Source organism: Oncorhynchus keta, chromosome 19, assembly GCF_023373465.1.
Source record: "Oncorhynchus keta strain PuntledgeMale-10-30-2019 chromosome 19, Oket_V2, whole genome shotgun sequence".
NCBI classification, from domain to species: Eukaryota; Metazoa; Chordata; class Actinopteri; order Salmoniformes; family Salmonidae; genus Oncorhynchus; species Oncorhynchus keta.
The window spans coordinates 73,571,728-73,715,906 of NC_068439.1; the positions used below are offsets into that span (position 1 = coordinate 73,571,728).

The window sequence follows — 144,179 nt, forward strand, 5'->3', positions numbered from 1 at the left end:
CCTCAGCCACACTCGAGGTATTAAACGATATCATAACCGCCATCGATAAAAGACAGTACTGTGCAGCCATCTTCATCGACCTGGCCAAGGCTTTCGACTCTGTCAATCACCGTATTCTTTTCGGCAAACTCAACAGTCTTGGTTTCTCAAATGACTGCCTCGCCTGGTTCACCAGCTACTTCTCAGATAGAGTTCAGTGTGTCAAATCGGGCAGTCTCTATGGGGGTACCACAGGGTTAAATTCTCAGGCTGACTCTTTTCTCTGTATATATCAACAATGTCGCTATTGCTGCCGGTGATTCCCTGATCCACCTCTATGCAGACGATATCATTCTGTATACATCTGGCCCTTCTTTGGACACAGTGTTAACAAACCTCCAAATGAGCTTCAATGCCATACAACACTCCTTCCGTGGTCTCCAACTGCTCTTAAACGCTAGTAAAACTAAATGCATGCTTTCAACCGATCGCTGCCCGCACCTGCCCGCCCGACTAGTATCACTACTCTGGACGGTTCTGACTTAGAATATGTGGACAACTACAAATACCTAGGTGTCTGGCTAGACTGTAAACTCTCCTTCCAGACTCATATTAAAAATCTCCAATCCAAAATTAAATTTAGAATCGGCGTCCTATTTCGCAACAAAGCCTCCTTCACTCATGCCCCGCCGAACATACCCTCGTAAAACTGACTATCCTGCCGATCCTCGACTTTGACAATGTAATTTACAAAATAGCCTCCAACACTCTACTCAGGAAACTGGATGCAGTCTATCACAGTGCCATCAGTTTTGTCACCAAAGCCCCATATACCACCCATCACTGTGACCTGTTGAATAATTTTGCACGCCCAATTTTTCAGTTTTTGATTTGTTAAAAAAGTTTGAAATATCCAATAAATGTCGTTCCACTTCATGATTGTGTCCCACTTGTTGTTGATTCTTCACAAAAAAATAGTTTTATATCTTTATGTTTATGTGCTTTTACACCTGCATTGTTTGCTGTTTGGGGTTTTAGGCTGGGTTTCTGTACAGCACTTTGAGATATCAGCTGATGTACGAAGGGCTATATAAATAAATTTGATTTGATTTGATTTGATTTGATTTGAAGCCTGAAATGTGGCAGAAGGTCGCAAAGTTCAAGGGGGCCGAATACTTTCGCAAGGCACTGTATAAGTCTTTACTATGTAAAGCTCCGCTTTATCTCAGCTCACTGGTCACGATATCAACACCCACCCGTAGCACGCGTTCCAGTAGGTATATCGCTCTGGTCATCCCCAAAGCCAACACCTCCTTTGGCCACCTTTCCTTCCACCTTTCCTTCCAGCTGCCAATGACTGGAATGAACTGCAAAAATGACTGAAGTTGGAGACTTACATCTCCCTCACTAACTTTAAACATCAGCTATCTGAGCAGCTAATCGATCGCTGCAGCTGTACACAGCCCATCTGTAAATTGCCCATTCAATCTCCCTACCTCATCCCCTTATTGTTTTTATTAACTTTTTTGCTCTTTTGCACACTAGTATTTCTGCTTGCACATCATCATATGCACATCTATCACTCCAGTGTTAATTTGCTAAATTGTAATTACTTTGCCACTATGGCCTATTTATTGCCTTACCTTCTCACGCCATTTGCACACACTGTATATATATACTTTTTTCCTATTGTGTTATTGACTGTACGCTTGTTTATTCCATGTGTAACTCTGTTGATGTTTGTGTTGTTTTGTTTGATCTTGGCCAGGTCGCAGTTGTAAATGAGAACTTGTTCTCAACTGACCAACCTGGTTAAATAAAGTTGAAATAAAAATGAATATATATATTTTTTTTACATGAATCCTTTTCACCGTTTTCTTTCTGTCATGCATAATAAACACGCTCTAAAACGTTTTTTAAATGATTTGTAAATACTTTCCTAAACTTATATAATCTAGAATTGAAGCTGAACTGGAGACAAATATGCATATATTTAGATGGCTCCCGACTGGTGCAGCGGTCTAAGGCACTACTGGAATTGTACCCTGGTTCAATTCCAGGCTCTATCACAACTGGCCATGATTGGGAGTCCCATAGGGTGGCGCACAATTGGCCCAGAGTCATCCGGGTTTGGCCGGGGTAGACCATCATTGTAAATAAGAATTTGTTCTTAACAGACATGCCTAGTTAAATAAAGGTTAAATAAAAAAATACAATTAAAATATATCCCTAATATCTGAACCAGTTCTCTCAATATGTTCTTGTGAGTCTGTCGATAAAATTCTAACTGAAAGGTACACCATTTTTAAGGGATGGCTTAAGATACTGTACACGTACTTGAAAACCCTATTGAATTAAAACTCAATGAGAAAATCTGTTGAAAGGGCAAGTGGGAGGGTTTCAACTGTTGAATGAAATGTATTCAGAGCGTGCAAAGTAGCCACACCTGCAGAGCTAGTGACCGAATAAGTTAAATCTGAACAGAAAATACTGAGAACTGTGTAGGAAAGGTGTATGAATCAGCCCCTTAATGAACTGAATTTTCATTCACTGCCTGAATTGAAAAGAGAATTGACCCCAACCCTGAGTCAGACAGCAATATCCATTAATTATAATCCACATAATAATTCACATTTCCGATTGCTACAGGACTATTTTCATGCTTTAGCAAATTAAGATCCTACACCTGTATGCTATCATTGAGGTATGATGAGTAGGTTCACCCTTAAAGTTAATTTATGCTTGATCTGAAAATGTAGTCAGGCGCTACATATTGAGGGTGTGACGCAATTGCGTAGCCTCCAGAGGCGGCCAGAGGCCACATTTTGTAACAGTGAGGAGGTATAGCTCTACATTGACAAAATTTGTTGAGGGTAGGTGGGGGTGGAAGGTCCTGTATAAATACAAACTCACTTCCTTGACAACTTCCTTCACAACAACTCTGCGCTGTTTGGCGAAGCGCAAGAAGTACGAATTCCCTCGCTGCGCAGCCGTATCACCTTTAAGTGCAGATGGCAGATTGACCATGTAGAGCTGCAGGTAGGTATTTAATGGGCACGTCGCTACCTCCTCTCACCGAGCTGCAGGTAGGTATTTAATGGGCATGTCTCTTCCTCCTCTCCTCTTCCTTCCTCCCCTCTCTAAAATGACCATGAACTGTGGGATTTCAAGGGCGCTGACATAAGAAATCCGACATGTGGGGTCTATTGAAAATAAACGTTTCAAAGCTTTGAGTACAGAAAAATTAAGTCTACTGTACATTCATAGGGCGTCATTGTAAATAATAACTTGTTCTTACTAGTTAAATAAAAATGATAGTGGGAAACAATACTGTTTTCCTTTTCCAAATTGCACCCTATTCCCTTTATAGGGATAGGGTGCCATTTTGGATGAACACAATTTTCTATTCAATCAAACACTGTAAATCACAGCAATTCCATAAAGCATTTCTAGCCACAACTTGTTTTCAGTCTATTACTATAAAGCACTATAGCGTTCACAGCATTTTATTGAGATGCCATTCTCTACCCAAATGTTTAGGATGGCAAAAATACATTTCAGTTTTTCAAATGTAGAATATGAAGTTGTTATTAGTATTTATTTTACAAGGCAGAGATATTGAGCACTTACTAGTCATACTCATATCACATCACCCTCATTTGGAAGATGAATTACATTTGAACTCTTCATCTTGTAATGAACCATGTTTGTTTGGCCCTGCCAATAACATTTTAAAAGCCCTGCCAATAACATTTTAAAAGCCCTGCCAATAACATTTTGAAAGCCCTGCCAATAACATTGTAAAAGCCCTGCCAATAACATTGTAAAAGCCCTGCCAATAACATTTTAAAAGCCCTGCCAATAACATTGTAAAAGACCTGCCAATAACATTGTAAAAGCCCTGCCAATAACATTGTAAAAGCCCTGCCAATAACATTTTAAAAGCCCTGCCAATAACATTGTAAAAGACCTGCCAATAACATTTTAAAAGCCCTGCCAATAACATTGTAAAAGCCCTGCCAATAACATTGTAAAAGCCCTGCCAATAACATTGTAAAATACCTGCCAATAACATTTTAAAAGCCCTGCCAATAACATTTTAAAAGCCCTGCCAATAACATTGTAAAAGCCCTGCCAATAACATTGTAAAAGCCCTGCCAATCACATTGTAAAAACCCTGCCAATAACATTTTGAAAGCCCTGCCAATAACATTGTAAAAGCCCTGCCAATAACATTGTAAAATACCTGCCAATAACATTTTAAAAGCCCTGCCAATAACATTTTAACAGCCCTGCCAATAACATTGTAAAATACCTGCCAATAATATTGTAAAAGCCCTGCCAATAACATTGTAAAAGCCTTGCCAATAACATTTTAAAAGCCCTGCCAATAACATTATATATATGCCATTTAGCAGACGCTTTTATCCAAAGCGACTCATGTGTGCATACATTCTACGTATGGGTGGTCCCGGGAATCGAACCCACTACCCTGGCGTTACAAGCGCAATGCTCTACCAACTGTGCTACAGAAGGACCACTGTAAAAGACCTGCCAATAACATTGTAAAATCCCTGCCAATAACATTTTAAAAGCCCTGCCAATAACATTTTAAAAGCCCTGTTAATAACATTTTAAAAGCCCTGTAAATAACATTTTAAAAGCCCTGTTAATAACATTTTAAAAGCCCTGTTAATAACCTTTTAAAAGCCCTGTTAATAACCTTTTAAAAGGCCTGTCAATAACATTTTAAAAGCCCTGTTAATAACCTTTTAAAAGCCCTGTTAATAACCTTTTAAAAGCCCTGTTAATAACCTTTTAAAAACCCTGCCAAGAACCTTTTTTTTTATCACTGTCAGTCAGTCATTACAGTGCGGCCCGATGTCAGAGCACACACTCCGTCTCGTCCATCCTGATCAGAGAGAAAGGTCACCTGTTCGTGGGCAGAACGAGCGTAGGACGCATAAAGATGCACTAGAGATCTCTTATCTTTGCCATCTTTGTCTTTGTCTGATGCCACCAGCTATTGAGGGATTTTTCTCTTTTAAAGTGGTCAATTTCCTCTCCTATGATTGTCTTGGCAGTACATAGGTGCGTACCACCACCTACTGTGCCGGAGTGTGTGAAGTCAGAACACGTCAAAGTTGGTGATTTAATTATGAAATGTTTACTCAGGAGTATAATTCATTGGCTGACACCTCCTGCTGACTTGGATGGAATTATTTAATCCTTCTTTAACCCATAGCAAGTCCCACCCAGTTGGCTACTTCAAAATGGTTAAAGCCCTCAATTGCACTGTCCATTGTAAAACTGGTTTTGGCGCCCTCTATCCAACTCTATTGTACGATGCCGGGGGAAAACGCTCCGACGTCCGCTGCCGTTCCAGGAAGCCATGTTTTCTTCCGCTCTTCAGCAAATATTTATGATCAGGGTTTAATTTTCATTAGTAACCACCTCTGGAGACGTGGCTGCTGCTTTACAAGAGTCATAAATTATTGGGTCTCTCACTTACTGTGATCAAGGACTCCTGAGGACAGAGAGGCCTGTGCCACATCCACAGAGGACTCTCTCTCTCTCTCTCTCTATCTATATATATATATATATATATACATTGTTGTTGTCAACCATGTATTTATTATACATTAGAACAACTGTTCAGGACAGGTTACTCAATAGTCTACTAGGGAGTTTATCGTGCAAAAACATTGAATATGATGCCACCTAGTGCCAGGGGACCGTCCTAAGGGTATCCACAAATATACAGAAGCCTTAATTGAAATGCAAGAGGTATTTATCTCAAACGTGTGTGTGAGTATATATATATATACAGACAGACAGAGAAAGACATTTTAGCCAATCAAAACACAGAATAATTTGCAGTTGTTACCTGAAGAGTGGGCCTGTTTTATTTGTCAGTTTTGAGGCCTAGATCTTTCTCTGTCAGAGACACAACCGCTGGTCCTTAACAACCAGGGCTGGCACATTTCACCTCCTCCAGAAAGAACACTCTCCCCGGGGTCATACTGAGACACCTCCACAGCTCCCCACCGTCTTATTGTTTAATATAAATATAAAATAAATCAGAGTCCTAGCTCACTGTCAGTTAGTGACATAACTGATCGTTCCTTCAGAGACTCAGGGCTGGCACACCTGATGTCATCGGCCAGGAAAGCTTTCTTCTGGTTCTTCTGCAGCCACTTCCACAGGTCCTCCACCTTCTTATCACACACCCAGGGGTTCTGGCTGAAGGCCACCCAAAGATGATTGCTTGTCCATGGGGAGGAGAGCTGCTCCAGCAGGGTGTTGGAGATGTGACCAAGCCGGTTGAAGTTGAGAAACAGGAACTCGAGGCGATGGAGCCCCTGGAGGAGAGTCGGGGGAAGCTTCTCCAGTTGGTTCTCCTGGAGGAAGAGGTGCGTCAGGTTTGGGGTGTTCCTGAAGGCGGAAGGGTCCAGGGCGCTGAGTTGGTTCCCCTCCAGGTTGAGCCTCTCTAAGCTGCTCAGAGGATTCAGTGCCCCCGCCAGGAGCTTCTCCAGGCGGTTATGGGAGAGGTCAAGGTTCTTCAGGTGGCGTAGTTTCTGGAACAGGGCTGTGGGTACGGCCGTCAAGTGGTTCCCTGATAGGTCCAGCCAGGTGAGGTTACTGTTGTCAGGGAGCCAATCAGCATCCACACCGCTGATCAGGTTGTTCTTCAGCACCAGGTTACGCAGCGGAGCGTGGCTGAAGACATATGGTGGCAGGAAGTGCAGGTGGTTCCCTGTGAGATCCAACGTGTGCAGGTGAGGGACAGCTCTGAGGAGATCTGAAGGAAGTGTGCTCAGGTTGTTGTAATATAGTTGGAGCTCTTTCAGAAGGGGCGTGGCCTGTAAGTGGTGGGCAGTAATCGTGCTGAGGTTGGTGGATTGGATGGACAAGGAGGTGGTGTTGCCTGGGAGACCATCGGAGGGGAACTGGGAGAGGGAGTCGTCACTGCAGACCACCTTGGTGTCGCTGGAAGAGAAATGGCAGGTGCACATGTCTGGGCAAGAGAGGGCGCCATTGTTACGGCTGCAACAACAGGTCAGCACACACAGAGGAAGGAGGAACCAGGTGCTCATCTTTCTAAAACTGTGAAACAAAGAGATAGTTGGGCCTCAAAACATACATGATTTAATATTTGCAGAAGTGTATGTTAACGCAAAAGACATAGGTGACTCATAAATCATAAAGAATTCCTTAATGCTCTGTAACATCAAGTCCATTATACATGCAGTTGTTTTAATGGATGACACTATTCTGATCGGTATCTTTTAATGTTCGTTATAATCATAAGTCGTAAATAATGTATAACAAATAACTTGAGTTATAGTTTTTTTCAGATACAGATAAAAGTATTGTTTGTCAAGAGGATTAAGACACAGTAATTAAATCAAAGTCCTTTAGTTCACCTTACCTGAAGTCTTGCTGTCATTCATGTTTTGTTGCCTTCATTGGCTTGCTTGTTTCATCTGCTCTTACGACTATTTCAATGCTCCTTATATAAAATGTGTGTGTGTGTGTGTGTGTGTGTCAGGCTATGCACCAGACAGAGTAAATAATGAGTGGGTTTAGATAAAGTCCACAACCTGTTTTTGTGGATTTATTGCAAAATGTAAACAAAGAAATAGAAACCTGGGCAACTGGGGAATTTCCATTCTTAGTCATTCATCATACGCTTATTTTTTTGCTGTAACTATTTTTGGGGTAGTTGAAAACATGACATGGGCACTCTACACAACAACGACAAAATATCATGTAAATTAGCAGTTGAATTTCAGCTATTTTTGTTACGTTCGTTGTTGGAATGAGACCAAGGTGCAGCGTGGTAGGGGAACATCTTACCTTTATTTCAAATTAACACCAAACAAATACAAAATAACCGTAAAGTTCTGCAGGCTCTACAGGAACTAACCAAATCAAGATCCCGCAACTGAAGGTGGGAAAAAGGGCTGCCTAAGTATGATCCCTAATCAGAGTCAACGATAAACAGTTGCCTGTGATTGAGAACCATACTAGGCCAACAAAGAAATAGAAACATAGATTTGCCCATTCAAGTCACACCCTGACCCAACCAAATAGAGAATAAAAAAGGCTCTAAGGTCAGGGCATGACAATTTTGGTAATTTTTTACAGGTCAAATATAAATTGTTGATGTGAACAAAGTGACTGCGGTGGCCTGTTGTTTGCATTTCCTTCAGTTATGTTCAGAGATTAATATCAGTACGTGTTTAATTAAGCCTTTAACATATGACTACTTTTACAACAATTTTACTTAATACATCATTATTTAATAGGAATATTATTCAGTCAAGACGTGGGGCCAGTTGGTGGGGTATTTATACCCCTTTCTGACAGACTAAGGTGCTAGAGAGCAAGGCTAGGACACCAAGATAAGTCATTTAAAATTCAAATTCAGGTCACTTTTTTATTTACGTGGATGTGTGCAGAATTATGATGAAAATACACAATATGCAATAGACCAACATTACCTTAGATTCATTTGAGATATGAGTTCAATAGACCACAGTTTGAGATAGGTTAAAGTGATAATTCATAATCTGAGTGAAAAAGGTTTGATGGATCAGAGTCCTAGCTCACTGTCAGTTAGTGACATAACTGATCGTTCCTTCAGAGACTCAGGGCTGGCACACCTGATGTCATCGGCCAGGAAAGCTTTCTTCTGGTTCTTCTGCAGCCACCTCCACAGGTACTCAACCTTGCCATCGCACACCCAGGGGTTCACCGTGAGGTCCAACCCCTGCTCATCAATGGAGTGAAGTTGGTCCAGCAGACCAGGAGGGATGTGGCTCAACAGGTTATCATCCAGACTCAGGTGCGCCAGGTTTGGGAGGCCATGGAACAGGGTTGTTGGCAGTTGTCCAAGCCGGTTCTCCAGAAGAAACAGGTGTGTCAGGTTGAGGTTGTTACTGAAGGTAGACACGTCCAGGGTGCTGAGTTTGTTCCCCTCCAGCGTCAGCCTCTCCAGTTTGGTCAGAGGGTGTAACGAATTTGGTGGGAGCTTCTCCAGGTGGTTATGTGAGAGGTCAAGGTTCTTCAGGTGGCGTAGTTTCTGGAACAGGGCTGTGGGTACGGCCGTCAAACGGTTCCCTGACAGGTCCAGCCAGGTGAGGTTACTGTTGTCAGGGAGCCAATTAGCATCCGCACTGCTGATCAGGTTGTTCTTCAGCACCAGGTCACGCAGGGGAGCGTGGCTGAAGACATTGGCGGGAAGCTGATCCAATGCGTTACCCGAGAGAGCCACCGAGAACAGGTGAGGGACACCCCTGAAGAGATCTGAGGGAAGGGTGCTCAGGTTGTTGTTGTACAGGTAGAGCTCCTGTAGAAGGGGTGTAGCTCTCAGGTGCTGTTCTGAGATGGAGCTGATGTTGGTGAACTGGATGGTGAGGGAGGTTGTGTTGCTTGGAAGACCGTAGGAGGGGAACTGGGTGAGTGGGACTTCATTACAGACCACCTCTGTTTTTCTTGGGGATATGTAGCATTTGCAAAGGGCTGGGCAAGAGAAGGTGCCATGGCAACAACATGCCAGAAACAGGAGAGGAAGGAGAAACCAGATCTTCATCACTAAGGCACTGAGCAAGGGAAAAGAGAGAGGAATGCTCATAAATGTTAGTTATTCTCCTGTCGGGAAATAAAAATAGCTTTGCAATTAAAATGCAATTGCTAAAGTGCTGTGCCTATAATGTTATTACAAGCGTAAATAATTGATTTGATTACATTAAATGTGGATATTTCCAACTATAGTAGGTTACATTTCTCAGTGCTTAGATCACTAGTATAGACATGTCCTTAGGCTTCTGTCCAAAACTATGAGCATATTGATCAATAAAAAGTTATTTGAAATGTCACTTACCCTGGTTTTATAATTGTCTAAAATAATGCTGTAAATTATACCAGCTCCTGTTTTGTATCGTCCAGTCAGAATGGTTTCAACATTGTAGACGGGAATTAGGAAGGTGGATAGCCTGCCCTACAATCATTAATCATTGAGTAAATAATGAGCGATCAGCACTTGGCGGGAACAAACAGTTCCAAAAGTGAATCACAAACCTCTGGAGAAATAGGCCTACATACATCTGTGTCATATTTCTTTCACGTTTTTCAAACTCACTGACCATCATATAGGCAGGCACAACTATAACTAAACATACAGTATATAGGCTACTGTTGTAACTGTATAGTTTGTCATCCATGTAATGTAATATAACGCTTCTTTGAAATACAAGCCATACAAATTCGGGGGCGCACTTCAACGCTCACTATGTGATGGCCAAAAGGTTATTGCTTGAAGTAATATACTGGAAAAATGCTCAGCCACCTGTCCAATTCTCTCCGGTAGACTGACTACACGCTGTCAAGTCAATCCGGCAACAAACAGGAGTGATTGGAGACCACAAGTATCATTATTTTTTACCCAATACCTAGACAATATGCTAACGTCACCTGTAGACGACTCGAACATTTTGTTACACTTGTTAAATTATAGTACATTCTGCTTCTGTTTAGTGTCTAAAATCCCGTCGATTGTTCTCGTAGCAAGAGCGAAGTCTTCCAAGGGATTCAGCCTGAAGGGCTTGCTGTTGGAGTTGACTGGGTAAGTTAAGGACATCTCCACACGTCTGTACTCACATAGCTGTGTTTCAGACTAGCTTATTGGTACATGTATGTAAAACTTAAGCATACATAGTCTAATTTGCACGGATAAATTGAGACATAAAAACAACGGGTTTTATTTTTGTTTGGGGGGGTCTAGTACATTTCGATGTTTTTGTAATAACTAGGAAGCACCAATGATGGCTGTTTTGCTATTAATCAACTAGAGAACAGGTTACATCATCAACTACTAAATTAATGTCAAGTGGTTTGAAACATCTCATCTCCTCTGAGTAGGAACAGCATATGACATTCAATGTATTTCTTCTAAAGCATACTTCATTAGATATAGGCCTATAACCCATCAAAGATGCATTTCCGATAACGTTTCCAGATGCTATACCTACAGTCCTGTCTACCTTCTGAAATAACTTTGATCCCCCCTGAACTCTTCCTCAGCTTTCATTAACTTTGAAGCGACGTGTAGGGGAAGAGGGGCTTAAACTAGGCATTCTATACTGTACTGGTCTCAGTATAGCTCGGCTGCAGCTGTGGTGCCCCATTACACTGTCACTCGACCCACTGGTAAATGTCAACTGGAAATGGATGGGGTACAGACTGATGGGGAGCGTCTGACTTTGGGAGAAAGGAGTGAGGGGAACCAGGGTGTCAGTTGGCAGCATGGTAAAGGCAAGGGCGACTCCTAACCCAACACCTAGCTACCTTGTCAAGAGATTCGGATTCAGATGTAATAGCTAAGGTGTTGGGTTGACAGTCTAAATGTCCCGGGTTCAAGGCCAGGTCGGGACAACCTCATGACTTCACTACAGTACAACATACTACAGAAATCAGACTCCCCTAATCCTAATTCCCTGCAGTACAGTTTTGTGATTTAGTGTGTTGGCATACATGCAGCCTGTGTGTCTGGTCACTCTGCTGGTACTGGCATCTAAATGAATCCACTGTCTGTCTGCCTGCCTCTCTGTCTGTCTGTCCCTCTGTGTCTGTCTGTCTCTCCCTCTCTGTCCGTTCATCTGTCTGCATGTCCTTCCATTCCAGATATGTCGTGTTTGTCACCTACCAGATTCACCATGCTGCACCATCTTCCACGTTCCTGGAGTACCCGATACTCATTGCCCAAGGTGATGTTGCACAATATGATGCTATCATGTGCAATGATTTGTGCTATGCCCCCATCATGGCACACGTCATGAAAGGGTGTTCTTCCTGTGTGTGTGTGTGTGTGTGTGTGTGTGTGTGTGTGTGTGTGTTCTGAGTGAAATATATATAAATAGAGCATTGTGTGTGTGACAGAGAAGAAGATCCTTAAAGGTGAACTTCAGTATTTTACAACTTGATGTTAATGTTTTTTCATCTTGAAAGTATATGGACCAGGAGAAACTGTAATCCGGGGTTATTTTTTCTTAAAAAAGAGCTAATGTGCGCTAATGTGATTAGCATGAGGTTGTAAGTAACAACAACATTTCCTAGGACATAGACATATCTGATATGGGCAGATGCTTACATTCTCATTAATCTAACTGCACTGTCCAATTTACAGTATCTATTACAGTGAAATAATACCATGCTATTGTTTGAGGAGAGTGCACAGTTATGAACTTCAAAATATATTAATAAACCAATTTGGCACATTTGGGCAGACTTGAAACAACATTTTAAACAGCAATGCAATGGTTCATTGGATCAGTCTAAAACGTTGCACATACACTGCTGACATCTAGTTGCCAAAATCTAACTGCACCTAAACTGGAATAATACACTGTGGCCTTTCTCTTGCATTTCAAAGAAGATGAAAAAAATAATTTAAAAAGCATGTTTTTTTCTTTGTATTATCTTTTACCAGATCTAATGTGTTATATTCTCCTACATTCATTTCACATTTCCACAAACTTCACAGTGTTTCCTTTCAAAGGGTATCAAGAATATGCATATCCTTGCTTCAGGTCCTGAGCTACAGGCAGTTAGATTTGGTTATTACTTTTTATCCTTCCCATAGACTAGTTACAGGGTGAAGAATTACCTAACATTAACTACTGAAATCCCCCTTTAACAAGCCTGTTGCATTAACTAAGAGGTGTAAATTGAAGCACAGTGTATTTTTTGTTTTAGACACCGTCCTGCTTCTGCTCATCCTCTATTACAATGGGAAAGCCAAGCACAGCTTGATCTACATTGCACTGTATCCTCCACCCAATCAGAATGCAGATGCTCAGGTAGATTTGACCGATTACAATCTTTCACAGACACAATTATACATTAAAGACCACTGAAAGGGGTGAGCGATGTGAGAGCGTGTATGCTATTTGTGTTTTGCTGAGGGCGATTGCGTTTTAATTGAAGGGGAGGGAGTCAGTACAAGTGTCTGACTCTCATGACAACCGTAACCAATCACTGAGTACAAGTGTCTGACTTGCATGACAACCCTGACCAATCACTGAGTACAAGCGGCTGACTCATGACAAACTTAACCAATCACTGAGTACAAGCGGCTGACTTTGACAATCCTAACCAATCACTGAGAAATGACAAACATTGCTCACTGTCAGCTGTTGTAGTCTTTAATGTTCCACTCTAGATTTGTAGGGGGATGGAAACTTGTCACACTACAAGATTGGATCATTGATCTGGCTATGGTAAGTATAGCATGTTAGGTCCCACTTTAAACAAACTACAACTTGTGAGGCTTAGTGAAGGATTCATAAACTGTTTATAAGGCCTATATAGATGCTCCAGAAATCATTCAGCTGTTAGGTGACTTGTGTATAGGCCTTAATCCTGTTTCTGAGGGCCCACAGTGGGTGTGCAGGCTTTTGTTCCAGACCAACACAATCATCCAATCATCAAGCCCTTAGTTGAATCAGGTGCGTTAGGACGGATCTGCCCTCCGTTCTTACCCAGTGGGGCTTAAATCAGGCTGTCATTGTACATACAAATGTGTCCCTAATTGACCTGCCTGGTAAAAAAGGTAAAAAATAAAATAATCTTCATGTCTGTTCTTGGTCCTGTTTCTACCCCTTCAGAGCCTCTGTACCTTAATCAGTGCCAGCAGTAAGTTTGCCTCTGCCCAGTGCCTGTACCAGTCCAAGGACTCCTCCGGGGTCAGTGCCCTCGCCTGGAGCATATCCTGCTACACCTGCTTGGGTGAGTACCAAGCCAAGGGAGGGGAAGAGACTGTGGTCCAATTCCTCTACCATTCAAAGTGTGCACTTGTTCACACCCCTTCATGTATTTACAAAGAATGGATTGGTGTAAGGAAATGATGGAAACTCCCAATACTTACATCCAATCCACTGCTTTTAAATCCATGAGGAGTGAACAGGTGGACACTTCAGGTTGAAGAGTAGAGAATCTGACCACAAGTTTGGTACTAAAACAGTAGGCCTTTTCCATTGGTCATTTTGTATTGTGGGGGTCTGAATGTTTAAAGGGATATTTCACCCTTTTGTAATTTGAGTGAACTGTCTCTTTAATACAGTAATGGAGATATAATTGACTGTTTTGAGGGTTTGTTTGTGCGTCTATGTTTTTACACTTAAATCCTCTGTGTTTCAGCGAGGATGTTCACTACAATTATGACAACAGCAGACATACAAGGTCAGTATCTACTGCCTACCTTGTAGAGACTTGGCAATCACCATGTGATCTTAGTCCATAGAGATGTATTAGAGCTCATTTCATACTTTTGCTGAAATAGGGCTTTAGGCCAAGTGGGTCCTCTACCCAACTCTATGGCTTCGATGAAATAGATCACTTTCTGAAAGTTCAACAGAAGTTATAAACATTAGGAAGTGAGCCCACAGTGATCAGTTTGTGGCCTTTGGTTCTTTGATTCTTCCAGTTCTCACCCGGTTCGCGGTCTTGTCATCGCTCAATGGATTTGTGCTGGCCATGATATTCCACTACAGAAGAGATGTCAAAAAGGTGGAATGAGCTTTGGAGATGAGTCTGTCAGTCACCTGAGTCATATTCTTCACGCAGCAAACAGAAGAACAGAATGACACATGGAGGGACTAACTGGACTTAAAACTGGACTGTCCTATAAAGAAAACTAGCATTTTCACATGCAAAATGTCTGACTTGTGAAACCACAAACAAGGTCTTATCCACTGGTCTTTTGGTCCCAGAACATGGTATTGAAGCAACCCGTAGGAAGAAAAAGTCTTAAATTCTCCAAAATGATGAGCAATACAAGTAAAACACATAATAAAGAATATTCACTGTCTTATCGAGTACAGTATTTATTCTGATTTTTTCCAACAAGCCATGTAGTAGACGGGCAGTGATATAGAACATAAATTGAATATATTGTTCCAGTTCTGTCTGATGGTCAGCATTGTTTACTGAAGCCTGAAAACTGATGACGAGAAACTCCGGGGGTGAAGTATTCTCTAGGTACAGATCTAGGAATAGTTTCCCCTCCCCCAATCCTAACCATTAGTGGGGTAAATACAAAACTGACCCAGGATCAGCGTCCATTGGGGCAACTGTGGAAGAATATTCCCACATTGTACTTCATGGTTCACCTTATTCGGTCATAAAGACAAACACTTTAGCTTGTTTCCAGATCCATTTGTGCCGTTTTGCCCCTTTGGTTGGTGTTGTTGACAAAACAGCACAAACAGAGCTGGGACTAGGCTACAAACACTTTACTCTGATAATGTAACATGATTTGAATGAAGTAATACACTCATCTAAGTATCAATTGTAGACTAAACTCAGATTTCACACTTTAAATTATATGTTTTATACATAGCCTATCTTGTAACATTACAGGGAAAAATATGTGCAGTGAAATATTTAGTTTTCGTAAAAATAAATATATCACATACGATACCAGTCAAAAGTTTGGACACACCTACTAATTAAAGGGTTTTAATTTTTTAAAACTTTTATCATACATTGTAGAATAATAGTGAAGACATCAAAACTATGAAATAACACATGGAATTATGTAGTAACCAAGAAAGTGTTAAACAAATGAAAATATATTTTATATTTGAGATTCTTCAAAGTAGCCACCCTTTGCCTTGATGACAGCTTTGCACACTTGGCAGTCTCTCAACCAGCTTCATGACGTAGTCACCTGGAATGCATTTCAATTAACAGATGTGCCTTGTTAAAAGTTAATTTGTGGAATTTCTTTCCTTCTGAGCCAATCAGTTGTGCTGTGACAAGGTATACAAAAGATAGCCCTATTTAGTAAAATACCAAGTCTATATTATGGCAAGAACAGCTCAAATAAGCAAAGAGAAACAGCAGTCCATCATTACTTTAAGACATGAAGGTCAGTCAATGCAGAACATTTCAAGAACTTTGAAAGAATCTTCAAGTGCAGTCGCAAAAACCATCAAGCGCAATGATGAAACTGGCTCTCATGAGGACCACCACAGGAAAGGAAGAACCAGAGTTACCTCTGCTGCAGAGGATAAGTTCCTTAGAGTTACCAGCCTCAGATATTGCAGCCTCAAAAAATGCTTCAGAGTTCAAGTAACAGACATCTCAACATCAACTGTTCAGAGGAGACTACGTGAAGCAGGCCTTCATGGTTGAATTGTTGCAAAGAAACCACTACTAAAGGACATCAATAAGAAAAATAAACTTGCTTGGGCCAAGAAACACGAGCAATGGACATTAACAGGTGGAAATCGGTCCTTTGGTCTGATAAGTCCAAATTTTGCGATCTCCGCATGTGTGGTTCCCACCATGAAGCACGGAGGTTGTGTGATGGTGCTTTACTGGTGACACTGTCAGTGACTTATTTAGAATTCAAGGCACACTCAACCAGCATGGCTACCACAGCATTCTGCAGTGATATGCCATCCCATCCGGGTTTGCACTTAGTGGGATTATAATTTTTACATTATCATTCTTACACCTCCAGGTTGTGTAAGTTCTATTTGACCAAGAAGGAGAGTGATTGAGTGCTGCGTCAGATGACCTGGGTTCCACAATCACCTGACCTCAACCCAATTGAGATGGTTTGGGATGAGTTGGACCGTAAAAATGCTCAGCATGTGGGAACTCCTTCAAGACTGTTGGAAAAGCATTCCAGGTGAAACTGGTTGAGAGAATGCCCAAGAGTGTGCAAAGCTGTCATCAAGGCAAAAAGTGGCTACTTTAAAGAGTCTTAAATATAAAATATATTTAGATTTTTTTTGACACTTTTTTGGTTACTACATGATTCCATGTTTTATTTGATAGTTTTGATGTCTTCACTATTATTCTACAATGTAGAAAATAGTAAAAATAAATTAAAACCCTTGAATTAGTAGGTGTCCAAACCTTTGACTGGTACTGTATCTTTGTGGCAATAATACACTGACAGAACACGTATTCCTATATATACACACACCTAATACAGACCCATCTAATTATATAGCTTATGAGGATCACCCAGGCATGTAAAGACACAGGCAAATCTATGGCTAGGTCTGTATGTATTTCATCATGACATTTATAAAATAAGGCAGTTTTAGAGCGACCTGCAAAGTATTTCATTTTCTCGATCCATGAAATCATGGAATTGTACAAATTTGCCAGGACATGCATAGTGTATGAAGCCTGGTGCCAGATCGGTTTGTGCCGTCTTGCCATTGGCATGACAACAGCACAGCAATGGAGTTGGCAAGACGGCACAAACGGATCTAGGACCAGGCTATACTGTAGAAGGCAGAAGGTGAAACCATTTGGTTTACTGAGACATATGCAAGTCCGACTGCAGTCCTTACATGAATGCAACGTTAACCTGACCCTCTTTCCCTAAAATATCTGGCGTTTTAAAGTCTTTGGTTGAATCCAAAATGGCACCTTACTCCCTATATAGTGCAACTACTTCTGACCAGAACCATATGGGCCCTGGTCAAAAGTTGTGCACTATATAGGGAATAGGGCCCCATTTGAGACACTGCCTTTGTCTCTGAAAAGGCAAAGTAGATGTATAGGTTCCACTGTGTTCAGGCTCCAGTCCACATGATGTGAGAGGATTCAGCACATCTTTGTATCATAGAGGTAAACTGTGAAGAGAGAAAATAAATTAATTCATATGGCATTTTGCTAGATGAAGTCGGATTACGCACACGAAGAGTGCGTGCAAAAACCCATACAGACAACAAACAGCTAACAAAACACCACACACACACACCACACAGCTAATAAAACACCAGCCATCACCACCACAAACTAGCAGCACACAGCATGCAACGAAAAACAAAGATTTGTTGAGAACTTCTCTGACAACTCAAACGCACATTAACACTGACTGTGGTGGGTTCTTCAGCAGAACACTGACTGTGGTGGGTTCTTCAGCAGAACACTGACTGTGGTGGGTTCTTCAGCAGAACACTGACTGTGGTGGGTTCTTCAGCAGAACACTGACTGTGGTGGGTTCTTCAGCAGAACACTGACTGTGGTGGGTTCTTCAGCAGAACACTGACTGTGGTGGGTTCTTCAGCAGAACACTGACTGTGGTGGGTTCTTCAGCAGAACACTGACTGTGGTGGGTTCTTCAGCAGAACACTGACTGTGGTGGGTTCTTCAGCAGAACACTGACTGTGGTGGGTTCTTCAGCAGAACACTGACTGTGGTGGGTTCTTCAGCAGAACACTGACTGTGGTGGGTTCTTCAGCAGATATTATTATCATATTGTAGTGAATGTCCAACTCAGTGACTCCCATCAGAAAGCTCTACACAACCCAACCATTACTGGCAATCAATTATGTTTAATGCCCCTATTGGAATCACACAAAACATGCATAATAGTGATAATACCGGTATGCTATTTAGTAGACACTTGTATCCAAAGCGACCTACAGTACAGTGAGTGCATACATTTTTAGTCTGTTATCCCTCTCAGAATTGAACCTACGACTGAGGTGCCATGCTCTTACCAATGGAGCCACACATGCATCAGGCCTCAACAAAAACTCAATTTCCCAGCAGCCACTGCTGAAGTTACCCCTCACTTCCTCAGAAGCCGAACATATCATCATCATCATCATCATCATCATCATTGACATCCTCCAACGACCAACTCCAGTCCTTCAGGCTTTCAAAATCAACAAGCAATCTGAAACGGTAGAGGGAGTCCCCCTGGTGTCATTCCATGGCCTGCAGTCCATGTTTTAGTCAGACACTACAGTGAGCAATTCCTGATTCTCTACCCTTCTGCCCTAACTGTTCACTTTCATGGATTGAAAAAGACTGGTGTAAGAAATATGGTGCAAACTCCCTAGTTCAGCCCATATACACACCAATCCAGTTCACTCCTAGATAGAGAACGGTAGAGAATTGGGACATGGGGTCAGCCCTGTACAGTAACTTGAAATGCATGACATGAGGCAGAGGGTGGAGGAGCGGCTGAGAGAGGGAGTGGTTAGTAGAGATGACATGGAAGAGCGGCTGAGAGAGGGAGTGGTTAGTAGAGATGACATGGAAGAGCGGCTGAGAGAGGGAGTGGTTAGTAGAGATGACATGGATGAGCGGCTGAGAGAGGGAATGGTTAGTAGAGATGACATGGAAGAGCGGCTGGGAGAGGGAGTGGTTAGTAGAGATGACATGGAAGAGCGGCTGAGAGAGGGAGTGGTTAGTAGAGATGACATGGAAGAGCGGCTGAGAGAGGGAGTGGTTAGTAGAGATGACATGGAAGAGCGGCTGAGAGAGGGAGTGGTTAGTAGAGATGACATGGAAGAGCGGCTGAGAGAGGGAGTGGTTAGTAGAGATGACATGGAAGAGCGGCTGAGAGAGGGAGTGGTTAGTAGAGATGACATGGATGAGCGGCTGAGAGAGGGAGTAGTTAGTAGAGATGACATGGATGAGCGGCTGAGTGAGGGAATGGTTAGTAGAGATGACATGGAAGAGCGGCTGGGAGAGGGAGTGGTTAGTAGAGATGACATGGAAGAGCGGCTGAGAGAGGGAGTGGTTAGTAGAGATGACATGGAAGAGCGGCTGAGAGAGGGAGTGGTTAGTAGAGATGACATGGAAGAGCGGCTGAGAGAGGGAGTGGTTAGTAGAGATGACATGGAAGAGCGGCTGAGAGAGGGAGTGGTTAGTAGAGATGACATGGATGAGCAGCTGAGAGAGGGAGTGGTTAGTAGAGATGACATGGATGAGCGGCTGAGAGAGGGAGTGGTTAGTAGAGATGACATGGATGAGCGGCTGAGAGAGGGAGTGGTTAGTAGAGATGACATGGATGAGCAGCTGAGAGAGGGAGTGGTTAGTAGAGATGACATGGATGAGCGGCTGAGAGAGGGAGTGGTTAGTAGAGATGACATGGATGAGCAGCTGAGAGAGGGAGTGGTTAGTAGAGATGACATGGAAGAGCGGCTGAGAGAGGGAGTGGTTAGTAGAGATGACATGGATGAGCGGCTGAGAGAGGGAGTGGTTAGTAGAGATGACATGGATGAGCAGCTGAGAGAGGGAGTGGTTAGTAGAGATGACATGGATGAGCGGCTGAGAGAGGGAGTGGTTAGTAGAGATGACATGGATGAGCAGCCGAGAGAGGGAGTGGTTAGTAGAGATGACATGGATGAGCAGCTGAGAGAGGGAGTGGTTAGTAGAGATGACATGGATGAGCAGCTGAGAGAGGGAGTGGTTAGTAGAGATGACATGGAAGAGCGGCTGAGAGAGGGAGTGGTTAGTAGAGATGACATGGAAGAGCGGCTGAGAGAGGGAGTGGTTAGTAGAGATGACATGGATGAGCAGCTGAGAGAGGGAGTGGTTAGTAGAGATGACATGGATGAGCAGCTGAGAGAGGGAGTGGTTAGTAGAGATGACATGGATGAGCAGCTGAGAGAGGGAGTGGTTAGTAGAGATGACATGGATGAGCGGCTGAGAGAGGGAGTGGTTAGTGGAGATGACATGGATGAGCGGCTGAGAGAGGGAGTGGTTAGTGGAGATGACATGGATGAGCAGCTGAGAGAGGGAGTGGTTAGTAGAGATGACATGGATGAGCAGCTGAGAGAGGGAGTGGTTAGTAGAGATGACATGGAAGAGCGGCTGAGAGAGGGAGTGGTTAGTAGAGATGACATGGAAGAGCGGCTGAGAGAGGGAGTGGTTAGTAGAGATGACATGGATGAGCAGCTGAGAGAGGGAGTGGTTAGTAGAGATGACATGGATGAGCAGCTGAGAGAGGGAGTGGTTAGTAGAGATGACATGGATGAGCAGCTGAGAGAGGGAGTGGTTAGTAGAGATGACATGGATGAGCGGCTGAGAGAGGGAGTGGTTAGTGGAGATGACATGGATGAGCGGCTGAGAGAGGGAGTGGTTAGTGGAGATGACATGGCAGGCAGTGCAGCAGACTGACAGTCACACACAATACTGACTGGGGTCTGCTACTTACAGTCTAGCAGAGTGATTAGCACTAGTATGATGGGGGGTTCAAAGGTGAGGAGTCAAGTGTCAGTGGAGGATGATTCTGAGCATGGGGCCAGCACTAAAGGGAAGTGGCCAGTGGAAGAGAGTGAGTTAGGAGCTAGCTGAGCATGTGAGTAAATGAGTTTTCCAGCATTCTGAGGCTTTCTACACCCTTCGTATTCATTGCTAAGGTGAACGATGGACCTCACACTGATGACACCGACTTGGCTTTGGTTATTTGACAAGGTATAGTGTTGAAAGTGTGTGTAAGTCCAGGACTAGGCATAAACTTTGTCTGGGAAACCGGCACATAGAGTTGTGACAGTTTGGAATAAGTATTGTCCATAAAAGACTCAAGCAACAGCAAGAACATTGTGCCATGATTGCAGATTTGTTTATAAGATAAGTTACTTATTAGCTCATAAACTGGCAATTAAGCTAAGCAAGATGACTCTGGTCTAAAAGACAAGTAACATAAACCATTATGTGATTACTGTGGAAAGTTCCTAGAATGAATAGTCTGACAAGTACACTCCTACACTACACAACATTTGAAAGATTTCCAGTTCCTAGTCAAACCCCACCCATAGTCTCACCTGGGCTTCCCTTCGAGCTGAGTCTTCTGGCGGCTGGGCTGGACCTTGATGGCTCCGCGGTAGGAAAGGCTAGGGGAGTTGCGGGGGGGAGAGCGTTGTGGGGTGTTGCGGGGGGAGGCTTGTGGGGAGGTTTCTGGGGAGGAGTGAGAGGGTGGCTCGGGGGCTTGGGCAGCAGAGGCTGCAGTGGGGGCGGGGCTAGGGGTGGGGTGTTTCCGGGGGATGCGTTTGATTAGCTGGCTGACCCATCTCTTCTGCTCTGTCTGAGAGCCGGCCAATAGGAGCAGGTCTTTGGCCGTGGACATGTCATAGTTTACTGAGGAGAGACGAGGGTTAAGGTTAGTCAATACACTCTAAAACAGGTAGAAAAACCATTATGAACTGTGATGTACATTGATTAACAATACTAGTGGAGTATTTGAACCACGGCCCAACAAGATGTGACCTTTGCCCTCTACTGACCCCTGCAGGGGGCGATGACCTCCTCCTTCCGGTCTAGGTGGTCCTTGTGGCACTTGGTGTGGCAGCGGCGGCACTCCAGCGCGGGCGGCGGCTTGAACACGTTCCACAGGGGTCGCGTGCATGCCTCGCAGCTCGACGGCAGGTGGTAGAATGTGGGGATGAACTCGTGACCCTTGTGCCTGACGAAGGACGAGCGCTCGCCTGTCAGCGTTAGAGGCTCCGCCGCAAACTCTTGCTCCCGCTTGCTCTCGCCCTCATTGGCGTACAGAATCTGTGAGGGGGAAGAAAGGGAAGACAGAAAAGAGAGGGATGAGAGAAGTGAAATTCACCATTAACAGTTTTTCTACTGCTCAAAACAGAGGAATGTAAAACTAGTCCAGGACAGCTTGGCTCAACTTTGTGTCTGAGTTATGTTACCTGGAATATCCGGGGGATTTCTTTGACGTCAGCGCGGTACACGTCCGTCTGAGTGACCGGTCGGATGTGGAACAGCTTACTGCAAGGAGGAAAGAACAAGGTTATGAACAAGGTTATGATAGGCATCTCAATACAAGCAGTTGGTCTCTATCAGCAGAGGCCATAGGAATTCATGGGACGAAAACAGAGGCTTCGTCTCAAATAGCACCCTATTAGCTACATAGGTCTCTAGTTAAAACCAGTGCACTATGGGCCCTAGTTGAAAGTAGTTCAATATATAGGGAATAGGGTTCCATTTGGGAGCAGACAGAGCCACATAAGAATGTGGATGTCTTCACTCACTTGATGTCTAGGATCATGAAGGGGTTGGACTGCTCTCGGTCCATCTCACTGTTGTAGAACAGAATCTTCTTACTGCTCACTACCACATACTGTCAGAGAGAGAGAGAGAGAGAACAGTCACATTTTATCATCTCAAATGCTGGGGAGATATCAACGTCTGTAGTCATGGGTTCAAATAGTGTTTGTTTTCCTTTGAATACTTTAGTGTTTGATTGAGACTGCCCGGAGTGTTAAATGGACATTGTTTACACTTTTGGGACTATTCCACTTGTTTCCATTGAGCCAGGATAGCTCAATCGATCGCAGATAAAGCATTTCAAATACTATTAGTACCCAGGACTGTATTAGCAGAAGGATAGGTGGAGCCAGAGGGAGCAGCATACCTTTCTATCCCATCCAAACCTCTTGGTATTCTTGGCAGGAAGTGACAGCCAGCCCTCCAGCCTAGTATCTGTTTTGCATAAGGGAAAAGTGAATTACATTAGCAAATAAGAGCAATACACTATTCCAGTATATTCCATACTGCAGAGAAGTAGCGGAGGTTAGGAGCCAATCCACACGGCACACTTTGTCTCAACAAGTTAAACCCCTGTTGTCAAAACAAACACATTGCGTGCATCATATTATGCCCTTTAGCCAATTAATTTATCTCTATAAACATTTTTTACATGACTTCCTTGCAATTGTATTTTGGTATCATCTACTAATTGTGCAGGGCTGCTTCGAAAAGACACCCCATAAGTCGTGCACTCATTATGGGTCAAAGAAGTGCATTATATAAGGAATAGGGGGCCATTTCAGATACAGCTCAGGAACCCTACACTGGATCCATTCCAAAAGACAAACAATGTCTAGACAGTCCTCATACTATAGTTTGAGTCAACTCAAGGTTAACAGGGGCCACAAAATGTTCGGCTGCGACTTTCCGCACACAGCTGCAAAACACCAGGCAGTATTAGTAGCACTGTAAAGCCACTGTCAGTAGTGTTAGACACACAGCTGAGTAAAGCCACTGTCAGTAGTGTTAGACAGACAGGCGAGGCGGGAGAGAGAAGGTGCGTATTTTTGGCAACTAGCTGCATTGTGTTTGAACTTTGAACCAGCATGCGGGTTCACCTGCACCACTGCGGTCAGGCTCTGGGGGCGGCTGCTCATAGGTGAGGGCCAAAGGTTGGCGGCCATGTTCTAACCACCCATCATTTCCTTCATACTCCTCCCCCTCCTCCTCCTCATCCTCAAAGAGAGGGTGAGATACTCTGAAGGAGGGCCGGGTGGCAACGCTGACAGATTTCTGCGTGCGCTGGTAGTGGAAGGACATGGACTCAGAGGTCTGGGAGTGAGTGATGTGCACTACGCAGCCACAACAGAGAGAGAGATAGAGAAAAAGGATGAAGGGAAAACAGGCAGGAATAAGGAATAACAGGTGTATCTTAAAGCAGAGGTTTAGGAATAGTGAAACAAGGGGTGGGAAAGGCCATAGTGATGGGGGAAATAAACGTGTGAGGGACATTGTGCTGAGACAGAGAGATAGGGGAGGATAGAGGAGAAGAAATACTGTGGAAAGAGACAGCACAGAGATGGAGGAGGATTGACTAACAATTAGTGTTAAATTACTACGTGCTCTGCGCTTTGACTCGGGTGCTCTGCGTTTTGACTCGGGTGCTAAAGTGAGGGGGCTTGAAAGTGTTGTTACCTGGGTAACCGCTGTCGTCCATGTCCAGGTCGTTACCACTGCTGAAACTAGTGGAGTCCATGGAGGTGATGCTCAGAGAGGTCAGCTGACAGCGCAGCTGCTCGATGTCACTGTCCTTACTGTCCAAGGCCATCTGCAGCTCAATGTGCACCTGGCTCTCGTCTGATATCACCTGGAGGTGGAAATACACACACACACTTTTGAATTTAGCAGAAAGAATGTCAGTTAGTTTGGATTTACTGGTGTCTTCATATCGATGTAATTGTGGGAGGTCATTACAGCCAACTGGCCTCATTCCCCACAGCACAACCTAGTAATAATAACAACAACAAAAACATGTGAGATGCTCTCACAGTGAAATGTTCACAGCAGCAAGTGGTTGTGTGATGCTGAGTTTAACATTGTGATTGTGTTTTGGTCGGACTAGTGCTGAGCGATAAGTGCTTTTTGAGGTAGTTTCCGTTATTAAAAAAGTATCACGGTTTTCGATTTCAATATTTATTTTTTAACATTAAATGCATTTAAAATAAATGACATGACAATGATTTTAGAGCTTTGTAATGGAAATTCCAAAGCCACAAATAGTGAACATTCAATTTCCAAAACATTGAAAATATTCCATTGTCTCTATCAAAATAATAATAAAACAGTTCAGTTGTGTATATTACTATATTAACAACTTGATTCTTTTTCATTCCTCAGTCATCATCTCATCGCTGCTCAGACAGTAGCAGTCAGCCAGCCAGTTCTCTCTGTGTTCCCCATAATGTACTGCCTTCAGTCATCCTTTAGGTTGCCTGCCTAAGCATGCTGCAGAGCGGTCTGACAAAATCATTTGACTAGTTTTTCCAAAGTAGATAAGACATACTTTCACAAACGGTCTCTGTCCTTCTCGTTGTTGTGTTGTGTACATTCCTCCCTCATTTGTGTGCATCTAACCTAATGTTGCAGGCGTAAAAGTGTATCCGTCCAGAGATCTGTGCCATCACAGCAGCAAGATTTGTGACCTGTTGCCACGAGAAAAGGGCAACCAGTGAAGAACAAACACCATTGTAAATACAACCCATATTTATGCTTATTTATTTTATATTACACATATACATATACATTTATGTATGGTCCTTCTGTAGCTCAGTTGGTAGAGCATGGCGCTTGTAACGCCAGGGTAGAGGGTTCGATCCCGGGACCACCCATACGTAGAATGTATGCACACATGACTGTAAGTCGCTTTGGATAAAAGCGTCTGCTAAATGGCATATATATATATATAAATATACATTTACATATATATATATACATATATATATATACATATATATTTATATATATATATATACATATATATATACATATATACATATATACATACATACATATATACATATATACATACATACACATATACATACATACATACATACATACATACATACATACATACATACATAAAATATGACATTTGTAATGTCTTTATTGTTTTGAAACTTCTATATGTGTAATGTTTACTGTTAATTTCACTTTATATATTCACTTTATATATTATCTACCTCACTTGCTTTGGCAATGTTAACACATGTTTCCCATGCCAATAAAGCCCTTGAATTGAATTGATCTGTATATAATGACTAGATGCTCATGTTTCCACCTTAACAATGGGAGTCGTTGTCCCAAAGGCGGGAAGGCAGGCGACAAGCTTAAGTTCAAAGTTCACCCATCAGATTTATTTTGGACATTTGTCTCTTGTCCGAGACGGAAAAAATAGGCAGATTATGTTCATTGTAGTTAATTGCCACGTAGATTGAATATTTGGCTTACTGAAAACTACAATTGCCTTCAGCTCAGCGTCCCCCATAAAGTTCTTGACTTGAATTCTCTTTCGACAAATGCTGCATTGAACTCACAAAACAAATAAAAAAAACATTGGTCAAATTACGAAACGTTGGTTAAATCGCTCAGCACTAGGTTGGACTGACTGACTGCCTGTTAAAGAGGATGTGTGATGGTTGGTATAAGGTTGTGGTTGTGTTTTGGTTGTACGGACTGACTGCCTGTTAGTGGTTGGGTTATGGTTAGTATAAGGTTGTGCTTTGGTTAGTATACGGTTGTGGTTGTGTGATGGCTAGTATAAGGCTGTGGTTAGGTTGTACTGACTGACTGCCTGTTAAAGTGGTTGTGTGATGGTTAGTATAAGGATGTGGTTTGGTTCTACTGACTGACTGCATGTTAAAGTGGTTGTGTGATGGTTAGTATAAGGTTGTGTTTTAAACTGACCGCCTGCATGTCGTTGATCTCTTTCTGGTACTTGATGATGGTAGAGTTGAGTTTCTCCTTCTCTGACCTCAGCTCCAGCTGCAGCTTCCTGTTCTCCTTCTCCTTCCTGCGCACGTCCAGCGTGTCGTCGCGGTTGTGACCCGTTCGCAACGTCTCCCTGCGGTTCATGATCTCGGCCAGCTTGTTGATCGCCTGGTGGGTATGTACATATACAGTCCACAATATATTATGGTAATGGACAGCACACTGCAATATATATTCTCAATGAAAAACACGTTATAGGCTGGTTTCTCTGACACACGATTCAGCCTAGTCCTGGAACAAAACACACATGTAATGGAGATTCTCTATTGAGTATGCCTTTTAGTCCGGGACTAGGCATCTGACCCTATATATTAAATCAACAAATAGATGCATACTATGTAACATTGGAGTTCTGTCGCTGTCCTGCTGAACCCAGGACATGAACAAACCCATAATTTGTATTCCAGGTGCTAGCGTTTTATGCTAACCATTACCCTACCAATAACATGGGCAGTGTTCAAATACCTATACTTGCTGTCTAAATAGTAAGCATTTGGGGTATGTGAAAATATACAATTTTATAGAAAGTGACATTTTGGGAAAGACAATGCTTTAAATGCCAGGATGTCATATACTCATTTCCATCTAGTAGAATTCACTGCACACTATTGAGGAAGAACAGCTGATAATCAGATATGACGAGCTGTACCCAAATGAACTATTGATTCCCGCCAATGTAATCGTGCATTCTCAGTATGGATGAGCCTAGTATGTTGATATTTGTTGTGTACCTCATCTGTTTTCACTAAACAGTACATTCTAAATAGTATGTAGTACTATTAGTACACAGTATTTAACTTACTACTGTAACGCACTCTGGATAAGATCGTCTGCTAAATGACTAAAATGTAAAGATGTCGTTTTAGTAAGTAGTAGACAAGATAGACTTCAGACACAGACATCGTCTTAGTAGGGTTAGGGTGACGCTACTACAGGTCTCAGGGCAGGTGATGTCACCGCAAGATGGCTGCTAGCGCTCACTAGCCAGCTAGTTCACACGTGACACACATCTGTCCAGTCTCATCCGCCCAGTCTCATCCGCCCAGTCTGTCACCTGAATCTTGAGCGTTCTCTCCGTCTGCAGCTGCTTCTCAAAGGACATCTTCACACAGTTCATCTGTCTCTCCTCCTCTCTCGCCTTCTGCAGCTCTGTGGACCAAACCAATACCAAACATTCTCACAACACCCCTGGAATGTTTTGGACAACAAACAGCATCACCAAACCAATACTAAACATTCTCATAACATCTCTGTTACATTCTGGCCACTGTGAACCGGGGCTCAGAGCACAAGGGGTCTAGACAATGAGAGGGGTGACTCACGTTGCTGCATCTCCTTCAGTTGGTTATTGAGCTCCTCCTTCTCATTGGCCAGGTTGGCCACGTCCACTGTCAGGGTGCGGTTGGACTCCTCCAGCTGTAGGAGACAGCAGAGGACAGATCGGCGTTACAGACACTCGAAGTACTGTGTGTGTGTGTGGTCTTTTCATGCGAGTACAGTACATTAAAAAAAAAATGTCACAACAAGCCTGATGGAAAAAGCACATTTTCCAGTAAACTTTCCAAATGTCAGCAAAATCAAAATACGCAAGACAAATTGGGATCTTTTTGTGTCTGTAAAATAAGTAATGTGAGAATGAATATAATAATAATAATAATAATAATAATAATAATAATAATAATAATAATATAATAATAATAATAATAATAATAATAATAATAATATATGCCATTTAGCTGACGCTTTTATCCAAAGCGACTTACAGTCATGTGTGCATACATTCTACGTATGGGTGGTCCCGGAATCGAACCCACTACCCTGGCGTTACAAGCGCCATGCTCTACCAACTGAGCCACAGAAGGAGAATTGGCAGTGGAAAAGCCTTTATGTTCAAATTTTGATGTAACAACATATCAAAGTGAACTAACGCGATGACGTGGTGTCTGGTCCTCCCACTATGACTCGTCAGGAAACCTTGCAGTTTATTAGGCTACAGATGAAGCAAGTTATGATGAACTTCACAGGGTGGTGAAAGTGCAAGGAGATAAGCTTGATGCTCCTTTCCAATAAATATTGAGGGTCTGATTCTGGTGACATGATGATCGATGCTTGGCTGCTGTTTGACAAATAAAAATAATCTTGCTGTTCTGTCTATAATAGTCTCATCATGTAGGCTATACCAGCACTGTATCTGTGAGCTGCATGTGCCAAGACCAGAGCGGGCACATTCGCTATATAACGCAAAATCTTTTATGACAAAACCATCAGTAGAATTGAAAAGGCGATGGAAACAGATTTAAATTCTATTTGGTACATGGAAGTTATTTTTATGTGCACTACATCATCAAGCACAGCTTTTTATCGATAACAAGTCAATTTGATGGAAACATCTCTGGAAGGAAAATGAACATTTTTATGCGATTTTAGAATATTTGCATGAAAAACAGTTGGCTTTTGGATGGAAGCCTAGTTTCAGAAACCCCTAGCTAGTGAAAGTTAGCTTCAGAAACCCCTAGCTTGTGAAACCTAACTTCAGAAACCTAGCTAGTGAAACCTAGCTAGTGAAACCTAACTTCAGAAACCTAGCTTCAGAAACCTAGCTAGTGAAACCTAGAGCTAGTGAAACCTAGCTTCAGAAACCTAGCTAAGCAAAGTTAGCTTCAGAAACCTAGCTAATGAAAGTTAGCTTCAGAAACCTAGCTAGTGAAAGTTAGCTTCAGAAACCTAGCTAGTGAAAGTTAGCTTCAGAAACCTAGCTAGTGAAAGTTAGCTTCAGAAACCTAGCTAGTGAAAGTTAGCTTCAGAAACCTAGCTAGTGAAAGTTAGCTTCAGAAACCTAGCTAGTGAAAGTTAGCTTCAGAAACCTAGCTAGTGAAAGTTAGCTTCAGAAAACTAGCTTCAGAAACCTAGCTAGTGAAACCTAGCTTCAGAAACCTAGCCAGTGAAACCTAGCCAGTGAAACCTAGCTTCTTTGACAATATTCTTAACTGATTGATTGATTTCAGGTCTCAGTTTCACTCTCGGTATCTCTCTCTTCCTCCCTCTGTCAGTCTCCCCCCTCTCTGTGTCAGTCTCTCTTCCTTCCACTCTCTGTCAGTCTCTCTTCCTCACTCACCCTCTGTCAATCTCTCTTCCTCCCCCTGTCTCTCTCTATCCCCTCCCTCCCTGTTGTCTACTAGCTCCTGCCATCATTTCTCCTCTCCCTCCCACTCTCCCACTCCTTCCCTCTCTCCCACTCCTTCCCTCTCTCCATCTCCCCCTCTCACCGAGCCAATGGTAGCCTCCTTGTCTCCTAGCTCCTGCCTGTGTCTGGCCGTCATATCCTTCACCTCCAGTTCCTTCATGATCTTCTCCTTCTCTAGGTCAGAGTACTGCTCTTCGGCGATGGAGCGCGCCAGCTGCTCCGAGTCCGCCTTGGTCAGGCTCACCTCCAGCTGGGCCGCCAGGGAATCCCTGAGGGAAAGACGATCCGGAATATCAGGGAATGTGGGAACATTGGGGAATTGGACACTATAACCTGGGAAATGTTAATGAGACCAAATCTGTGCCCAGTACTGTTATGGCCGCCAGAGACCCCTGGAAATTAGGAATGTGGGGAAATTATCACACTACTGTATGGGAAAATAAAGTTAATGAAACCTAATCTAGTCCAGTACTGTATGTCAAAGCAGTCACTGGAAGCCCGGAAAGGAAATCCTGTAATACCAGGAAAAATCAGTGTTTGTGGGATTTTTTTAGACTACAATATGGGAAAGAGGAACAGATGACATTAGCATCATGTTTGTCAGGGCATTCACACGACCAAGGCCTATATTAATCTCTCAAAGTCAGTAAACGTTATGTTCAGGCCAATCAATGAGCTCCATAGCCATTTCTATGAAACACTAACCTACAGTCCTTGCTGCTACAGGAGTCTACATGTTAAAAGTCTGTCTGTGTGACTTCACAGTGCGTTTTAATCTCGGTTAACTCATAACTAAAATCTTGCGTCATTTTGTCAAATGCTCAAAGCTTATTGTGTTGGTGATATGGTGATTGATGGCACGTCACCTGTAGACTGGAGGTTAGGTAACACGCTGATCATATTACCTGCAGTATTGTCAGGCTATCATCTCGCAATTGACTGAGTGATAAGGGTGGAATGAATGTTGACATTAGGCTACAGATAATCTTTCAGGGACAGACTACAGTCCTAGAGAGACTAAGTGTGTGCTCATGACTCTAATCTTCAACAGTTTGTTAGAGGTGCTCAGAGGGTCAAGATGATATTTTCCTTTCAAAATGGTCCAGTCCAGCACCTACAGTAGATACGTAACCAGGCCAGTGCAGTACAGCTCGGCTCAGTTTGGCTTGGCTCAGTATTGTGAACAAATAGTGTCAGGTAGGGTTACAAAATTCCGTTAACTTTCCCCAAAGTTTCCAGAAATCCTGGTTGTAAGATTACTGTAAGATTTCTGGAAAACATGGGAATTTGGGGAAAAGTTACCAGAATGTTGCAACCTTATTGTCAAGGATCAGTTTCTGGTTGGATCCTAATGTTCCAGTACCTTTCTTCCTGGTACTCCTCCAGTCTCTGCTGAATGTCTTTATACAGCTTGTTCCTCTCATCACACTCCTCCTTCAGCTCCCGGTTCTGGGTCTTGTACAGGGTCTGGTACAGAGGAAACAGTCAACACACAACAACTATGGGATGTCCCAAATGACACCATATTTCATATGTAGTGCACTACTTTTTGACCAGGGTCCATAGGGATCTGGGATCTGAGCTTCAATGCCATACAACTCTCCTTCCGTGGCCTCCAACTGTTCTTAAACGCAAGTAAAACTAAATGCATGCTATTCAATCGATCACTGCCCGCACCTGCTCGCCCGTCCAGCATCACTACTCTGGACGGCACTGACTTAGAATACGTGGACAACTACAAATAACTGGGTGTCTGGTTAGACTGTAAACTCTCCTTCCAGACTCACATTAAGCATCTCCAATCCAAAATTAAATCTAGAATCGGCTTCCTATATCGCAACAAAGCATCCTTCACTCATGCTGCCAAACATACCCTCGTAAAACTGACCATCCTACCGATCCTCGACTTCGGTGATGTCATCTATAAAATAGCCTCCAACACTCTACTCAACAAGCTGGATGCAGTCTATCACAGTGCCATCCGTTTTGTCACCAAAGCCCCATACACTACACTACCCACCATTGCGACCTGCACTCTCTCGTTGGTTGGCCCTCGCTTCATACTCGTCGCCAAACCCACTGGCTACAGGTTATCTTCAAGTCTCTGCTAGGTAAAGCCCCGCCTTATCTCAGCTCACTGATCACCATAGCAGCACCCACTCGTAGCATGCGCTCCAGCAGGTATATCTCACTGGTCACCCCTAAAGCAAATTCCTCCTTTGGTCGTCTTTCCTTCCAGTCCTCTGCTGCCAATGACTGGAACAAATTGCAAAAATCTCTGAAGCTGGAGACTCACATCTCACTCACTAGCTTTAAGCACCAGCTGTCAGAGCAGCTTACAGATCACTGCAGCTGTACATAGCCCATCTGTACACAGCCCATCTATCTACCTACCTCATCCCCATACTGGTATTTATTTATTTTGCTCGTTTGCACCCCAGTAGCTCTACCTGCACATTCACCTTCTGCCGATCTACCATTCCAGTTTTTAATTGCTATATTGTAATTACTTCGCCACCATGGCCAATTTATTTCCTTAACTCACCTCATTTGCACTCACTGTATATAGACTTTTTGTTTTCTTTTGTTCTACTGTATGTTTTGTTTATTCCATGTGTAAGTCTGTGTTGTTGTATGTGTCGAATTGCTACGCTTTATCTTGGCCAGGTCGCAGTTGCAAATGAGAACTTGTTCTCAACTAGCCTACCTGGTTAAATAAAGGTGAAATTAAAAAATGAAAATAAAAAGTAGTGCACTACATAGGGGATAGCGTGCCATTTGGGACAAAACACGACACTGGTAAGCAGAATGAATAGACAGAAAATAGATAATTTTTCACCCCTAAGAAATACTAACTTTCCCAAAATACCCAGGAGTATACCAACCAGGATTTCTGGAAAATCTGGGAATTTTGGGAAAATTGCCAGAATTTTGCAACCCAGTCTTTCCAAACATTGGAAATCAACAGTACCGTGAAATACTGCTCTGCCTCCAGCTGGTCCTTAAACTCCTTCAGCTGTCCTTCAGCCTCCTGTCTCTCCCTGTGATTGGGCAAAATCACTGTAAATCACTACCATGTCAAATCACATGTCAATCTGAAACAACTGACATACACAACTCCCACAACTTAGGGCATGGGAAAGACAGACATGATATCTAACATCCATTGGTCATCACATCCTTTTCTCTCACACACTTATGTCCAAGCCAGCTGCCCGTGTGTGTGTGTATATCCCCCTCTACCTGCGTAGCTCATGGTTCTGTTTCTCCAGGCTTTGCTTCATGTCTAGCAGGTAGTTGAGCTCCTGCTTCAGCTGCTTCTCTGAGGAGCGCAGGGCGGTCACCTGCTGGGTCTGGGCCTTCAGGTCGTTCTGGCTCAGCCTGCGCTTCTGCTCCTCCTGCTCCATGCCCAGGCTCAGGTTCTTCACCTAGAGGTAGAAGGAGGGAGGGGGAGGTGAGAGAGAAAAATAAAGAGGGAGAGAGAGAGAGCGAAAGAGAGCAAGATGGTGAGGTTAGTCAGGGTAAAGACAGCACCAAGACTTACAGCTAACTACCAAAATAAGTAAATGAGGGATACAAAGTATACTGAAAGCCGGTGCTTCCACACAGGTGAGGTTCCGGAGTTCATTAAGCAATTAACATCCCATCATGCTTAGAGTCATGTATAAAAATGCCGGGCAGGCCATTATTTTGGTTGCTATGGCTATGTCCCCATAGGATGACAATGCCCCCATCCATAGGGCACGAGTGGTCACGGAATGCTTTGATGAGCACGAAAACGATGTAAACCATATGCCATGATCTCAACCCAATAGAACACATAGCCCACCTATAATTTAGCCCAAGCAACTACCTCTTTCCCTACTGTATTTATTTTGCTCCTTTGCACCCCATTATTTGTATTTCTACTTTGCACATTCTTCCACTGCAAATCTACCATTCCAGTGTTTTACTTGCTATATTGTATTTACTTTGCCACCATGGGCTTTTTTTGCCTTTACCTCCCTTATCTCACCTCATTTGCTCACATCGTATATAAACTTGTTTCTACTGTATTATTGACTGTATGTTGTTTTACTCCATGTTTAACTCTGTGTCGTTGTATGTGTCGAACTGCTTTGCTTTATCATGGCCAGATCGCAATTGTAAATGAGAACTTGTTCTCGACTTGCCTACCTGGTTAAATAAAGGTGGGAGAAAAAAAAACTTATGGGGGAATCTGGAGTGGCGACAGACAGCGTTTTCCGCCACCAACAACAAAACACCAAATGGTGGAATTTCTTGTGGAAGAATGGAGCCTTCCTCCAATAGAGTTCTAGACAAGGTGCATTGAAGATGTTCTGGCTCATAGTGGTCCAAAACCCTATTTAAACACTGTTGGTTTTCCCTTTATGCTTGCAGCTGATGAAACAGAGAGAAGTCTTCACGAAACACAACTCTTTACACACTCTCTCACACATTCAACTCCTTACACACACACAAACACAAGGTATGTACAGACACACACAGGGCATGTACAGACACACACAGGGCATGTACAGACACACACAGGGCATGTACAGACACACACAGGGCATGTACAGACACACACACACAGGGCATGTACAGACACACACACAGGGCATGTACAGACACACACACACACAATGTACAGACACACACACACAGGGCATGTACAGACACACAGGGCATGTACAGACACACACACACAGGGCATGTACAGACACACACACACATGTACAGACACACACACACACACACACACACACACACACACACACGGCATGTACAGACACACAGGGCATGTACAGACACACACACACACACACACACACACACATGTACAGGGCATGTACAGACACACACACACACACACACACACACACACAGGGCATGTACAGACACACACAGGGCATGTACAGACACACACACAGGGCATGTACAGACACACACACAGGGCATGTACAGACACACAGGGCATGTACACACACACACACAATGTACAGACACACACACACAGGGCATGTACAGACACACATACACAGGGCATGTACAGACACACAGGGCATGTACAGACACACACACACACACACACACACACACACACACACACACACACACACACACACACACACACACACACACACACACACACACACACACACACACACACACACACACACACACACACACACACACACACACACACAGGGCATGTACAGACACACACACACACAGGGCATGTACAGACACACACACACACAGGGCATGTACAGACACACACACACACACAGGGCATGTACAGACACACACACACACAGGGCATGTACAGACACACACACACACAGGGCATGTACAGACACACACACACACAGGGCATGTACAGACACACACACACACACAGGGCATGTACAGACACACACACACACACAGGGCATGTACAGACACACACACACACAGGGCATGTACAGACACACACACACACAGGGCATGTACAGACACACACACACACAGGGCATGTACAGACACACACACACACAGGGCATGTACAGACACACACACACACAGGGCATGTACAGACACACACACACACAGGGCATGTACAGACACACACACACACACAGGGCATGTACAGACACACACACACACACAGGGCATGTACAGACACACACACACACAGGGCATGTACAGACACACACACACACAGGGCATGTACAGACACACACACACAGGGCATGTACAGACACACACACACAGGGAATGTACAGACACAGGGAATGTACAGACACAGGGAATGTACAGACACACACACACACACACACAGGGCATGTACAGACACACACACACACACACAGGGCATGTACAGACACACACACACACACACAGGGCATGTACAGACACACACACAGGGCATGTACAGACACACACACAGGGCATGTACAGACACACACACAGGGCATGTACAGACACACACACAGGGCATGTACAGACACACACACACACACACACACACACAGGGCATGTACAGACACACACACACACACACACACACACACACACACACACACACAGGGCATGTACAGACACACACACAGGGCATGTACAGACACACACACAGGGCATGTACAGACACACACACACACACAGGGCATGTACAGACACACACACACACACACAGGGCATGTACAGACACACACACACACACACACACACACACACACACACACACACACACACAGGGCATGTACAGACAGACACACACACACACACACACACACACACACACAGGGCATGTACAGACACACACACACACACACACACACACACACACACACACACACACACACACACACACACACACACACACACACACACACACACACACACACACACACACATGTACACACACACACACACACACACACACACACACACACACAGGGCATGTACAGACACACACACACACACACACAGGGCATGTACAGACACACACACACACACACAGGGCATGTACAGACACACACACACACAGGGCATGTACAGACACACACACACAGGGCATGTACAGACACACACACACAAACACAAGGTATGTACACACACACACACACAGGGCATGTACAGACACACACAAACACAAGGTATGTACACACACACACAGGGCATGTACAGACGCACACACACAGAAACACACACCTCCTCGGCGAGTTTGTCCTTGTGCGTGTTCAGCTCATCCACTTTGTGCTGGGCCTGCTTGTAGTCACAGTCCAGCATGGAGTGTTCCTTCTCCAGCTGCAGCAGTCTGGACTCCAACTGCAGCTTGGAGCTCCGCTCCTCCTGCAGCGTCCGCTCCATCCCTGACAAACACAAGGAGACAATGCTACCATAACTATTAGAATAATAGACAATTGTATAATGTGGTCCATTAGCCAACACCTTTATCCAAACGGTCATTATTGACTCAGTAGTTTCTTGACCTCTTTTTTCCCCACATACATTTTTCTCTAATATGCTCCATTTCTATCCACCCCAGGTTGCTGGATCGAATCCCCGAGCTGACAAGGTAAAAATATGTCGTTCTGCCCCTGAGCAAGGCAGTTAACCCACTGTTCCCCGGGCGCCGAAAGACACGGATGTCGATTAAGGCAGCCCCTCGCACATTTCAGTTGAAGGTATTCTTTTGTACAACTGACTAGGTATCCCATTTCCCCCAATCACCTCTCCTTTTTCTTCCTCCCTCTCACCTTTCAGGGCCTCAGACTTGGCCTCCTCAATGGACTTATAGACCTGGTTCTTGTCAGCAAGGCGTGTCTTGGTGGCCTTGTGCTCGGCCTCCTCTATGTCAAAACTCTGTTGCAACGACTTGAGCTTGAACGTCAGGTCAATCTCCTGGTTGCTCTTCTCCTAATGGGCCCAACCAGAGGTCAAAGGTCAGCTGTGTGTTTGTTTATTTGTGGCTGTAATCAGTGTACATCCACAGAACAAAGAGAGACCTGAGAGGACTTGAGATGATTAAAGAAATAGAAGATATTTTTCCCTCTCTGACAGGGACATTTTTATCACGTTGCTCACACCTATCCAATCCTCTCAGATCTCCACAAGAAAGGGGGAGGGGCTAGAGGTCGATTTGGGATTGGGAAATTCCCATGGAGCCCGAGTGCCATCTACATTAAGTCTTACCAGTGGGGTGGAGGGTTGTGTTCATCATGGCACATAAAAATAAAAAAAATGTCAATTTTCTTCCATTTGGTGTCTAATGAACACCACCCAGGCCTCTTACCTTCTCCATGTCAGTGAGTCTCTGCTGAAGCTGCCTCTTCTCGGTCTGTGTTCCAGAGAGAGAACCCTTCACCTGCTTCACCTCCTCTTCCAGACCCTGGATATGTCCTGACAGAGAGAAAATAAGATGGAGAATGAGAGAGTGTGTGGAAAACAGAAAGGGAAAAAGAAGTAGAGACACATTAGTATAGAGGTAGAGACATTAGTATAGAGGTAGACACATTAGTCTAGAGACATTGGTAGTGGTAGACACATTAGTATATAGGTAGAGGCATTAGTGTAGAGGAATTAGTATAGAGGTAGAGGCATTAGTGTAGAGGAATTAGTGTAGAGGTAGAGGCATTAGTGTAGAGGAATTAGTGTAGAGGTAGAGGCATTAGTGTAGACACATTAGTATAGAGGCATTAGTATAGAGGTAGAGGCATTAGTATAAAGGCATTAGTATAGAGGTAGAGGCACATTAGTATAGAGGTAGAGGCACATTAGTATAGAGGTAGAAGCACATTAGTATAGAGGTAGAAGCACATTAGTGTAGAGGTAGAGACACATTAGTGTAGAGGTAGAGACACATTAGTATAGAGGTAGACACATTAGTATAGAGGTAGAGACATTAGTATAGAGGTAGAGACACATTAGTATAGAGGTAGAGACACATTAGTATAGAGGTAGAGACACATTAGTATAGAGGTAGAGACATTAGTATAGAGGTAGAGACATTAGTATAGAGGTAGAAGCACATTAGTATAGAGGTAGAAGCACATTAGTGTAGAGGTAGAGACACATTAGTATAGAGGTAGAGACACATTAGTATAGAGGTAGAGACACATTAGTATAGAGGTAGAGACACATTAGTATAGAGGTAGAGACACATTAGTATAGAGGTAGAGACATTAGTACAGAGGTAGAGACATTAGTACAGAGGTAGAGACATTAGTACAGAGGTAGAGACACATTAGTACAGAGGTAGAGACATTAGTACAGAGGTAGAGACATTAGTATAGAGGTAGAGACACATTAGTATAGAGGTAGAGACACATTAGTATAGAGGTAGAGACACATTAGTATAGAGGTAGAGACACATTAGTATAGAGGTAGAGACATTAGTATAGAGGTAGAGACATTAGTATAGAGGTAGAGACATTGGTAGAGGTAGACACATTAGTATAGAGGTAGAGGCATTAGTATAAAGGCATTGGTAGAGGTAGAGCCACATTAGTATAGAGGTAGAGCCACATTAGTATAGAGGTAGAGCCACATTAGTATAGAGGTAGAGACACATTAGTATAGAGGTAGAGACATTAGTACAGAGGTAGAGACATTAGTACAGAGGTAGAGACATTAGTACAGAGGTAGAGACACATTAGTACAGAGGTAGAGACACATTAGTATAGAGGTAGAGACACATTAGTATAGAGGTAGAGACATTAGTATAGAGGTAGAGACATTAGTATAGAGGTAGAGACATTGGTAGAGGTAGACACATTAGTATAGAGGTAGAGGCATTAGTATAAAGGCATTGGTAGAGGTAGAGCCACATTAGTATAGAGGTAGAGCCACATTAGTACAGAGGTAGAGACATTAGTACAGAGGTAGAGACACATTAGTACAGAGGTAGAGACATTAGTACAGAGGTAGAGACATTAGTATAGAGGTAGAGACACATTAGTATAGAGGTAGAGACACATTAGTATAGAGGTAGAGACACATTAGTATAGAGGTAGAGACATTAGTATAGAGGTAGAGACATTAGTATAGAGGTAGAGACATTAGTATAGAGATATCTATGAGGGCATCAAGCTAAGGAGAACACACACGGGTTCAGTCAAGGCTTCACACAGAGTACTAGGAGATATTACATCATCTACCTGTATTCACTCATTCCCTTCTTTAATGTGTAAAAATAACATCTGTCAATGTTTATTTTCCTTGTTGCTCCTGACTCCACCCAAATGGAGACTTTGAAAGAGGGAAAACTATGAGACATCACAGAAAACAACATGACTTGCCTGTTCCAAACTGTCCCGTCTGAACTGAATGGACGCAATGACCAATGTCCCAAAGTTTCCAAAACACAGGGTCTCTATAAGAGTGACGTACTCTCAGGCAGCCCTGGGTCCTAGCTGTGCTTGGTTGAGCTTGCCTGGCACAATATAACTAATGAAATGGTTCCTAAAGTGCAAACCCTACCCCTCTGGCACTCATGTCAATATGGAACCAATGGAAAGGTTACAAATGTGCAAACTCACCCTGCAGGTCAACTATAATCTCTGTCCCCAGACAGCGGTCCCTCTTCTCAGCCTCCAGGTCGGCCTGAAGGCCCATCAGCTGCTGCTCCAGGCCCATCTTGGCGTTCTCCAGCTGGGTGCACTTGTCCATCAGCTCCCTGAGGCTGAGCTCCAGGGCCTGGGCCTGCTTCTGGGCCTCCACCTGGCTCCTCCGCAGACGCCCCGCCGTCTCCTGCTCCTCTGCCAGCACGGCTGTCGCCTCATCCAGCTGAGAAGGAAGAGATGTGGTGGTGGGGTGGTTGGGGTTTTATCTTTATTAGTCAATTCAGGAGTGCAGAATTGGTGTGGAGTGAGCGAGAGCGCGACAGAGAAGGTAGGTAGAGAGAGGGACTGTTCTGCCTCACCTGTCTCTGCAGGTGGATGTTCTTGTCACTGGACATCTGAGAGGTCTGGTTCCTCCTCTTCAGCTCGTCCAGCTGGTCCCGCAGGCTGTTCACTAGACAAGGACAATCAGGTGGACAGATCAATCAGTGTATCTGTGTTTAGGAGAGTGTGAACGTGTACAGGTGACATAATAGATGGCCAGGAGGATTTATTATGGAACCCTGAGGCAGCCGCTACTCTTCCTGTAAAGGTAACTGGAGTGTATTTAGGGACAAAATCCTAACTTAATTGCTGAATTCCAAATCAACCCCCCTAGCCCTTACACCCTAGGCACTATAGATCTGAGAGGATTGGACCGATCTAAGTATTATGGTAAATCGATTCACATTGCCTTCTGATTGGCTGGGTGGAGAATGATGTCACGGTGTTGCTTCCACCTAGCCAATCCTCTCAGATGTAAAGGAGTGGCTGGGCAGTAGGGTCTGGGCAGTAGGGTCCGGGCAGTAGGGTCCGGGCAGTAGGGTCCGGGCAGTAGGGGCCGGGCAGTAGGGGCCGGGCAGTAGGGGCCGGGCAGTAGGGGCCGGGCAGTAGGGGCCGGGGATCGATTTGGGATTCAGCAACTGTTTCATTGACATAATGTTGAGATAATTAGATAATGTTCCATACATAGACGTAGCATCCATTGAAAGGGCTTGGTACCTCTTAACCCAGGTTTCCCAAACTCTGTCCTTGGGACCTCAGAGGGTGCAGACCTATTTTTTTGCACTAGCACAACACAGCTGATTAAAATAAATCAAGTAATCATCAAGCTTTTATCATTTGAATTAGCTGTGTAGCATTAGGGCAACAAAAAAAAAAAACACACCGTGCCCCCCGTCGGGTCCCGAGGACATAGTTTGGGAAACCCTGCTAACCCTTGAATGGGGAGATCTGTTCAATGGATTCTACTTCTATGGTTCCATGTGTATGTGTCACACAGCCTGGGCTTACGGTCGTTCTCCAGGCAGCGTTTCCTGTCCGCCTCCAGCTCCACTTTGCGGAGATTCTCTGCACTCTGGTACTGCAGCAGGGCCCTCTCTCTCTCCAGCTGCCTCAGAGAAGACTCCACTCTCTGCCTGCTGCTCATCTACAGGGACAGGGAAGGGTTCATGTGTGATGTGCCAAAACATTACTGACCAACTCTACATACTGCACATCACCCAGTCTCACCTCTTCCTCCAGTTCTTTAACCAGCTTCTCTAGATGACAAGTGGTAGTCCTGGGGAGAGAGGAACATGTGGGAGTAAGTAAGTGTGTGTGTGTGTGTGTGTGTGTGTGTGTGTGTGTGTGTGTGTGTGTGTGTGTGTGTGTGTGTGTGTGTTGAGGTGAGCCCTACTTGTATTTGTTTTCCAGGTGGTCTTTGGCCTGCATCTCATGGTTGAGCTGCTCCTCAAGACAATGGAGCTTCTTCTGCAGCTGATCTGACTGAAGAAGAGAGGGAAGGAGAGTTAACAGGTACGCACACTAACATGGAGATCACCAGATGGAGCTCATACACTCAGGTATAGGTCTGTCAGTTCTGTCTGGTAATCACACAGCGCTGAGTTCTGTCAGTTCTGTCAGTTCTGTCAGGTAATCACACAGCGCTGAGTGCTGTCAGTCTGACAGTTCTGTCTGGTAATCACACAGAGCTGAGTTCTGTCTGGTAATCACACAGCGCTGAGTTCTGTCAGTTCTGTCTGGTAATCACACAGCGCTGGGTTCTGTCAGTTCTGTCTGGTAATCACACAGCGCTGAGTTCTGTCAGTTCTGTCTGGTAATCACACAGCGCTGGGTTCTGTCAGTTCTGTCTGGTAATCACACAGCGCTGGGTTCTGTCAGTTCTGTCTGGTAATCACACAGCGCTGGGTTCTGTCAGTTCTGTCTGGTAATCACACAGCGCTGGGTTTTGTCAGTTCTGTCTGGTAATCACACAGCGCTGAGTTCTGTCAGTTCTGTCTGGTAATCACACAACGCTGGGTTCTGTCAGTTCTGTCTGGTAATCACACAGCGCTGGGTTTTGTCAGTTCTGTCTGGTAATCACACAACGCTGGGTTCTGTCAGTTCTGTCTGGTAATCACACAGCGCTGGGTTTTGTCAGTTCTGTCTGGTAATCACACAACGCTGGGTTCTGTCAGTTCTGTCTGGTAATCACACAGCGCTGGGTTTTGTCAGTTCTGTCTGGTAATCACACAGCGCTGAGTTCTGTCAGTTCTGTCTGGTAATCACACAGCGCTGGGTTCTGTCAGTTCTGTCTGGTAATCACACAGCGCTGAGTTCTGTCAGTTCTGTCTGGTAATCACACAGCGCTGGGTTCTGTCAGTTCTGTCTGGTAATCACACAGCGCTGGGTTCTGTCAGTTCTGTCTGGTAATCACACAGCGCTGGGTTTTGTCAGTTCTGTCTGGTAATCACACAACGCTGGGTTCTGTCAGTTCTGTCTGGTAATCACACAGCGCTGGGTTTTGTCAGTTCTGTCTGGTAATCACACAGCGCTGGGTTTTGTCAGTTCTGTCTGGTAATCACACAACGATGAGTTCTGTCAGTTCTGTCTGGTAATCACAAAGCGCTGGGTTCTGTCAGTTTGACAGTTCTGTCTGGTAATCACACAGCTCTGGGTTCTGTCAGTTTGACAGTTCTGTCTGGTAATCACACAGCTCTGGGTTCTGTCAGTTCTGTCTGGTAATCACACAGCGCTGAGTTCTGTCAGTTCTGTCTGGTAATCACACAGCGCTGGGTTCTGTCAGTTCTGTCTGGTAATCACACAGCGCTGAGTTCTGTCAGTTCTGTCTGGTAATCACACAGCGCTGGGTTCTGTCAGTTCTGTCTGGTAATCACACAGCGCTGGGTTCTGTCAGTTCTGTCTGGTAATCACACAGCGCTGGGTTTTGTCAGTTCTGTCTGGTAATCACACAACGCTGGGTTCTGTCAGTTCTGTCTGGTAATCACACAGCGCTGGGTTTTGTCAGTTCTGTCTGGTAATCACACAGCGCTGGGTTTTGTCAGTTCTGTCTGGTAATCACACAACGATGAGTTCTGTCAGTTCTGTCTGGTAATCACAAAGCGCTGGGTTCTGTCAGTTTGACAGTTCTGTCTGGTAATCACACAGCTCTGGGTTCTGTCAGTTTGACAGTTCTGTCTGGTAATCACACAGCTCTGGGTTCTGTCAGTTTGACAGTTCTGTCTGGTAATCACACAGCGCTGGGTTCTGTCAGTTTGACAGTTCTGTCTGGTAATCACACAGCTCTGGGTTCTGTCAGTTTGACAGTTCTGTCTGGTAATCACACAGCGCTGAGTTCTGTCAGTCTGACAGTTCTGTCTGGTAATCACACAGCGCTGAGTTCTGTCAGTTCTGTCTGGTAATCACACAGCGCTGAGTTCTGTCAGTTCTGTCTGGTAATCACACAGCGCTGAGTTCTGTCAGTTCTGTCTGGTAATCACACAGCGCTGAGTTCTGTCAGTTCTGTCTGGTAATCACACAGCGCTGAGTTCTGTCAGTTCTGTCTGGTAATCACACAGCGCTGAGTTCTGTCAGTTCTGTCTGGTAATCACACAGCGCTGAGTTCTGTCAGTTCTGTCTGGTAATCACACAGCGCTGAGTTCTGTCAGTTGCTGTATGTCTGTCAGATAGAATTCTATTGCGTCTGTCTGATAATTGAGGGTGCGTTCGTAAATTCACTCTGGCTATTTCAGAGCACTCTCGTCTGAGTGTGCCAGAGCGCAGAGTAACTTACGAATTGACAAACAATCAACACCTGTTGAATATGGCCGGTATCGGTAAACGTCAGCAAAGAAGCGTAATTAAATTGTTGCCAGCAGCACAATTACAGTTACCAACACTCTGGATAACATGAAAACTGCCTAACCAGCTCTGCTAGGGGAGTAAAATGGTCAGAGTGAGGCGTTCTCTCATTTGTGTCTGGATGTTTTATTTTTTTATTTCACCTTTATTTAACCAGGTAGGCTAGTTGAGAACAAGTTCTCATTTGCAACTGCGACCTGGCCAAGATAAAGCATAGCAGTGTGAACAGACAACACAGAGTTACACATGGAGTAAACAATAAACAAGTCAATAACACAGTAGAAAAAAATGGGCAGTCTATATACAATGTGTGCAAAAGGCATGAGGAGGTAGGTGAATAATACAATTTTGCAGATTAACACTGGAGTGATAAATGATCAGATGGTCATGTACAGGTAGAGATATTGTAGGGTCTGGGCAGTAGGGGCTGGGCAGTAGGGGCTGGGCAGTAGGGGCTGGGCAGTAGGGGCTGGGCAGTAGGGGCTAGACAACTTTAGCCAGTTAGCTTGTGTGTTTGACTGCTGTTGTGAGGCCAGAACGCTGGGATCAACCCTACTCCTCAGCCAGAGTGTCCAGTGTGCGCTCTGAATGCTCCGAGAATGAAACGCTCCCAATTTACGTACGGACAATCTGACAACCCTCTAAGTTTAAGAACGCCCAGAGGGCACTCTGGCACTCCAGATTCAATTTACAAACACATCCTGAGTATGTCTGAGTGTTCTATTCAATCAGTCTAAGAAGTATGTCTGTCTATGAGAGTGTTCCATTTTACTGGTTAGTCTTCAGAGCTACTACATTGCATCAAACATTTAAATTTGACATTTGGGCTCAAATGTCATCTCAGGCCATCTGAGTACACATCTTCCCCTCTGCTCCCAGCTGTGCTTTAAAAACAAGCAAACAAACCCAAACACATGTATGTATGTATGTATGCAACGATTGAACAACCTACCTCTCCTTTGATGCTGTCCTGTTTTTCCTCACAGTTATCCACACAGTCCTTAGATTCCTCCAAAGAGATCACTTTATCCACACTGCTTAGCAATCTGGTAGAGGAGGAGGGTAAAAGCAAGGGAGAGGGAGGAGAGAGGACATGGGTCTTTAAACTGGCTTTACCTGAGGTGCCCTACCACACCATGCCAACCTCCATGCCAGTGTCCCGCCCCATAACACATCCCGGCCCAACCCAGGACCCACCCACTTCAGACTCCAGCGCTACAATCCCCATTCACTGATCGTGATCATAAGATCAGACTTTTATCCGCATGGATTTTCTAGAAGGGCTATTGGAACAAGGAGGCAGTGTAAAGCAGGAACAGACGCACAGTGTACGACTGGCTTAAAACGGTTTTACAGTTCTACATGTATGAAACAATCTCTCCCTCCATCCCTCTCCCTCCCTCCATCCCTCTCTAGTTACAGGCAGAGCTGACTAAGCACATTTCCTGCAGAGCACAGAGCCTTAAAAAACCAAATACCCTAGTGAATAAAGACAGACCGTTAACAAAAAAACATACAGTACATAGATTCAAATTCATTCCAATTTAAATGTAGTAAACCAAACCCGATTCCTGGATAATTGGCTAGCTTGCTGAAGCTAAATATAACAATAATATAACTATATACAGACACTGTATAGATGCCAAACTTCACTCTTAGTATAGATAGAAAACAATTAGCCTTACTGGTCTTCCTTGAAGTAGGTGAAACCCACAAATGGCAGCTGGTTGCCCACAAAGGCCTTTGGTGTGGGAAAGGTCTCCACGTCGCCTTTTTCATCCTCAATCTCGTCAAAGTTACTGGTGTCTATGTCACTGCTCAACTCCGGCACTACTGGGGCCACGGCTGAACGAGGGACAGGCAGAGAGTGAGAGAGGAATGCAGAGCGGGAGAAGCAGAGGAGGTAGAGAGGTGACAGAGAGGGAGGAGAGAGGCAAAGTGAGAGAGAGATTCAGTCAGAAAGAAGCAAAGAGTGTGAGAGAGCGAGCGAGAGAACAGGAAGGGGTGGAAATAGTGTGGGTTTGGGCAGAGTTTGGAGACAGATGGTTAAAATGTCTAAAATCAATCAACTCAGTGCTATAATTGGTCTCAATCAATAGACACTAACACAGAGATAACCGTTGGCTCCTCCAATTCTCAATAAGATATCATTTTTAGACTATACTGGGATGTTCTAGGTGTGTGTAGTCTATAGTACACCGAACCGCCCTGGGCACAGGCGGTAGGAGCGAGCTGGCGTGGGGCGGACTCCAAACCCACCACTCCTCTCTCTCCCCCTACAGTGCCCTCTTTGTGCCCCAACACACACTGTTGCCTTTCACACACCTAAACACACTCTAGGAGAGAGAGAACTAACTCCCCTCCATCTGTACAGTAGGCGGACAGAACTGTGTCAAGGGGCCAGGAGGCGAAAGCTGAGACGAGCCAAGTTGCTCGACAACCTATAAAGATGTCACTACTGGCTAGGAAACTAAGTGGCCATGTTGGATTTTATTTCTTCAACAGGATCCATTCTGGCTCCAGGCAAAGAGAACCAAGTCAAGACAGAACCCTCAGTAGGGAGAGATCAATAGATGGTGGACAAATGGGAGAGAGAGAAAAATGAGAAAGCGAGCAATAAAAGAGGGAATGAAAGAAAAAGAAAAAGCGAAAAGCAAGAGCTGTGTGGTGAGACTGGAGAGAGACAGACACGGTCCCAGCTCCCGGGGAGCCAATTGCGGCATGGCTTTCCCAGCATGCTCCTGATAGCGGGTAGGCTAATGACAGGCAGCTGTGGCCACAGTAAGAGTGGAGAGAGGAGGGAGCGACCGCCCTCAAATCTGATCTGGGGCTGGTGCAGTGGTTCTGGGGTGCCCCTCTTATTACTCCTGCAAGCACATAGAGAGCTACCTCTGTCCCCTCCCTTGCTCCATCATTGGACAGGGTGCTTACTAGCACACACAGGCTGTGTCCCAAATGTCACTCCATTCCCTATATAGGGCACTACCTTTGACCAGGGCCAATAAGGAATCCCATAGTGCTCTGGTCAAAAGTAGTGCACTTTGTAGGGAATAGGGTGCCATTTGATAGGCAGACCCAGTCTCCCACATCCAAGGGTTTTACAGCTTTATTTCAGGCAACAGTCAGAAATGGGGCTTCAGCATGCTAGCTATTGAGCAGACTAGAGAGTGAAGCTGCCTTCACATTCTCCACCCTTATCCACCTGCAAACTTTCTCCCATTGATTTGGCAATGGTGGAAACTTTCCCCAGTCAATGCTTACACAAATCCTGCACTTTTAAATCCATGATGGGGAGTGTGTAAGTGCACACCTATAGTAACGGGAGACAATGGGCTGACTATAGTGTGGGGGAACCCATTAGAACACTGATAATATAGTGTGGGGGAACCCAACAGAACACTGATAATATAGTGTGGGGGAACCCAACAGAATAACACTGATACTATAGCGTTAGGGAACCCAATAGAAGAACACTGATACTATAGCGTGAGGGAACCCATTAGAACACTGATACTATAGCGTGGGAGAACCCATTAGAACACTGATACTATAGCGTGGGGGAACCCAACAGAACACTGATACTATAGCGTGGGGGAACCCAACAGAACACTGATACTATAGCGTGGGGGAACCCAATAGAAGAACACTGATACTATAGCGTGAGGGAACTCATTAGAAGAACACTGATACTATAGCGTGGTGGAACCCAATAGAAGAACACTGATACTATAGTGTGGGGGAACCCAATAGAAGAACACTGATACTATAGCGTGGGGGAACCCAATAGAAGAACACTGATACTATAGCGTGGGGGAACCCAATAGAAGAACACTGATACTATAGCGTGAGGGAACTCATTAGAAGAACACTGATACTATAGCGTGAGGGAACCCATTAGAACACTGATACTATAGCGTGGGGAACCCAATAGAACACTGATACTATAGCGTGAGGGAACTCATTAGAAGAACACTGATACTATAGCGTGGTGGAACCCAATAGAAGAACACTGATACTATAGCGTGGGGGAACCCAATAGAAGAACACTGATACTATAGCGTGGGGGAACCCAATAGAAGAACACTGATACTATAGCGTGGGGGAACCCAATAGAAGAACACTGATACTATAGCGTGAGGGAACTCATTAGAAGAACACTGATACTATAGCGTGAGGGAACCCATTAGAACACTGATACTATAGCGTGGGGGAACCCAATAGAACACTGATACTATAGCGTGAGGGAACCCAATAGAAGAACACTGATACTATAGCGTGAGGGAACCCAATAGAAGAACACTGATACTATAGCGTGGGGAACCCAATAGAAGAACACTGATACTATAGCGTGGGGGAACCCAATAGAAGAACACTGATACTATAGCGTGGGGGAACTCAATAGAAGAACACTGATATTATAGCGTGAGGGAACCCATTAGAACACTGATACTATAGCGTGGGGGAACCCAATAGAAGAACACTGATACTATAGCGTAAGGGAACCCAACAGAACACTGATACTATAGCGTGAGGGAACCCATTAGAACACTGATACTATAGCGTGGGGTAACCCAACAGTACACTGATACTATAGCGTGAGGGAACCCAACAGAACACTGATACTATAGCGTAAGGGAACCCAACAGAACACTGATACTATAGCGTGAGGGAACCCATTAGAACACTGATACTATAGTGTGAGGGAACCCAACAGAACACTGATACTATAGCGTGAGGGAACCCAACAGAACACTGATACTATAGTGTGAGGGAACCCAACAGAACACTGATACTATAGCGTGGGGGAACCCAACAGAACACTGATACTATAGCGTGGGGGAACCCAACAGAACACTAATACTATAGCGTTAGGGAATCCAATAGAAGAACACTGATACTATAGCGTGAGGGAACCCAATAGAAGAACACTGATACTATAGCGTGGGGGAACCCAACAGAACACGGATACTATAGCGTGAGGGAACCCAATAGAAGAACACTGATACTATAGCGTGAGGGAACCCATTAGAACACTGATACTATAGCGTGGGGGGAACCCAACAGAACACTGATACTATAGCGTTAGGGAACCCAATAGAAGAACACTGATACTATAGCGTGAGGGAACCCAATAGAAGAACACTGATACTATATCGTGGGGGAACCCAACAGAACACGGATACTATAGCGTGAGGGAACCCAATAGAAGAACACTGATACTATAGCGTTGGGGAACCCAACAGAACACTGATACTATAGCGTGAGGGAACCCAATAGAACACTGATACTATAGCATGAGGGAACCCATTAGAACACTGATACTATAGCGTGAGGGAACCCAACAGAACACTGATACTATAGCGTGAGGGAACCCAACAGAACACTGATACTATAGCGTGAGGGAACCCAACAGAACACTGATACTATAGCGTGAGGGAACCCAACAGAACACTGATACTATAGCGTGGGGGAACCCAACAGAACACTGATACTATAGCGTGGGGGAACCCAACAGAACACTGATACTATAGCGTTAGGGAACCCAATAGAAGAACACTGATACTATAGCGTGAGGGAACCCAATAGAAGAACACTGATACTATAGCGTGGGGGAACCCAACAGAACACGGATACTATAGCGTGAGGGAACCCAATAGAAGAACACTGATACTATAGCGTGGGGGAACCCAACAGAACACTGATACTATAGCGTGGGGGAACCCAACAGAACACTGATACTATAGCGTGGGGGAACCCAACAAAACACTGATACTATAGCGTGGGGGAACCCAACAGAACACTGATACTATAGCGTTAGGGAACCAAATAGAACACCACTGATACTATAGCGTGAGGGAACCCAACAGAACACTGATACTATAGCGTGGGGGAACCCAACAGAACACTGATACTATAGCGTGGGGGAACCCAACAGAACACTGATACTATAGCGTGGGGGAACCCAACAGAACACTGATACTATAGCGTGGGGGAACCCAACAGAACACTGATACTATAGCGTGGGGGAACCCAAAAGAAGAACACTGATACTATAGCGTGGGGGAACCCAAAAGAAGAACACTGATACTAGGAGAACACTGCGTGCTCAGTCCCCTCCTTTACTCCCCATTCACTCATGACTGCACGACCAGGCACGACTCCAACACCATCATTAAGTTTGCTGATGACACAACAGTGGTAGGCCTGATCACTGATAACGACGAGACAGCCTATAGGGAGGTCAGAAACCTGGCCGTGTGGTGCTAGGACAACAACCTCTCACCTCAACGTGATCAAGACAAAGGAGATGATTGTGTACTACAGGAAAAAGAGGACTGAGCCCTCCACCATTCTCATCGACGGGGCTGTAGTGGAGCAGGTTGAGAGCGTCAAGTTTCTCGGTGTCCACATCACCAACAAACTTACACCGTCCAAGCACACCAAGACAGTCGTGAAGAAGGCACGACAAAACCTATTCCCCCTAGGAGACTGAAAAGATTTGGCTTGGGTCCTCAGATCCTCAAAAGGTTCTACAGCTGCACCATCGAGAGCATCATGACTGGTTGCATCACTGCCTGCTATGGCAACTGCTCGGCCTTCCGACCGCAAGGCACTACAGAGGGTAGTGCGAACGGCCCAGTACATCACTGGGGCCAAGCTTCCTGCCATACAGGACCTCTATACCAGGCGGTGTCAGAGGAAGGCCCTAAAAATTGTCAAAGACCCCAGCCACCCAAGTCATAGACTGGTCTCTCTGCTATCGCACGGCAAGCGGTACCGGAGCGCCAAATCTAGGTCCAAGATGCTTCCTAAATAGCTTCTACCCCCAAGCCACACAACTCCTGAACATCTAGTCAAATGGCTACCCAGTCTAGTTGCATTGCCCCCCCTTTCCAACGTTTCTGTGTGTGTGTGTGTGTGTGTGTGTGTGTGTGTGTGTGATCCCACCGTAGTACTTTCAATAGATTTGTCACATGATATCAAAATCAGTGAGGATGGAAGGATTGAGCAGCCCAAGTACATACTCCTCATCAAGCATGAATCTGTGTAGCATTGCACAGTGTACTATGCTGTAATGAGCGATTAGTAATAGTTCAATATACATCAAGAGTAGGAGTGCTGATCCAGGATCTGTTTGGACTTTTAGATCACAATGAATAAGATCACATGGACAGCAGGAAAGAGCTGATCCTAGATCAGTATTCCTACTCTGAGACAAGTGATAGTGAACACACGGCCTCTGGCCATGCAGGGTTGTGCTGCAGTGCTGATGATAGACACGTGACTGTTCTGCTCAGTCTCTGCTGATAGAGTAGAGATTCAGGCTCCCTACATGGGAATGAACTGTAGTGTCAAGTCATGACAATAACAAGTTGGGTGATGGAGAGAGATTGGGAAGGAGACAGAGAGACAGGGGCAGACAGGCACACACACACACACACACACACAAATAACCACACACACACAGTATGACTGAAGACATACACACACACAAATACACACGGTTTGACTGAACACACACACTTACTCTCTCGGATGGTGTCGAAGGTCCACTGGTCGTTCGTGAAGAAGGGGTGTCTCTTGATCTCCTCCACGCCGTTCCTCCCCAGACGCACCTCCCTGTACATAGCCAATGGGACGGAGCGGTCAGAGAGCGGTCACTCACTCAAACGTGCAAATTGACCGCAACATGAACACAAAGCAAAGCGCCACTTTGCTCCACACAGCTGGAGTGACCACTAACCCACTAGGCACTGACCACAGTCCACTGATTGGCCAGGCTGGACCGCCTCACGGCCACTACAGCGGTCAGTAACGGCCAGTAGAACAAGAGTCTTAGCGCAGCCAGTAAGAGTAGTGATACGGGAGAACGTAGATCCAGGAAGTTACACAGGAGCAAAGTAGGGACCAGACTAGTCAACAACACTACTGACACCCCACTACTATATCTACTGCTGCAATTCCCTCCCTCCTCTTCCCATCTGGCCTCCCTCCCTCCTCTGCCACAGGGTGCAGGGCCGGAGGGGTGCGGCAGTTTGGACTGCCACGTGTGGGACATTCCAGACTCAGCCAAAAGGAACAGAGCAAGGGAGGGGTGTGCCCCACTAGAAAACATGATGGGAGAGACAATGGCAGACATACAGAGCACTGAGCTGAGAGTGAATATGAAAGAGCTATAAGGTAATACAGAAAGAGAAATATGGAGAGAAGAGAAAGGAGAGAGAGAGAGCATACCAAAACAACAAGGAGGGCCGATTGCCAAAGAGAGAAAAGCAGAAATGTGGGGGGAAAAAGAGAGATGGGGAGGGACAGGATTAAGAGAGAGAGTTGACTGACTGAGCTGGTGAGTAGAGAGAGAGAGAGTTGACTGACTGAGCTGGTGGGTAGAGAGAGAGTTGACTGACTGAGCTGGTGAGTAGAGAGAGTTGGTGGGACTGGTCCTTACTGACTGAGCTGGTGAGTAGAGAGAGAGTTGGTGGGACTGGTCCTTACTGACTGACTGACTGAGCTGGTGAGTAGAGAGAGTTGATGGGACTGGTCCTTACTGACTGACTTACTGACTGAGCTGGTGAGTAGAGAGAGAGAGTTGGTGGGACTGGTCCTTACTGACTGAGCTGGTGAGTAGAGAGAGAGTTGATGGGACTGGTCCTTACTGACTGAGCTGGTGAGTAGAGAGAGAGTTGGTGGGACTGGTCCTTACTGACTGAGCTGGTGAGTAGAGAGAGAGTTGATGGGACTGGTCCTTACTGACTGAGCTGGTGAGTAGAGAGAGAGTTGATGGGACTGGTCCTTACTGACTGAGCTGGTGAGTAGAGAGAGAGAGTTGGTGGGACTGGTCCTTACTGACTGAGCTGGTGAGTAGAGAGAGAGAGTTGGTGGGACTGGTCCTTACTGACTGAGCTGGTGAGTAGAGAGAGAGAGTTGGTGGGACTGGTCCTTACTGACTGAGCTGGTGAGTAGAGAGAGTTGATGGGACTGGTCCTTACTGCCTGACTGACTGACTGAGCTGGTGAGTAGAGAGAGAGAGAGTTGGTGGGACTGGTCCTTACTGACTGACTGACTGACTGAGCTGGTGAGTAGATAGAGTTGATGGGACTGGTCCTTACTGACTGACTGAGCTGGTGAGTAGAGAGAGAGAGAGTTGGTGGGACTGGTCCTTACTGACTGAGCTGGTGAGTAGAGAGAGAGAGAGTTGGTGGGACTGGTCCTTACTGACTGAGCTGGTGAGTAGAGAGAGAGAGAGTTGATGGGACTGGTCCTTGCTGACTGACTGAGCTGGTGAGTAGAGAGAGAGTTGATGGGACTGGTCCTTACTGACTGACTGACTGAGCTGGTGAGTAGAGAGAGAGAGAGTTGGTGGGACTGGTCCTTACTGACTGAGCTGGTGAGTAGAGAGAGAGTTGATGGGACTGGTCCTTACTGACTGACTGAGCTGGTGAGTAGAGAGAGAGAGTTGGTGGGACTGGTCCTTACTGACTGAGCTGGTGAGTAGAGAGAGAGTTGATGGGACTGGTCCTTACCGACTGACTGAGCTGGTGAGTAGAGAGAGTTGATGGGACTGGTCCTTACTGCCTGACTGACTGACTGAGCTGGTGAGTAGAGAGAGAGAGAGTTGGTGGGACTGGTCCTTACTGACTGAGCTGGTGAGTAGAGAGAGTTGATGGGACTGGTCCTTACTGCCTGACTGACTGACTGACTGAGCTGGTGAGTAGAGAGAGAGAGTTGGTGGGACTGGTCCTTACTGACTGACTGACTGACTGACTGAGCTGGTGAGTAGAGAGAGTTGATGGGACTGGTCCTTACTGACTGACTGACTGACTGAGCTGGTGAGTAGAGAGAGAGAGAGTTGGGACTGGGACTGGTCCCTTACTGACTGAGCTGGTGAGTAGAGAGAGAGAGTTGATGGGACTGGTCCTTGAGCTGACTGACTGAGCTGGTGAGTAGAGAGAGAGAGAGAGAGTTGGTGGGACTGGTCCTTACTGACTGAGCTGGTGAGTAGAGAGAGAGAGAGTTGGTGGGACTGGTCCTTACTGACTGAGCTGGTGAGTAGAGAGAGAGTTGATGGGACTGGTCCTTACTGACTGACTGACTGAGAGAGCTGGTGAGTGGAGAGAGAGAGTTGGTGGGACTGGTCCTTACTGACTGAGCTGGTGAGTAGACTGAGCTGGTGAGTTGATGGGACTGGTCCTTACTGACTGACTGAGCTGGTGAGTAGAGAGAGAGTTGGTGGGACTGGTCCTTACTGACTGAGCTGGTGAGTAGAGAGAGAGTTGATGGGACTGGTCCTTACCGACTGACTGAGCTGGTGAGTAGAGAGAGTTGATGGGACTGGTCCTTACTGCCTGACTGACTGACTGAGCTGGTGAGTAGAGAGAGAGAGAGTTGGTGGGACTGGTCCTTACTGACTGAGCTGGTGAGTAGAGAGAGTTGATGGGACTGGTCCTTACTGCCTGACTGACTGACTGAGCTGGTGAGTAGAGAGAGAGAGAGTTGGTGGGACTGGTCCTTACTGACTGACTGACTGACTGAGCTGGTGAGTAGAGAGAGTTGATGGGACTGGTCCTTACTGACTGACTGAGCTGGTGAGTAGAGAGAGAGAGAGTTGGTGGGACTGGTCCTTACTGACTGAGCTGGTGAGTAGAGAGAGAGTTGATGGGACTGGTCCTTGCTGACTGAGCTGGTGAGTAGAGAGAGAGAGAGTTGGTGGGACTGGTCCTTACTGACTGAGCTGGTGAGTAGAGAGAGAGTTGATGGGACTGGTCCTTGCTGACTGAGCTGGTGAGTAGAGAGAGAGAGAGTTGATGGGACTGGTCCTTACTGACTGACTGACTGACTGAGCTGGTGAGTAGAGAGAGAGAGAGTTGGTGGGACTGGTCCTTACTGACTGAGCTGGTGAGTAGAGAGAGAGAGAGTTGGTGGGACTGGTCCTTACTGACTGAGCTGGTGAGTAGAGAGAGAGAGAGTTGGTGGGACTGGTCCTTACTGACTGAGCTGGTGAGTAGAGAGAGAGAGAGTTGGTGGGACTGGTCCTTACTGACTGAGCTGGTGAGTAGAGAGAGAGTTGATGGGACTGGTCCTTACTGACTGACTGACTGACTGAGCTGGTGAGTAGAGAGAGAGAGAGTTGGTGGGACTGGTCCTTACTGACTGAGCTGGTGAGTAGAGAGAGAGTTGATGGGACTGGTCCTTACTGACTGACTGACTGACTGAGCTGGTGAGTAGAGAGAGAGAGAGTTGGTGGGACTGGTCCTTACTGACTGAGCTCGTGAGTAGAGAGAGAGTTGATGGGACTGGTCCTTACTGACTGACTGACTGACTGACTGAGCTGGTGAGTAGAGAGTTGATGGGACTGGTCCTTACTGACTGACTGACTGACTGAGCTGGTGAGTAGAGAGAGAGAGAGTTGGTGGGACTGGTCCTTACTGACTGACTGAGCTGGTGAGTAGAGAGTTGGTGGGACTGGTCCTTACTGACTGACTGAGCTGGTGAGTAGAGAGAGTTGGTGGGACTGGTCCTTACTGACTGATGGAGTGAGCTGGGGAGGGAGTCAGTGAACCACAGTGTGTAATGGTCCTGCTACACTATAGCTATCGGGCGTCCGGCATTGCCATCAGTGAACAGATGTTGAGGAAATTATTCCTTTTGGTTGCATATGGCCTCAACTATACACCACTGGTTATTTAACTAACATTTACGAAGTCAAGAAGCTACAAGAACTAGCTAGCTTGCTAGCTACATTGACTAGCTAGGTTCACAATGTAAACAAAAGCAACTTGTGTAGTTAGAGGATAATTTAGTACAACCATCAGCAACAATTGAATGAACACAAAGCTATTGTACTTACACATAATGGATGAAAATGGTACAGTACTGGTACAGTACTGTAGGGGCAAAGTACCCAAATGTCATACTGTAGTAAAAGTAGTAAAAGTAGAGAAAGTAGAGATACCTTAATAGAAAATTACTCAAGTAAAAGTGAATGTCACCCAGTAAAATACTACTTGAGTAAGTCTAAAAGTATTAAAATATACTTAAGTATTAAAAGTATAAATCATTGCAAATTCCTTATATTAAGCAAATCAGACAGCACGATTGTTTTATATATTTTTTTAATGTATGGATATCCAGGGGCTATCCTGTCCTGCTAAGCATTCAAAATGTAACGAGTACTTTTGGGTGTCAAGGAAAATGTATGGAGAAGAAAGTACATTATTTTCTTTAAGAATGTAGTGGAGTAAAAGGAATGTCACATTGAGATGACACTGATGGCAAAACCTATGGTGGAGCTGAGCAGTTAGCATGACAGAGGGGGAATAAGTATGAGTCAGTGTGTAGCAACGTTATTATAGTTGGGGTGTAATATTCATTTTTATTTCTATTCATTTAAAAAAAATATTCAGTTGTTTCAGTTAGTTTTCAGACTTGATTTATCATTTTTTATATTTAGTTTGTTTGATTGAAAACATATCTATTTCATTTTATATGATTTATTTTCAGTGTTGTATGCCTATATGTGTTGTAGGCCTATATATGTGTTGTATGCCTATATATGTGTTGTAGGCCTATATATGTGTTGTATGCCTATATATGTGTTGTATGCCTATATATGTGTTGTATGCCTATATATGTGTTGCATGCCTATATATGTGTTGTATGCCTATATATGTGTTGTATGCCTATATATGTGTTGTATGCCTATATATGTGTTGTATGCCTATATATGTGTTGTATGCCTATATATGTGTTGTATGCCTATATATGTGTTGTAGGCCTATATATGTTGTAGGCCTATATATGTGTTGTAGGCCTATATGTGTTGTATGCCTATATGTGTTGTATGCCTATATGTGTTGTAGGCCTATATATGTGTTGTAGGCCTATATATGTGTTGTAGGCCTATATATGTGTTGTATGCCTATATGTGTTGCATGCCTATATGTGTTGCATGCCTATATGTGTTGTATGCCTATATATGTGTTGTATGCCTATATGTGTTGTATGCCTATATATGTGTTGTATGCCTATATGTGTTGTATGCCTATATGTGTTGTAGGCCTATATATGTGTTGTAGGCCTATATATGTGTTGTATGCCTATATATGTGTTGTAGGCCTATATATGTGTTGTATGCCTATATATATATATATGTGTTGTAGGCCTATATATATGTGTTGTAGGCCTATATATGTGTTGTATGCCTATATATGTGTTGTAGGCCTATATATGTGTTGTATGCCTATATATATATATGTTGTAGGCCTATATATGTGTTGTAGGCCTATATATGTGTTGTAGGCCTATATATGTGTTGTAGGCCTATATATGTGTTGTAGGCCTATATATGTGTTGTAGGCCTATATATGTGTTGTAGGCCTATATATGTGTTGTATGCCTATATGTGTTGTATGCCTATATGTGTTGTATGCCTATATGTGTTGTATGCCTATATGTGTTGTATGCCTATATGTGTTGTATGCCTATATGTGTTGTAGGCCTATATATGTGTTGTAGGCCTATATATGTGTTGTATGCCTATATATGTGTTGTATGCCTATATATGTGTTGTATGCCTATATATATATATATGTGTTGTAGGCCTATATATATGTGTTGTAGGCCTATATATGTGTTGTATGCCTATATATGTGTTGTAGGCCTATATATGTGTTGTATGCCTATATATATATATGTTGTAGGCCTATATATGTGTTGTAGGCCTATATATGTGTTGTAGGCCTATATATGTGTTGTAGGCCTATATATGTGTTGTAGGCCTATATATGTGTTGTAGGCCTATATATGTGTTGTAGGCCTATATATGTGTTGTATGCCTATATGTGTTGTATGCCTATATGTGTTGTATGCCTATATGTGTTGTATGCCTATATGTGTTGTATGCCTATATGTGTTGTATGCCTATATGTGTTGTATGCCTATATGTGTTGTATGCCTATATGTGTTGTATGCCTATGTGTATGCCTATATGTGTTGTATGCCTATATGTGTTGTATGCCTATATGTGTTGTATGCCTATATGTGTTGTATGCCTATATGTGTTGTATGCCTATATGTGTTGTATGCCTATATGTGTTGTAGGCCTATATGTGTTGTATGCCTATATGTGTTGTATGCCTATATATGTGTTGTAGGCCTATATGTGTTGTATGCCTATATGTGTTGTAGTGTTGTAGGCCTATATGTGTTGTAGTGTTGTAGGCCTATATGTGTTGTATGCCTATATGTGTTGTAGTGTTGTAGGCCTATATGTGTTGTAGTGTTGTAGGCCTATATGTGTTGTAGTGTTGTAGGCCTATATGTGTTGTATGCCTATATGTGTTGTATGCCTATATGTGTTGTATGCCTATATGTGTTGTATGCCTATATGTGTTGTAGGCCTATATGTGTTGTAGGCCTATATGTGTTGTATGCATATATGTGTTGTAGGCCTATATGTGTTGTATGCCTATATATGTGTTGTATGCCTATATGTGTTGTAGGCCTATATGTGTTGTAGTGTTGTAGGCCTATATGTGTTGTAGTGTTGTAGGCCTATATGTGTTGTAGTGTTGTAGGCCTATATGTGTTGTAGTGTTGTAGGCCTATATGTGTTGTAGTGTTGTAGGCCTATATGTGTTGTAGGCCTATATGTGTTGTAGTGTTGTAGGCCTATATGTGTTGTAGGCCTATATGTGTTGTAGTGTTGTAGGCCTATATGTGTTGTAGGCCTATAGTTTGTTTTTGTGATGCCACTTCTTGCCACTGAGGGGCAGTAATACACAAGGTGATGGGCCAGGACCCTGACTTGGATAGACATAACATCTCATGATGGCGTCTGTGAGAGTACAGGCAGTGCCATTAAGGCCATCTCCATCTTGGAAATAACTATTGGTCAAGAAAATATACTAAATTGGCTGATCCCTCCCAATGACCCAGCTGTCATGACTCCAACCAGTTCATCAGGAGGCATCAGCCAATGCAGTTGGACTTCCGCCCAGTTGACTAAATCAAAATGGTGAAGGGCCTCAATGGCGCTGCCCATGTTAACACAGTCTTTAGGCCACTAGAGGACTCTGTACAACTCCATGGCCAGGATGTAGGTTTGGTTAGGTTTAAATGATAAAACCATCCTAATACGACTTGGATTTAAAGGATACGCGCCTAGACTGGTGTAAGGAAACTCTTACCCATGTTTACATCAATCCAATGCTGTTTTATTTTTGTTAGTAGTAGATGTAAGAACAACGTTTATCTGACAGAGAGGAAAACAACAACAAATTAAGTCATAGCACACGTGACATGTTATGTTCTGTAATATATACAGCTGTCCTCCGATCTGCTGAAGTACAAGACTCTGCTTCCCTCATCAGTGGCTCCATCTCTGTTGAACAAAGTGCCAGAGACCCACTTGGGTCATCAGGCAAGCTGCTGCAGGGGTTGGCTTGAAGTTGGCTGCCAGAGGATTTAGTATGCATGCGAAGCGCTCCCACAGTGACTTCAGGAGGACCCGTGACAACTGTTTGGCAACAGTAGTTGACTGAAAGTGTGCCTCAAGGTTGAGAAGGCATGGCACCACATCAGACAGCGACTGGCTGTCAGTTTAAAACTGGTCAGCGTAGATTGCGAACGGCTCCAGCAACTTAACAAGCTGTTCTACCGTGGCCCAGTACAGTCTGTGCTCACCCTGTTAGTTACTGACAGTTAGTGATACTGATGCACAAGCTCGGCCTATTTGAAACGTTGCCATCTACTGGCAGCCTTTACCCAACAGAGTCAGAAGATTAAAAACCCATTCGAAATAAAACCCTTCAAAACCCCAATTAATTTTTAGAAGAAAAAAAAACTAAAAATAATTTATGGTTTTTATTTTACGTGGTTTTGCAGTCAAATATAATAGTTTCAGTATAGTTTATTTCAGTTGACTAAGTAGTTTTTACTTTAGTTTCAGTTTACTATAATAACCTTAGTTTGTGTAGGGTGTGTGTGTGTGTGTATGGGTGTGTGTGCATCTCTGTGTGTATGCGAGTGTGTGTGTGTGTGTGTGTGTGTGTGGTGAGAGAGAGACTGTAGAGTGAGTGAGAGAGAGACTGTAGAGTGAGTGAGAGAAAGTACACAGAGGGGAAGGAGAGTATAAGACAGGCATTGTGTGGCAGCAGAAAGGGTGTTTGACGTCTACTATACAGCTAATGTCCCAGCCTCTCATTAACCTCTACTCCTATCAACTACTACTATACAGCTAATGTCCCAGCCTCTCATTAACCTCTACTCCTATCAACTACTACTACTATACAGCTAATGTCCCAGCCTCTCATTATCCTCTACTCCTATCAACTACTACTATACAGCTAATGTCCCAGCCTCTCATTAACCTCTACTCCTATCAACTACTACTATACAGCTAATGTCCCAGCCTCTCATTAACCTCTACTCCTATCAACTACTACTACTATACAGCTAATGTCCCAGCCTCTCATTAACCTCTACTCCTATCAACTACTACTACTATACAGCTAATGTCCCAGCCTCTCATTAAACTCTACTCCTATCAACTACTACTACTACACAGCTAATGTCCCAGCCTCTCATTAACCTCTACTCCTATCAACTACTACTACTATACAGCTAATGTCCCAGCTTCTCATTAACCTATACTCCTATCAACTACTACACAGCTAATGTCCCAGCCTCTCATTAACCTCTACTCCTATCAACTACTACTACTATACCGCTAATGTCCCAGCCTCTCATTAACCTCTACTCCTATCAACTACTACTACTAATATACCGCTAAATGTCCCAGCTTCTCATTAACCTCTACTCCTATCAACTACTACTACTATACCGCTAATGTCCCAGCCTCTCATTAACCTCTACTCCTATCAACTACTACTACTATACAGCTAATGTCCCAGCCTCTCATTAACCTCTACTCCTATCAACTACTACTACTATAACGCTAAATGTCCCAGCTTCTCATTAACCTCTACTCCTATCAACTACTACTACTATGATGCTAAGTATCATCATTAACCTCTACTCCTATCAACTACTACTATGATGCTAAGTATAATCAAGGTAGCCTAGTGGTTAGAGCGTTGGACTAGTAACCGGAAGGTTGCAAGTTCAAACCCCCGAGCTGACAAGGTACAAATCTGTCGTTCTGCCCTTGAACAGGCAGTTAACCCACTGTTCCTAGGCCGTCATTGAAAATAAGAATTTGTTCTCAACTGACTTGCCTAGTTAAATAAAGGTAAAATACAATTTTAAAAAATCCTTCACCTCTACTTCTATGATGCTAAGTATAATCATTAACCTCTACTCCTATCAACTACTACTACGATGCTAAGTATAATCATTAACCTCTACTCCTATCAACTACTACTACTACTATGATGCTAAGTATAATCATTAACCTCTACTCCTATCAACTACTATGATGCTAAGTATAATCCTTCACCTCTACTCCTATCAACTACTACTATGATGCTAAGTATAATCATTAACCTCTACTCCTATGATGCTAAGTATAATCATTAACCTCTACTCCTATCAACTACTAGGATCCTAAGTATCTAATAGCCATTAACAAAGAATCGCTCACTCAGGTGTTCCCATCTTTTCTGGTTCCAGTTTAAACTAAGAACAACTTTGTTAGTTGTTCAAGGCTTAACAACAATAGTTATAGTGTTCATAAGCACTACATTGATACTTCACAAATCATTTAAGCAAATTCAGAATACGATTGAAGTCAGAAGTTTACATACACTTAGGTTAGAGTCATTAAAACGTGTTTTTCAACCACTCCACAAATTCCCTGTTTACAAACTTTAGTTCTGGCTAGTCGGTTTAGGACATCTACTTTGTGCATGACACAAGTCATTTTTCAAACAATTGGTTTACAGACAGAGTATTTCACTTAATATTCACTGTATCACAATTCCAGTGGGTCAGAAGTTTACATACACTAAGTTGACGAAAATGATGTCATGGCTTTAGAAGCATCTGATAGGCTAATTGACATCATTTGAGTCAATTGGAGATGTACCTGTGGATGTATTTCAAGGCCTACCTTCAAACTCAGTTTCTCTTTGCTTGTCATCATGGGAAAATCAAAAGAAATCAGTCAAGATCTCAGAAACAAAAATGGTAGACCACAAGTCTGGTTCATCCTTGGGAGCAATTTCAAAATGCCTGAAGGTACCACATACATCTGTACAAACAATAGTACGCAAGTATAAGTAAACACCATGGGACCACGCAGCCGCCATACCGCTCAGAAAGGAGACGTGTTCTGTCTCCTAGAGAAGAACGTACTTTGGTGTGAAAAGTGCAAATCAATCCCAGAACAACAGCAAAGGACCTTGTGAAGATGCTGGAGGAAACCGGTACAAAAGTATCTATATCCACACTAAAACGAGTCCTATAAGGCTACATAACCTTATGACTGGTGCTCCGCAAAATGTGGCATGACCAGTTTGCCTCCCTTTATGTGGCGTAGCACGACATTAGCTCAAGCTAAATAGTGCTGAAGCATATAGGTCTTATTAAGGGATTATGAAGGTTTAGTTAAGACACTTTCATTTAGTGGGACAGCTTTTCTCCTACATACCTCTCCCTCCTCTCATTTAAAAAGGCAGTAACAGCCTCCACAGGAAAGTGTGATAATAAGAGAGATCACACTTCGAAGGAGCCGAGAGGTCAGACCGGTCATGGGGGCTTTGTTACGTAGGTCAAACATACTGTACCTGTCAGACAGGAAGGCACAGATGAGGTCCTTGGTGTCATTGGACATCTGCACATTATCAGGGAAGTTGAGGTTATTCTTGTGATCCATGATCTTCCCGTATGTTCCTACTAGTGACTCAGCATAAAATGGGGTGTCACCTAAAAAGAGAGGTGAAATTTAAAATATGTTTTGGGGCTTTTGTTAGGCTTTACAGGGGAGGTTTAAACTAGCTTCAATAAACACAAATAGCCTAGTAGTGTGACCACTGGGTTCAAACCTAGGTGTACGGCATGCCACAAGGCTGTTAGCCCGCTGAGCTAAATCCAAGACTTTAGCTCAGGGAGCTAACACAAGTCTTGAGGTCTCAGGCAAGGTTACATATCACCCGAGTGGGGTTAATCAAACCATCTTTAGTCGCTTAGCCCCAATCCAAATGACAAAACTAAGAGAATTAACATTAGCAGGTCAACGTTCCAATTGAGATCCTGAAAACCGTTCTGATTCAGGATCAGAGAAACTCACTCACCGACCAGCATCTCAAAGATGAACACCCCCACGGACCACCAGTCACACTCACGGCCGTAGTAGCCGTCCCCCTGGGACTTGAGCACCTCAGGGGAGATGTAGTCCGGAGTCCCCACCGCTGTGTCACAGTGGACCATGCCCGTCTGGAATGAGAGAGACGTGCAGACGGAGAGGCAGGCGGGGAGACAGGCAGACAGAGACATCGTTAAAGTAGGTCAACTAAACAGTGAAACATATTGGGCCAGTGTGCCAGACACAGATTAAGCCTAGTCCTTGAGTAAGAAGCACTTTTAATGGTGACTCTGATTTTTAGTCCAGGACTAAGCCTAATCTGTGTTTTATTTATTTAACGAGGTAGGCCAGTTGAGAACAAGTTCTCATTTACAACTGCGACCTGGCCAAGATAAAGCATAGCAGTGCAACAAAAACAACACAAAGTTACACATTAACAAACGTACAGTCAATAACACAAAAGGAAAAATAGACAAATCTATGTTCAGTGTGAGCAAATGTAGAAGAGTAGAGAGAAAAGGCAATAAATAGGCCGTAGAGGCAAAAAATAATTACAATTTAGCATCAACACTGGAATGACAGATGTGCAGATGATGATGTGCAAGTAGAGATACTTGGGTGCAAAAGAGCAAGAGGGTAAGTAATGATATGGGGATGAGGTAGTCGGGTGGGCTATTTACAGATTGGCTGAGTACAGATACAGTGATCAGTAAGCTGCTCAGACAGCTGATGCTTAAAGTTCGAGGGGGAGATAAGACTCCAGCTTCAAAGATTTTTGCAATTTGTTCCAGTCATTGGCAGCAGAGAACTGGAAGGAAAGGCAGCCATAGGAAGTGCTGGCTTTGGGGGTGACCAGAGAGATCTACCTGCTGGAGCGCGTGGCTGTTTGCTACGGTTACCAGTGAGCGGGGATAAGGCGGGGCTTTACCTAGCAAAGACTTAGATGACCTGGAGCCAGTGGGTTTGGCGACGAATATGAAGCGAGGGCCAGCCAACGAGAGTGTACAGGTTGCAGTGGTGGGTAGTATATGGGGCTTTGGTGACAAAACGGATGGCACTGTGATAGACTGCATCCAATTTGTTGAGTAGAGTGTTGGGGGCTATTTTGTAAATGACATCGCCAAAGTCGAGGATCAGTAGGATGGTCAGTTTTACGAGGGTATGTTTGGCAGCATGAGTGAAGGAGGCTTTGTTGCGAAATACGAAGCAGATTCTAGATTTAATTTTGGATTGAAAATGCTTAATGTGAGTCTGGAAGGAGAGTTTACAGTCGAACCAGACACTTAGGTATTTGTAGTTGTCCACATATTCTAGGTCAGAACTGTCCAGAGTAGTCATGCTAGTCGGCCGGGAGGGTGTGGGCAGCAATTGGTTGAAGAGCTAGTATTACTAGCATTTAAAAGCAGGTGGAGGCCACGGAAGGAGTGTTGTATGGCATTGAAGCTCGTTTGGAGGTTAGTCAACACAGCGTCCAAAGAAGGGCCAGATGTATACAGAATGGTGTCGTCTGCGTAGAGGTGGATCAGAGAATCACCAGCAGCGAGAGCGACATCATTGATATATACAAAGAAAAGAGAAAAATAATTTAATCCTGTGGCATCCCCATAGAGACTGCCAGAGGTCTGGACAATAGGTCCTCTGATTTGACACACTGAACTCTATCTGAGAAGTGGTTGGTGAACCAGGCGACGCAGTCATTTGAGAAACCAAGGCTGTTGAGTCTGTCGATAAGAATGCTGTGATTGATGGAGTCGAAAGCCTTCGCCAGGTCGATGAAGACGGCTGCACAGTATTGTCTTCTATCGATGGTGGTTATGATATCGTTTAGTACCTTGAGCGTGGCTGAGGTGCACCCGCGATCGTCTCGGAAATAGATTACATAGTGGAGAAGGTAAGGTGGGATTCGAAATGGTTGGTGATCTGTTTATTATCTTGGCTTTCGAAGATTTTAGAAAGGCAGGGTAGGATATATATATATATAAGTCTGTAACAGTTTGGGTCTAGAGTGTCTCCCCCTTTGAAGAGAAGGATGACCGCAGCAGCTTTCCAATCTTTGGGGATCTCAGACGACACAAAAGAGGTTGAATAGGCTAGAAATAGGGGTTGAAACAATTTTGGTGGATCCTTTTAGAGGGGGTCCAGATTGTCTAGCCCATCTGATTTGTAGGATCCAGATTTTGCAGCTCTTTCAGAACATCGGCTGTCTGGATTTTGGTGAAGGAGAAGCGGGGGGTTGGGCAAGTTGCTATACATGGGGTGCTGAGATGTTGGGGGTAGCCAGGGGGAAAGCATGGCCAGCCATGGAAAAATGCTTATTGAAATGATCGATTATTGTAGATTTATCAGTGGTGACAGTGTTTCCTATCCTCAGTGCACTGGGCAACTGGGAGGAGGTGCTCTTATTCTCCATGGACTTTAGTGTCTCAAAACCTTTTGGAATTAGTGCTACAGGAAGCAAATTTCTGTTTGAAAAAGCTAGCCTTAGCTTTCCTAACTGACTGTGTATATTTGTTCCTAACTTCCCTGAAAAGTTGCATATCTCAGGGGCTATTTGATGCCAATGCAGTACGCCACAGGATGTTTTTGTGCCGGTCAAGGGCAGACAGGTCTGGAGTGAACCAAGGGCAATATTTGTTCTTAGTTCTACATTTTTTGAAAGGGGCATGCTTATTTAAGATGGTGAGGAAAGCACTTTTAAAGAATAACCAGGCATCCTCTACTGACGGGATGAGGTCAATATCCTTCCAGGATACCCCGGCCAGGTCGATTAGAAAGGCCTGCACGCTGAAGTGTTTTAGGGAGCGTTTGATAGTGATGAGGGGTGGTCATTTGACTACAGACCCAGTACGCACGCAGGCAATGAGGAAGTGATCGCTGAGATCCTAGTTGAAGACAGCAGATGTATATTTAGAAGGCAGGTTGTTCAGGATGTGTTTGGGAAACTGTGTCTGGGAAACCTGAGCTTTTTGGCACAGTTTACCTGTCCTGTAAGTCATGATTCAGCAACTTAACCTGATGGACTTTCTATGTGGAAATTGACACTAAACGATTCATAATCTGACCACATGGTGGTGCACTGGAGCAGTGAAATTCCCCCAAACCCAGATTTTTGCAGTAGACAGTTCATCACCTTGGAAATAGTCTAAAATTAGCTCATGTTAGAATTAAAAGTTACAGAAGAAAGCAGAAAAAAAAGTAAGGTCTAGGGCTTGAGTTTGGTGTTTCAGACAAAATTACCATAACAAGACCATTTCGGGTTAGGATGGCGTCTCACTCAGAAAACCCCCACAGCCCAGTCTAGGCCCTGGGCCAGTGCTTCCCAGTCCTGGGGACCCAAAGGGGTGCACATTTAGGTTTTCTCCTTAGAACTAACACACCTGATTCAAGTGAAGGCTTGATGATGAGTTGATTCTTGAATCAGCTGTGTTAGTGCTAAGGCAAAAAAAAACTAAATGCGAACCCCTTTGGCTCCCCAGGACGAGGTAGCACTGCCCTAGACCCTCATCCAATTCTCCAACTCCCCTGCAAACTCACAGAGTCCATCTTCATGCAGGTGCCAAAGTCAGCCAGCTTGAGGTGGCCATTTTGGTCCAGTAGTATGTTGTCCGGTTTCACATCGCGGTGGATGAAACCCATAGAGTGGATGGCATCTAGAGCCAGCACCACCTCGGCAGTGTAGAAACGGACCCACTTCTCTGGCATGTCGTAGTTCATGGTCAGGGTGACCAGATCTCCACCAGGCATATACTCCATCACCATGTAGAGGTGGAGGTCATCTTGGAAAGCACAGCACAGCTGGAAAACACATATCACAACAATAACAGCTTGACTGACATTTGGAGTATGTGAGAGGTGTGTGTACTGTACGTGTATGAGTGTGAGTGTACGTCTCCCTCACCTGGACGACCCAGGGGCTGTTGGAGAAGGCCATGATGTCTCTCTCCTCCCAGAAGAAGGCGGAGTCAGAGCGTTTGATCATCTCAAACTTGCTCAGCTGTTTCATGGCGTACACCTTCTGAGACGCCTTATGACGGACCTGGCGGAGGGGAGGTACATTTTTTATTTCACCTTTATTGAACTACACAAGTCAGTTAAGAACAAATTCTTATTTACAATGACGGCCTACCAAAAGGCAAAAGGCCTCATGTTGGAACAGGGGCTGGGATTAAAAGGACAAAAAACACACATCATGACGACACAACACTACATAGAGACATTAGACAACAACATAGCAAGGCAGCAACACAACATGGCAGCAAAACATAACACAGCATGGTAGCTACACAACATGACAACAACATGGTAGCAGCACAAAACATGGTTCAAACATTATGGGTCACAGACAACAGCAAAGGGCAAGAAGGTAGAGACAACAATACATCACGCAAAGCAGCCACAACTGTCAGTAAGTGTGTCCATGATTGAGTCTTTAAATTAAGAGACTGAGATGACGAGGCATAAGATTACACACACACACTTTATTCATAGTAGTAGACGCTACGGAGATTCATGATTTATTTTATGAGGGAACCCGCCAAAGAAAGCAGTATAAACACACATTCATAACATAGTCACCAGTAGACAAGATACAATGTCACTGACTGTGAAAAAGTTAGAGAATGCCTTTGAAGGCCCTTGATAACATAAAGTCCTGCAAACAACATGACAACACACAAAAAAAAACACAAGACACCCACAGGACAACATGTACACACAGATCGACAAGCCCCCTCTTCACACAAGACTTCAGACACAAAATGAATCTTTCCAACACACACACGACCTGTCTAAACATGCCTTTATTACAAGGTACACAGAACCTGAAAAATACACAAAGAAAAACATGCAGACAGACGGGCACCTGGAAGGGGGAGCAAGAGCTCACACAGGCAGTGAGGATTGGAGATGTTCTTCATCTGTTTGTGTATCGTTGTATCATTGTGCCACAAACACACAAACACACGGAGGGAGTTTCTCACCAGTTGCACCTCTCCATAGGCTCCTCTGCCGATCATCTTGACTTTGTCAAAGTCTTCCAGTTTGATCTGCAGGTCCCGCATCTTAACCATGGCCTTCTCATCTACAGGATAGACAGAGGTCAGAGGTCAAATGGGTTACCTTGCAAACAGAGGCCGACGCAAATGGTTGCGTTCAAAGGAGAGGTCAGCAAGGGCCTCACAGAGGTCAAATACCTTTGCAGTTGTACCAGTGGTTAGTTACATTAACTTGCCCGTCTACCTGTGTTGTGTCACCAATTGCAACAGTAAAGGTGATATATGTTTGGCGTCGGGTTTCATACTGGTTATTATATAGTCTTCTGATATGAAATATTGCAAGGCAGGGTTGATACAGAAACTGTAGTTAATTGTTATAAACCTGGAACTAAGGGAGAGGTTGTACATTCACACTGGCAAAACAATCCAATCAATCTTGTTGGACAGTGCACCCGAGTGCAGAATAATGGATCAATTTACAAATGCACTTAGTTCTGTTATGACAGGTGTCAGTAAACAGCGGCTAAAAACGGAATTAAATTGTTGCCAGTAGCACGGTTACAGTCACTAGGTGAGTAAAATTATCAGAATATATTCAGAATATGTTCTTCTCTCATTACAAGAGCTTGGAACTACACTGAGTGTACAAAACATTAAGGACACAGGCTCTTTCCATGACAGACTGACCAGGTGAATCTGGATGAAAGCTATGACCCCTTATTGATGTCACTTGTCACTTTAAAATCAGTGTAGATGAAGGGAAGGAGACAGATTAAATATGGATTTTTAAACCTTGAGACAATTGAGACATGGATTGTATGTGTGCCATTCAGAAGGCTAATGGGCAAGACAAAAGATCCTTTGAACAGGGTATGATAGTAAGTGTCTGGCGCACCAGTTTGTGTCAAGAACTGCAAAGCTTCTGGGGTTTTTCACACTCAACAGTTTCCAGTGTGTATAAAGAATTGTCATCCACCCAAAGGACATCCAGCCAACTTGACACATTATTGGAGTAAACATTCCCTTTGGAATGCTTCAGACACCTTGTACAGTCCATTCCCCCAGTCAGCAATTTTGATCTTGCATTCTTTTGAACTTAACATGAATTGGGGTATTTAGAGTACTATATAGCTTGAGAACATTAAAACAGAACAAAGCTATGTCAATAACTAAATTGACAAAAATGCAGATCACCATTTTAGTCCCAAGCTTTTGATAGGCACAAATTCCAGACACAAATCTGTTTGCTAGCACAGACTGGAATATGTTCCGGGATTCTTCCGATGGCATAGGGTAGTAAACCACATCAGTCACTGGCTTCATCAATAGGTCGTCCCCCACAGTGACCCTACGTACATACCCCAACCAGTAGCCATGGATTACAGGCAACATCCGCACTCAGCTAAATGGGTAGAGCTGCCGCTTTCAAGCGTATAAGAAATCACGCCATGTCCTCGGACGAACAATCAATCAAACATGCAAAGAGTCAATACAGGACTAAGATTGAATCATACTACACTGGCTCCGATGCTCGTTGGAGCTAACTAATACAGACTACAAAGGGAAGCACAGCCACGAGTTGCCCAGTGACACGAGCCTACCAGATGAGCTAAATTACTTCTATGCTCGCTTCGAAGCAAGTAACACTGAAACATGCATGCGAGCACCAGCTGTTCTGGACAACTGTGTGATCACGCTCTCCTTAGCCGATGTGACCATAACAGGTCAACATTCACAAGGCCGCAGGGCCAGATGGATTACCAGGACGTGTACTGCGAGCATGCGCTGACCAACTGGCAAGTGTCTTCACTGACATTTTCAACCTGTCCCTGACTGAGTCTGTAATACCAACATGTTTCAAGCAGAACACCCTAGTCCCTGTGCCCAAGAACACTAAGGTAACCTGCCTAAATGACTACCGACCCATAGCACTCACATCTGTAGCCATGAAGTGCTTTGAAAGGCTGGTCATGGCTCACATCAACACCCTTATCCCAGAAACCCTAGACCCACTCCAATTTGCATACCGCCCAAACAGATCCACAGATGATGCAGGTTCTATTGCACTCCACACTGCCCTTTCCCACCTGGACAAAAGGAACACTTATGTGAGAATGCTATTCATTGACTACAGCTCAGCGTTCAACACCATAGTGCGTTCAACACCATAAACAAGATCCTGGACTTCCTGATGGGCCACACCCAGGTGGTAATGGTACGTAAACATTTACATTTACATTTAAGTCATTTAGCAGATGCTCTTATCCAGAGCGACTTACAACACATCCGCCACGCTGATCCTCAACACGGGGGCCCCTGAGGGGTGCGTGCTCAGTCCCCTCCTGTACCCCGTTCACTCATGACTGCATGGCCAGGCACAACTCCATCATTAAGTTTACAGATTACACAACAGTGGTAGGTAGGCCTGATCAACAACAATGATGAGACATACAGGGAGGAGGTCAGAGACCTGGCCGTGTGGTGCCAGGAAAACAACCTCTCCCTCAACGTGATCAAGACAAACAAGATGATTGTGGACTACAGGAAAAGTAGGACCGAGCACGCCCCCATTCTCATCGATGGGGCTGCTGCTCTTTAAATATTTGTTACTTTTTATTTATTTTAAATATTAGTTACTTTTTTAAATTTTTTTACAATTTCTTAAAACTGCTTTGTTGTTTAAGGGCTTGTAAGTAAGCATTTCACTGTAAGGTCTTCACCTTTTGTATGTGACAAATACCATTTGATTTGCTTGATTTGATTTGCTTGAAGTTAAGCAACTTTAGCCAGTTAGCTTGGGTACTTGACTGCTGCTGCGAGGTCAGAATGCTCGGATAAACCCTACTCCTCGGCCTGAGCGTCCAATGTTTTGCTCTGAACACTCCTGAGAGCGAAACGCTTTGAATTTACAGAAGGACTATCTGACAACGCACTGAATTATGTACGGCCCAGAGCGCACTGACACACCCGAGTGAATTTACAAATGCACACTAAAGATGACAATGGATTACGATGTTGAAAGTAGCCAGGAATGAAGGAGATATGAAGTCGAGCAATATTAAATATAGAGCAATATTTATGTGCTCTGGATATCTCCATGCTTCAGCTGCATTTAGATTAGATGGTACGAGATAGAGCATGAAGGTAAATGCCGTTGAATCTGGCAGTGAATGCCATCAGCCGCCACGGTAGATGGGACTTGGCGCCGGAGTTCAAATATTTGTACTTTTTCTACTGGATGTTGATTTGCACCGTTTCTGAATCACCATAGCAACGCATACAACACACTTGCTTGCTTTTGCCATCTCCTTCTTCCTTGCTACCTCAGATAATGCAAAGTATCTTATTACCAAGATATGCCTAAAAGCAATGATATATCTTACATCTGTTTAAGAAGGCGTCTATGTTTTTGTTTTTCCGTAGCGCCGGGTAGTCCAAATCCAGGGCCAAGGCATTCATGGAATCCTGCGGAAAAAGTCAAATAAATCCAATCAATTGAATGTGTTTGAAATGGTTTTCATGAGTTATTATAGAATCTAATTAAGCCAAGAATTCAGTTCACCTGCTAAATACAAGCTTAAAGGGCAAGTTCGGTGATTACATGTTTTCACATTTGTTTACTTACCTTGAAAGCTCATGATCAAAATATGTAAAATTGATGAAATATCGCTATCAGTTTTAAATCTTTCTAACCAAAATGGTCTGTGTTCCGATATCCAAACAGTCATACTACTTAGAATGAAGCAATGTATTGGGCTGGAGATGCATTCTAAGTTGTACACTAGCATGGACAAGTCGTACGCTAGCATGGACAAGTCGTACGCTAGCATGGACAAGTCGTACGCTAGCATGGACAAGTCGTACGCTAGCATGGACAAGTCGTACGCTAGCATGGACAAGTCGTACGCTAGCATGGACAAGTCGTACGCTAGCATGGACAAGTCGTACGCTAGCATGGACAAGTCGTACGCTAGCATGGACAAGTCGTACGCTAGCATGGACAAGTCGTACACTAGCATGGACAAGTCGTACGTTAACATGGACAAATCGTACGCTAGCATGGATAAGTCGTACGCTAGCATGGACAAGTCGTACGCTAGCGTGGACAAGTCGTACGCTAGCGTGGACAAGTCGTACGCTAACATGGACAAGTCGTACGCTAGCGTGGACAAGTCGTACGCTAGCATGGACAAGTCGTACGCTAGCGTGGACAAGTCGTACGCTAGCATGGACAAGTCGTACGCTAGCATGGACAATGGAACATAGCCTCTGTCTTCTTTCTGATCTCCAGCAAACAACTCAATGATTTATACCATCAAATTAATTAATAAAAAGGGAAAGGTCAAAATGACTAGGCTAATGAAATCAATATCTCTTATTGCCCTTCATGGCAGCGTTCTCCCAAATGCAACACAGCTGGGAGAGAAGATGAGTCTGCTAATAGACAGAATAACAAGCAAATGACACAATGACTAGTGGAGTTCGGCCTTTGATGTAGGGGGTAACAGGGATGGCCTTCTGGGCATGGCATTTCAACAACCTCCTAGAGGGGTGGCCTTCTGGGCATTTCAACAACCTCCTAGAGGGGTGGCCTTCTGGGCATTTCAACAACCTCCTAGAGGGGTGGCCTTCTGGGCATTTCAACAACCTCCTAGAGGGGTGGCCTTCTGGGCATTTCAACAACCTCCTAGAGGGGTGGGCCTTCTGGGCATTTCAACAACCTCCTAGAGGGGTGGCCTTCTGGGCATTTCAACAACCTCCTAGAGGGATGGCCTTCTGGGCATTTCAACAACCTCCTAGAGGGATGGCCATCTGGGCATTTCAACAACCTCCTAGAGGGGTGGCCATCTGGGCATTTCAACAACCTCCTAGAGGGGTGGCCTTCTGGGCATTTCAACAACCTCCTAGAGGGGTGGCCTTCTGGGCATTTCAACAACCTCCTAGAGGGGTGGCCTTCTGGGCATTTCAACAACCTCCTAAAGGGGTGGCCTTCTGGGCATTTCAACAACCTCCTAAAGGGGTGGCCTTCTGGGCATTTCAACAACCTCCTAGAGGGGTGGCCTTCTGGGCATTTCAACAACCTCCTAGAGGGATGGCCTTCTGGGCATTTCAACAACCTCCTAGAGGGGGCCATGGGCCTTCTCTGGGCATTTCAACAACCTCCTAGAGGGATGGCCATCTGGGCATTTCAACAACCTCCTAGAGGGATGGCCATCTGGGCATTTCAACAACCTCCTAGAGGGATGGCCATCTGGGCATTTCAACAACCTCCTAGAGGGATGGCCATCTGGGCATTTCAACAACCTCCTAGAGGGATGGCCATCTGGGCATTTCAACAACCTCCTAGAGGGATGGCCATCTGGGCATTTTTCAACAACCTCCTAGAGGGATGGCCATCTGGGCATTTCAACAACCTCCTAGAGGGATGGCCATCTGGGCATTTCAACAACCTCCTAGAGGGATGGCCATCTGGGCATTTCAACAACCTCCTAGAGGGATGGCCTGGGCATTTCAACAACCTCCTAGAGGGATGGTCATCTGGGCATTTCAACAACCTCCTAGAGGGATGGCCATCTGGGCATTTCAACAACCTCCTAGAGGGATGGCCATCTGGGGATGGCCATTTCAACAACCTCCTAGAGGGATGGCCATCTGGGCATTTCAACAACCTCCTAGAGGGGTGGCCATCTGGGCATTTCAACAACCTCCTAGAGGGATGGCCTTCTGGGCCATCTGGGCATTTCAACAACCTCCTAGAGGGATGGCCATCTGGGCATTTCAACAACCTCCTAGAGGGATGGCCTTCTGGGCATTTCAACAACCTCCTAGAGGGATGGCCATCTGGGCATTTCAACAACCTCCTAGAGGGATGGCCTTCTGGGCATTTCAACAACCTCTGGGCATTTCAGAGGGATGGCCTTCTGGGCATTTCAACAACCTCCTAGAGGGATGGCCTTCTGGGTATTTCAACAACCTCCTAGAGGGATGGCCTTCTGGGCATTTCAACAACCTCCTAGAGGGATGGCCATCTGGGCATGGGCATTCAACATCTCCTTTCAAAACAAGTCACAGTGATATAAGGCAGACCTCCTGCCTGTCCTTTCCAGGTCCTGTCTACACTCCACCACAGCTGGCTGGTAGTATATAGAGTGAGGGTAGTTTATAAATACTACACCCACGGGGGATGTGTGGGTGGTGAGGGACTTCATGCTACTTAAGACCATGGGTTTAGTAGGAAGAAAAAGTTTTGAAACATTTCAAGTTATTACCTCCAGGAATGTGGAGGGAGGGTCAAGTGGAGTCAACTGGGGGAAGGGAGGATATTCTCACAGCATAAAATGTCCCCCCCTTAACTCTAGCCATGTGAGTGGCCAGGTCTAGGATGGCTCTCCCTGGCATGTGGAACAATTCCTAGCCTTTTGTGTGTGTGTGTGAGGGAGAGCTAAAGAGAGAGTGAGAGAGAGAGAGGGCTAAAGAGAGAGTGAGAGAGAGAGAGGGCTAAAGAGAGAGTGAGAGAGAGAGAGAGCCAAAGAGAGAGTGAGAGCCAAAGAGAGAGAGAGCGCTAAGAGTGAGAGCCAAAGAGAGAGAGAGCGCTAAGAGAGAGAGCGCTAAGAGAGAGAGCGCTAAGAGAGAGAGCGCTAAGAGAGAGAGCGCTAAGAGAGAGCGCTAAGAGAGAGCGCTAAGAGAGAGCGCTAAGAGAGAGCGCTAAGAGAGAGCGCTAAGAGAGAGCGCTAAGAGAGAGCGCTAAGAGAGAGCGCTAAGAGAGAGAGCTAGAGAGAGAGAGAGCGCTAAGAGAGAGAGAGCTAGAGAGAGAGAGAGAGCTAGAGAGAGAGAGAGAGAGAGCTAGAGAGAGAGAGAGAGCTAGAGAGAGAGAGAGAGCTAGAGAGAGAGAGAGAGAGCTAGAGAGAGAGAGAGAGAGAGAGAGAGCTAAGAGAGAGCTATAGAGAGAGCTAAAGAGAGAGAGCTAAAGAGAGAGAGCTAAAGAGAGAGAGAGCTAAAGAGAGAGAGAGCTAAGAGAGAGAGAGCTATAGAGAGAGAGCTATTGAGAGAGAGCTATTGAGAGAGAGCTATTGAGAGAGCTATAGAGAGAGCTTGAGAGAGCTATAGAGAGAGAGAGCTATAGAGAGAGAGAGAGCTATAGAGAGAGAGTGAGAGCTATAGAGAGAGAGTGAGAGCTATAGAGAGAGAGTGAGAGCTATAGAGAGAGAGAGTGAGAGCTATAGAGAGAGAGAGTGAGAGCTATAGAGAGAGAGAGAGAGCTATAGAGAGAGAGAGAGCTAGAGAGAGAGAGAGAGCTAGAGAGAGAGAGAGAGCTAGAGAGAGAGAGAGAGCTAGAGAGAGAGAGAGAGCTATAGAGAGAGAGAGCTATAGAGAGAGAGAGCTATAGAGAGAGAGAGAGCTATAGAGAGAGTGAGAGCTATAGAGAGAGAGAGAGCTATAGAGAGAGTGAGAGCTATAGAGAGAGTGAGAGCTAAGAGAGCGAGAGCTAAAGAGCGAGAGAGAGAGAGCTAAAGAGCGAGAGCTAAAGAGCGAGAGAGAGCTAAAGAGCGAGAGAGAGCGAGAGAGAGAGCTAAAGAGCGAGAGAGAGAGCTAAAGAGCGAGAGAGAGAGCTAAAGAGCGAGAGAGAGAGCTAAAGAGCGAGAGAGAGAGCTAAAGAGCGAGAGAGAGAGCTAAAGATAGAGTGAGAGAAAGAAAAAGGGAGCGAGAGAGATGTCCCCTGGTGCAGGCCGGGTGTGTGGAAATAGACCCAGGGCTCAGAGGCTATAATGGTTTATTGAACAGTTCTCTGACTTGACCCAGCATTTCTAGGAGCTCAGGGTCCATTTAATTTTAGCAGCTGTGTGGGTCTGTGACGGAATACATTTTGTCATTGACAGCATGTATTCTATTTGTAATAGTGACGAATCCTAAATCTACATCCAGAGTACTCACCAAATGGCTCAGACACACCAGTAGGACTGTCAAACGGGTGGCTACTTAGCAACTCTGAACAGTTTCGGTAGCCAATCTCGTGTTCACACAGCAATGATCTTGAAGTCGTCAGCCACTCAGTTAAAATACTCCAAACCAGAAGGTGGCAGTAGTGTTTGACAATGCATGTCTGTCTGTTGCTTGGTGGTCGGAGAGCCTGTTCCTGGAGAGCTACCCTCCTGTAGGCTGTGTTTCTCCTTTTTTACACACTCTGTTAATACAACAAAAACTAGACTACGGTACCTCCTCCAATGCGATAAACTAGACCCCATCATTCCCTCTCTACATGCAGAGGATGCTGACCAATCACAAATGGTTTCTCCCACTCTCTGCATGGCATGCTGTCCCATTACAAGTGTCCCCGCTAAGAGTGAGCAGTTAGATGCTGGTGAGGAGAGAACGGCTATACCTCAGAGTGCTTGTCAGAAACATGAGTGCTTGCTGGTGCTAACAAGACCGTTGATATAGTGCCAAAGAAGGGTGTATCTACAGTGGTATGGCCAGTGGCATGTATTCATGGATGCTAAAGTGAGCCAGGCTTCCCCAAAAAATGTACCAAGGAAAGAAACATACAAAATGACTTACCTTTTATCTCTCTGGGTTTCATAAATGTCCCTCAAATCGCTAGACTGAATGTATCTCACCGGAGAAAGCATCCTAGCGATCGAAAGATCGCCCCTCTGTCTCGGTATGTGTAGCCCATCTATCTGATGCTGTCTGGTCAAAAAGAGTATGACATCGTTACCGCCCGTAGCGTGCCTAAACTGAGTGAACGCTGCCATGAACGGTCCTGGCACAAGGGAAGGGAAGCCAGTTTGGATTTGGCTTCACACAAATCACATCAGAAGACAAATGTCATTGAATCATTGCGTTGTTGTCCTCCGGTGGCTAGCCATCTAGCTAAAATCATCTCTTTCCTAAACTAGTCATGGATGGAGATGGGGATTTTGACTTGTGGTTTTACTTCATTCTCTGTACTGGCCAATGATTATAACAGCAATTCTGATCCAAACATAAATTCATACATTGTGCCCCTGGCCTGGAAGGATGGAAGTTTAAAATGTAGCTAGATGTATTATTCCACATCATATTCGGCTTACTTTGATTGGACTAAATCATTTGTTATCTTTTAGTTGTTACTGTATTAGACTAAGCATAGTTGACTAGATGATGTTGAAGTTGAAATGGTGTTGGATAATGTAGTCAGTGCTTGTTTTCTTTATGACTTGTGGTAACTTAATAGTTGTTTTGTGGTCCAAAAATGTCAGAAACATTAACTTGCTTGGCCATGCTGTAGGTCATGTAACTGTTTGCTGTAACATATGATTGAACTAACAGGTTATAGAGCAAACAACGCAATTATCACAACACATAGGTTGTAATATGTATTTTTTCCACCTGGCTTGGCTTCCCTGGTGATTTTACCCACACACTGTTACTGAGTATGGCAGTATTTTGGCTATAGGCAAAGCGACCTAATGCAGGTGTTGTGCAAAAAGTGCCTCGGAGTTGTGGCGACGACACTACAAATGTATTCAATAATTTGAATATAAAACATGCCACAGCTATATTCCAATACAGCAATTCCAAGATGGCGTCGTCCTCTCGTTACTTTTTGTATTTTCTTGTCTTTTTTTGTATACATTTCAATTTATTTTTCAATCTCTTTTACATTTTAAAATTAAATATACCTCCCGGTAACCCGCCTCACTCAATGTGACACGGATCCGCCATTTTGTTTTTAGACCTTATAGCCAAAACCTCCATCAGTTGCTAGACATCAGAAGCTAAGCAGCTAATTAGCTACTAGCTATTTAGTCATTGTTAGCCACTGCTAGCGGCCTTTACCCTCTGCACAAGCACCAGTTGTTTTTTAGCCTGGATAATACCTGCCAGCATCGGACTGTTTTCTCCACTACAACGCCGTATTCCTGCCGTAAACCCTGGACAATTACTCTTGATCATCACAGCTCGCGAGCTACCACCGAGTGACCCAGCCCCGAAGCTAGCCCTGAGCAAGGCGCATCTCCCAGCTAGCAAACTAAATTCCTACAACTACAATACCTCTTCCGCCATCTGGCCCGGTCCCTTTGTCGCCACGGCGCCCCACCGTACCACCACGACTGGTCCGCAGATGTAATTCCATCCACTGTGCCCAGCGTCGGCGCAGACGCTTCTCCTTACCCCGGCCTGCTAACTTTAGACGCCGTGTCTCCCTCGTGCTAGCATAGCAACGACTACCCTGCAGCTTCCCTGTTCCATCTATTGCTGTTCACTGGACCCTATGATCACATGGCTACATAGCTGATGTCTGCTGGACTGTTCATATTACGGTACTCCACGTTGCTTATCTGTCGGCCCCGAACTCAGGCCTTGTGTGTAGTTAACCAATCCTCTGCCCATTTATCGCCATTTTACCTGTTTTCTTAGCTGATTAGCTGCTTTTGTCTTTCCCGTTGTTGTCTTAGCTAGCTCTCCCAATCAACACCTGTGATTTCTTTATGCCTCGCTTTATGTCTCTCTCAAATGTCAATATGCCTTCTATACTGTTGTTTAGGATAGTTATCATTGTTTAAGTTTACAGTGGAGCCCCTAGTCCCACTCTACATGCCTCAGATTCCTCCTTTGTTCCACCTCCCACACATGCGGTGACCTCACCCAGTATAACCAGCACGTCCAAAGATGCAACCTCTCTTATCATCACTCAGTGCCTGGGCTTACCTCCACTGTACCCGCACCCAACCATACCCCTGTCTGCATATTATGCCCTGAATCTATTCTACCACGCCCAGATATCTACTCCTTTTATTCTCTGTCCCCAACACACTAGACGACCAGTCTTGATAGGCTTTAGCCGTATCCTCATCCTACTCCTCCTCTGTTCCTCGGGAGATGTGGGGGTTAATCCAGGCCCTGCGTGTCCCCAGGCACTCTCATTTGTTGACTTCTGTAAATGAAAAAGTCTTGGTTTCATGCATGTTAACATCAGAAGCCTCCTCCCTAAGTTTGTTTTACTCACTGCTTTAGCACACAGTCGAGGATACCTGGTCATTCTTTAAAAGTAATTTCCTCACCATCTTAAATAAGCATGCCCCTTTCAGAAAATGTAGAACTGAGAACAAATATAGCCCTTGGTTCACTCCAGACCTGACTTCCCTTGACCAGCACAAAAACATCCTGTGGCAGACTGCAATAGATCTCCCTCACTAGCTTTAAGAACCAGCTGTCAGAGCAGCTCACAGATCACTGCACCTGTTCATAGCCCATCTGTATACAGCCCATCTATCTACCTCATTCCCATACTGTATTTATTTATTTTGCTCCTTTTGCACCACAGTATCTCTACTTGCACATCCATCTTTTGCACATCTACCGTTCCAATGTTTAATTGCCATATTGTAATTACTTCGCCACCATGGCCTATTTATTGCCTTAACTCCCTTATATGACCTAATTTGCACTCACTGTATATAGACTTTGTTTTATTTTTTTCTACTGTATTATTGACTGTATGTTTTGTTCATTCCATGTGTAACACTGTGTTGTTGTATGTGTCGAACTGCTATGCTTTATATTGGCCAGGTCACAGTTGCAAATGAGAACTTGTTCTCAACTAGCTTACCTGGTTAAATAAAGAAATAGCATCGAATAGACCCCGCGATATGCAACTGTTCAGGGAAGTCAGGAATCAATACATGCAGTCAGTCAGGAAAGCAAAGGCTAGCTTTTTCAAACTGAAATGTGCATCCTGTAGCTCTAACTCCAAAAAGTTTTTGGACACAGTAAAGTCCATGGACAACAAGAGCACCTCCTCCCAGCTGCCCACTGCACTGAGGCTAGGTAACACAGTCCCCACCGATAAATCCCCGATAAATCCATGATAATCAAAGATTTCAATAAGCATTTCTCTATGGCTGGCCATGGTTTCCTCCTGGCTACCCCGGCCAACAGCTACGCACCCTCCGCAGCTACTTGCCCGAGCACCCCCAGCTTCTGCTTCACCCAAATCCAGATAGCAGATGTTCTGAAAGAGCTGCAAAACCTGGACCCGTACAAATCAGCTGGGCTAGACAATCTGGACCCGCTCTTTCTAAAATTATCCGCCGCCATTGTTGCAACCCCTATTACCAGTCTGTTCAACCTCTCTTTCGTAACGTCCGAGATCCCTAAAGATTGGAAAGCTGCTGCGGTCATCCCCCTTTTCAAAAAGGGGTGACACTCTGAACCCAAACTGTAATACACCTATATCCATCCTGCCCTGCCTCTCTAAAGTCTTCGAAAGCCAAGTTAATAAACAGAGCACTGACCATCTCGAATCCCACTGTACCTTCTCCGCAATCCGGTTTCCGAGCTGGTCATGGGTGCACCTCAGCCACGCTCAAGGTACTAAACGATATCATAGCCGCCATCGATAAAAGACAGTACTGTGCAGCCGTCTTCATCGACCTGGCCAAGGCTTTTTTTGGTTTTTAATGGACTTTTCTGCTATTTTGCACACCAGTATCACTACTTGTACATCCTCTGTGATCATCTATCCCTCCAGAGTTAATCTGATACATTGTAATTACTTTGGCCTATTTATTGCCTTACCACCTCACGCCATTTGCACACACTGTGTGTGTGTGTGTATATTATATATATATATATATATATATATATATATATATATATATATACACACACACACACACGTTACGGTCGTCGTAAGGAGGAGTGCCTTTTACTGAGGAGTGGCTTCTGTCTGGCCACTCTACCATAAAAGCCTGATTGGTGGAGTGCTGCAGAGATGGTTGTCCTTCTGGAAGGTTCTCCTATCTCCACAGAGGAATTCTAGAGCTCTGTCAGAGTGATCGTCGAGTTCTTGGTCACCTCCCTAGCCAAGGCCCTTCTCCGCCGATTGCTCAGTTTGGCCAGCTCTAAGAAGACTCTTGGTGATTCCAAAATTCTTCCTTTAAGAATGATGGAGGCCACTGTGTTCTTGGGGACCTTCAATGCAGCAGAAATGCTTTGGTCCCCTTCCCCAGATCTGTGCCTTGACACAATCCGGTCTCTGAGCTCTACGGACAAATCCTTTCATCTCATAGCTTGTTTTTTGCTCTGACATGCACTGTCAACTGTGGGAACTTATATAGACACCTGTATGCCTTTCCAAATCATGTCCAATCAATTGAATTTACCACAGGTGGACTGCACTCAAGTTGTAGAAACATCAAGAATGATCAATGGAAACAGGATGCACCTGAGCTCAATTCCCAGTCTCTTAGCAAAGGGTTTGAATACTTATGTAAATACGTTTTTTCTGTTTTTTGCTTTTAATGTTTTCGCTTGTCATTATGGGGTATTGGGTGTAGACGGATGAGGAAATTGTTTTATTTAATGAATTTTAGAATAAGGCACGTATCAAAATGTGGGAAAAGTGAAGGGGTCTGAATACCTTTTCCGAAGGCACTGTAACTAGCTAGCAAGATGAACAACAATTTCACCTTCCATCATCGCATACAACCCATGGATACATTTTTAGCTAGCAGGCTAACATTAACTAAATGGTTAGCATGATTTACTAGCTAGCTAGCTGCTGTGCTAGCTAGGTAAAGTAAAATACACTGCATTTTTTATTTTACCTTTATTTAACTAGGCAAGTCCGTTAAGAACAAATTCTTACTTACAATAACGGCCTAGAAACAGTGGGTTAACTGCCTTGTTCAGGGGCAGAATGCAGATTTTTACCTTGTCAGCTCTGGGATTCGATCTAGCAACCTTTCGGTTACTGGCCCAACGCTAGAACCACTAGGCTACCTGCCGCCCCGCGTTGACTCTTGGCAGCCAGCTACGGGCAGCTGCTTCATGGAAATCCATTGCGATTTAATCATAAGATTACTACAGTGGCCAGATAGCTAGCTTGGTAAAGCATTTAGTATTGTGTGCGCAATGTGCTGCACTTACCACTCCATTTGTTTCATATAAAGTCTGTGTGACTGCCTGTTTAACAAGCTAGCGTTGAGCTAGCTAACTAATAAGCGAGGGCACATTGTCAAAGCTAACAAACAGAAAAATATTTGAGCACAAAACTCCTTAGCTATATGTAAGATGTAAAGACTTGTTCTAGAAAAAATAAATGTATTATGCAGCTTTATAGTTTTATAATTCTGATGAAAAGGTGGGTGGTTTAGACCGGAAAAAGTGCCCTCTTCCTTTTTCTTGTCACTCTTGTCAGCTCCCCCATGTGGAGGTTGAAGTGCTCTCTGATTGGCTCAAAGTCAGGTTATCGGCCACTGCCGAGCATTGCGATTCTAAAGGTAGAAAGGTCAGGTTCGTCGGTACGCAGCAGGTACGTATTTTGTTCTAGCAAGAGAAGGAAAGGTCTCTGTGGTAGTACATATCGGCAGTCAGATTCCCTGTGCGTTATTATATGCTTTAGGATTTGACCCTTAAAGTTTTATCGCTAGTTTTATCAAATTTCCCTCTCAAACCTCCTTCCAGGCCGGTCTGTACATTTTGACTGAATGTAAGATGAATATATAAAACAAATACAGGGACAAGCGGACTGGTAAACTTACTCAGGAGACACATGTCTCATTGAAACGTGTATTCCTGCTTGTTTTCCTCACAAACGATGAGTGCCAGCGACTACACCAAAACAAGCGTAAACAAACAGGAAATAGTACTGTGTGGTCAGGGTGGGTTATCTCCATGCTCAATGCCAGGATGTGCATTCAGCTTCCTGAGGTGTGGTGCTCTGCAGCGGGGGCCAGCATGACTCATTTTTAGGCCTTCTACAGAGACTTGTTCAGTAAGGCACAGGATAGCAAAACATTAGCAAAACATTTTTGCGGTCTTATTGGACAAGTTCAGATAGCTGTACATCCCAGTTTCACTTTTCAACAAAACGTTGTCAGCCAACTAATGTAGACACTAGCCTGTTTTGGTATCATCCAGTGCCCTCATATCACTAAATTGAATCAGCTGATAGCCTACCACTCTTATGATTTAAAGGGATAGTTTGAGATTTTGGCAGTCAGATGAACTCATGGATACAATGTAGAGGTCTCTGCGTGCTGTTAGAAGGAAGTTGAAGGTCGTTTCTGGGGCGATTTCTAAATATATTTTTCAAATCACAAGAGCGGTAAACTATCAGTTGGGTAACCTTAGTGATATGAGGGCACTGGATGAAACAAAAACAGGTTAGTGTTTAGGCTAGTTGGGTGAAGACGACACCATTCTGTATACTTCTGGCCCTTCTTTGGACACTGTTAACAACCCTCCAGGCAAGCTTCAATGCCATACAACTCTCCTTCCGTGGCCTCCAATTGCTCTTAAATACAAGTAAAACTAAATGCATGCTCTTCAACCGATCGCTACCTGCACCTACCCGCCTGTCCAACATCACTACTCTGGACGGCTCTGACTTAGAATACGTGGACAACTACAAATACTTAGGTGTCTGGTTAGACTGTAAACTTTCCTTCCAGACCCATATCAAACATCTCCAATCCAAAGTTAAATCTAGAATTGGCTTCCTATTTCACAACAAAGCATCCTTCACTCATGCTGCCAAACATACCCTTGTAAAACTGACCATCCTACCAATCTTCGACTTTGGCGATGTCATTTACAAAATAGCCTCCAATACCCTACTCAACAAATTGGATGCAGTCTATCACAGTGCAATCCGTTTTGTCACCAAAGCCCCATATACTACCCACCATTGCGACCTGTACGCTCTCGTTGGCTGGCCCTCGCTTCATACTCGTCGCCAAACCCACTGGCTCAATGTCATCTACAAGACCCTGCTAGGTAAAGTCCCCCCTTATCTCAGCTCGCTGGTCACCATAGCATCTCCCACCTGTAGCACACGCTCCAGCAGGTATATCTCTCTAGTCACCCCCAAAACCAATTCTTTCTTTGGCCGCCTCTCCTTCCAGTTCTCTGCTGCCAATGACTGGAACGAACTACAAAAATCTCTGAAACTGGAAACACTTATCTCCCTCACTAGCTTTAAGCACCAACTGTCAGAGCAGCTCACAGATTACTGCACCTGTACATAGCCCACCTATAATTTAGCCCAAACAACTACCTCTTTCCCAACTGTATTTAATGTATTTATTTATTTAGCTCCTTTGCACCCCATTATTTTTATTTCTACTTTGCACATTCTTCCATTGCAAAACTACCATTCCAGTGTTTTACTTGCTATATTGTATTTACTTTGCCACCATGGCCTTTTTTGCCTTTACCTCCCTTCTCACCTCATTTGCTCACATTGTATATAGACTTGTTTATACTGTATTATTGACTGTATGTTTGTTTTACTCCATGTGTAACTCTGTGTCGTTGTATCTGTCGAACTGCTTTGCTTTATCTTAGCCAGGTCGCAATTGTAAATGAGAACTTGTTCTCAACTTGCCTACCTGGTTAAATAAAGGTGAAAAAAAAATAAAAAATGTTTTGATAAAGAATGAAACGGATGTACTGCTATCTGAACTTGTCCAATAAGAACAAAGATTTTAGTGTTGCATTGTGAAATGTTTTGCTATGCTGTGCCTTACTGAACAGGACCCAGCTCTGTAGGGCTAACAATGAGGCATGCTGGTCCCCAAACAATGACAAAGTCTAAGGGATCAGCAAGCATTGGCTTAATTGCCAAAATCCCAAACTATTCCTTTAACTAAGTCAGGTGGATTGAGGGATAATTGATTAATTGATCACAATAAACATGTATTATCATTGTAAAAAAAACTATTTAGGAATGGTTGAATAAGAGAGGCTTAGCATAGCTGGAATAGCAACTAGCCGATAGTGTAAAATACAATGCCCATATTTGGATCCATGACAGTCCTAGATTACGATCTAGTGAGCTCACACTATTGGTCTATTGTGAGGGTTTCAATGGGCCTTCCTCTCACAGTGACTCATGACAACCCAAAATAACAACACAATTATTCCCTTAAGCAGGTACTTTTGGATGTGTCGTCATTTTCACAAAAGACCATTAGGTTGCGTCACTCTCAAATAGCCTAATGTGGTTTTTTCTCCACATCTCCATCATCAGCAGATACACAATGATTGAAACCTATAGTGGATACCTAGCATGCTACCACTTAGCACCTCATTGATTCAGAGGGGTTGGGTTAAATACGGAAGAAAAGTTGAATACATTCAGTTGGACAACTGACTAGGTATCCCCCTTTCCCTTAAGCATGCTAGCTGTTACCATCGACTTCCAGTCATTACTCTAATTCTAGTTAGCAACTTACTTCAAACTGCACACAGAAACATAAAAATTGTATCCAAAAGTTCATCTGACTCTGGGCAAGTAGATAAAATGGCTTCATTGCCAAAATCCTGAGGTGTCCCTTTAAAAATGGAAGAAGATTTAGGCATATCCATTCAACAGCTTCCTCTGACATACTGTCTAGTAGCTTCCATTATTGTGTAGCTACTAAGGTCATAGTCTATATCATCATATGTGCTGGGTGTACCACTACTTGCAGTATGCTGATGTGGATAAAGTATGGGTTTGTTATCAATGTCTGTGGAGCACATGACACTTTTTCTTACAACCAAACACTCAAGAGTAGATCCTCTGGGGACTCTATGTAGAAGTGCTGATCTAGGATCAGGTCTTATTCATTGTGATTGAAAAGGCAAAAATTATCCTAAATCAGTCCTCCTACTCAGACACATACAGGCCCAGATTTGAGACAGTCAGACTATGGAGTTAGCAAGCTAATCGGTTTCTTCCATAATCTCATAATGACCTCATATGCCTAACAATCTGCCTACACATAATCTGTTTATTCCAAACGTGTTAAATCCGCTCATGGGAGTTATGGGGGAGGGATTGAAAGAGATTAGAAGAGTGTGTAGGTCTACTGATTTGACTTGTTGAATCCAAAACTGAGGTGTAATCCTAAACCATTTCCTCAAGTTAAAGCATCACATCTGTGAACTGAAATAGACATGGAATGAGGGGAATGGACAGTGAGTACATGTTCATCTAGAAAAGCATGTTCATCCAGTCAAGACATTTTTCTGTTAATTATTTTAATGCGCTTCATTGGTAAGCAAATTAAGTGTGCCACCAAAAAATAAAAATGCCTGACTTTATTATAAGTAAATTATAGTCAAGATGTTATAGACTCCTACTAAGCATGTTTTTTTTTAATGATTCAAAACCCTGGAAATACCAGATTCAGGGCATTAGGCCACTGCCTGAGGCTAAGGGTGTGTGCTGAGGTTAAGTCAAATGAATGCACTGATAACAAGCTAGAACAAAAACCTAGTGACTCCCCCATCCCCTGACATCAGCTAACAATGAGCTGCATCCACACAAGGTTGCTTTCTGAGAGATCTGCGGTTCATTCCTTGATAGGTCAAGTTCTAAAATGGCCGCCAGCCAGGTGGTCACAGGGGGCTTGTCCAAGCAGAGGAGGTTGCTTGCTGTCAGGGAGACAAACATGGGTGGTTGCTCACCTCTTGTACTTATTTAACACTTGAGCCTACTACAGGTTGACTTACAGGCCAACTCTTGGAGCCAGATTTTCAGATCTGTGTCCCATACACCTGATGCAACGAAGTGCAATCTTCCCTCTAGTATGAGGGGAGAGCAAGATGATGGGAACCTTATTGCTCCAGGCACTGTTCAATCGAAATCACTATAGTTGTATAGGATGATAGCAAAATATTTGTCCTTCCATGTGATGGTAGTGTACTGTATTAGACTAAATTATTGACATGTGCTTTACACACCCACAAGATGTTATAAGAGTGAATTAACCCTGGGGGCAAAATCCCTGAATAGCCAAAATAAAGAGGAAAAATTACTACCATCATCTAATAGATTAGTTGGACGTTTGACTGATCAGCTACTCACAGATTGATGATATGTTACTGTAAATCCATGCTGCTCCTCTCTCTTGGCAGCTGTGTTGTCCTGTTGATAAAACTTACCAGTAAACTCTCCAAGTTTAACGCCGACTTCGGGTCTCTGATCAGCGATTCCAACTTTTTCAGCCGGGTGTCCAGCCTCTTCTCCGCTCCAGACGACATGATGGCAATTTAGTCAATCCGGGTCCGACAATGGCATGTGATGGTAACCTTAAATGTCACGACAACAACTTGGTCAATACCTGCGGTGTCCCTTTAACACCGTAGGGCAGCGCTCGCTATTTTGCTGCTGGTTGGCTGAACGATAAATTGATAACGCCGCTGAACAAGCGTTGTTTTGACGGTATAAATTGGTTAATAATTTATTGCCAGTTTTCGCTGCATATTATTCGACATTAAAGAATTGCCGAAAGAATCCCCCACTTAAAACGGACTCATCCAGATCCCAGGTTAAGCGCGCTGTTCCAAATCGTGTCTGTCTCAAGCTCCTGAACTCCGCAAGCATGACTCGTGTATTTTGTCGCTGTAAATGTCAAGTTTCTTCATTGAAACGGGTTCACCGAGAACTTCTATTCGGTGTCTTCACCAGTCACATACATTCAGTCCTCTGAACAACCCAGAACATCGTTACCCACAAGCACTCACTGAAACAGGAATTCCTCTCCTCTTATCTCATTGATCTCTTTTACAGTCACAGCCCGAGCTCGCCACAACTTCCAGTATTTTTGGAATGCTGATGTCGCCATGTAACTCGCCTGTGAGTCTTCTCTGACTAACCTATACATAGCCGATGACACATTTGCGGTGCAAGCTAATTATTATAGTCACTATCTTATTGGTGACTATAATAATAGTCTTTAGTAGCTATTGGCTTTAGACTACTGGATCAGCTCGTTCTCACAAAGACCGAGGTAAAGTTGGTTTTATATTCACACATTCGGACATTCAACAGACATTCGCCAAAAACCATTTACAAATGTAGAAATCAATAACTAATTCACCGTTTGTCATAGAATCATCAAACTAGATAGGATTTATTATATAAATGTACAGCATACTTTTCCAACATTTGTTTTGAATACAAATTTCAGTTTTGATTTGATAGAAATACATACAATCTATCAAATGCCTTAAAGCAGTATAAATCAATAACTAATTTACCGTTTGTCACAGAAACATCAAACTAGGTATTATTTATTCTATGAATGTCTAGCATACTTTTACAACCTTTGTTTTGAAAACAAATTCCAGTTTTGATTTGATAGAAATACATAACCTTTATGGACTTGGTATACAGTTGAAGTCGGAAGTTTACATACACTTAAGTTGGAGTCATTAAACTAGTTTTTCAACCCCTCCGCAAATTTCTTGTTAACAAACTATAGTTTTGGCAAGTCGGTTAGGACATCTACTTTGTGCATGACACAAGTAAGTTTTCCAACAATTGTTTACAGACATATTATTTCACTTCTTATTCACTGTATCACAATTCCAGTGGGTCAGAAGATTACATACACTTTTTTATTTTATTTATTTTATTTCACCTTTATTTAAAAAGGTAGGCTAGTTGAGAACAAGTTCTCATTTACAATTGCGACCTGGCCAAGATAAAGCAAAGCAGTGCAACACCAACAACAACACAGAGTTACACCTGGAATAAACAAACATGCAGTCAATAATACAATATAAAAAGTCTATATACAGTGAGTGTAAATTAGGTAGGATAAGGGAGGTAAGGCAATAAATAGGCCATGGTGGCAAAGTAATTACAATATAGCAATTAAACACTGGAATGGTAGATGTGCAGAAGATGAATGTGCAAGTAGAGATACTGGGGTGCAAAGGAGCACGATAAATAAATAAATACAGTATGGGGATGAGGTAGTTGGATGGGCTATTTACAGATGGGCTATGTACAGGTGCAGTGATCTGTGAGCTGCTCTGACAGCTGGTGTTTAAAGCTAGTGAGGGAGATATGAGTCTCCAGCTTAAGTGAATTTTGAAGTTTGTTCCAGTGATTGGCAGTAGAGAACTGGAAGGAAAGGCGGCAAAAGGAAGAATTGGCTTTGGGGGTGACCAGTGACATATACCTGCTGGAGCGCGTGCTACAAGTGGGTGCTGCTATGGTGACCAGTGAGCTGAGATAAGGCAGGGATTTACCAAGCAGAGACTTGTAAATGGCCTGGAGCCAGTGGGTTTGGCGACGAGTATGAAGCAATCGCCTGCCAACAAGAGTAGTAGTATATGGGGCTTTTGTGACAAAATGTGATGGCACTGTGATAGACTGCATCCAATTTGTTGAGTAGAGTGTTGGAGGCTATTTTGTAAATTACATCGCCAAAGTCGAGGATCGGTAGGATGGTCAGTTTTATGAGGGTTTGTTTGGCAGCATTAGTGGATGCTTTGTTGCGAAATAGGACTCTGATTCTAGATTTAATTTGGGATTGGAGATGCTTAATGTGAGTCTGGAAGGAGAGTTTACAGTCTAACCATACACCTAGGTATTTGTAGTTGTCCACATATTCTAGGTCAGAACCTTCCAGAGTAGTGATGCTAGTCAGGCGGGCTGGTGTTGGCAGCAATCGGTTGAAGAGCATGCACTTAGTCTTACTAGCATTTAAAAGCAGGTGGAGGTCACAGAAGGAGTGTTGTATGGCGTTGAAGCTCGTTTGTTAACACAGTGTCCAAAGAAGGGCCAGATGTATACAGAATGGTATCGTCCGCGTAGAGGTGGATCAGAAAATCACCAGCAGCGAGAGCGACATCATTAATATATACAGAGAAAAGTGTCGGCCCGAGATTTGAACCCTGTGGCACCCCCATAGAGACTGCCAGAGGTCCAGACAATAGGCCCTCAGATTTGACACACTGAACTCTATCAGAGAGGTAGTTGGTGAACCAGGCGAGAAAATAATTTGAGAAACCAAGGTAGTTGAGTCTGCCGATAAGAATGTGGTGATTGACAGAGTCGAAAGCTTTGGCCAGGTCGATGAAGACGGCTGCACAGCAATGTCTCTTATCGATGGCGGTTATGATATCGTTTAGGACCTTGAGCGTGGCTGAGGTGCACCCATGACCAGCTCTGAAACCAGATTGCATAGCGAAGAAGGTACGGTGGGATTTGAAATGGTCGGTAATCTGTTTGTTAATTTGGTTTTCGAATACCTTAGAAAGGCAGGGTAGGATAGATACAGGTCTGTAGCAGTTTGGGTCTAGAGTGTCTCCCCCTTTCAAGAGGGGGATGACCACAGTCAGCACTAAGTTGACTGTGCCTTTAAACAGCTTGGAAAATTCCATAAAATTATGTCATGGCTTTAGAAGATTCTGATAGGCTAATCGACATAATTTGAGCAAAGGACCTTGTGAAGATTCTGGAGGAAACAGGTATAAAAGTATGTATATCCACAGTAAAACGAGTCCTATATCGACATAACCTGAAAGGCTGCTCAGCAAGGAAGAAGCCACTGCTCCAAAACCACCATAAAAAAGCCAGACTACGGTTTGCAACTGCACATGGGTAAAAAGATCGTACTTTTTGGAGAAATGTCCTCTGGTTTGATGAAACAAAATATAACTGTTTGGCCATAATGACCATCGTTATGTTTGGAGGAAAAACGGGGAGACTTGCAAGGAGAAGAACACCACCATCCCAACCGTGAAGCATGGGGGTGGCAGCATTATAATGTGGGGGTGCTTTGCTGCAGGAGGGACTGGTGCACTTCACTAAATACTTTTCCATCCTAATGGTGCCATCTATGTGGATATATTTAAGAAACATCTCAAGACATCAGTCAGGAAGTTAAAGCTTGATCGCAAATGGATCTTCCAAATAGACAATGACCCCAAGCATACTTCCAAAGTTGTGGCAAAATGGCTTAAGGACAACAAAGGCAAGGTATTGGAGTGGCTATCACAAAGCCATGACCTCAATCCTATAGAAACTTTGTGGACAGAACTGAAAAAGCATGTGTGAGCAAGGAGGCCTTCAAACCTGACTCAGTTACACCAGCTCTGTCAGGAGGAATGGGCCAAAATTCACCCAACTTATTGTGGGAAGCTTGTGGAATGCTACCTGAAATTTTTTACCAAAGTTAAACAATTTAAAGGCAATGCTACCAAATACTAATTGAGTGTATGTAAACTTCTGACCCACTGGGAATGTGATAACATTTGAAATAAATCATTCTCTCTACTATTATTCTGACATTTCACTTTCTTAAAATAAAGTGGTGATCCTAACTGACCTAAGACAGGGAATTGTTACCAGGATTAAATGTCAGGAATGGTGTAAAACTGAGTTTAAATGTATTTGGCTAAGGTGTATGTAAACATCCGACTTCAACTGTATGTAAGAGCAATTTATTTTCGTGAATAGGATGGTGACCCTAATAAAGTGGCAACTGAGTGAAAATATCACAAACAAGCCCTTTTTAGCAGTGTCTGTCTGTTATACATTTGATCAGTGGGTATAATGGTAAATCTGATCCACAAGGTCCTCATAGGATCAATTAGCCTTTTAAAGTGATAAACTTGGATTAGCTAACACAATGTGCCATTGGAACACAGAAGTGATGGTTGCTGATAATGGGCCTCTGTATGCCTATGTAGATATTCCCCCCAAAATCTGCCATTTCCAGCTACAAGTCATTTACAACATTAACATTGTCTACACTGTATTTCTGATCATTTTGATCTTATTTTCATGGACAAAAAAACGTGCTTTTCTTTCAAAAACAGTGACCCCAAACTTTTGAATGGTAGTGTACGTTATGGTTCACTCTTAGTTTTCCTTATCTCCACTGTGGAAGGTCCATGTAGATCCATCCACCTGTCTTTTTTGTTAGTCAGTCCTGACCCCTTCATCCCATAGTTTTTTCCTGTAATTTAATATGACTGAAGATGCAGAATCTTATGCCAGGTCCCTTCTAATAGGGTACAACAGAATGGTTTGAACTTTGGTTTGAACATGCACTCTAGACGGACTACATTCCCTCTATCAAATCAAAACTGGAAATTTTACTCTCAACAAAAGGTTGTGAAAGTATGCTATACATTTATAGAATAAATCATACCTAGTTTGATTCTTCTGTCATAATCTGTGAGAAGGTTATTGATTGATTGATTGATATAGCTTTAAATGACATTTTATAGATGTTATGTATTTCTATCAAATCAGAACTAGAATGTTTACTCAAATAAAATGTTGTAAAAGTTTATACCGCTTTTAATGGCATTCTGTAGATTATGTATTTTTATCAAATCTAAACTGGAATTTGTATTACATTTGTATTCAAAACAAAGGTTGTAAAAGTATGCTAGACATTTATAGAATAAATCATTCCAGATATTCTGTTATTCTGTCAAATGTGTTAAAGTATAAACTGGGTGAGGTCGAGCCCTGAATGCTGATTGGCTGACAGCCATGGTATATCAGACTGTATACCATGGGAATGACAAAGCATTTATTTTTACTGCTCTAATTACATTGGTAACCAGTTTTTAATAGCAATAAGGCACCTCAGGGGTTTGTGGTATATGGCCAACTCCGCTTTACGTCGTGCTATGAACAGCCCTTAGCCATGGTATATTGGCCATATACCACATCCCGTTGTGCGTTATTGCTGAATTGTAACAACTTCATTAACTGAGATAAAGACTTGCATCCCAAATTGAACCCTATTGTGGGCTCTGGCCAAAAGCAGTGCACTATATAGGGCAAAGGGCTCAGATCAAAAGCAGTGCACTATATAGGGCAAAGGGCTCAGATCAAAAGCAGTGCACTATATAGGGCAAAGGGCTCAGATCAAAAGCAGTGCACTATATAGGGCAAAGGGCTCAGATCAAAAGTTGTGCACTGTATAGGGCAAAGGGCTCAGATCAAAAGTTGTGCACTGTATAGGGAATAAGGTGACATTTTGGATACAACCAAGATATGGCAGAGAGAATATTATCTATCCCACATTCGGATGTTACGTTTCAGTGAATAGTTTTGACCTTGGTTGCTATACTTAGAACATTTTACATTGAAAAGTATATTTGTTCTGTGATACAAAGTAAACAATGACATCAGATATGAAAAACACATGATGTTGTTGTTCTCAGAATAGCCTTTATTCACTTTACAAATAGGTCTCCACCAAACAGCTCCCAGTTGATGCTATTAATTTAGGCGTAAATACAAAGAATCAGTGAATTATACGGTGCCTTACATGTTCAATGAGTGTCCCGAGTCCACAATCTATGGGTTTCAGACAACTTAGCATTTTTTTTGTTCTTCCCAATTTCCCCCCACAGTCTTGAATAAAGAGATGAGGGACAGTGATGGTAGGTGTAGTATACTATAGGGTTAGGGTTTGAGTTAGTTACTATAGGCAGATGTGTAATATACCATGGTAGTTTTTTGTTCACTTCTTGGCCACTAAAGCAGTGTTTCCCAACACCCCCAACAGCACACATTTTTATTGTAACCACGGACAAGGACACCTTATTAATTTGTCAACTAATCATCAAGCCCTCAATGACTTGAATGAGGTGTGTTTGTCAAGGTCTACAGCTAAACTGTGTAGTGTTGGGGGTCCTGGAGGACCAGGGTTGGGAAACACTGCACTAAAGGTATGGCTAGGGGACTATCCCCGATATCACAAGACTGATAGTATAGAGATGCCAAGTGACGCCACCACGACTCATATAGTTGTTGACACAGTCCCTTGGCCAGACTAAGATTACAATGACACTACAGGGTATAACCTGGGGTGAGCATGTTGACTGGAATTAGCTACTTTTCACCATGGTTACACATGCTGATTGACGTGCTTTTTGGAATGCAGTTTTGAGATTGCAGAGGCATGTGTGTGCGTGTTTGTGTGGGTGTGCGAGAGAGGGGAGTGTGGGTCAGGAGGCTATTCGAGGTCATGACTATAGAAAGACCCTGGAAAGCCAGTGTGGTCACTCCCCCGCAGCAAGGAGTCTGCTTTCCAGCCAATGACTTGGCAATGTTGTTGTGGCCATAGAAATAGAATGACCCATTATGGCCTCATTGACTTGAATGGGGACATCCTTCTAGGAATTGTATTTCTATGATTTTGGCAATGTTCTACTTTGGCTATAGTGATGGCAATAGGTGATGTTCTGTGGCTGGATCGAGGCATTGTTGAAACTGGGCTGTCGTGAAAAAAGACAAGACTTATAATTGGCAGTAAATGTATGGTTGAATGAACAATTGTGTACGCTATTGAAAACTCTATTTATATAAGGTATATGAGACAGGTAGTTGCTATGTTCCATAGACAGACACTGCACTCTAGTGGACAAATTCAAACAAAACATTTGGACACTGGTAAGAGCTTCGGCACTCGCAAACAAATACAGTATAATAATCAGGATCAAAATAAAAATCAACAAAGCACTTTCTGGAGATCTATGAAGGCATCATTCATAAATTATTATAAAGTCAAAGTCTATGTAAAGCAAAAACTAAAAGTGAATTCTCACAATGTGACGATGAGTGTTGGCAAGGCCTCCAGATGATGATGCTACCACTAGATCGTTTTCAGGCTAATCCCAGATCTGTTTGTGCTGTTTGGCATGACAATGACCAGAAGAGTGGGCAAGACAGCATGAACAGATCTGGGACCAGGCTTATAGTTAGTATCATCATTATAAACCCCCAGACTAGGGGAAACTGTAATACTGATAGCTGCTTTTTTGCAGCCTTTGACAGTTCAAAATAATACCATGGCTGGTAACATGACTGCCCAAACCCACCAAAAGGAGTCCTCTGAGTAAGATAAAGAGCGTCAACAGAGTGAGTAGGTTTGGACACTGAAATGATCTACCTCTGTCCCATGGCCGAGTCAGTGTTGTAAATCAAATGACTGGGTTCGAAAGCTGGGGCTCCGGCGCACCACAAGACTGTGTTAGCCCTTCGAGCCAAAACCTAGGCATTAGTTTTGGGGAGCTGACACAAGTCTTCCGGTCTCAGGCAAGTCACAAATAGTGGATTTCATGATATATGGGACTCTTTCATTATCATATTACATAGTTTACAGTTAATTATTTTGTCATTTTTCATTGCCCCAAGGGACTCCATCCCTCTTTCAAACAGAAAACCACCAGAGAAAAATGGGCTGAACTTCCCTCGTCCCCTCGTCCATAGAGGGGGGGAAATAGGAGGGGAAGAGGACATTAACAAGCAATTGGTGTCAGAGTCACACTTTAGGACTAGTGTGTGTACCATTGGAGAGGGGACTGTGGGGTGGAAAGGACAGGGAAGAAGGAGAAGGGTACACACATATTCCTGGCCCTCCGTCAGACAGAACTATTTAAAAAGACAAACTCCTCCTGAAGCCTGAGCCCCTGTTAGCCAGGTAACCCAAAACCAGAGTAGGAGAGTCAGTGTGGGATATGGGGGAGAGGAACAATGTGGCTCTTTGTGTGGAGCCGGGCAGAGAAAACAAACCATTTCCCCAGGAAAGAGATCAGGTTCAGTCTCCATTGGAGAAGACCACACAAGGCTGCTGATCGTAGCCTAGCAGCCTACCATCTAGTGCAGTGTAGAGCCCCTGACTATGGCTGAGGATTGGAACTGGGCTGAGTGGGCTCTTTGGGCTGGCTTCATAGGCTCCTGGACTATGGGAGAGATCTGAGATGGAATTGTCTGTCTCTTGGGAAGGTCCAGAAATGCCACATAAAGGTACATACAGCGTACATACACACACACACACACACACACACAAACACACACACACTTGTGCTGTGAATGTACTGGAAGTCCACATTGAGCTCTTGGACTGCTTCTCCCATTGGACTGCTTCTCCCAATGGACTGCTTCTCCCAATGGACTGCTTCTCCCAATGGACTGCTTCTCCCAATGGACTGCTTCTCCCATTGGACTGCTTCTCCCAATGGACTGCTTCTCCCAATGGACTGCTTCTCCCAATGGACTGCTTCTCCCAATGGACTGCTTCTCCCAATGGACTGCTTCTCCCATTGGACTGCTTCTCCCATTGGACTGCTTCTCCCATTGGACTGCTTCTCCCAATGGACTGCTTCTCCCAATGGACTGCTTCTCCCAATGGACTGCTTCTCCCAATGGACTGCTTCTCCCATTGGACTGCTTCTCCCATTGGACTGCTTCTCCCATTGGACTGCTTCTCCCATTGGACTGCTTCTCCCATTGGACTGCTTCTCCCAATGGACTGCTTCTCCCAATGGACTGCTTCCTTAATTGGCACGTCGGGGTCAGAAGAAGGGTGGAGTTGATCTCCCAGGTGGCTGAGTAATGGGTTGGAGGGAGGGCGTTGGTGCTGGTGATGTACCCAAGAGGGCGGGGCATTGGATCTGGTACCGCTGTACATTACATACAGAGAGAGAGAGAGAGAGGAAAACGGAGAGAGAAAGACAGGGAGAGGCAGGGATGAGAGCGAGAAAGATGTCAATTTCAGTTCCATTTACATCCATATTACAGTCTGCCATCTATCAATCTGCCGTCTATCAATCCTCCCTTCCTTAATCCACCCAGTCACTGTGAGAATGAGGTTTAGGGCACTATCAGACCAAGAACATCTGTGCTGAACACATGCACACACACACACACATACATACACACACGCACACACAGACACACACATACATACACACACGCACACACAGACACACACATACATACACACACGCACACACAGACACACACACGCCAGACACACACCACACACACACATACATACACCCACGCACACACAGACACACACCACACACACACATACATACACGCACGCATGCACGCACAGACACACACCACACACACACACACACACACATACATACATGCACGCATGCACAGACACACACCACACACACACACATACACGCACGCACACACAGACACACACCACACACACACACATACATACACGCACGCATGCACGCACAGACACACACCACACACACACACACATACATACACCCACGCACGCACAGACACACACCACACACACACATACATACACGCACACACAGACACACACATACATACACGCACGCCAGACACACACCACACACACACATACATACACCCACGCACACACAGACACACACCACACACACACATACATACACGCACGCATGCACGCACAGACACACACCACACACACACACACACATACATACATGCACGCATGCACAGACACACACCACACACACACATACACGCACGCACACACAGACACACACCACACACACACACACATACATACACGCACGCATGCACGCACAGACACACACCACACACACACACACACACATACATACATGCACGCACGCACAGACACACACCACACACACACATACATACACGCACGCACAGACACAAACAGCTTTGTTTTTGTGAATTTGCAGGACTTTTTGCGGAGTAAAAATGCACATGCGGACAAGAGCACACACACACACATACACACACACATGTACACGCACACGTACGAGGGGCCAAGAAGCCATTGCTCTCTGCCTGTGTCCCTCTCCGTTTTAGTTTCAAACGCTCTGCAAAAACCAATGTGGAGGGATCCATTTCCGCATGGCAATAAAATAGCCCAAATAAAGGCAGGGAAAACTGAGACGAAACCGGCCTATTTCCTGAGGTGAAATCCTCCAATCCTCCAGTTGGCCTGTTGATTCTGTCAGAGCTAAAATACTTTAAATGTTTTTTTTAAGAAGACTTTTAGCAGTGAACACAATGGAACTAGATAACCATATTCCCCTTGGCGCTGAGAGGTGATAAACTAAAATCAGTCGACTATGAACGCAGCCCAGCTCCCATTACACACGGGCACGCGTGCACGTATGTACACACACACACACACACACACACACACACACGCACACGCACACGCACACGCACACACACACACACACACCGGCTCCCCTTACATAGAACACCAAGCAATAAATCCGTCTGCGCAATGCTGGCAACACACTATGATTTTCATATGTATTGGTTACTAAGGGAAACGGAGGACCGCGCAAAACCACAACAAATGACAAAGGGTGAAGCAGGGACATCGTTCTCTGCAAAAAGCAAATAGTTTAATACTTCTGGCATGTCGTTGTTGGGAGTTAAACCAGTTAAAACCAGTTATGGGGTTATGCGTGACTCTCTGCCAATAGCCATCTTTTATTAAGATGACCCTTGACCTTTCAAGGTTTTTGATATGCGATGGGAAAGGGGAGTAAGTAGAGGTAACTGGACATGAAAACCTTTTCGGTCATCATGTGTACATTAAGCCCACGATGTAAAACTGAAACATGAGCACATAATCACACACAGCTCTGGGTGGCAACGGGACCATTTGAATGAACAATCTGGAAAGGGGAACATGGAGAACAATCTGATTGGTCGAAAGTAAGGAGGGTTCCAATCTGATTGGTCGTTAGGGTTGTTACTGTAATGTACTGTATGTCTTCCATAGAACATCTGGTTCAATGGAAGAAGAAGAAGCTGTGAGGAGAGAGAAGGAAATGGGAGATGAGAGGAAAGGAGAAGAGAAGAGAGAGGAGGGAAGAGAAGAGGAGAAAGTAGAGAGGAGAGGAGAAAAGAATGAGAAGAGGAGAGAAGAAGAGAGGAGAGTAGAGGGGCGAGGAGTACATTTACATTTACATTTAAGTCATTTAGCAGACGCTCTTATCCAGAGCGACTTACAAATTGGTGCATTCACCTGATGACATCCAGTGGAACAGCCACTTTACAATAGTGCATCTAAATCTTTTAAGGGGGGTGAGAAGGATTAAGTAGAGGGGGAGAGAGAAGATGAGAGAATGCTACTTAAGGAGAGGAGAAGATTCCACACTATACCGAGAGCCGGGGCCTGGGCCAGTCATTATGATGACACACGGAGCCGGATCTCTCCGGTTCTACTGCTCCGTTTTCTGAAGCCCCAGAGCTCTATCACTGAGGGCTGGCTCTCATATTCACAGCACACAAACATCCACAGCGCCGCCAAGTCTGACGATCGCCACTGTCTCCACGACAACACCAGAAAGACGGCTGGGGCAGAAGAGAGGAGGCTCATAGGAGAAAATAATCTCACAGCGTGGTGTGCTTGGTGAGCTGCTGACCAGTGGACCTCACTCAGACACACTCAAACATACTTTCTCACCAGACCTGGGTTCAAAACGGATTTGAATGCAGCACTGTTTGATTGAACTTGTACGGTGCAATGGAGACACACACACACACGGGTCACACAATATGCGCATGGCCACTAAAGAGAATGGCGCCAAAGAGAGAGAATCTCAGTAACTTGGCACTCCTCACAACTCTAGGGTTACAGCTAGGCCAGAGGAAGGGGCAGACAGACAGACAGCTCTAGGGTTATAGCTAGGCCAGAGGAAGGGGCAGACAGACAACTCTAGGGTTATAGCTAGGCCAGAGGAAGGGACAGACAGACAGACAGCTCTACGGTTATAGCTAGGCCAGAGGAAGGGGCAGACAGACAACTCTAGGGTTATAGCTAGGCCAGAGGAATGGACAGACAGACAGCTCGAGGGTTATAGCTAGGCCAAAGGAAGGGGCAGACAGACAGCTTTACAGATACAGCTAGGCCAAAGGAAGGGGCAGACAGACAGCTTTACAGATACAAATAGGCCAGAGGAAGGGGCAAAAAGACAACTCTAGGGTTATAGCTAGGCCAGAGGACCAGACAGACAGACAGCTCTAAGGTTATAGCTAGGCCAGAGGGAGGGGCGGACAGACAGACAGACAGACATCTTTAGGGTTATAGCTAGGCCAGAGGAAGGGGCAGACAGACAGACAGACAGCTCTATGGTTATAGCTAGGCCAAAGGAAGGGGCAGACAGACAGCTTTAGGGTTAGAGCTAGGCCAGAGGAAGGGGCTGACAGACAGACAGACAGACAGCTCTATGGTTATAGCTAGGCCAAAGGAAGGGGCAGACAGACAGACAGACAGACAGACAGACAGACAGACAGACAGACAGACAGACAGACAGACAGACAGACAGACAGACAGACAGACAGACAGACAGTGTGACAGACAGACAGTGTGTGTGTGTGTGTGTGTGTGTGTGTGTGTGTGTGTGTGTGTGTGTGTGTGTGTGTGTGTGTGTGTGTTGTGTGTGTATGTTGGTGATAGAGTGAAACAGTTAATTGTGTGCCTTCTAATCTTATTTCATCTTTATGAAAGTTCCTTTACCTAATTTTCACGTCTTCTGTCTTTCTCATTCCGATTCCTCTCTAACATCGCCATTGCGTTAGTGTCCCAAAAACCCGTTGTAACAAGAGACACCTACCTCCCTTCCCTACTTGATCTGATCTCGGATGCGGAGGCACCGTCTCTTCAGAGCAGGCTCCATATCCCCAGGCCCAGCCACACTCGGTGGGCATAGTAGAACACCCTTGTCCCTAAGCTTGGGCAGGAGGAGAGTGGTGGGGGTGTTGGTGGGGGCACTGCCCGTTCTGGTGGGTGTAAGGTTGGGGGTGGGCAGGGCATAGGCATGGTCCTCATCTGGGACGTGGGGGTCCTCGGAGTCGCCAGCGGCTAAGGGCCCCTCTGATTGGCTGGTGGGGAGGGATGGAAGCTGGACCTGGCCATTGGAGCAGCTGTTCTCTTTGACTGCCTCCAGCTCACTGAGGGCGGCGTCAGGGCCAAGAGGCGGGGCCTCTCTCTGAGACTGGGAGGAGTCTGGGCTGGGAGGAGGATCGGGGGATGATGACGGTGTTGTTTGTTTGGGGACGTCTGGGAGTGTTGAGGGGGCGGGGGTGGCGGTATCGCAGGGAGGGCTGCTGCATTCCCCTCTGGGAGTTGGTGGGGTGTCTGAGGGGGGTCGTATGTTAGGGCTCTGGGGGTAGGCGGTGTTGTGCAGAAGAGGGGTGACTGGGTTAGTGGAGGGGTGGGTTTGATAATGTCATGGTGGTGGTTGTGGTGGTCCACTCTGGTATCCACCGGCCTGGTGCCTTGCCCCATTCCGGGCTCACCCGGACCCGACAGGTCCACCACTCCGTGGGGGTTGGGCTCCAGCTTGACCGGGGTCCTCTGGAGCACTCTCTGGATGACCTGCCTCTCTGGCTGCTGCTGCTGGCTCAGCTTAAAGTCTGACAGCCCCTCAATCACTGAGGTGGAAGATGGGGAAGCATCGTATCGAGCCCTGGGGGAGGACACTGCACTGTGATGGATCAACATGGGTGACTGAGCCTGCTTCTCCGACTTCACCCAATCTGTGATGTCCCTTCTGGGGTGGTCTGAGGGTGAGGGGAGACCCTGGTTGGTGGTTCTACCCAATCTGTTGGCCACCAAGCTCTTGGGAGAAGGCAAATTGACACCCCTGGAGCGTCCCCCCTCTATCCCCTCCGGCACGGGCTGGATAACCCCACTGTGGGGGACCCCTGGGGCTTCTGGAGGAGCAGATTTAGGGGGTATGGGTATTGGGATAGGGATGGGGATGGGGACTGGGATTGGTACAATGATGGGGTAGGGCACCAGGACCGTGGGCTGGGGGAAGAAGGGGCCTAAAGACGGCCATCCCCCGAAGTTCATCATAGGGAGCATGGGCACGGGGCCACGGAGCCCCCTCATGTTGATAGGGGGGGAGTGCAAGCCTGGGAAGTAGGCCCCCGGGTATGGGTGTATTCCGGGTGGGTTCATGGAGGTGGCCGATGGGGGCTGGAGGTGCGGTTGGTGGGGGTGATGGGGGGAGTGAGGGGGAGGCTGGTGGATGGGGCTGGAAGGGGGGCCAGGGTGGCCCCTGGGGGGGTTGGCCAGGGGGCTCTTCAGGCCCTGGGCGTGGAGAGGGGGCCGGATGAAGGGCAGCGGGATCTGAGGCATGGCCTTGTGGTGCTCCATGGGGGGGTGAGGAAGGGGGGGGGCGGGGTGGTGGCATGCTACCTGCGCGGGTGGTGGCAGGACGTGCCTCTCCAGGTGCCTCAGTCCTGAAATGTTAACCTTCAAGGACGAAGATGACGCCTCGGATGGAGACACAGTCCTTGGTGCCGCTGTACCATTGATAGGCGTCTGACCTTTGGGCGACCTGGTCGTCCCCCTCACGTCCCCAGCATTGCTGCTCCACGATTCAGGGGTCAGGAGCTTCTGGTTCTGGACCCCTCCGGTGGACTCGGGCCTCCCCTCCTGGGTTGGTCTTCCTGGGCTGGAGCTGGTGAGAGTGGCCCTGGCCTCTCTGTAGAACACATCCATCTTGTACTGGTTCAGACACTTGGTGCTGCAAAACTGGAGCCGCTCCTCACCGGCGCCAAAGTCCAGGTACTCTTTGGTGTGGCGGACGTGCTTGCACCAGTTGCACACCTGCGGTACAGGCGAGAGAGACTGTGAAGAGTTACTTAAGTGACATGTGAAAAGGAAAACGCAAATGACTGGTGTCTGTCTATATGTGGTAGAAATGGTAATATAAAATATGGAATATTCTATATGACAGTATTGTGAAAAGCTGCTTTATTCACAAAGCTTGTAAAGGCATAGTTCAGGGATTTTTACAAATGTTGATATTTTTATTTATTTTTTTACCTTGAAAGAAGTCTATGGCCAAGGAGTGACTGCAATCCATACTGATTTTGTAAACCTAGCCACTTCCAACAATTAGCAACATTTGCATTTTGGGACAAATTCCCCATGTAAATCAATCTCCCCCATTCAGCATGTCATGACCAAATCATATTAAATTGATTGTGTTATTTTGAGCTGATTTGGGCATGAAAAATAATCCATGCTAACAGGCGAGATTAAATGACATGGCTAATGTTGCTAATTGTTGGCAAAGGTAAGGAAACAAATATGGAAATACTATATGTAACATCCCTGACCTATCCCTTTAAAGGGCGGTGTCACAGACCCACAGTTAAGCCTAGTCATAGACTAAAAAGCAAACTCAATGGAGAATCTCCATCAATAATTATTTTTAGTCTAGGACTAGGCTTAATCGGTGTCCTAGAATCTGCCCCTTAATCTGTGTTATAGAAACTGTCCCTTAATCTGTGTCCTAGAAACTGCCCCTTAATCTGTGTTTTAGGAACTGTTCCCTAATCTGTGTCCTAGAAACTGTCCCTTAATCTGTGTTCTAGAAACTGCCCCTTAATCTGTGTTCAAGAAACTGCCCCTTAATCTGTGTTTTAGGAACTGTTCCCTAATCTGTGTCCTAGAAACTGTCCCTTAATCTGTGTTCTAGAAACTGCCCCTTAATCTGTGTTTTAGAAACTGCCTTTTAATCTGTGTCCTAGAAACGGCCCCTTAATCTGTGTCCTGGAAACGGCCCCTTAATCTGTGTCCTGGAAACTGCCCCTTAATCTGTGTCCTGGAAACTGCCCCTTAATCTGTGTCCTGGAAACTGCCCCTTAATCTGTGTCCTAGAAACTGCCCCCTAATCTGTGTCCTGGAAACTGCCCCTTAATCTGTGTCCTGGAAACTGCCCCTTAATCTGTGTCCTGGAAACTGCCCCTTAATCTGTGTCCTGGAAACTGCCCCTTAATCTGTGTCCTGGAAACTGCCCCTTAATCTGTGTTTTAGGAACTGTTCCCTAATCTGTGTCCTGGAAATGTCCTTTAATCTGTGTCCTGGAAACTGCCCTTTAATCTGTGTATTAGGAACTGTCCCCCAATCTGTGTCCTAGAAACTGCCCCTTAATCTGTGTTCTAGAAACTGCCCCTTAATCTGTGTCCTGGAAATGTCCTTTAATCTGTGTATTAGGAACTGTCCCCCAATCTGTGTCCTAGAAACTGCCCCTTAATCTGTGTTCTAGAAACTGCCCCTTAATCTGTGTCCTGGAAATGTCCTTTAATCTGTGTATTAGGAACTGTCCCCCAATCTGTGTCCTAGAAACTGCCCCTACATGTTTTGAAGTAGCTCTCAAAGACAAACATGCATTAATGCATAACTAGTCTTTGAGCTAAACTATTTAAAAAGTATATTATATTTCTGCGAAGTGGATTGTGTTTTGTTCTTACTCTGGCACCTCCACTGTTCAGCACGAGTCGTGGTGAGTCATCAGCAGGGGTGTGTTGGGGGGACCTCTCCCCTACATGGACGTCCTCATCCCGGGCCTGACAGAGTGGGGCAAAGCTGCATCATTATACACTTAAAACAAATTATCAAGAGCTGGGTCATGTTCATTAGGCACCAAACGAAACAAACAAATCTGGGAGGGACTAGCTGGATTTGTCCAATAACAAAACATTCATTTTCGATCTCAGTTGCAAAACATTGTGTGCCCTAATGAACAGGACACCGGATTGTGTTAAAGCTGTTTCAGAGTAGAGCCTGGATTCAGTAGTATCCACTATGGGATTTAAGCATCAAGTGTTGATGAAGTAGCAGTTGCTTTAAATCATCAAGACTCCCGTGGTTGGTCATTAAAACAAACTTACATAACCAATCCCAAAATAACCACTGCACAATTTGCCTTGTCATAGCAGTTCAAAGTAACAGAGTACATTGACCTATGGGCTTTGAGGTCACTGAAACAAAGGGACTGTTTAAAAAAAGTTTTGGTAACATTTTGGAATGTTTCAGTAAGATAAAGTAGATGACAAGCCTGAAACCTCATTTTATTCTCAATGGTCCCTTTTTTGTGACCCATTGAGACGTGTGGAGTTACGAAACATGAAGCAGATGCAGGTAAGGTATGCACTGAAAGTGGACACCTCACCCCCAGGCCCTCTGCCCTTCTCCCTCCAAGTAACAAGCAGGGACAAGCCAACGGCCACAGTTCCATCCCCACTTCCACCAACTAAAGGGTTTGTTGCAGGTAGGCAGCAGACGACCCCCCCCCCACCCTTTCCCTCCCTGTCTGTTGTCGTGTGAATAAAACCTAGCGCGGCAAAACAACAGGAACAGTGAAAGGGGATAGCCTTGCCTGACACCGCCGCGCCTCTAAGAGAGGGTATCCATGTCTTGGATGGAGGGTGAAAAATGGTGGTAATGTGTATAGGAGTGGAGTTGTGTATAGGAGTGGAGTTGTTTATAGGAGTGGAGTTGTGTATAGGAGTGGAGTTGTGTTTAGGCACTGCTTCCCTGTTGCTTCCCGATCCTCCAGACCCAAGCCACATTATGACTGGCCCTTCCTCCATTAAGCCGAAACTGATACTAACTAAGTGTCCTCTGCAAACGTTGACCCCTTCCCACCCTCAAAACACTGGCCTGTCCATAAAAAAACAGTGTGTGTGTGTGTGTGTGTGTGTGTGTCATTTTCTCCATCTGAACTACTGCAGTTGACAAGTCAGTTTTGTCTGACCTAAAATTGTCCCATTGATTCCAAGTTGAAATAAGGTTGAACCAAGGTTGAATCCCTCACCTTGTTGCGTTTGAAGTAGGCCCGTCGGCAGGCGGCGAAGCACTTCTCACTACAGAAGCTCTTCAGCTCGGTGCCCATACAAAGAGAGTAGCGCTTCACCCCCTCCTTCTGACACCACACACACACTATCTGAACATTCTGCACGTCTTCCACTGCAGACAGAGCCAAAGGGGAGAGGAATCAACATCAACATGTGAAGTGTGTTTGATGATGATGATGAGGATTTAAGGAGTTTGTGAGTGTTGAAGAACCGAAGGGTGCGTACGGTAGTGATGATGATGATGATGTGTGAGTGTTGAAGAACCGTAGGCTACGTACGGTAGTGATGATGATGATGATGTGTGAGTGTTGAAGAACCGTAGGCTACGTATGGTAGTGATGATGATGATGTGTTAGTGTTGAAGTACCGTAGGCTGCGTACGGTAGTGATGATGATGATGTGAGTGTTGAAGAACCGTAGGCTACGTACGGTAGTGATGATGATGATGATGATGTGTGAGTGTTGAAGAACCGTAGGCTACGTACGGTAGTGATGATGATGATGTGTGAGTGTTGAAGAACCGTAGGCTACGTACGGTAGTAATGATGATGATGATGTGTGAGTGTTGAAGAACCGTAGGCTACGTACGGTAGTGATGATGATGATGTGTGAGTGTTGAAGAACCGTAGGCTGCGTACGGTAGTGATGATGATGATGTGTGAGTGTTGAAGAACCGTAGGCTACGTACGGTAGTGATGATGATGATGTGTGAGTGTTGAAGAACCGTAGGCTACGTATGGTAGTGATGATGATGATGATGTGTGAGTGTTGAAGAACCGTAGGCTACGTACGGTAGTGATGATGATGATGTGTGAGTGTTGAAGAACCGTAGGCTACGTATGGTAGTGATGATGATGATGATGTGTGAGTGTTGAAGAACCGTAGGCTGCGTATGGTAGTGATGATGATGATGTGTGAGTGTTGAAGAACCGTAGGCTACGTATGGTAGTGATGATGATGATGTGTGAGTGTTGAAGAACCGTAGGCTACGTATGGTAGTGATGATGATGATGTGTGAGTGTTGAAGAACCGTAGGCTACGTATGGTAGTGATGATGATGATGTGTGAGTGTTGAAGAACCGTAGGCTACGTACGGTAGTGATGATGATGATGTGTGAGTGTTGAAGAACCGTAGGCTACGTACGGTAGTGATGATGATGATGTGTGAGTGTTGAAGAACCGTAGGCTACGTACGCTAGTGATGATGATGATGTGAGTGTTGAAGAACCGTAGGCTACGTATGGTAGTGATGATGTGTGATGTTGAAGAACCGTGATGAGTGATGATGATGATGTGTTGTTGAAGAACCGTAGGCTACGTATGGTAATGATGATGATGATGATGATGTGAGTGTTGAAGAACCGTAGGCTACGTATGGTAATGATGATGATGATGTGTGAGTGTTGAAGAACCGTAGGCTACGTATGGTAGTGATGATGATGATGTGTGAGTGTTGAAGAACCGTAGGCTACGTATGGTAGTGATGATGATGATGTGTGAGTGTAACAGGGGTGATTTAGTGAACCACACCTGTGTGATGAGGAACCTTGCCTGAGACCTGAAGACTTGTGTTAGCTTCCTGAATAATGTCTAGACTTTAGCTAGGCAGGCTAAAACAATTTTGTGATGTGCAGGAGACATGGGTTCTCACCCAGTTGATCACACATAGGGTGTGTGTTTGCATATGCTCAGTAGATGTGTGTGTGTGTGTATGTGTGTGTGTGTGTGTGTGAGAGAGAGAGAGATTTTTTCAGGCCTGTCCCTACCTGCCGATGGCTTTATAAGCGGGACAATTACGGGGGCACTCTTTTGCTCCCTAGGGCTGGTCAGAGAGGAGGAACCGGGGGAGGAAGAGGGGACTCTGGATGATTCTCTCTCTCCACTCCTCATGGCCAGTGTCTTTGGGCTGTCTAGGCTCTTGGTTTTGGGCACTGAGTTTTCTGGAAGGCACAGGATATCTAGGGTCACTTCAGAGTGAATTTATGTTCTTAACATACATATAAAGTCATGTAAAGTGGCAACAAAAATGGAATCTGAATTCAGTCAGTTTCTCTTGGTACCACTTCCACTCCACACACACAATTTAAATACAGATGTAGATTCAGCCTAAAGGGCATGGACAGAAAACAATGACACTGAAAACTGTAGAAAGATAATAGTCCATCCACACAGGTTTACTGTAATGATAGTAAGTGAAACATAAGAAGGGTGAAGTAATATGTCTGGATTGAACAACCTCTATGTTCTGTTACTGGGTTACCTGTGAATTCCGTCTGACCTCTGTTAAATATGTTAGCTGTATTGTACAGATGCCCAGCAGGCAGCAAATGTTCAGTAGGCAGTAAACGTTTAGAAAGGGAGTGAAACAAGGATACTACCTTAACAAATTACCTTGGGTCGTGTTCAGTAGGCAGGAATCGTTTTGAAAAAGGAGGTACTACCTGAGCTACCTGTCCAATTAAAACACAGATTTCCACTCTCCATTGCAAAGCGTTTTACTCCGGTGTGGCCTAGTGAACAGGGCCCTGGCCTTCCCTCACCTTTAAGAACTGAGACGTGCTGCTGGCGTCTCTCACGGTTGGGGTAGTTCCGTATCTCGGTGGCCTCGGAGTCTCTGAGCTCCAACTTGTCATAGCCGTACCAGCCTAGGAGCTCATTCATGGTGCTCTCTGCAAACGTCTAAAAGGAAAAATAAATCACTGAGCAACATTATAGGTTATGTCAGTCAGTGGACATGGCGGGAGATGGGACAACCGAGCCATTGCTTGCTAACGCTAAGCCAATGTGAAGTTCAGTTGTGAGTAACCTTACATCCGAGGTTTGTTAGTGGAACTTTTTATCCCACTCTTTAAATGTAACCAGAGCTTCCAGTCGCGAATCAATGTGTTGATTCTTTAGACTTCCAGACTGGATGAAATGAGCAAGGGAACCCAGAGGAGTACAGTATGACTCTTTTTCCATGATGTATTGCAGTTTGTTTACTCTTGCTAAATAGGAGACGGAAAAGTTTTCCAACCTAATACCAGTGTAAAATATATGAATCATTCTTTGTTTAGCTCTTTTAATTGGGGAAAAAAGAGACAAAATAAAGAAGTGTTCTCAGCAGATGTGTTGTGAAGTGAACATCCTGGCTTTTTAAACATTCCGACCATATGGAAAAAAACAACACAAAGGTCTCTCTCTCTTTTCATCCGCCCACCTCGTCTCCTCTGTGGCTTTGAGGCGAGTGGGGATTGGAGCAGAAATCCGATCTGAAATTAGCAGAAATCCGAGCAGGACACCTTACACCACCGCTAGGTCCCACGGTTCTAGGAAATGCCCTGCTCCTCTCCCAAGTGTCCAGCACTACACAGTCCTTCCCTCCCCTGCTACTCTCCCAAGTGTCCAGCACTACACAGTCCTTCTCTCCCCTGCTACTCTCCCAAGTGTCCAGCACTACACAGTCCTTCCCTCCCCTGCTACTCTCCCAAGTGTCCAGCACTACACAGTCCTTCCCTCCCCTGCTACTCTCCCAAGTGTCCAGCACTACCCAGTCCTTCCCTCCCCAAGTGTCTCCTCCTCCCAAGTGTCCAGCACTACACAGTCCTTCCCTCCCCTGCTCCTCTCCCAAGTGTCCAGCACTACACAGTCCTTCCCTCCCCTGCCAGCACTACCAGTCCTTCCCTCCCCTGCTCCTCTCCCAAGTGTCCAGCACTACACAGTCCTTCCCTCCCCTGCTACTCTCCCAAGTGTCCAGCACTACACAGTCCTTCCCTCCCCTGCTAAGTGTCCAGCACTACACAGTCCTTCCCTCCCCTGCTACTCTCCCAAGTGTCCAGCACTACACAGTCCTTCCCTCCCCTGCTACTCTCCCAAGTGTCCAGCACTACACAGTCCTTCCCTCCCTGCTACTCTCCCAAGTGTCCAGCACTACACAGTCCTTCCCTCCCCTGCTACTCTCCCAAGTGTCCAGCACTACACAGTCCTTCCCTCCCCTGCTACTCTCCCAAGTGTCCAGCACTACACAGTCCTTCCCTCCCCTGCTACTCTCCCAAGTGTCCAGCACTACACAGTCCTTCCCTCCCCTGCTACTCTCCCAAGTGTCCAGCACTTCCCTCCCCTGCTACACACCTTCCTTCCCTCCCCTGCTAGTGTCCAGCACTTCCTTCCCTCCCCTGCTACTCTCCCAAGTGTCCAGCACTACACAGTCCTTCCCTCCCCTGCTACTCTCCCAAGTGTCCAGCACTACACAGTCCTTCCCTCCCCTGCTACTCTCCCAAGTGTCCAGCACTACACAGTCCTTCCCTCCCCTGCTACTCTCCCAAGTGTCCAGCACTACACAGTCCTTCCCTCCCCTGCTACTCTCCCAAGTGTCCAGCACTACACAGTCCTTCCCTCCCCTGCTACTCTCCCAAGTGTCCAGCACTACACAGTCCTTCCCTCCCCTGCTACTCTCCCAAGTGTCCAGCACTACACAGTCCTTCCCTCCCCTGCTACTCTCCCAAGTGTCCAGCACTACACCTTCCCTCCCCTGCTACTCCTTCCCTCCCCTCCCTGCTACTCTCCCAAGTGTCCAGCACTACCCAGTCCTTCCCTCCCCTGCTACTCTCCCAAGTGTCCAGCACTACCCAGTCCCTCCCTCCCCTGCTACTCTCCCAAGTGTCCAGCACTACCCAGTCCCTCTTTGTGTGTCCTCTCCCAAGTGTCCAGCACTCCCCAGTCCCTCCCTCCCCTGCTCCTCTCCCAAGTGTCCAGCAGTCCCCAGTCCCTCCCTCCCCTGCTCCTCTCCCAAGTGTCCAGCACTACCCAGTCCCTCTTTGTGTGTCCTCTCCCAAGTGTCCAGCACTACCCAGTCCCTCTTTGTGTGTCCCCTCCCTCGCCTGCCCTCTCCTCCCTCTGCCTCTCCCCTTGCCCCCTCCACCCGGCACCTTCCAGCCCTGATACCCGACACTGCACTCCCTCTCGGGTTTCAGCCTTTTCCAGTGTGGACAGTCTGCCTGTTGTAGTGTTACACCAGGGCTGTGGTACTGACTACACATTCTTCCCTCTGCTTTCCTCACTCTGACAGGGCCTCAAAGAAAATGAATTGTGTGTGTCCCCAAGTGTGTGCGGGTGTGTTTGTGTGTATGTAGAGGTATCATATCCAGCTAAATATGCCTAACGATGAATAAAGTCAGGTATCTGGTGTCCGTGCTGTGCTACGGTCTGGCATGGAAGGAGTGGGTTTGACTGTGGTATTGAAATAGATCCCTTGACTAAGACAACACTGGACTGGACCGGAGCAGCCCGCAGACAGACAGACAGCTCCTGAAATCACTGTCTGTCTGTCTGTCTGTCTTATATTTTGTCCGTCTGTCTCTGAGAGTTCTATTTTGTCCGTCTGTCTCTGAGAGTTCTATTTTGTCTGTCTGTCTCTGAGAGTTCTATTTTGTCTGTCTGTCTCTGAGAGTTCTATTTTTGTCTGTCTGTCTGTCTGTCTGTCTGTCTGTCTGTCTGTCTGTCTCTGAGAGTTCTATTTTGTCTGTCTGTCTGTTTCTCTGACTGTGTGTGTGTGTGTCTGTCTGTCTGTCTCTCTGATCTGTGTGAGAGTTAGACAAAATATATCTGTCCATCTGTCTTTCTTTATCTACCCTTCTCTATTTCATAATCACACACTTATACCACTGACCTTCAAGCCCAACAGCCCCAGTTCATTACCGCGGTCACCCAAGGCCTGTTTTGTAGATCCACGTGGCTCCCTGTAAGTCTGAGAATCACAAAGTAGTACTCTGCCTGTGCTGCCTGCATCCTGTGGGAATAGCCTAGTCTACATTAACAGTTCCATCAGGGCATGTCCTCCTATATTACATTGAATTCAGTGTTGTTTTGTCTCACTATTTTCTCATTAGGGAGAGACAGGAATTTTTTCTTTCTCCTCCCTGTGCTTTACTTCCCACAATGTTGTTATTGTTTCTTATTGGCAGTTCAGACAAACATTTGCTTTGTGAGAGTGACAAGCCCCACAGAAAGAACCCTGACCAAAGGCAACAACGCAGGGCCGACCCCCAGATCCAGCTCAGATCCAGGCCGGGCTGACTTACATCAAGCATAGACAGCATTTAGCATGTTTTCATTCAAATGAGTTAAGTTGCAATTCTACACCACTCCCTGGATATCAAAAGCTACCATCCAAACCACTTACGCAAAAAGCGCACATTTCCTCTCACAAAACAACACAATTGTTTACATTTAATTTAATGTTGAATTCACAATAGTTGACAACTCAACCAAATGTAAATCAAAACTAGACTTTGAACTGACATCTGTGCCCAGTGGCCAATGTCAGAACTCATAAAACTGAAGGCAGACAAAACGTGGGCTTGTAGCCTAGCCTACTACAAGACTTGCACTCTAGCAGTAGGACTGAAACCAATACCATCATATTCAATTTTGTTTTGAATTGGAATCACCAAATAAAACAGTAGACATAGTTTCCAAGAAACTGATTCTGAGTCACTTTCCAAGGGCACAATTACTACGGTTACCTGTTTAGGTTCGGCCTACTGATCCTTTGCCCTAGCGGATATTCTCAAGTGATGTGACTATGTATGTTCGTTCGAATTTATTTATTTTTTACAACGTTACATTGTTGTAAACATGTAAACTAGCCTACTACAACAAGTGCGCGCACAACCGAAGCCGGGAAGAAGTGAAGTGTTCTTGCGGTTTGGTGGTGACGCACATCTGGAACGCCACTGGACTTTGCTTGCGCGAGGCTACGGATGGACTGACATGGCGTCACTACAGAAGGGCTACCTACCATTCAGTGGACACGACATAAAATATTAGATAACCTAAGAGTGACACTTTAATTAAACAGTCACACGTTTTCATTCCCTCAGAAAGCTATATTTCCCGACAGTCGGTTTATTGTGGCAAGGCCAGGTAATATAATATAGCTGTCTTATTTCGTGATATGAAATTATCATCATTATCATCATTAATCATTATTTTGGAAGTATTCAATAATAAAACGGCATTCAATTATAAGCAAATTGAATTGTTTCAATGGGAACAAATCGAAGTTTTCATGGCGTCTGTGAATGCCTCCAACTGTGTGATTAGTGCGCACGGAGCTCTCTCCCAAAGTCTCAATCTGCACTTTTATTTTTATCTCATCGTTATTTAACTAGGCAAGTCAGTTAAGAACAAATTATAATTTACAATGACGGCCTACCAAAAGGCAAAAGGCCTCCTGCGGGGACCGGGGCTGGGATTAAAAATAAGAATAAATTAAATAAAAATATAGGACAAAACACACATAACGAAAAGAAAGACAACACAACACTACATACAAAGAGACCTAAGACAACAACATAGCATGGCATTACTTAAGACTATTCACAAACAGAACACTGCTAAAAAAAAAGCCAAATAACTCATTTCCCCTCACCTTCATCTCTTGGTTGATCTCTCTCTTGACGGGGTGCGCGGGTTTCCTACTGCGTTTGTTTTCCGGCGGTCTCCCTTTCTCCATCTCTGGCATAGTTCTGACCGGCTCCGTGTCACTTCTTTGGCGTGCGACTGATAGAGCGCGTCACTCCGGGGATAGTCAAGGCTAGTCAAGGTGCGGCGACAGAGAGCGAAAGCTGTCACTCTCTGTGACAGCGGCTGTCATTCCCAGACGTCTGCGTCGGTCATCTGGGGGCACCTTCCACTGACTCTCCACTGAACATGGGTGCTGTGGGCTGCTGCTGCCGCCCTACCGCCGCCGACTAACAACCCCTCTCTCTAAATCCCAGAGAGCAGGGAGGGGCCTCCGCGCTGTAACCCAACACCTGGCGGCCACCCCTCCCGAATCTCAACAGATACATTTCATGAGGAATGCGAGGACTGTTTTATCTGCGGGGAACGACAGAACCAACACTGTCTATTATATTCCAGGATTTAAATAAAAGAGTTGGAAATCCCGCCTGGGTAAACGATACCACGGCAGAATGTTTTGGGGTTTCTCAAATTACATGTTTGATCAGAGCGAGAGGAACACAACGCCTGTGAAATGCTTACTTACAAACCCCTAACCAACAATGCAGTTCAAGAAATATAGTTAAGAAAATATTTACTAAATAAACTAAAGTCAAAAATGGTAAATACATTTTTAAAAAACACAAGAAAATTACATAACAATAAGTAGGTCATTTGTAATGTGACTATGTATAGATAATAAAAAGCAAGTAGCAGTAGTGTAAAAATGTAAATAGTATGGGTGGCCATTTGATTAATTGTGCAGCAGTCTATTATCTCATTCTGGGATATCCAAGGCCTGAGGTCATCTGCCTTTGGCTTAAGGGGCAGGAACCTGGATTCACCAAATAAATCAGAAATACAGACATTGTCATCCTACAAGAAACATGGTATAGAGGAAATGGACCCACTGGTTGCCCTCTAGGTTACAGACAGCAGGTAATCCCATCCACCAAACTACCAGGAGTAAAGCAGGGAAAGGACTCAGGGGGTATGCTAATTTGGTATAGAGCAGACCTACCTCACTCTATTAAATTAATCAAAACAGGAACATTTCACATTTGGCTAGAAATTAAAAAGGAAATTATCTCAACAGAGAAAAATGTCCTGCTGTGCTACCTATATCCCCCCACTAGAATCTCCATACTTTAATGATGACAGCTTATCCATCCTGGAGGGGGAAATGAATCATTTCCAGGCCAAGTACATGTACTAGTCTGTGGCGACAAATTCCAGAACTGGACAAGAACCAGACACCCTCAGCACACAGGGGGACAACACCTACCTGGTGGTGACAGCCTTCCCTCCCCATACGCCCCCCTAGGCACAATTACGACAACATAACCAAGAAAAACAGGTCGCAAATTCTGCAGCTCTGTCGCACGCTGGGTATGTACATAGTCAATTGTAGACGTCAAGGGGACGCTTACGGTAGGTACACCTATAGCTCATCTCTTGGCAGTAGTACTGTAGACTACTTTATCACTGACCTCAACCCAGAGTCTCTCAGAGCATTCATAGTCATCCCACTGACATCCCTATCAGATCACAGCAAAATCAGTCTACTTAAACAGAGCAATACTCAATCATGAGGCATCAAAGCCAAAGAAACAGAATAAAAGTAAGAAATGCTATAGATGGAAGGAAAGTAGCGTGGAAACCTACCAAAAAAACAATTAGGCAACAACAAATTCAATCCCTTTTAATTTAACTAGGCAAGTCAGTTAAGAACAAATTCTTATTTACAATGAAAACCTACCCCAGCGACACTGGGCCAATTGTGAGCCGCCCTATGGGACTCCCAATCACAGCCAGATGTGATGCAGCCTGGATTCAAACCAGGGACTGCAGTGACACATATTGCACTGAGATGCAGTGCCTTAAACCACTGCGCCACTCGAGAGCCCACTTGGGACAAGTATGGATAAATCACTTCTTCAATCGTTTAGACAACTTCCTGGACAAATCAAATCAAACTTATTTATATATAGCCCTTCGTACATCAGCTGATATCTCAAAGTGCTGTACAGAAGCCCAGCCTAAAACCCCAAACAGCAAGCAATGCAGGTGTAGAAGCACGGTGGCTAGGAAAAACTCCCTAGAAAGGCCAAAACCTAGGAAGAAACCTAGAGAGGAACCAGGCTATGTGGGGTGGCCAGTCCTCTTCTGGCTGTGCCGGGTGGAGATTATAACAGAACATGGCTAAGATGTTCAAATGTTCATAAATAACCAGCATGGTCAAATAATAATAATCACAGGCTGAACAGTTGAAACTGGAGCAGCAGCACGGCCAGGTGGACTGGGAGTCATAATGTCAGGTAGTCCTGAGGAGTCATAATGTCAGGTAGTCCTGAGGCATGGTCCTAGGGCTCAGGTCCCCCGAGAGAGAGAAAGAAAGAGAGAATTAGAGAGAGCATACTTAAATTCACACAGGACACCAGCTAGGACAGGAGAAGTACTCCAGATATAACAAACTGACCCTAGCCCCCCGACACATAAACTACTGCAGCATAAATACTGGAGGCTGAGACAGGAGGGGTCAAGAGACACTGTGGCCCCATCCGATGACAGGGCCAAACAGGAAGGATATAACCCCACCCACTTTGCCAAAGCACAGCCCCCACACCACTAGAGGGATATCTTCAACCACCAACTTACCATCCTGAGACAAGGCCGAGTATAGCCCACAAAGATCTCCGCCACGGCACAACCCAAGGGGGTGCGCCAACCCAGACAGGAAGATCACATCAGTGACTCAACCCACTCAAGTGACGCACCCCTCCTAGGGAAGGTATGAAAGAGCTCTAGTAAGCCAGTGACTCAGCCCCTGTAATTGGGTTAGAGGCAGAGAATCCCAGTGGAAAGAGGGGAACCGGCCAGGCAGAGACAGCAAGGGCAGTTCGTTGCTCCAGAGCCTTTCCGTTCACCTTCACACTCCTGGGTCAGACTACACTCAATCATATGACCCACTGAAGAGATGAGACTTCAGTAAAGACTTTAAGGTTGAGACCGAGTTTGCGTCTCTCACATGGGTAGGCAGACCGTTCCATAAAAATGGAGCTCTATAGGAGAAAGCCCTGCCTCCAGCTGTTTGCTTAGAAATTCTAGGGACAATTAGGAGGCCTGCGTCTTGTGACCGTTCAGTACGTACGTGTAGGTATGTACGGCAGGACCAAATCAGAGAGATAGGTAGGAGCAAGCCCATGTAATGCTTTGTAGGTTAGCAGTAAAACCTTGAAATCAGCCCTTGCCTTGACAGGAAGCCAGTGTAGGGAGGCTAGCACTGGAGTAATATGATCACATTTTTTGGCTCTAGTCAGGATTCTAGCAGCCATATTTAGCACTAACTGAAGTTTATTTAGTGCTTTATCCAGGTAGGTGGAAAGTAGAGCATTGCAGTAGTCTAACCTAGAAGTGACAAAAGCATGGATACATTTTTCTGCATCATTTTTGGACAGAAAGTTTCTGATTTTTGCAATGTTACGTAGATGGAAAAAAGCTGTCCTTGAAACAGTCTTGATATGTTCTTCAAAAGAGAGATCAGGGTCCAGAGTAACGCCGAAGTCCTTCACAGTTTTATTTGAGACGAACGTACAAGCATTAAGATTGATTGTCAGATTCAACAGAATATCTCTTTGTTTCTTAGGACCTAGAACAAGCATCTCTGTTTTGTCTGAGTTTAAAAGTAGAACATATGCAGCCATCCCCTTCCTTATGTCTGAAACACATGCTTCGAGCGAGGGCAATTTTGGGGCTTCACCATGTTTCATTGAAATGTACAGCTGTGTGTCATCCGCATAGCAGTGAAAGTTAACATTATATTTTCGAATGACATCCCCAAGAGGTAAAATATATAGTGAAAACAATAGTGGTCCTAAAACAGAACCTTGAGGAACACCAACATTTACAGTTGATTTGTCAGAGAACAAACCATTCACAGAGACAAACTGATATCTTTCCGACAGATAAGATCTAAACCAGGCCAGAACTTGTCCGTGTAGACCAATTTGGGTTTTCAATCTCTCTAAAATAATGTGGTGATCGATGGTATCAAAAGCAGCACTAAGGTCTAGGAGCACGAGGACAGATGCAGAGCCTCGATCTGATGCCATTAAAAAACCTTTTACTGTAATAGCGAAGGTTAAAATTTGGCAGTCGAAAACCTAATCAGTATATTTGACCTCTCCGCTTCCCTATCAAATCTAACAATTTCACAATGACAAAATGGTTTGATGAAGAATACAAAAACCTAAGAAAGAAATTGAGAAACCTATTCAACCAAAAACATAGAGACCCAGAAAACCTGAGCCTATGCCTTCACTATGGTGAATCACAAAAATACTACAGTAGGAACACATCAGAAATCAGCTCAATGTAGTTGAATAATCCATAGACTCTAACCCCTTCTGGGAAAATTGGAAAACACTAAACAATCAACAACACAGAGAGTTATCTATCCAAAATGGAGCAGTATAGATAAACCACTTCTCCAATCTTTTTTGGTCCTATATCAAAGAACAAACAGCAAAAACATATACATGATCAAATGCAAATCTTTGTAACTGTATTCGTCATCTGAAGAAGAGGAATCATCGGACCAAAGCGCAGTGTGGTAAGTGTTCATGCTTTCTTTATTAAAACTAAACAGTATAACAAAATAACAAAGGGAATAACCGAAACAGTCCTGAAAGGTGCAAAACACTAAACAGAAATTAACTACCCACAAAAACCCTGTGGGAAAAGCTACCTAAGTATGGTTCCCAATCATAGACAACGATAGACAGCTGTCCCTGATTGAGAACCATACCCGGCCTAAACAAAGAAATGCAAAAACATAGAAAAAGGAACATAGAATGCCCACCCAAATCCCACCCTGGCCAAATCAAAATAGAGACATAAAAAGCTCTAAGGTCAGGGCGTGACAATCTTAGAATCTTAGAAACTATTAAAGACTACCAGAACACACTCGATTCTTGTATTACATGAACTACAGGACAAAATACAAACCCTCCAACCGAAGAAGGCCTGTGGTGTTGATAGTATCCTAAATGAAATTATAAAATATACAGACCACAAATTCCAATCGGCTATACTTAAACTCTTTAACATCATCCTTAGCTCTGGCATCTTCCCCAATATTTGGAACCATGGACTGGTCACCTCAATCGACAAAAGTGGAGACAAATTTGACCCCAATAACTACCGTGGGATATGCATCAACAGCAACCTTGGGAAAATCCTCTGCATTATCATTTACAGCAGACTTGTACATTTCCTCAGTGAAAGCAATGTACTGAGCAAATGTAAAATTGGATTTTTACCAAATTACTGTAAGAAAGACCACGTATTCACCTTGCACACCCTAATTGACAAACAGAACAAAACAAAGGTAAAGTCTTCTCATGCTTTGTTGATTTAAAAAAAGATTTTGACTCAATTTGGCATGAGGGTCTGCTATACAACTTGATGGAAAATGTTGGGGGGGAAACACAAAATACAAAATCTCCGTATAAATGCACCTGCACTGTGATAGTCTCAGAGGTCCGTTAAAAGCGCAGAGAGCATCATGAAGAACAAGGAACACACCAGGCAGGTCCGAGATACTGTTGTGAAGAAGTTTAAAGCCGGATTTGGATACAAAAAGATTTCCCAAGCTTTAAACATCCCAAGGAGCACTGTGCAAGCGATAATATTGAAATGGAAGGAGTATCAGAACACTGCAAATCTACCAAGGCCTGGCCGTCCCTCTAAACTTTCAGCTCATACAAGGAGAAGACTGATCAGAGATGCAGCCAAGAGGCCCATGATCACTCTGGATGAACTGCAGAGATCTACAGCTGAGGTGGGAGACTCTGTCCATAGGACAACAATCAGTCGTATATTGCACAAATCTGGCCTTTATGGAAGAGTGGCAAGAAGAAAGCCATTTCTTAAAGATATCCATAAAAAGTGTTGTTTAAAGTTTGCCACAAGCCACCTGGGAGACACACCAAACATGTGGAAGAAGGTGCTATGGTCAGATGAAACCAAAATTGAACTTTTTGGCAACAATGCAAAACGTTATGTTTGGCGTAAAAGCAACACAGCTCATCACCCTGAACACACCATCCCCACTGTCAAACATGGTGGTGGCAACATCATGGTTTGGGCCTGCTTTTCTTCAGCAGGGACAGGGAAGATGGTTAAAATTGATGGGAAGATGGATGGAGCCAAATACAGGACCATTCTGGAAGAAAACCTGATGGAGTCTGCAAAAGACCTGAGACTGGGACGGAGATTTGTCTTCCAACAAGACAATGATCCAAAACATAAAGCAAAATCTACAATGGAATGGTTCAAAAATAAACATATCCAGGTGTTAGAATGGCCAAGTCAAAGTCCAGACCTGAATCCAATCGAGAATCTGTGGAAAGAACTGAAATCCGCTGTTCACAAATGCTCTCCATCCAACCTCACTGAGCTCGAGCTGTTTTGCAAGGAGGAATGGGAAGAAATTTCAGTCTCTCGATGTGCAAAACTGATAGAGACATACCCCAAGCGACTTACAGCTGTAATCGCAGCAAAAGGTGGCGCTACAAAGTATTAACTTAAGGGGGCTGAATAATTTTGCACGCCCAATTTTTCAGTTTTCGATTTGTTAAAAAAGTTTGAAATATCCAATAAATGTCGTTCCACTTCATGATTGTGTCCCACTTGTTGTTGATTCTTCACAAAAAAATACAGTTTTATATCTTTATGTTTGAAGCCTGAAATGTGGCAAAAGGTCACAAAGTTCAAGGGGGCCGAATAATTTCGCAAGGCACTGTATGTAATGTTATATATTATATGTTATAGTATATGTAATGTTATATATTGTATGTCATGTTATATGTTATAGTATATGTTATGTTATGTTATATATTGTATGTTATGTTATATGTTATATTATATGGTATGTGTTGTTATATATTATATATTATAGTATATGTTATATTATAGATTGGATGTTATGTTATATGTTACATATTATAGTGTATGTTATGTTATATATTATAGTATATGTTATGTTATATATTATATGTTATGTTAAATATTATATGTTATGTTATATGCTATATATTATAGTATATGTAATGTTATATATTATATGTTATGTTATATATTATAGTGTATGTTATGTGTTATTATATATTATCGTATATGTTATGTTATATATTGTATGTTATGTTATATGTTACATATTATAGTGTATGTTGTGTTATATGTTATGTTATATATTATAGTATTTGTTATGTTATATATTATATGTTATGTTATATGTTACATATTATAGTATATGTAATGTTATGTATTATATGTTATGTTATATATTATTTGTTATAGTATATGTAATGTTATATATTATATATTATATGTTATGTTATATGTTATGTTATATGTTATATATTATGGTATATGTTATGTTATATATTGTATGTTATGTTAGATATTATAGTATATGTTATGTTATATATTATAGTATATGTTATATATTATAGTATATGTTATGTTATATATTATGTTAAATATTATATGTTATGTTATATGTTATATGTTGTTATATATTATATTATATGTTATGTTATATGTTGTATGGTGATTTTTTGACCCACCTCTACGCAGTCGACACCATTCTGTATACTTCTGTCCCTTCTTTGGACACTGTGGTAAAATAAAATGCAAATTAATTACTTAAAAAGCATATAATGTGATTTTCTGGTTGTTTGGTTTAGATTCCGTCTCTCACAGTTGATGTGTACCTATGATAAAAATTACAGACCTCTACATGCTTTGTAAGTAGGAAAACCTGCAAAATCGGCAGTGTATCAAATACTTGTTCTCCCCACTGTATATATTATAGTATATGTTATGTTATATGTTATATGTTGTTATATGTTATAGTGTATGTTATCTTATATGTTATATCATGTTATATGTTATGTCTCTCAGCCCCCCCCCCTCTGGGTGCACTCGCTAGCTGAGGTTTGGCTCCACTCACTCAGACCCGCTGGTGATACACGATCAGCCTGAGCTTTGGGAAACGGGCTTATCTGATGCCTTACTAAAGGCCCCACTTTCTCCCCGTCTCAATAACAGAGCACATCTGGTGCCTCTGCAGGGAGCGCAGGCAGTGAAGGAGCGCTGTCTCTTTGGGATCCCTCTGGAGGGGATCAGATCATTTCACTATTCTCTCAGAAATCCACTTACCCGAAAGCGAGGAGACTAGGGACGGTATTTATAGGCCAAAATGTACAATCCCACATCTGGATCCAATCATAAGAATGGCATTTTGGTATACCCCTGGCAGTTTTGAAAATGATTAAAAACGTTGGTGCAGTACAAACAGAAGGTTTCGCCAATTCGTTTGTAAAGGGCTGGTGTAAGATCTATTTTATTTTGCGATATTTTGACTTGCCACCAGAGGGCGACAGTAGCCTGTTTTCGGTTGAGGCAGTGGTGGCTCACCTGTTGGATGCTTTTGCATATGGAATTAGGCCACCTCAGGCGATGATACTCATTTTGTATTTGGCCCATTAGATTTCTATACAGATAGGTCTTGGAAAGAAAATCTAGAGATTCCTGTATTGGTCATAGGAACCTATCATTAAACCATAGCCTACAATGGTAAATATATATATAATAAGAAACTTTCCAAAGACCGAAGACGCAAGTAAAATGACGACGAAGAGGTTCATTGCGAACTGTTGGCAGAAGATACCGGCCAAGCAACTCGTTGCAAATGACTTATTTGGACGTTGAAACCTGATAATTCCTGGAATGAAGTTGCCCCTGTAGCAGACCTTTTCATTCAATGGGAGCCGTTCCAAAGCCAGATTTTGTTTTATTCCACAAAAAGCTTCCGAATGTAGCTCTGAATGTAGCTTTCCCACCGATGACACACCCTTATAAAATAAACAAAATGCATATGGCTTTTAACGACCAATATGTTGAAAATAAAATAAATATGTTTAGCGCAAGATTTTACATTAATTGGTTATTTTGTTTCCTGGTTGTTTACTGTGGGTATGTGACAATTCTCACGTCACACGTCTGTCATGATGCTGGTATAAAGAAGGTCGGTCCAACTATTTCAGTGATCACATTTTCAGAGGGACTGTGGCTGCTGGTTGCGTCTGTGCTTGAAGTTCTAGCCAAATCATCATAAGGATGTCAAAAATGATGGTTGTTCATCTCGGAGTGATTGTGTTCGCTATATGTTTATCGACACAGGTATGCCAAATACATTTATTATTAATATTAAGTATTTTTCTTATTTTAAAAAATCGTGTTTTTTGTAAAGCAATTCGCATTTTATTTGCGTGAGGTGTTTTTGTTGTAGGGTATTTCTTCGATAGTCTATAATGAATTGTTCGTGATATGGTTTTAACGTTATAGGGCTATGGCAGAGAGGATTTAAAGTAGCCCACCGAGCACAGACGTCAGTTCGTCCAGTTTTGATTTACATTTGGTTGATTTGTCAACTAACCTGAATTCAACAAAACATTTCACCATGTCATCATGTCATTGGATTTAGGGTAAAAGTTGATGTTGATGACTTTTTAAAAATCCAATCCGTTTTCTATGTTGATTCATGTCATCACATTGTTTTTCTTTATTACGTGGAAACGTTGAGTCCAACAGTGTTTGGGCAGTGGGTAGTAATCAGGTAAAATCATGCAATTATATGATCTGATCCAAGTCATAAGCCTCACATTGGTGCCAATCACTTACTTTAACGTGTGCACACATTTTGGGACCGTTCCTCAACATCTATCTATCCATCTTGTCTTGTCGGCAATTATCCTAATAGTTGTGATGCACGTTTCTTTAATCTATTAAAAACATCTCGGTAAATTAATGATTTAAAGCCAAATACATCCGAGTCGACCAAAGGGATAAAGTTCCTTTCAGTGCTGCGCGACAAACGATACCTGAAACGAATAGCGAAGACCGTCCGTTTGCGCGTGCCTGTTTGGACTAGCATTCTATGTGGTGTTACATGTACAGGCCAACGTGATAACTGGGTGTGACCCGAACAGAGACACGAACAGGGTACATCTTTAGGGGGGGGAACAGTTTCCTCTTGTTCATGTTTTCTTTCCAGTGTAGCGGATGTATAAATGAAAAGTGCATTGTGTTTAATTTGCACGATTTGCTATTTTGCAGCATAAACTAGGTAGGCTACCAGTTGGAAGAACATTCAGTGGAAATTTGCTTGGTTCAGTTAGGTTACTGATTTGGTCTAATCTAGGATTTTTCTTTGGATATGGCATGACAAATTGGACTACCCTACATGGTGTTCAGTAAATTGGTGGCCATTTTAATTGTCAAACATCCCTCCATTCTAAATCTCAATCCATTGATTGTTTTTCAGATTGGGCCTAGAATACCCATATGCCACGATAGCTGGTTTTTAACCTCCTGAAGTATTTGTTTGCTAGTTCTTCACAGCCTTCATTTTCTACCCTAAAACGTAAAGTCCTCTAGATATGACATCATATTGATGGGTGGCAGGGTAGCCTAGTGGTTAGAGTGTTGGACTAGTAACTGGAAGGTTGCAAGTTCAAATCCCTGAGCTGACAAGGTACAAATCTGTCATTCTGCCCCTGAACAAGCAGTTAACCCACTGTTCCTAGGCTGTCATTGAAAATAAGAATTTGTTCTTAACTGACTTGCCTAGTTAAATAAAGGCAACATTTTTTTTTTTAAGTCACTCTGGATAAGAGCTCTGCTAAATGACTAAAATGTGAATGTGTGCTTTGGCTAGAATGTTTTTGTTCAAAAATTAAGAACTCAGTTTCTCAATTCAGTGGAATTAAATTTGAGATGTTGCTAAACCAAGCCCCTTCCTGTTTGCCTGCAGGTGGTCTCCCCGAACACCACATCGGGCAACCAGCCCGGCGTAGGTTCCAGCGTAGGTTCCAACTCCACCATGGTCACGGACACGTACAGCAGCTCGGCCAACTCCACCTCCCCTACCGGAGTGGGCATGTCACTGCAGTCCAGCCACTTCTCCCTCCTGCTCCCCATCGTCATGGTGACCTGGCTCCTGCACTGCTTTTGTTGAACCCATAACCCTTGATCCACCCTCCTGTTACCACCTCAACCACCACCACTCCCCTCAACCGCACTGACCCTAGACCACAATCCTAACATCCAGCAGCCAAAATGGACTCCACATCACCCACACCCACTCGTTCGCCCCCACAGAAAAAATAAAATCCTAGTGCTGACTTTTTTTTCTGGGGGGGGGGCGTTAGTTGGAGAGTAAGCCGCCACCATCAACCCCTCGCACCCCTCCCCTATTTCGAAACCCCATACGGAACCTCAACATGGCTTCTTGCTCTGCCAACCCTCAAGACCTGCATTTCCATAGTAACACAACCAACATCCTGGTTATCAGTCTGGGGTATTCTGGGGTATTTAAGGCCTACAGGGAAGTGGTTGTCAGGTCTCTTGAAAAAAATGTGGACCACTTGTGTGTACAGCAGTTCTTATTGTAGTTTTAATTTCACCTGGGAAATAATTCTAAATTTGTTTTGTATGTGCCCTGCCCAAAGTGAAGGTTGCACATAGATTATTAAAGAGAAACTCAAGCCTCTTTTAATTAAACTATTTTAAATGGTCACGATTTGGCACTTTTTGAGTTTTTTTGTTATTGGAAATGTACCAGAAGATGTGTTGTATGTAGAGATAATAAGATTGATACTGGGCTTGTGTCGGTATACCTTGTGATTTATAAAAAGTTTCTGGTCTTTTACAAGGAGGGTATAACTGGCATCTCTCCCTTTCGATGCCTGGTTGGTCCCAACAAAATGACTGTACTGTAACCATGTGGGAAGGGTTGATGTTAAATTTATATTCCCCCTTATAGTTTATATTTTGTATAAATGGCAATGTTACAATGTTAGTTTTTGTTAAATCTTCTGAAATAATGGGAAGGAATGACAATGTACAATAAATTATACTTAAAAATATGTATTTTGTATGTTTTCTCCTTACTGTTTTAAAGGTGTTTCATTGGTTGATACTATACTGTCACTGGATGCATTTTTTGTTTTGTTTTAATTGAACTTTTACTTAACCTTCATCTAACTAGGCAAGTCAGTTAAGAAAAAATCTTATTTACAATGACGGCCTACCGGGGAACAGTGGGTTCTCTTGTTCAGGGGCAGAGCGACAGATTTGTACCTTGTCAGTTCGGGAATTCGCTGTAACTAGACTACCTGCCGCCCCAATGAGTTTGTAGGTTTAAGATTCACTATTTAGGTTTCTCTTTTGGTGGCTTAACTACTTTCACTACCTTTGAAATTACAAACTACCAAATCTTGTTTTAAGAATCTAGCTTGGTTGTTTATTGATCCAGCCTTCTGAAACCGTCCTTCTTGGTCAATGTCACCTGTACTTTGATCTCTCATCTCCTGGAAATCCACATCGATCTCGGTCCATAACATAATCCTAATGTAGTTTGTTATAGGAGTGCAGCAGACAGATGAATTGGTATTGAGCTGCCATAGAGTCTAGACGTACAGCAGCTGCTGAGCTTGCTGCATGGGCCCGAGCTGGACTCAGCATTTCATGATGCCCCCTAGATCCCCTCTGGCTCTAGTCCAGTCACACACACACACACACACACACACACACACACACACACACACACACACACACACACACACACACACACACACACACCAAAGCTGTGACCTTCATGTTCTACAGATGTGAGGTTTAAACTCAGGTCCTAAACTTTTTCTCCTTTGAAAAAAAATGCCGCATTTCTCAGTTTTTAACGCTAAGCACTGATTATGTTTTTTCTTCACTTGCCAAGAGTTGGAGAGGAGGATCCCCTAAAGGTGAATGATTTCATATTTCATTAGGTAACTAGACCTGTCTCTCTGCTCTGAAGTCTACCCAACACTGTCTAGTCTTTGATTTCATGCTAGAAAGGATGCCACTTCATGGTTAGATGTCAGACGAACATCCAACGTCCATTTGTATGAGTTGTCAACAAATATGAATTCTACTTGAAATGAACCAACCCTTAAGGCCCTATTGTTGATTTTTGCTTGAAATCTATAGGTTAAAATTACACCCAATAAATGCTGCAAATTCAATCAACCATTTATGTTGTTGCAACGTGATTCAAATGTTGATAAAGTTTCATTAACTGACACACCAAGTTAAAGACAAGAAAAACTCCAAATGAGTACGTTTTTTATTTATTTAAATAATGTTTTGGTTTGATCTTCTTGTCCAGCCTCATAACCCTGGTCTTGTCCAGCATCATCACCCTGGTCCTTTCCATTGATTTGCTATGTTCATTTCAAAAACTTTGCCAAACAAATATTTTTTATCTCACTTGGGTTTTTCAGAGGCGTCATGCAAAATGAAAGGATCCAACAGCCTCAGATGAACACGTGTTTGTTTGTCATACAGACAGCCCTTGTCGGAGTCCCACCACACTAAAGAGGAAATGTGATCATAATCTTCTCAAATTCCGTTTCCATGGTTTGAACATGATGACATCTTCACATTGTACTTTCTTAGGACCTTTCTTCTCATCTTTTTAACGACAGAACGTAGAAAGGCTTTGTTTAAACGTGTAGAGACTGACATGGTGCTGGAATGGAGATAATATGAGGTTCAATTTCCCCTTTAACAAATTCCCTCTTTAACAAGATAAGGAAGCATTAAAATCCACAACATTCAATCCATTTCAACAATTCAACAGGAAACACAAATTGCACACAAATGTTGAAACCTACAGTACATTAGTTCCGACCACTATGTGTTGTAAATGGGCATCCTGTTGTGCATGCAGTGGAATGACATCAGCTGTGAAACTGATTAATACAGTGAGTAAGCAGGAAGCACGGTGGGTGATGCTGTGAAACTGATTAATACAGTGAGTAAGCAGGAAGCACGGTGGGCGATGCTGTGAAACTGATTAATACAGTGAGTAACTAGGAAGCACGGTGGGTGATGCTGTGAAACTGATTAATACAGTGAGTAACTAGGAAGCACGGTGGGTGATGCTGTGAAACTGATTAATACAGTGAGTAACTAGGAAGCACGGTGGGTGATGCTGTGAAACTGATTAATACAGTGAGTAAGCAGGAAGCACGGTGGGCGATGCTGTGAAACTGATTAATACAGTGAGTAACTAGGAAGCACGGTGGGTGATGCTGTGAAACTGATTAATACAGTGAGTAACTAGGAAGCACATTTACATTACATTACATTTACATTTAAGTCATTTAGCAGACGCTCTTATCCAGAGCGACTTACAAATTGGTGCATTCACCTTATGACATCCAGTGGAACAGCCACTTTACAATAGTGCATCTAAATCTTTTAAGGGGGGGGGATTACTTTATCCTATCCTAGGTATTCCTTAAAGAGGTGGGGTTTCAGGTGTCTCCGGAAGGTGGTGATTGACTCCGCTGTCCTGGCGTCGTGAGGGAGTGTGTTCCACCATTGGGGAGCCAGAGCAGCGAACAGTTTTGACTGGGCTGAGCGGGAACTGTACTTCCTCAGTGGTAGGGAGGCGAGCAGGCCAGAGGTGGATGAACGCAGTGCCCTTGTTTGGGTGTAGGGACTGATCAGAGCCTGGAGGTACTGAGGTGCCGTTCCCCTCACAGCTCCGTAGGCAAGCACCATGGTCTTGTAGCGGATGCGAGCTTCAACTGGAAGCCAGTGGAGAGAGCCACTGTGCGATGCTGAGCACGGTGGGCGATGCTGTGAAACTGATTAATACAGTGAGTAAGCAGGAAGCACGGTGGGCGATGCTGTGAAACTGATTAATACAGTGAGTAAGCAGGAAGCACGGTGGGTGATGCTGTGAAACTGATTAATACAGTGAGTAAGCAGGAAGCACGGTGGGCGATGCTGTGAAACTGATTAATACAGTGAGTAACTAGGAAGCACGGTGGGTGATGCTGTGAAACTGATTAATACAGTGAGTAACTAGGAAGCACGGTGGGCGATGCTGTGAAACTGATTAATACAGTGAGTAACTAGGAAGCACGGTGGGTGATGCTGTGAAACTGATTAATACAGTGAGTAACTAGGAAGCACGGTGGGCGATGCTGTGAAACTGATTAATACAGTGAGTAACTAGGAAGCACGGTGGGTGATGCTGTGAAACTGATTAATACAGTGAGTAAGCAGGAAGCACGGTGGGCGATGCTGTGAAACTGATTAATACAGTGAGTAAGCAGGAAGCACGGTGGGCGATGCTGTGAAACGGATTAATACAGTGAGTAAGCAGGAAGCACGGTGGGCGATGCTGTGAAACTGATTAATACAGTGAGTAACTAGGAAGCACGGTGGGTGATGCTGTGAAACTGATTAATACAGTGAGTAACTAGGAAGCACGGTGGGTGATGCTGTGAAACTGATTAATACAGTGAGTAAGCAGGAAGCACGGTGGGCGATGCTGTGAAACTGATTAATACAGTGAGTAACTAGGAAGCACGGTGGGTGATGCTGTGAAACTGATTAATACAGTGAGTAACTAGGAAGCACGGTGGGCGATGCTGTGAAACTGATTAATACAGTGAGTAAGCAGGAAGCACGGTGGGCGATGCTGTGAAACTGATTAATACAGTGAGTAAGCAGGAAGCACGGTGGGTGATGCTGTGAAACTGATTAATACAGTGAGTAAGCAGGAAGCACGGTGGGCGATGCTGTGAAACTGATTAATACAGTGAGTAACTAGGAAGCACGGTGGGTGATGCTGTGAAACTGATTAATACAGTGAGTAACTAGGAAGCACGGTGGGCGATGCTGTGAAACTGATTAATACAGTGAGTAACTAGGAAGCACGGTGGGTGATGCTGTGAAACTGATTAATACAGTGAGTAACTAGGAAGCACGGTGGGCGATGCTGTGAAACTGATTAATACAGTGAGTAACTAGGAAGCACGGTGGGTGATGCTGAGTGAAACTGATTAAACTATTAATACAGTGAGTAAGCAGGAAGCACGGTGGGTGATGCTGTGAAACTGATTAATACAGTGAGTAAGCAGGAAGCACGGTGGGCGATGCTGTGAAACTGATTAATACAGTGAGTAAGCAGGAAGCACGGTGGGCGATGCTGTGAAACTGATTAATACAGTGAGTAAGCAGGAAGCACGGTGGGTGATGCTGTGAAACTGATTAATACAGTGAGTAACTAGGAAGCACGGTGGGCGATGCTGTGAAACTGATTAATACAGTGAGTAAGCAAGAAGCATGGTGGGCGATGCTGTGAAACTGATTAAAACAGTGAGTAAGCAGGAAGCACGGTGGGCGATTGTTCCTACTTATCCCAAAACCCTCTCCCTTCCTGTCCCTCTCTTCCCTACCTCTTCACTTATTTCCCCCTCTCCCTCCATCTAGCCCTCAGATTGACTTTAAGTTCAATCTTCCTTTCTTTCAAACATAACAAACTTTTCCATTATCCCAGCCACCACTCTGGTGTGAGTTTCCTGAAAAACTAGTCGCTAACGAGCAGAGCCACACCACTCGCAGAAAAGCAAATAGTTTAATTTGGTTAATTTTGTTCCATCACACAAAGAGGATTGACATCAAATATAGATGTTTATAATTGTTGGTAACAAATGTGAAATTGCTAGACGTCAAACCTTTTAGTAACAATTATACAAATTTATTTTTCACGTCAATCAATTTTGTACTCTCTCGTGGCGGTTTTGTTGAGAAAAATAACATACAACGTCAGAAGGAGGCTTTCAGGACACTACCACCTAACATATAAACCTTTCCCTAACTGTATCACTCCAGGGGGATGTCTCCCTAACCCTACCTGTATCACTCCAGGGGGATGTCTCCCTAACCCTAACTGCATCACTCCAGGGGGATGTTTCCCTAACCCTACCTGTATCACTCCAGGGGGATGTTTCCCTAACCCTACCTGTATCACTCCAGGGGGATGTCTCCCTAACCCTACCTGTATCACTCCAGGGGGATGTTTCCCTAACCCTACCTGTATCACTCCAGGGGGATGTTTCCCTAACCCTAACTGTATCACTCCAGGGGATGTTTCCCTAACTCTAACTGTATCACTCCAGGAGGATGTTTTCCTAACTCTAACTGTATCACTCCAGGAGGATGTTTTCCTAACTCTAACTGTATCACTCCAGGAGGATGTTTTCCTAACTCTAACTGTATCACTCCAGGAGGATGTTTCCCTAACTCTAACTGTATCACTCCAGGGGATGTTTCCCTAACTCTAACTGTATCACTCCAGGGGGATGTCTCCCTAACTCTAACTGTATCACTCCAGGGGGATGTTTCCCTAACTCTAACTGTATCACTCCAGGGGATGTCTCCCTAACTCTAACTGTATCACTCCAGGGGATGTTTCCCTAACTCTAACTGTATCACTCCAGGGGGATGTTTTCCTAACTCTAACTGTATCACTCCAGGGGATGTCTCCCTAACTCTAACTGTATCACTCCAGGGGATGTTTCCCTAACTCTAACTGTATCACTCCAGGGGATGTTTCCCTCTAACTCTAACTGTTTCCATAACTCAACTGTATCCAGGGGATGTTTCCCTAACTCTAACTGTATCCCCCACCAGGATGTTTCCCTAACTCTAACTGTATCACTCCAGGGGATGTTTCCCTAACTCTAACTGTATCACTCCAGGGGATGTTTCCATAACTCTAACTGTATCACTCCAGGGGATGTTTTCCTAACTCTAACTGTATCACTCCAGGATGTTTTCCTAACTCTAACTGATGTTTTTTCCTAACTCTAACTGTATCCCCCCACCAGGATGTTTCCATAACTCTAACTGTATCACTCCAGGGGGATGTTTCCCTAACTCTAACTGTATCACTCCAGGAGGATGTCTCCCTAACTCTAACTGTATCACTCCAGGGGATGTCTCCCTAACTCTAACTGTATCACTCCAGGGGGATGTTTCCCTAACTCTAACTGTATCACTCCAGGGGGATGTTTCCCTAACTCTAACTGTATCACTCCAGGGGGATGTTTCCCTAACTCTAACTGTATCACTCCAGGAGGATGTTTCCCTAACTCTAACTGTATCACTCCAGGGGGATGTCTCCCTAACTCTAACTGTATCACTCCAGGGGGATGTTTCCCTAACTCTAACTGTATCACTCCAGGGGGATGTTTCCCTAACTCTAACTGTATCACTCCAGGGGGATGTCTCCCTAACTCTAACTGTATCACTCCAGGGGGATGTCTCCCTAACTCTAACTGTATCACTCCAGGGGGATGTCTCCCTAACTCTAACTGTATCACTCCAGGGGGATGTCTCCCTAACTCTAACTGTATCACTCCAGGGGGATGTTTCCCTAACTCTAACTGTATCCCCCACCAGGATGTTTCCATAACTCTAACTAACTGTATCCCCAGGGGATGTTTAACTCTAACTGTATCACTCTAACTGTATCACTCCAGGGGATGTTTCCCTAACTCTAACTGTATCAGGGGATGTTTCCCTAACTCTAACTGTATCCAGGGGATGTCACTCCAGGGGATGTCTCCCTAACTCTAACTGTATCACTCCAGGGGGATGTTTCCCTAACTCTAACTGTATCACTCCAGGGGGATGTCTCCCTAACTCTAACTGTATCACTCCAGGGGGATGTTTCCCTAACTCTAACTGTATCCCCCCACCAGGATGTTTCCATAACTCTAACTGTATCACTCCAGGAGGATGTTTTCCTAACTCTAACTGTATCACTCCAGGAGGATGTTTTCCTAACTCTAACTGTATCACTCCAGGAGGATGTTTTCCTAACTCTAACTGTATCACTCCAGGGGATGTTTCCCTAACTCTAACTGTATCACTCCAGGGGATGTCTCCCTAACTCTAACTGTATCAGGGGATGTCTCCAGGGGTCTCCTAACTGTCTCCCTAACTCTAACTGTATCACTCCAGGGGATGTTTCCCTAACTCTAACTGTATCACTCCAGGGGATGTATCTCCAGGGGATGTCTAACTCTAACTGTATCACTCCAGGGGATGTCTCCCTAACTCTAACTGTATCACTCCAGGGGATGTTTCCCCAGGGGGATAACTCTAACTGTATCACTCCAGGGGATGTCTCCTAACTCTAACTGTATCACTCCAGGGGATGTTTCCCTAACTCTAACTGTATCACTCCAGGGGGATGTCTCCCTAACTCTAACTGTATCACTCCAGGGGGATGTTTCCCTAACTCTAACTGTATCACTCCAGGGGGATGTCTCCCTAACTCTAACTGTATCACTCCAGGGGGATGTTTCCATAACTCTAACTGTATCACTCCAGGAGGATGTTTTCCTAACTCTAACTGTATCACTCCAGGAGGATGTTTCCCTAACTCTAACTGTATCACTCCAGGGGGATGTTTCCATAACTCTAACTGTATCACTACAGGGGGATGTTTCCCTAACTCTAACTGTATCACTCCAGGGTATGTTTCCCTAACCTTAACTGTATCACTCCAGGGGGATGTTTCTTCTAACCCTAACTGTATCACTCCAGGGGGATGTTTCCTCTAACCCTAACCCTTACTGTATCGCTAGGTACAGATCTAATGGTGAAAAAACCCCATCAAACACAACCCCATTGGCCCCATGTTGGTATTCGTTGGGCAAGGTGGGCATGGGCTAGCCCACATCAAACCCACCCCAAGCCAAGAGGCGTGGTTTGGGGCGTGGTTGCACACAGAAAGTTTTTGTGGAACCATTACTGAGCGTGTTGCTCCAGTTTAAATGTTCTGTTGTGTGATTCCCATTTCCCCTGTTGTGTGATTCCCATTTCCCCCTGTTGTGTGATTCCCATTTCCCCTGTTGTGTGATTCCCATTTCCCCTGTTGTGTGATTCCCATTTCCCCTGTTGTGTGATTCCCATTTCCCCTGTTGTGTGATTCCCATTTCCCCCTGTTGTGTGATTCCCATTTCCCCTGTTGTGTGATTCCCATTTCCCCCTGTTGTGTGATTCCCATTTCCCCCTGTTGTGTGATTCCCATTTCCCCCTGTTGTGTGATTCCCATTTCCCCCTGTTGTGTGATTCCCATTTCCCCCTGTTGTGTGATTCCCATTTCCCCCTGTTGTGTGATTCCCATTTCCCCTGTTGTGTGATTCCCATTTCCCCCTGTTGTGTGATTCCCATTTCCCCTGTTGTGTGATTCCCATTTCCCCCTGTTGTGTGATTCCCATTTCCCCCTGTTGTGTGATTCCCATTTCCCCCTGTTGTGTGATTCCCATTTCCCCCTGTTGTGTGATTCCCATTTCCCCTGTTGTGTGATTCCCATTTCCCCCTGTTGTGTGATTCCCATTTCCCCTGTTGTGTGATTCCCATTTCCCCTGTTGTGTGATTCCCATTTCCCCCTGTTGTGTGATTCCCATTTTCCCCTGTTGTGTGATTCCCATTTCCCCTGTTGTGTGATTCCCATTTCCCCTGTTGTGTGATTCCCATTTCCCCCTGTTGTGTGATTCCCATGTGATTCCATTTTTAAAAATCTAGTACACTGCCAATAAGTAGATGTGGCAATATGGGCATGTTTTCTGGGAAAAGAGGGGCCTATTTCAGGCAGAGGGCTGCCTTCACCAGATATGGGCTGTCCACACTGGGCCACACTGGGCAAATGCCTTGGGGGCATTGTTGGCAGCCTACATGGGCCCAATATATCATGCCAATGTGGACATGTATGATGGGACATTGCATCGATTGACAGTCTGCTGTTCATTCACTTGCTGATGGCTCGGTATGTTTTAAGGAACACCTGCCAGTGGGTGTCAGACAGCTGTCATTTTCGACCATTTCTACAGATCTAGGATCTTAATTTGATCTGTCTTTTGTTGCTGAGAATTTTCCTTGTACTGTCTTTTAGTTTTAAAAGGTCATCTAAAGTTTGTCATTTCCATTTCAGACTTGATTTGCCCAAATAAAAAATATATCAACTCCTACAATCATTATAATCCACATAATTATTCCCATTTCCTGTTGCTGCAGGATTATTTTCCTGCTGTAGCAAACTGGCTAAAATTATGATCTTACTTTTCTGTACATGTAGAATCGGTTTAAACTTGGTTGGCAAATTATGGCCGACACTACTGGTCTGTCTGTGCCTTAAGATCAGTTTACCCCCCCCCTTCCCCAATCCTAACCTTAAGAATTAGTGGGGAAAATGCAACAATTATCCAAAATCAGCCCTTTGGGGCAACTTCACCCTACATATACAGTATATGCTGCATCCCTCTGACCCCTCTCTCCACACTGCCCCACCCTCAATTATATAATCCCCACAGAGAGCAATTTTGAAGACTTTAACAGCGCAGTCCAGTTTCAGTTCAATCATCACAGAATCAATATACAGTAAGCACTAAAACAACTACCACTCACCCATAAAACCAAACACTTGTATATGACCCCTGTTTTCTGTCTAGCTGTCTATCAGTTTAGTTTAGTGTAGTGTAGTAGTGTAGTAGTGTAGTGTGGTGTAGTGTAGTGTAGTAGTGTAGTGTAGTGTGGTATAGTGTAGTCTGGTAGTCTGAAGACTTTAACAGCGCAGTCCAGTTTCAGTTCAATCATCACAGAATCAATCACAGAATCAATATACAGTAAGCACTAAAACAACTACCACTCACCCATAAAACCAAACACTTGTATATGACCCCTGTTTTCTGTCTAGCTGTCTATCAGTTTAGTTTAGTGTAGTGTAGTAGTGTAGTAATGTAGTGTGGTATAGTTTAGTGTAGCCGTGTAGTGTAGTGGTGTAGTGTGGTATAGTTTAGTGCAGTAGTGTAGTGTGGTAGAGTAGTGTAGTGTAGTGTAGTTCAGTGTAGTTCAGGGTAGTAGTGTAGTGTAGGATTGTAGTGTAGTGTAGTCTAGTGTATTGCAGTAGTTTAGTGTTGTGTAGGGTGATGTAGTGTAGTGTAGAAGTGTAGTGTTGTGTAGTGTAGTAGTTGCGTGCTGTGTAGTGTAGGGTGATGTAATGTCGTGTAGTGTAGTATAGTGTAGTGCGATGTTGTTTAGTGTAGTCGTAGTACATTAATGTAGTACACTAACTAGCGTAGTCGTAGTTTAGTGTAGTAGTGTAGTAGTGCAGTGTAGTAGTATAGTGTAGTAGTGTAGTGTAGAGTAGCATAGTGTAGTGGAGTCGTGTAGTGTATTATAGTGTTGTAGTGTAGTATAGTGCAGTAAAGTGTAGTATCGTGTAGTAGTGTAGCATAGTGTGGTAGTGTAGTGTAGTATGGTGTAGTGTAGTCGTGTAGTGTGGTATAGTGTAGTGTGGTAGTGTGGTATAGTGTAGTATAGGGTAGTGTAATATAGTGTAGTAGTGTAGCATTATGTAGTAGTGTGGTAGTATAGTGTAGTAGTGTAATATAGTGTGGTGTGGCAGTATAGTAGTGTAATATAGTGTAGTGTAGTATAATGTAGTGTGGTATAGTGTAGTAGTGTAGTAGTGTAGCATTATGTAGTAGTATAGTGTAGTATAGTGTAGTAGTGTAGTAGTGTAGTGTAATGTAGTGTGGTGTAATAGTGTGGTATAGTGTAGTAGCACAGTGTAGTAGTGTAGTGTAGTATAGTGTGGTAGTGTAGCATAGTGTAGTGTGGTAGTGGAGTGGGGTAGCGTAGTATAGTGCAGTGTAGTAGTATAGTGTGGTATTGTGTAGTAAAGCATATTATTGTGTAGTGGTGTAGTGTAGTAGTGTAGTATAGTATAGGGTGGTGTAGTGTAGTATAGTGTAGTGTGGTGTAGTAGTGTAGTATAGTGTAGTATAATGCAGTTTAGTGTAGTGTGGTAGTGTAGTGTAGTAGTGCAGTGTAATTTAGTAGTGTGGTATAGTAGTGTAGTATAGTGTTGTGAAGTATAGTGTAGTGTAGTGCAGTTTAGAGTAGTAGTGCAGTGTAGTGTGATGTAGTATAGTGTAGAACAGCGTACAGTAGTAGTGAAGTGTAATTTAGTAGTATGGTGTGATGTAGCGTAGTATAGTGTACAGTCATGGCCAAAGGTTTTGAGAATGACACAAATATACATTTTCACAAAGTCTGCTGCCTCAGTTTGTATGATGGCAACTTGCATATACTCCAGAATGTTATGAAGAGTGATCAGATGAATTTTTATTAATTTCCCTCTTTGCCATGCAAATGAACTGAATCCCCCCAAAACATTTCCACTGCATTTCAGCCCTGCCACAAAAGGACCAACTAACATAATGTCACTGTTTCTCTTGTTAACACAGATGTGAGTATTGATGAGGACAAGGCTGGAGATCACTTTGTCATGCTGATTGAGTTCGAATAACAGACTGGAAGCTTCAAAATGGGGGGGTGCTTTGAATCATTGTTCTTCCTCTGTCAATCATGGTTACCTGCAAGGAAACACGTACCGTCATCATTGCTTTGCACAAAAACGGCTTTGCACAGGCAAGGATATTGCTGCCAGTAAGATTGCACCTAAATCAACCATCTATCGGATCATCAAGAACTTCAAGGAGAGCGATTCAATTGTTGTGATGAAGGCTTCAGGGCGCCCAAGAAAGTCTAGCAAGTGCCAGGACCATCTCCTAAAGTTGATTCAACTGCGGGATCGGGCACCACCAGTACAGCGCTTGCTCAGGAATGGCAGCAGGCAGGTGTGAGTGCATCTGCACGCACAGTGAGGCAATGACTTTTGGAGGATGGCCTGGTGTCAAGAAAGGCAGCAAAGAAAAACATCAGGGACAGACTGATATTCTGCTAAAGGTACAGGGATTGGACTGCTGAGGACTGGGGTAAAGTCATTTTCTCTGATGAATCCCCTTAATAAATAGGCCATGGTTGCGAAGTAATTACAATATAGCATTTAAATACTGGAATTGTATGATGTGCAGAAGATGAATGTGCAAGAAGTAGAGATACTGGAGTGCAAAGGAGCAAGATAGATAAATACATAAATACAGTATGGGGATGAGGTAGTTGGATGGGCTGTTTACAGATTGACTATGTACAGGTGCAGTGATCTGTGAGCTGCTCTGACAGCTGGTGCTTAAAGCTAGTGAGGGAGATATGAGTCTCCAGCTTCAGTGTTTTTTGCAGTTCGTTCCAGTCATTGGCAGCAGAGAACTGGAAGGAAAGGCGGCCAAAGGAGGAATTGGCTTTGGGGGTGACCAGTGAGATATACCTGCTGGAGCGCGTGCTACAAGTGGGTGCTGCTATGGTGACCAGTGAGCTGAGATAAGGCAGGGCTTTACCTAGCAGAGACTTGTAGATGACCTGGAGCCAGTGGGTTTGGCGACGAGAATGAAGCGAGGGCCAGCCAACGAGAGTGTACAGGTCGCAGTGGTGGGTAGTATATGGGGCTTTTGTGACAAAACGGGATGGCACTGTGATAGACTGCATCTAATTTGTTGAGTAGAGTGTTGGAGGCTATTTTATAAATGACATCGCAAAAGTTGAGGATCGGTAGGATGGTCAGTTTTACGAGGGTATGTTTGGCAGCTTGAGTGAAGGATGCTTTATAGGATGTAGAATCTATATTTAATTTTGGATTGTAGATGCTTAATGTGAGTCTGGAAGGAGAGTTTACCGTCTAACCAGACACCTAGGTATTTGTAGTTGTCCACATATTCTAAGTCAGAGCCGTCCAGAGTAGTGATGCTGGACGGGCGGGCAGGTGCGGGCAGTGATTGGTTGAAAAGCATGCATTTAGCTTTACTTGCATTTAAGAGTAGTTGGAGGCCACGGAGGGAGAGTTGTATGGCATTGAAGCTTGTTTGGTGGTTAGTTAACATAGTGTCCAACGAAGGGCCAGAAGTATACAGAATGGTGTCGTCTACGTAGAGGTGGATCAGGGAATCACCAGCAGCAAGAGTGTAGTGTAGTAGTGTTGCTTAGTAGTGTAGTTTTGTGTAGTAGTGTAGTATATTGCAGTCTAATGTAGTGTGGTGTAGTGTAGAACTGTAATGTAATGTAATGTAGTGTAGCGGTGTAGCAGTGTAGTATAGTATAGTGCAGTACTGTAGTGTAGTGTTGTAGTGTAGTATATTGCAGTCTAATGTAGTGTGGTGTAGTGTAGAACTGTAGTGTAATGTAATGTAGTGTAGCAGTGTAGTAGTGTAGTATAGTATAGTGCAGTATTGTAGTGTAGTGTTGTAGTGTAGTATATTGCAGTCTAATGTAGTGTGGTGTAGTGTAGAACTGTAGTGTAATGTAATGTAGTGTAGCAGTGTAGTAGTGTAGTATAGTATAGTGCAGTATTGTAGTGTAGTGTTGTAGTGTAGTATATTGCAGTCTAATGTAGTGTGGTGTAGTGTAGAACTGTAGTGTAATGTAATGTAGTGTAGCGGTGTAGTAGTGTAGTATAGTATAGTGCAGTATTGTAGTGTAGTGTTGTAGTGTAGTATATTGCAGTCTAATGTAGTGTGGTGTAGTGTAGAACTGTAGTGTAATATAATGTAATGTAGCGGTGTAGTAGTGTAGTATAGTATAGTGCAGTATTGTAGTGTAGTGTTGTAGTGTAGTATATTGCAGTCTAATGTAGTGTGGTGTAGTGTAGAACTGTAGTGTAATGTAATGTAGTGTAGTGGTGTAGTAGTGTAGTATAGTGTAGTGCAGTATTGTAGTGTAATGTTGTAGTGTAGTATAGTGTAGTGTAATGTTGTTTAGAGTAGTTTCGTGTAGTATAGTGTATTTGATTTCAGTTCATTTTAGTTTAGTTTTATCTCCCCATGTTTGGTGATTATATTGCAAATAGTTTAATAGACATAGATCATTGTTTCCCAACTGCCACTCTCCCCCATTCCTCCACTCCTCCACCTCTACCTCACCCCTCCCCACACACATCTCATCCATCCTCTACCTAACCCCCCACATACTCCACCCCTTACCACCCCACTCCTCTACCCCTACCACACTCCCCACTCCTCCACCCCTACCACACTCCCCACTCCTCCACTCCTACCTCAACCCCCACCTCCTCCACCCCCTACCTCGACCCCACCATCTCCTCCACCGCCTACCCCACCCACCCCGCCGTACCCCACCTCTTCCTAACTCCATGTCTTCATTGAATGCTACTAAAGCCAGCCCTGTGTGGTGTGAGGTATGATACATGAATACCTTTAATCATTGATTGGCACCATGAATTATTCATGCCACTGCTTGTGTTCCTGTTACAGGGCCTGTGACCATGTAGTCAAACACACAAACGCACAGACACACACGTGCAGACACACACACAAACGGACACACACGTGTGGGTGTGGGTGTGTGGAAGTGTGGACAATGGATGTGTGTATGCAACCTGGTCTCAGAGCATTTCATATTATTCTGTAATTAATCCAAAACCCTAAATTTGGTATGATATGTTTGGTATGGTTACAGATGGTTAGGCAATAACAAAAAGAGGGTGCAAGAGGGTGCAACTACTTAGCATGTTAGCTAAGCCTCCCCCTAATCCTAACATGTAAATCTTGGTGGGAAAAATAGTCCTAACACCTTACCACTACTACACATGCCTATCAGCGGAGCCTTGTCTGGCAGCGAAACAGTTCATAACAGTCTTTATAAAAAACATAGCTTGAAATGGCTAACTTGCTTAAACAAAATGGTTTCTACTGACAATTGAGATGTACAAACCATGACATAAGGGGACGACACGTAGATAAGAGGCAATCCGTAATTTCGATTAAGACATTAATGAGCGAGCTCGGATGGATGTAGTCAATATAACTATTTGTTCAGCACTTTTGAAATGTTCAGCAACATAGTTCTTAGCATTTTCTCCCTGTACACCAAGTCAGAACCGTAGGATAAATAAAGGGGGCATATAAGCAGACAATGAAAGCTCTTACAATATTTGATGATTACATTTCTCTAAAACAGGTTACAGGCTACATGTGAACCACCAAGTCAAAACAGTAGGCGAAATGAAGAGGGGAAAATATACCAAATTATTAGGTTGAGGCACATGGGCTACTAACAGCTTACTACACAACATACACTTGATATTACTATCTTAGCTACAGTATACATAACTCCCTGATATTTTACATCATTTATGCAGCAGCATACAATACATTTTTGGACTCACCTTGTTATGCTGTGCTCACTTGAACAGGAAGGTGGCACGGCGGTCCTTCATGGGCAAATTTTGTGATCAAACTTTGTCATCAAAGTCTGGCATTCTCTGGATTCATGGTGCTTTCAAGACAACTGAAGTCAGATTTCCCAGTTCCGAGGTGACAGTTGTTTTTAGCGCAGCAGAAATCGTGTTCGATTGACAGCATGGCCAATGTTGAATGTTTATAATTTTAAGCTTGGAAAAGAGACCCTTAAATCCAGATTTGGGACCACACAGCCACTCCACTGAATAGCAGGCTAGTGATTGCTTTGCAATGCTTGTAGTTAGCCACTAATCCCTTCCGAACCACTCATTGTTGAATTTGCGAGTTCCAACTTGTTGTTGTTGTTTATGTCCAATGGCCGATGAGCACCAATACGTTTTATCTATAATTTCTCTTCATATACAAGGATTAAAAAGCATTTACCAGTAGATTGTCAACTTGTTTCATGATGATGACTGCTAGCTTGCTAAGATTTTAAAAGTATGATGTTGACATCAAATCAAATTAAATAAAATGTTATTTGTCAAATATGCCAAACACAACAGGTAGTGAAATACTTACTCACAAGCCTTTAACCAACAATCCTTTAAGAAGTTAAGAAAAAAAGAACAAATAAGTGTCAGGTAAAAAATAGATAAGTAAAAAAATAGATAAGTAAAAAATAGATAAGTAAAAATTGAAAATAAAAGTAACAAATAATTCAACAGCAGCAGTAAAATAACAAGCAAGGCCATATACAGGGGCTACCGGTACAGACTCAATGTGCGGGTCACCGGTTAGTTGAGGTAATTGAGGTCATTTGTACATAGGTAGAGTTAAAGTGACTATGCAAGGATTATATACAGAGAGTAGCAGCAGCGTAAAGAAAGGGTCTGGGTAGCGCTTTGATTAGCTGTTCAGGAGCGTTATGGCTTGTGGGTAGAAGCTGTTAATTAAGAAGCCTTTTGGACCTCGACTTGGCGCTCCGGTACCGCTTGCCGTGCGGTAGCAGAGAGAACAATCTATGACACGGGTGGCTGGAGTCTTTGACAATTTGTAGGGCCTTCCTCTTAACACTGTCTGATATAGAGGTCCTGGATGGCAGGAAGCTTGGCCCCAGTGATGTACTGGGCCGTACACACTATCCTCTGTAGTGCCTTGTGGTCGGAGGCCATACCAGGCAGTGATGCAACCCGTCAGGATGCTCTCGATGGGGGGAAATAGTCTTTGTCGTGGCTTCTTTGAGGATCTCAGGACCCATGCCAAATCTTTTTAGTTTCCTGAGGGGGAATAGACTTTGTTGTGCCATTTTCATGACTGTCTTGGTGTGTTTGGACCAATCTAGTTTGTTGTTGATGTGGACACCAAAGAATTTGAAGCTCTCAACCTGCTCCACTACAGCCCCATCGATGAGAATGGGGATGTGCTCGGTGCTCCTTTTCCCATAGTCCACAATCATCTCCTTTTGGTACTGGTACTGGTTTTGGTTACGTTGAGGGATAGGTTGTTATTCTGGCACCACACAACAAGGTCTCTGACCCCCTCCCTCTAGGCTGTCTCATGGTTGTCTGTGATCAGGCCTACCACTGTTGTGTCATCGGCAAACTTGATGATGATGTTGGAGTTGTGCCTGGCCATGCAGTCATGAGTGAACAGGGAGTACAGGAGGGGACTGAGCATGCACCCCTGAGGGTCCCTTGTGGTAAGGATCAGTGTGGTGGATGTGCTGTTCCCTACTCTTACCACCTGGGGGTGGCCCGTCAGGAAGTCCAGGATCCAGTTGCAGAGGGAGGTAAGGGTCCTTAGCTTAGTGATGAGCTTTGAGGGCACTATGGTGTTGAACGCTGACCTGTAGTCAAAGAATAGCATTCTCACATAGGTGTTCCTTTTGTCCAGGTGTGAAAGGGCAGTGTGGAGTGCAAAAGAGATTGCATCATCTGTGGCTCTGCTGGGGCGGCATGCAAATTGGAGTGGGTCTAGGGTTTCTGGGATAAGGGTGTTGATGTGAGCCATGACCAGCCTTTCAAAGCACTTCATTGCTACAGATGTGAGTGCTACGGGTTGGTAGTCATGTAGGCAGGTTACTTTAGTGTTCTTGGGCACAGGGACTATGGTGGTCTGCTTGAACCATGTTGGTATTACAGACACAGTCAGGGACAGGTTGAAAATGTCAGTGAAGACACTTACCAGTTGGTCAGCGCATGCTCAGAGTACACGTCTTGGTACAGCCTTGTGAATGTTGAACTGTTTAAAGGTCTTACTCACATCGGCTACGGAGAGCATGATCGCAACAGCTGGTGCTCTCTTGCATGTTTCAGTGTTACTTTCCTCGAAGCAAGCATAGAAGTAATTTAGGTCATCTGGTAGGTTTGTGTCACTGGGCTGTGCTTCCCTTTGTAGTCTGTAATAGTTTGCAAGCCCTGCCACATCCGACGAGCGTCGGAGCCGGTGTAGTACGATTCAATCTCAGTCCTGTGTTGATGCTTTGTCTGTTTCACGGTTCGTCGGAGGACATAGCAGGATTTCTTGTTGGCTTCCTTGTTGGAATCTCACCATTTGAATGTGGCAGCTCTACCCTTTAGGTCATTGAGGATGTTGAGTTTTCCTGTTTACTTATGGACGTTTTCAGGTCATTGAGTGTGGTCCTAGTGCCAGCATTGGTCTGCGGTGGTATATAGACAGCTATGAAAAATATAGATGCAAACTCTCTTGGTAAATAGTGTGGTCTACAGCCTATCATGTGATACTCTACCTCAGGCGAGCGAAACTTTGAGACTTCCTTAGATTTTGTGCACCATATCTTATCTTACCAGAGGATGCTATTCTATTCCGCCGAAAAAGATTAAAACCCACCAGCTGTATGTTAATCATGTCGTCATTCAGCCACGACTCTGTGAAACATAAGATATTACAGTTTTCAATGTCCCGTTGGTAGGATATAAGTGCTCATAGTTTGTCAATTTTATTATCAATTGATTGTGAATTGGTTAATAGGACCGATGGTAAAGGTAGATTACCCTCTTGGCGACAGATCCTTACATGGCACCCGGACTGTCGACCACAATACCTCCATCTTTTCCTCCTGCGAATGACGGGGATGAGGACCTTGTCGGGTGTCTGGAGTAAATCCTTCCTGTCCGACTCATTGATGAAGAAGAATTCCTCCAGTACGGGTTGAGTAATTGCTGCCCTGATATCAGGAAGCTCTTTTCGGTCATAAGACTCGGTGGCAGAAACATTAGTTTCAAATAACACGAAAAAATATACACAATAGCACAATTTGTTTTACGGGATCGTAAAACGGCGGCCATTTCCTTCGGCGTCATTATCCTGATTTGACTGATCATCCTCAGTCCAATCAAAGCTACTGTAGATATAACGTGATTTGACGCCATTTTACCTGTGGCCAATGACCTTAAGATTTATTGGATGGCACTTCTAATGTAAATCTACGGCAGCACCCAAGGGGCTTGAATGTTCAAACTCTACCTTTAGATAAGGCAGTAACTTAGTGTCCCCATGAGTGACAGAACACTGAGCCAATCACGGCGCAAGTAGAGAACATTACCAACTCCTACACTCCATATATTTACCACTGGCACCCCCACAGCAACCACAGAAAGCACTAAGCTGGGCTGAAATACCTACATTTTGGAGCTTCCTTACTCAAGAACGCAAAAAAGACCATGTTTGTATGCGGCTTTATTGACACAATGATTATTATATATATTTTTTACATTGTTTGCAAAGTGATATGTGACATATATTAATGCCAAAATAAGATGCCAAAAAAATATGGGCCTTAAAACAGGTGGGGCTTCTTTAGTAGTGGTTTCTTTGCAAGAATTCGACCATGAATTCCTGATTCACGCAATCTCCTCTGAACAATTGATGTTGAGATGTGTCTGTAACTTGAGCTGTGAAGCAGTTAT

The 144,179-nt window shown here is 44.2% G+C and overlaps 5 protein-coding genes and 1 long non-coding RNA gene across 40 annotated transcripts; 2 read left to right on the forward strand and 4 right to left on the reverse strand.

Annotated features, from left to right (window-relative positions):
- Positions 1-3,469: 3,469 nt before the first annotated feature.
- LOC118398849 (leucine-rich alpha-2-glycoprotein-like) lies at positions 3,470-7,548 on the reverse strand. 30 transcript variants are annotated; one of them, XR_008071389.1, is made up of 4 exons: positions 7,412-7,548; positions 4,042-7,086; positions 3,858-3,903; positions 3,470-3,788 (listed from the first exon to the last, which is right to left on the reverse strand). XR_008071389.1 is itself a non-coding variant. In XM_035794616.2 (2 exons), the coding sequence occupies exon 2, from the start codon at positions 7,074-7,076 to the stop codon at positions 6,060-6,062; it is 1,017 nt and encodes a 338-aa protein (XP_035650509.1). In that variant the 5' UTR covers positions 7,077-7,086; positions 7,412-7,548; the 3' UTR covers positions 3,470-6,059. The 30 variants fall into 30 exon arrangements, 1 of the variants encoding a protein (XP_035650509.1); XR_008071388.1 differs by having other exon boundaries at positions 3,858-3,949; XR_008071386.1 differs by having other exon boundaries at positions 3,470-3,811; positions 3,858-3,949.
- A 275-nt stretch (positions 7,549-7,823) lies between these two features.
- On the reverse strand, positions 7,824-10,008 carry LOC118398850 (leucine-rich alpha-2-glycoprotein-like). Its single transcript, XM_035794617.2, has 2 exons — positions 9,869-10,008; positions 7,824-9,587 (listed from the first exon to the last, which is right to left on the reverse strand). The coding sequence occupies exon 2, from the start codon at positions 9,575-9,577 to the stop codon at positions 8,579-8,581; it is 999 nt and encodes a 332-aa protein (XP_035650510.1). The 5' UTR covers positions 9,578-9,587; positions 9,869-10,008; the 3' UTR covers positions 7,824-8,578.
- Positions 10,009-10,142: 134 nt separating this feature from the next.
- Positions 10,143-15,396, forward strand: LOC118398851 (solute carrier family 66 member 3-like). Its single transcript, XM_035794618.2, has 7 exons — positions 10,143-10,609; positions 11,668-11,750; positions 12,739-12,808; positions 13,205-13,262; positions 13,650-13,770; positions 14,182-14,223; positions 14,468-15,396. The coding sequence occupies exons 1-7, from the start codon at positions 10,446-10,448 to the stop codon at positions 14,557-14,559; spliced, it is 630 nt and encodes a 209-aa protein (XP_035650511.1). The 5' UTR covers positions 10,143-10,445; the 3' UTR covers positions 14,560-15,396.
- Positions 14,852-88,205, reverse strand: LOC118397897 (rho-associated protein kinase 2-like). Of its 6 annotated transcripts, XR_008071395.1 has the most exons (35): positions 87,409-88,203; positions 71,871-71,952; positions 68,473-68,573; positions 67,392-67,529; positions 67,028-67,288; positions 63,483-63,624; positions 62,976-63,114; positions 51,761-51,852; positions 45,918-46,077; positions 45,185-45,278; positions 41,789-41,877; positions 41,623-41,671; positions 41,404-41,539; positions 40,434-40,525; positions 40,051-40,297; positions 37,806-37,912; positions 37,270-37,429; positions 36,722-36,882; positions 33,269-33,453; positions 32,997-33,066; positions 31,389-31,492; positions 30,108-30,294; positions 28,164-28,257; positions 27,896-27,990; positions 26,758-26,949; positions 24,487-24,658; positions 23,910-24,143; positions 23,177-23,244; positions 22,794-22,882; positions 22,452-22,530; positions 22,035-22,305; positions 21,576-21,888; positions 20,966-21,058; positions 18,591-18,694; positions 17,570-17,642 (listed from the first exon to the last, which is right to left on the reverse strand). XR_008071395.1 is itself a non-coding variant. In XM_052471288.1 (34 exons), the coding sequence occupies exons 1-33, from the start codon at positions 87,505-87,507 to the stop codon at positions 18,595-18,597; spliced, it is 4,602 nt and encodes a 1,533-aa protein (XP_052327248.1). In that variant the 5' UTR covers positions 87,508-88,205; the 3' UTR covers positions 14,852-17,642; positions 18,584-18,594. The 6 variants fall into 6 exon arrangements, 4 of the variants coding, with proteins under 4 accessions (XP_052327248.1, XP_052327247.1, XP_052327249.1 ...); XR_008071393.1 differs by lacking the exon at positions 18,591-18,694 and having other exon boundaries at positions 14,852-17,642; XM_052471288.1 differs by lacking the exon at positions 20,966-21,058 and having other exon boundaries at positions 14,852-17,642; positions 18,584-18,694; positions 87,409-88,205.
- Positions 88,206-93,434: 5,229 nt separating this feature from the next.
- LOC118398852 (sine oculis-binding protein homolog) lies at positions 93,435-113,520 on the reverse strand. The gene is given in 8 exon segments (XM_035794620.2): positions 93,435-96,693; positions 100,645-101,136; positions 101,139-102,650; positions 104,303-104,398; positions 105,649-105,800; positions 107,455-107,628; positions 108,229-108,367; positions 113,100-113,520. Coding segments are annotated over 7 exon segments (2,649 nt in total). The 5' UTR covers positions 113,193-113,520; the 3' UTR covers positions 93,435-96,693; positions 100,645-100,653.
- An 8,745-nt stretch (positions 113,521-122,265) lies between these two features.
- On the forward strand, positions 122,266-125,166 carry LOC118398853 (uncharacterized). Its single transcript, XR_004828705.2, has 2 exons — positions 122,266-122,419; positions 124,053-125,166. It is a non-coding gene; the product is annotated as an uncharacterized LOC118398853 (long non-coding RNA).
- The last annotated feature ends 19,013 nt before the right edge of the window (positions 125,167-144,179 follow it).

Bases quoted from the DNA above. Each gene is read 5' to 3' on its own strand.
- LOC118398849 (XM_035794616.2), bottom strand. From the start codon at position 7,076: ATGAGCACCTGGTTCCTCCTTCCTCTGTGTGTGCTGACCTGTTGTTGC.
- LOC118398850 (XM_035794617.2), bottom strand. From the start codon at position 9,577: ATGAAGATCTGGTTTCTCCTTCCTCTCCTGTTTCTGGCATGTTGTTGC.
- LOC118397897 (XM_052471288.1), bottom strand. From the start codon at position 87,507: ATGTCGTCTGGAGCGGAGAAGAGGCTGGACACCCGGCTGAAAAAGTTG. The intron at 41,878-45,184 runs GTAGGTTGTTCA...TCTCTTCTTCAG, and splicing joins AGGACAGCATCAAAGGAGAG to TCAGATCAGCTGCAGAAGAA. The intron at 36,883-37,269 runs GTGAGAGGGAGG...TGTGTTTGTCAG, and splicing joins CAAGTCTGAGGCCCTGAAAG to GGATGGAGCGGACGCTGCAG.
- LOC118398851 (XM_035794618.2), top strand. From the start codon at position 10,446: ATGCTAACGTCACCTGTAGACGACTCGAACATTTTGTTACACTTGTTA. The intron at 10,610-11,667 runs GTAAGTTAAGGA...CTTCCATTCCAG, and splicing joins TTGCTGTTGGAGTTGACTGG to ATATGTCGTGTTTGTCACCT. The intron at 11,751-12,738 runs GTGATGTTGCAC...TTTTTGTTTTAG, and splicing joins CCCGATACTCATTGCCCAAG to ACACCGTCCTGCTTCTGCTC.